This window comes from Amblyomma mixtum, chromosome 10 (genome assembly GCF_055824585.1).
Source record: "Amblyomma mixtum isolate Tamu chromosome 10, ASM5582458v1, whole genome shotgun sequence".
NCBI lineage: Eukaryota > Metazoa > Arthropoda > Arachnida > Ixodida > Ixodidae > Amblyomma > Amblyomma mixtum.
The window spans coordinates 149,864,627-149,995,176 of NC_143021.1; the positions used below are offsets into that span (position 1 = coordinate 149,864,627).

At 48.0% G+C, this 130,550-nt stretch overlaps 2 protein-coding genes and 1 non-coding gene across 3 annotated transcripts; 1 reads left to right on the forward strand and 2 right to left on the reverse strand.

Annotated features, from left to right (window-relative positions):
- Window positions 1-991: 991 nt before the first annotated feature.
- LOC149327341 (solute carrier family 13 member 2-like) lies at window positions 992-57,907 on the reverse strand. Its single transcript, XM_089564849.1, has 14 exons — window positions 57,800-57,907; window positions 56,841-56,990; window positions 55,151-55,266; window positions 53,419-53,558; window positions 44,887-45,008; window positions 43,873-44,072; window positions 22,887-23,006; window positions 18,060-18,179; window positions 17,390-17,467; window positions 15,712-15,804; window positions 8,810-8,987; window positions 4,831-4,992; window positions 2,881-3,018; window positions 992-1,154 (listed from the first exon to the last, which is right to left on the reverse strand). Exons 1-14 carry the CDS (start codon window positions 57,905-57,907, stop codon window positions 1,011-1,013), a joined length of 1,869 nt encoding a protein of 622 aa, XP_089420975.1. The 3' UTR covers window positions 992-1,010.
- Window positions 20,702-20,773, reverse strand: TRNAT-CGU (transfer RNA threonine (anticodon CGU)). The gene has a single exon. It is a non-coding gene; the product is annotated as a tRNA-Thr (tRNA).
- Window positions 57,908-77,021: 19,114 nt separating the features above from the next.
- Window positions 77,022-86,271, forward strand: LOC149327343 (kappaPI-actitoxin-Avd3d-like). The gene is made up of 3 exons (XM_089563935.1): window positions 77,022-77,109; window positions 83,667-83,885; window positions 86,149-86,271. Exons 1-3 carry the CDS (start codon window positions 77,064-77,066, stop codon window positions 86,160-86,162), a joined length of 279 nt encoding a protein of 92 aa, XP_089420061.1. The 5' UTR covers window positions 77,022-77,063; the 3' UTR covers window positions 86,163-86,271.
- The last annotated feature ends 44,279 nt before the right edge of the window (window positions 86,272-130,550 follow it).

Below are 130,550 nucleotides of genomic sequence, written 5' to 3' on the forward strand. Positions count from 1 at the left end.
ACAATGTCAGTCAATTCGTCACCCTCTTATGGGCCTCAAATACACAGCAGCTCGCTAACACCGCTGTAGATGGCCTGTTCAATAAAGACCGCTTGAATATGTGAAGAGGGGCAAGTTCTTCTGCAAAACTTGGTGAACACCGCTTGCTCTTGTTCAGCATCCTTTGCGAAGGTCAAGTACAGCGCGCGGGCGGTGAACCGCACCTCCTCCGTTGCGGCAAAGTAAGGTCCGCATAGAGCACAAGTTGTATTAGTATGCGAGATTACAAATGAGCTGTCAGGGACGCCTTAGTGCAGTAATCCGGTACTATTTAGACCCTCTAGGACTTTTTCACGTGCGCTGGTATTTCCCGGCACACGGCCGTTTTTCCACCCCTACTGAAATGCAGCCGCTGCAGCAGATATTTGGACCCCGTAACCTTGGGAACAGCAGCTGAATGCCAAATGCACTCAGTGGGTGCATATGGCGTAATTAGACAGCCGGAGGGCCTTTAAACACCCGCACGGATTTCGACGCTACAAGGCTCGGGTTCAGCCCGTATATGCAGTTACCTTTTGAGCGAAACCCTTGGACGCCATTTTCGACACAAATTTATATGCTTTTTATGCCCCTGTGTGTAACTAGCTATGCCGTTTGTCTATGAAGTATACTAAAGTTAGTATCGTCCCGCAGGTGTTTGCAATGATATTGTTACTGAAAAGACTACAGAACACATGTCATGAACTAAACGCTCGAAGTGGCTGCCATGTTGGGTGGAAGGATGGCGCTTCCAAGGAAGAATCAAAACTCCTCACATTTGTGGATACTTCAGACGTCTGTAAGTCACCAGCAGGTCCCAAAGTTATATATCATTTTACATATGGCCGCTGCGAGCAGTTTTTGATGATGTGAATCATAGTTCCGTTCCTTTTAAACATTTTGGTCCAAAACACCAAAATCTTCTTGCCACACGATGAGGATAACATTTCAAGAAAATCACACATTTCGACAACATAAACGGTTGCGGCCGATCATATTCGCCCAGTTGTTCTCGTGGCGTTAGGCAGCGCCCAATACGGGAAGGAGTCCAAATCGAACATGGCGTAGCCGACGGTTGAGAGGCTGATGAGCTCCAGCACTGCGAAAACGATGTGCAGCTGCCCGCCGATGATCATCTGAAAAAGTAATACGCATTTCATGTGGGGCTCTTAGTATATTTCACAACAATACTTCTACATTAACCGCTAATGTGTCCTTGTGCATGTGAAAGAAATAATAAAAATAGGGCCGAACGGCGAAGCACTCAACTGGAAAGTTGTTGATAAAATTCTCCGCTTTCATCGGTTTGCTTCTGCTATTCTTGGCATTTTTAGTCGACTGAATTCTATGGCGAGAATGCAGAACTGAGATGTGTGCCAAACTGTTCATCTGAATGTTCCTTTTCAGCTCTGGTACACTTTAAACTAAAGGAAAATTACGCGGGTTCATCCTCTGTGAAGCCAAAGGCCGAAGCTTTTTCCGCCCTTGTTCTAGCGCTTTAAGGGTCTTTGTACACATTTGTGTGTCTTGCAAACTCGTGTCTTTTACTCTTTGTCCTTTGTCTTGTACTGGTATCTTGTTTCCGGTATATTTAGCGTCCTTCATCTTGCACTAGCAGGCTTCTTTATGCGATCTGGCGAGAACGGCAAATAATGTCAATCAAAACAGTGAGGTGGACCGCACATCCTGAATTTTCCTGCAGCAGACAGATCTCGCTACTAGCACTAACTGGTATGCTTCTCTGAATTTATCGCATTGTTTCCACCTTCAGAGCAAACATATTCCTAGGTCCTAAGGCCTTTTAGCTTTATTATTACTGGCGTTTGAAACGGAGTTATCCAAATGTTTTTAAATTTCGGAAGAAATTTGTGCGAGTGTGAAAACAATTAGGCTTTAATTTTTGCACTGGAAAAGTAAAGAATTGGCTTTACTGGAGGAAATACACAATTGAGGGGAAAGCTTAATTTCAATGAAAATTAGGAACGGTGCCTGAAACGGTGCCTGAACGAGTTTTACAATATTGAGGGACATTTTAAAGGGAAAGCTTCTTTTCTCTGTGAATGGTATAGCCAAGGTAAGCGGCGGAAATGACATGACGCCAATTCTCTTGTCGTGTGCAGTGTTTGACAAACTGAGCTGCGACAGTGACCATTCAACCGCTTCCGCCTATTGCGTTTTTACGCAGATGCGATTTGGTACCAAGTATAGTTATAGGTACCATGCATAGGTACCCGTGTAGTTAACCCCTACAACATTAGTCCACACCAGTGCAATCTGCAGTCTTCATTGAAAATAGTTTTCTTATGAAAAACCTTATCCGACGTGACATCAAGAGGGCCATTATCAAGTGAGGGCCACAGCAAATATGGCACTCAGTGACGATATCGAGCATTTTAAGAAAAAGTTGAGTGCCTCTTTTTTCTTGCTCATGACATGTAAGCCCTCCGGTTAGTAGTGCCACATGGACTCTGCGTTGCTGAATTGTAGTTTGTCTTGTTGTTTTGTTTTTGTTCTCTTTTCTCATTTTTTTTCTCTCCTCCTAGCTTTCCATGGAGCTGCACATTTGCTGAAATCTGCAATACTTAGAGTAGTGAGTGATATGTAGAGCTGTAATGTATTCCCACTTCTTGTCATCTGTGTTATTGTACGTCTTGTTTTCCTCCCCTCAGTAATGCCCGCAGGGCCAAGACGGTGTTTGAAATAAATAAATAAATAAATCGCACTGCTTTTATTCTTGCATTAAGACAGTTATAAATGCCGGTGATAAGTCAAATGTCACGCGCTATCACAGAGCTGCGAAAGGCTACTAGGAAAGAGCAGATGTCAAAGTATTAGAGGACAAAACTTGTGCCTCGAACCGACCATGTCGAGAGCCGAGATGCCCCCGTAGTCCCTCAGCAGAGCGTTGTTCTGTGAGGACGTGGAGATGGAGAAGGTGGCCGAGGCAAGGCGGGACACGGGCAGCATCAGCTTCAGGGGATTCACCTTGTGGACGCGGACCTGCGAAGAAGAGAGCCCAATTCTGTTTCTCAACACGTTCGGCAGGTTGGCCTGACCAGTCGGCTGAAGAAAGGGACCCTTTTTGGTGAAATAAAGAAAGATATTGCGAAGCTAAACGACACTCAGTGCTAGGGTAGACCTGGGTTATAAGTCACGGAAGATGCGTTTGTTCTCAGCCTGCGTGTTACGCCAATGATTGCGCTGGTGTTATGCTGTGTTGCTACAGGTAACCGCGCTGCGTTCCTTTGAGCACCGTTTTTTCACTGAAGTGAAGAGTTCCTCACTAGGTAGAGCGCATTAGATATTCCTAGCCCTGTAAAGTTTTTTCATATATTGGGGGTTGATTTCAATAGAGTTTGTTGAAGGGTGAGTCGACTCATAATTTGAGATGCACTACTGCATAGCACAACATAAAGTACACGGGACATGCGATAACTAACAACTGTTTATCAGAAGTGAACACGTGTACATAAATAATCTCTTCTAATCATATACCCTGTCCAAAAAAAGCATTATCAAACATGTGCTGGCAGGAAAAGTTGCTGCTTTTGCTTCAAGTGCACATGCGGGTCACTGAGAGATTTTTTATGCCATTTTCAGATCAAAAATCCTTTTAAGGAGGTCGCGAGTCATAGCGTCGTGTCTTGCACCTCACACCTTTATATCGCTAAACCTTGGTTACCTTTGCAAATATCAAACATCTGGGCATAGACAAGCTTGCAAAGGCCATCGGAGATTGCGGTAAAACCATTCTGAAGTTGGTTTTTGGAACCAAGATTCATGAGACCGATTCCCTCTCTGGTGCTTCGTGAGCGGCTAAGAGACATGGCAGCATCAGGTCAGCTGCTGTCTGCTCAAGCAGCTTAACACCTTCGTCGTCTGTGATCCGTTCGCAATAGGAATTCTATGAATGTTATTACCTACTCGCAACGAGGCGAGGGGACTGCTTACGCGTTTTCAGTGGTCGGCGATAATCTGTGTTGTGTGCAAGCGGCGTTGTGAACGAATTGCCCCTTTCATGTGACAAAGTATACAGTTGACAAACTGGTTGCGTGTGAACTATAGGGCGCGTGAACATGAGTAGTCACTACAAAATGGTGCAAACTTACATCTGACGAACAGCTGCAAAAATTGGAAAAAAAATGTGAGCCAAAGTGAATCATTACAAAGATCTTAGGCAGTAGCCACATCTCTGTCGCACGTGAACTCCATGAAGCTTTTTTGTATTTGAAAAAAGGATCGACATTGCATAAGCGGCACGCCAATGTGCTTGAAACAAAATAGCAACTTTTCCCGTCCACACATGTGCGATGTTTTGATTGTTTGACATGGCGTATGATTACAAGAGCGTATTTAAGTACGCGAGCTTTTTCTCAACTGTTGTTTGTTAGCGCTTTTCTCCTCTCTCCTCATGTGATGTGTGCTCTGCGTTGCGGTATAGAATAGTCCGTATTAAATATTGGTATTCAGTTGGTGTGTGTGGCTTGCTTCTGAGTAATCTAATTTACATGTGATGACGATGATAATTAGGGTATAAAGGCTATGCTTACGGGTTGAGTTGGTGGCCATTGACACTTAATGACTATCTCTTGAGCTGGACACAGGATAGATTGGGCAAAACTTCAGTGCATATATTCTACAGAGAGGACGATTACTCCTTTGAGCTGCGCATGCCATATTCCGCACATGTCGACAAGATCGGTTGATAAACGTTCGTGCATTTATTCAGCTCGCGTGTGCTGCATGTTGCGAACGTGTGCCTTTGCCATACGAGCTCGAAACCCATGTTCCGTTAGGCTGCCAGATACTCACGATGGCGTCTAGCGTGGGCAGGAGGAATGCGATGCTCTTGTCCTGGTTGGTCAGCTCTGCCGTCAGCGTCGCCACCAAGCCCAGCATGGAGAGGAACCCGAGGGAAGGCTGTGTGCCGGCGCTCTTCACCCACGATGTCAGGACATCGTGCATTCCCGAACGCTGGTGTGGTGGTTGCGGGCACAGTGGAGCAGAGTGCGAAATGTCACTTTAGCCGGCCGCTCGATTCATGCCGTAGGGACAACGTTATGATCGCCGACAGAGCAACCTGCCTCAAGCCTTTCAGTTACAAAACTAACTTGTTGTTCGAGGAGATGAGAACTTGAATAATTTACAGTGTATAAATAAGCAAATACACTGTGAGGAAAAATTAGCCTTGTAACAGCACAGTGAAGAGTTCGTGGTGAGGAGTGTATCTTAAAATACGCTTAAAAATACGCATAATACACTTAAATGTGCGCAAGAAAAAATGCAATTTAGTTCCGCACATAACTATCAGTCGGAGCCGTTTTGGTGCCCATGGGGCGCCGGCCGGCTCTCTCGCGACGAAGGAATGCGTTCTTCTGTTGGTAGCATAGTTTGTATTCACATGTGAGGAAGTTATACGAAGAAATAAAAGCGCCGTCATGATATTTTACCTATACTTGGGCTATTGTTAATATGATCTACATAACTGCTTCGTACGTGTCACTCTTGCATTCGTCGTTGGTATGATTACAGTAGCGTACTTTAACGTGCACGAAGAGCCACGCAAGCGCGTTTAGCTTGACACGTGCCACTTGACACATTCGAACAACGTATCTCATCATGCAGTCAAAAACTCTATGACGTTTTATGAAAAGGTGCGTGATCGCAAAGCTTGTTCGAAAGGATACTGCCGCGGGTGGACATTGCCCGAATTGCAGCGCGGTTTTGCTCTTCCATCCCATGACAGCGACGGACAAAGGATACCTAAAGCACGCGGAAACAAGTGCCAACGAGCCTAGCTATGGCACGTAGTGTAAAGACGGGTGGTATACTTTTAGCCCTAAGCTGCTGCGCCTTTCTAACACCTGCGTTCTTAGGCAACCGATTAGCTAAAGGGGTAAACTAACGGAAACTTTCGGGTGAGACCCTGTAGCGAGATACTGGTGATTAAGCTCAATAAGTGCAGCGTTATAGCTGGCAACGCTCTGTGCGGAGGAGTGTGAACAGACCACGAACGCACGCTTGTTCGTCCGAGCCGATAACAGGGTACCTCCTCACTACTGTCCCGAAATAAGATAATGCCAGCTAGTACAGAGTACCACAGAGAGGCGATTTTATTCTCTGGCTACCATAGAATGAACGGCAGCAACGCTGTTCGTTTACCGCCAACCACTTATACAATACACTCCCGAAGTATTTTCCGGTGTATGCCGCACGTGGCCAACGCGAGCCCGTGGACACTGAGCGAAATTGCTAAGCTCAATACATCAACCACTGTTTTGATTCTAAGCAATTCAAAACGCAAACAAGCTTTGAAAACCCGCGCTCATGAATTCCCCGCATCGCCGCTCCCTGGCCTCTTGACTAGCTTGTGCCTGCTGACCACTGCAGCGCCACCTCGTTTGTTGGCAAGCATATAGGAGGTCTTGCGACCAGCGAAAGCTGGGCACCAAACGACCAGCCCCTTGTCAATCGGTGGCTGGATTCTGTCTGAGCTTGCCACGCTGAGTAGAGGGTGTCTCCTCCGAGACCGCTATCCGCACGCGCTCTAAGGGTGTCTAAGTGGTGCGGTAAGGTGACACCAATGCAGCCCTGTGAATACCTCGTGTAAATAGGCGGCTAATAGCAACGACGATATCGCATCTCCCTGCCTCATACCCTTCGATATTTAATTTTATTCTTGACTTTATGGACCATTATGGTAACTGCCGCCGTTATAAATATCTTCTAGTATTTTCAGGTAATCCTCTTCTAAATGCTGGTTCCTCATCCAATATATTTCTTCCAATTTTTTCCGTAGCAATGCTCACGAGGTGAGATGAGAGGTGACGTTGAAGGCTGGTCGCGCCCTTTTTCTGGATAAAGGATCCTCACATTCGCTCCAAACACTTTCGACAGTAAGCAGTCACAGCTGAGAACCCGTTGATCAAAATTTGTATCAATGCACGTGCAGAAATGAGTACACGGCATGCAATCATTTAGTTGTGAATTCGCGACGCAAAGTCTTAAAGGCACCCTTATCACCAATATCCATCAAGGGAAAAGTATACAACAGCTATATCTTACTAGTACTCACCTATGGGCAGAAAAGTGGAGGCTAACGGAAAGGGTTCAGCTTAAGCACAACACAGCTAGCTTTGGAAAGAAAAATGATAGTGGTAACGATAAGAGACACCAAGAGTGCAGAGTGGGTGAGAGGGTTAATGATATCATAGTCGAAATCAAAAGGAAGAAATGAGCTTGGGCAGAGAATGTCATGCAAAGGCAAGATAACCATTGGTCCTTAAGGGTAGCGGAGTGGATTCGAAGAGAAGGCAAGCGTAGCAGGGGGCAGCAGCAGTTAGGTGGGTGGATGAGATTAAGAAATCTGCGAGCACACGGTGGCCGCAGCTGGCAAAGGACAGGTCTAATTGGAGAGACATGGGAGAGGCCGTAGTCAGGCTGATGATGATCTAACATGGTCACCTAAGCGCAGTTTTTCACAGTGACGTATTTCGGGGAGTTAGTCTTTTTCCGGCGTCTTCTTACAAAATTGTATAATACTAACTTGTGGTCTGATATCCGATCGTATCTCTGAGTGCTATAGTTCTGTAAGCTACTGGAAGAAAAACCTAAATCCTGAATAGACTGCCCCTGCCGGACTTCTGCGTGTAGGTGAGATAATTGTCTCGGTAAGGCCGAACACGAAAAGCATGTGCGACACGCCCTCTGAACTTTTAACGTCCCATGTTCCAGTAGCCATTCTATCTAAATTACAGAAATGTTATAGCACTTCGTAATCCTAGAAAATTTGTAAAAGTAACACAGAATACACACATTACTGAGAATAATTACAACAAAAATGCTATGATCAATTGTACGTAACAGTGTAGAAAGCATACACCATCGGAAACAAAGGAATTTCATAAGGTTGAGAAGAAACAATGTTATCTCTTATTATAATAAAAATATATTAATCATTAAGGCCAGCACAGTTTTTTCAGTGAAGACTGCAGTCTAGGCATGTTCGTTTTAAAATTCTGAGTATTGGAAAGTTTTCTTTCCAGTCAATAATAAGACTGGGATGAAGGGGTTAAAAAACGAAAAAAAAAAACATGTTTCAGAGTGGAAAACCAACACGTGCAGTTCCCTTACAAGACAAACAACGCTGCAGCGTGCAAAAGCCCAATGGCGCTACACGATCACTAACCAAGCGCGCAGCAGCTCGCTGACATACATACCCAACAATTCTAGAGAAAGAAATTTTGAACAGAAAATAGTTTATGAAAGCAATTTGTCGTATATCGTAAGCTTTCATATAAGAACAATCAATATATCCGCTGATCTCCTGGTCGGCAGGGATGCATTGTTTTTTCGTTTTAGCTGTAGACGGTCTTGCTGTCGTCGAAAGCGTTCCCCATTGGTAGCTGCTCGATGCGAGCAGCTAACCGTATGCTCCCGCGTTCACTAACTGCTAAGAGAATATGCTACAGAGAGGGTGCTTTTGAAAATTTGCCCTAAATATTAAATTCCTCGGCCACGTGAAGTTTGCATATACGGGCCTTACATGTTCTCAGAGATAAGGCATAGTATGACATAGGGGTTTAGCATTCCAAAGCTATCTGTTAGCTGTGATAGCCACTGTAGCCGAGGGGTCTGGATTAATCTCACCACCCTATATTGACGGACGGGGATGCGGAATGACAGTCATTGCCACCTCTTTGCCCAGTAAAAGAACAATATCACCGGGGGTTCCTTTCTTTCTTTTGAGGCAGCAGGAGACCACAGCTGCCATGTAGGCAAGCAATCGCACCACAAAGAAGGCGGCGTGCACTTGTCCGCAGGCGGTGAGGGCGAGGCAGCTCCAGGGGAAGCGTGCTCTGGCGGCCGCCCATGGAAGCACTGGTGGGGACGACGGAGTGCCCGGCTGCGCGGGGAGCGAGAACAGCGCCATCGACAGCAGCAGCACCAGCATCTCGGGCGTCACCTGGCTGCGGGAAACGGAAAAAAAAATGGCTGTGGTTTAGCTCTGGTTAAACCAGAAGTATTGTTAAAGCAACATCTGCGCGCAGCCGCAAATTAAGGCGAAAGCGTTTAATTCCTCTTACAGCAGCCGTGTCGGCAAATTTGTCCTCGTTTCTGCCTAACTACCAAAAAAAACTGTGTCGAGGCAGGGAATCGAATAAGGGCCTCAGGCATTTGAAGTGGAGACGCTACCACTCCGCAACGAAAGCTCAAGGTTTGAGCATGAATAAAGGCGCATCTATTGAATGCATGGGTTTCATAAAATAAAAGAAATAAAAAAAATAAAAATAAGAAAGGAAACAAATCTACCCCATCACCCCACTTACCTGTAAGCACGATTTAGGCGTCCACTGACCCAGGGAGCCATTATGCGCACTTCCTTTCCTTAAAATGATCGGAGTGTAAAACGTTGTCAACGCCATGAACACAATGAACGCCGACGGCCCATTGCTTCAGTGCCGCGCTTCTGGCACAAGGTTGTCAATGCCAAGGCATGCAGCGCATATCTGTCACTACCGCCACTTAGCTTAAAGCATGGTAGAGGTGTACACTATTTCAAGAGGGCAGTTAGGCGCCTTCCCTCTGGTTATTGTGTCCACCGAGATGTGGACAACTCGCCCTCACCTCACGCAACGTATATCCTGGCATGGCTGAGCTAAGCCACTGCGAATTTATATACACCGCAAACCACGCAGATGGCGATGCGCAATCGTATGCGCATCAGAGAGAGAGAGAGGGAGACTGTCGGCGAGGCGATAGAGAGGGCGCGGCCCCGGGGCGCCAGCTGTGCGCCGTGTGACGTCACCAGCTCCTCGCGCATGCGCAACTTGGCCTTTCCAGAGCTCCGCGAAATGGCTCGGCGACTAGCATGGTGTAGCTTTCGCAACAAAAGAAGAATAGCGAAGAAAGCGTGACTAATTGGGATTACATTGCGAGCAAAATGGAGTAAAATTTCTACACAGCTTAGTCGTTCCAGAACTAACAGCGCTGCCGCCATCATCATCATCATAGAAACTTTATTTTATGCAGAGGAGTTTGGGGCTCACGGACCCCTGGGTCCCGCACGGCCTCACTGCACTCAAACGTTCATGTTCCTGCGGACCATGACGCCGGCAGCCCGGCTGGTTGCGATGGCCTGTTTGGCCGGGTCCGCGGAGCGCAGCAGGGTCTCCCATGCCTCCCAAGTGGTGAGGTGATCCAGGCCCCGCGGGGGAGAGTCCGCCGGGCAGAGGAAGAGGATGTGGGAACGGGTAGCAGAGGGATCCTGACAGAGGGTACAGGAAGGGCTAGTGGAGTGATATCTGGATTTTCAGATAAGGGGACGGGACGGTGCGCGTCTGGAGGCGTCGCCAGAGCGTCTGGTGGTAGTTGTCTAGGGCGGGGTGGGGTTGAGGGTAGAGCAGGCGCGCGGCCCGAAAGGCCTGTGTCAGATCGCTGAAGGAGTAGATGCGATACCGCGTAAATCCCAGATCGGAGGCCGACAGCGCCCGGTTTAAAGAACCTCGGGCTAACGCATAGGCGGCCTCATTACTGGGGTTCCCGGAGTGCGCAGGCACCCATATCAGCTCCAAATGGCGGGGCTGGTGGGTGGCAGGCGAGCTCAGTATGCTAAACGCAGGGACGTGAACTCGCCCGCGCGCGAAATTTAGTATCGAGGTTTTGGAGTCCGATATTATGTTGCGTGCTTCCGTGTGTGCAAGCGCGTAGGCGATGGCTGCGTCCTCGGCTGCCTCCGAGGAGGTGACCGAGGGGAGGGGGACAGTAGCAAGAGGCTGTAGGGAGGAGTTGGCGACGACCACCGCCGCCTCCTCACCCGTGCATGCGGCGTCCACCCATACGGCATTCGATTCGGAGCCGTAGTATTTGTGGAGCACCTTTGCTCTGGCTCGGCGGCGTGACTCATGATGCGGGGGGTGCATGCTTCGAGGGAGAGGTTTCATGAGAAGTTCTCGGTGGAGGGGCCGAGGGATGGGGAGGTGGGTAGGGTCCTTCCCTGTGATGCGAATGTTTAGAGACTCCAGGATATGGAGACAAGTGCATGTTTGGGTGATTCGCAAGTATTGCGCTTGGCGATGGGCTTCCACAAGCTCCCCAACTGTGTTGTGGAGGCCGCTAACTGGCAGTGCTAACTGGCAGGTCTAGGGCCGTCTTGAAAGCAGAAGGGTTGAAAATTGGGCGAGTTGGTACGAATTCATACTGGTGTGGCACCACAGGGACAGGGACAGAGACAGAGTGACAACAACACAAGTGCTCACTAACAACTGACAAAGTTTATTAAAAGCACAAAAAATATATAGACGAAACCTATGGTTACATGCACAATCATAACATGGTTACAAAGGTTACAGGCAAGAACACACGTTAAATCACAACGAATCTACCTGTTATCATGGTTTAGTGTTCTTTGAAGATAATAAACCTCGGCGTCAAGCAGTAGCAAGGATGGCAAACTCACGCATACATCTGCCGACTTCTTTATGCGGAAGGCCTCCATAATCTCCCGGGAAGTCTTATCTTTATGCTTCCAGAGAACGCGCGTTTCCTTGAACAATGGGGCACACTTGTGGCTTTTTACATGCTTAGCCAGGTGCGTCCCCGAACTCCCGTCAAGGGACCTGGCGTGCTCCTGGAGGCGTACATTCAGACAGCGTCCAGTCTGCCCCGTGTAGTGTCGACCGCATGTTAGGGGAATGGAATAGACCACACCGCAAGCACAGTCCACAAACGGGTTGGAGTGCTTCACCCCACAAGCGTTCCTTCTCTCCCGCGGTGCGTCACACCTCTCAATGGCGGCACATATGCGCCCTACCTTATTCTTGGCTGAAAACACCAAGTCCACCTCATAACGGCGAGCCACCTTTTTAAGGCTATGAGACACACCATGTATGTAAGGGATGCAGGCGAGCTTTTTCCTTCCCTCTGTGCTCTCTTTACGCGACCTAGTTCCCTTTGCAGTCTGTTTCTGTACCGTAAGGATCCGGTGCGACACCGAAGCCAGCACAGAGGCCGGGAACCCCGCGTTTTTTAGTCTGGCCACCTGATCAGCGAACGCTTTGTCCATCCGATGGAAACAGGACTTTGTGAAAGCCGAATTTAATGCATTCAACGCAATGCCATTCTTAATCAACTTCGAATGGCCGGAAGGAAAATTCAACAAGGGTTTCTTTGACCTTGGTGAAAACGACCAGCACACATGGTTGCCCTCGAAAAACAAGGAAAGGTCCAAAAACTGGATGCGTCCATTTTCGGGAGCTTCACACGCAAAATTCAGGCCACGTCCTCTTTCTTTGAACACCTTCAAAACATCGACCATTGGCCGGGTGGTGTCACGACAGTCCACAAAAACTATAAAATCGTCAACATAACGGCAAACTTTTGTCACCATTCCTTCCAAATCACGCTCCAGGCACCTATCAACCGCGCACAGAAAAATATCGCTCAGAACCGGAGCAACTCTTGACCCGATACAGATACCAGATTTTTGAATGTACACGTCATTGTTCCAGCCAATAGAAGTAGAGTCCAAATAAACAGCCAGAAGCTCAAGGAAACTATCGACCGAAATCCCGCACCTGGAAATAAAGGCAACTTCATCGTTCTGTTGCGTTATACAATCCTCGACACATTTTAAAAGTTGCACATGCGGAAGCGAGTAAAATAAGTCTTCAACATCAATACTGAACGCTGAACCACCACGCGGATTATTATGCTTCAAAAACTCAACTACCGTTCCAGAACTGGAGATCAGGAAAGGATCCGCAATGTCCAACGACTTCAGGTGCCTCTGCAGAAAGCCTGACACTTCATGCTGCCAAGTATCGCGTTCTGACACGATAACCCGGAAGGGGTCTTCCGGCTTATGCGTTTTTGCAGTAAAGAAAACACTGAGCTTACTCTCTGGCGCCCCATTAACGGCCGAGGCTAAACGCCCAAGGTTGCGATGACCAAGCAATTTCAGCGCCCTCTTCTTCACAGCAGAGGGTTTTACAGAGAGTCGAGTGAAACATTTTTCCACCGCCTTGCCGGACTTCTCAAAAAACAGCCCTTTGGGGATAACCACAAAAAAACCTTCTTTGTCCGAGGTCATGGCTCCTAAATTGTTCGTCGAGAAATAAGTCACCAACGAACGTAACCTATCAGGAGTTCTTGGCCTACCTTGTGGCTTGGATACAAGCAGTGCGTAACATGACATCCAAGGCGGCCGTGTCCTCTCTGGTGAGTCGAAGATAGGGAACTGTATATAAGAAACGGCTGATGACGAAGGCATGAATGAGACGATATAGGTCGTGCTCCTTCATGCCTCTGTGGTGGCACGGAACTCTGCGGATGAGGTGCGATATCGCGGCAGTCACCTGCTTGAGCCTCTAATTCCTTCTTGACCATTTCTTCTTGATTTAGACTAGGATTTCATGAACCTGCGATTGCTCTCAACCCACTCTGCCCTCTTCCTTTTAACATGACACATTGCCTCGAATCTGTAATGTTTGTTTGTTCTCGCTCAAAGCTGCCGGCACGCCGCTTTATCGCTTTGTTGTGATGTAAGAGTCGAGCAGAGCAATCTCAATTGATAGCAACCAGACGGACCTGACTCTGTTCTTTCAAAAATGCTGTGGTTACTTTGCATGCCGTATCTCCAGTGCTCTTTATCAGCTTTAAGCTTAGCCCGGCAAAGAGCTGCGGCATTCTGCTCGACGAACGCCGAACATTCTTACGTTTAAAGTTATTCAGTTCTTTTTGGGTGCGGGTCAGCCCAATAAAGAGTTCGTTTGGAAGCCTTTTCGCTGACTTCCTGCTCACCGGACTGCTGTCAGCACTACGTAAAAATATACTTACTTTCTTCACGAATTAACAGCTCGTCAGAAGTAGCTACTCAGTTCTTTAGTCCCATTTCACCATTTTTGGTGCCAGGTGGACGATATATTCCGTAGCATACGTTAACAGACAGCACAGTTTGAAAGAGCTCCCTTCGAGGACTGTCCTTTGATGTTTTAGTTGCGCGAAAACAGAGGAGATCGTAAGCCAACAAGAACTATTCTTACGCCCTAATCATTCACTGGACAGGAGGCGCAATCCCCTGACATGTGGTTGTAAAACCTCGGATCTTAAACAATTTCCTCCCCGAACACAATAACGGCCACGAACTACAAGGGCGAGCTGGGCTAGTTCGAAAGCGTTTGTAGGAGGCATTGAAGGATACAAAGACAAAATCCAAGAAACAATTGCTGAGGCTCAGCTTGGCTAAGCCTGGGGAATGCGAAGCATATTAGTGGCTAGGCTTGGTAATACATGGCTTTCCTTGGTTGAATACTTGGCCATTTTAATACAACAACTAGAAGCCTTCGTCGTGAGGGAAGACAACGGCATGGCTACAGCGGAACGCCGACTAACCCCGAGACGCGCGTTGGGTGAGCGCCTGGATTGCCACGGAAGCCGCGTCTGCCTGCCCGGTGGAGCGAGCGTTTCACCTACACCGAGTGTGAATGCGCGTTCGAAATGCGCGGGAATGCGCGGGTGTGACGGCTAGGGGTCCCACGGCGACGGCGCGAGGTGGAGGCCGGCTCTCTCATCCGATGTCACGTGGTGTGACGTCACGGTGTCACTGGCGTGACGGCTAGGGGTCCCACGGCGACGGCGCGAGGTGGAGGCCGGCTCTCTCATCCGATGTCACGTGGTGTGACGTCACAGTGTCACGTGGTGTGACGTCACGGTGTCACGTGGGGGTCCCACGGCGACGGCGTGAGTGGTAGCTCTAGCAATATGCTTCGCATAAAAGAAATGCATGCCTTGTATGAGACCTCCGTGGCTTGTGTTGTGGAGAGTTAAACGTTCATTTGCCTTCGTGGTGAATAAATCAGTTGGAATTTGCGCCTGTCCCGTCTAGCTTTCTGTGTGTTGTCTGTTTCGGTGCTGTACCCTTTTCTGGAAACATAGCCTTAACCCCTTCATGCACTACCTCCCTCTCCCCCCCGCCTTTCGCATCACCGCTTTCCTTCTTTCAACCTCCTGCTCCCCTCCCTGCATACTTAAAGACGCTAACTACTGCCCCCTAGTCAGCCCTGAAAAAAAAGAAAGCCGAGCCGGAACGAAACGTTGGGTTTTAAATTAAATTTGAAATTTTTGTTAGGAGATGTGTCAGTGCTAATATTAAACTTTTACTACACTGCAGAGCACCAGATGGTTGGCGACGTTGTTGTCCTTGCCAGTGTTCCCAAAGATTCCAGTATTATTATTATCCCGGCATTCAGTTCCACACACCCACAAAGAGGGATCGGACAAGATTTGGGAGGCTTAGGAAGCTTAACTGGCAGTACACTGTTTTGTACAGAACAGTAAAAGGTATACGCTAAGCCAGTGGATTCGACGAAGGGTGTATAGTTAGTTTAATATATTTTTCTTTTAAACTTCTTCCAAATGTTCTAGGATATTGTGTTCTACTTCGTTCCACGTCCAACTAAGCATAATTTGCTCTAAATAATACGGTCGGGACGGACGCCGAGTCCTCGAATGTAGACGTTCACAGCATTACTCAGGCCGCATTAGTTGACGTTTCGTTTCCCCCACCTTTAGCCCTCTCTTATATGCTGGGCACACCAACGGTAGAGGACCAATGAAATAAACACGTCTCATACTACAGCCTTTGTATTGAACAGGTATTAACTACGTGATTAACTTTCCACAACTGTGGCTAACCTCTTGGTGAAGAGAAAACTCCAGGTACTCTTGGGGATCGCCGCGATGACCAGCGCCATGACGGCCACCGCCAATGCAGACAGTTCCCGGAAGCTGCGTAAAGAAAGCAGGGATGTGAACTTCTATGGTCACTTCCTTCTGTAGTGATTCTTATTTTGCTCGCATCAAAAGACTAAATGGAGTGCTCTTCGTGCCTGTCAAGTGCAGGGCTACCACTTCGTCCGAGTAAAGTCGCCGTGTGATTCAGTGCTCATGGCGCTTGGATGGTACCTCGGAAGACACGGGTTCGATCCCGTGAAAATCATCTGGCCCGTCTTGCACGTAACGTCCGTAAACGCATGGCCCGGCTGGCCCGTAAAACGTCTGGTTCGATCCCGTGCAAAATGTGTAAGACGTCTGGCTACCAATACATACAGCATTAGTACAAAACCGTAGCACTATTAGATGGAGTTATACAAGTATTTACACTACAGTCTTATAAAGCAGTACAAGGACACTGAAACAAATTCGAACCTTAAGGAACAAGAAAAAACAGATATCGCCAATCATACTAAAAGAAATGGACAGAAAGACACGAGGGCAAATACGCAAAGGTAAAAAAAAATTAACTAGAAACCAAATGCAAGAAGTAACGAATGCACAGTGAAGTAATTCACAGTACTGAAAGCTTGCCACTTGATTAGTTCACAGCCAAAGAGAAGCCGCCGAGAGAAAATGTGATTCGGACCACGCTAAACATGAATCAATGTTAACGAGGCACCACAAGAGTGAGGACGGAGAGGTAGAAAGGCAGAACAGGTGCTCATAGGGAGGTTATAGGATCCAAATTCCTAGAAATAATCTTAAAGTATTCAAAAAAGCCCGTTGTACAAGAAGTAAATTGTAAAAGGATGGTAAACTGCGTTTTGGTGCCGATCCATGTTTAACGAGGATCCATAAGGACGAGGATGGAGACGTACAAAGACGGAGACGTAGAATGGCGTAGAAAGCACCTGTTTTGTCTTTCTACGTCTCCGTCGTCGTCGTTGTGTTTCCTCATTAACATGGATCCTTAACAACCCGCGAAGTTTTCCACACTTGTGCAAAACGTGAATCGTCACATGCTTATTCGACATTCGCGCTGTTCAGATTTGATCCCAGGGCAAAAACGCAAAAAAAAACTGGCTGTTGCTTAGCTTGGTTAAGCCTGGTAATTGCGAAGCAATACGATAGGTTCCGCTGCATATTGAGCACGCCGCTTGGAAAGTCGTTCTTCCCGTTCTTCTGCCGTCTCCGTAGCTCTTTGATGCTTCCTCTTTGCATTCTGCCGAAGTGTCTTGCTTGCTTGAGGCGGCATCTGACAGGCTTGACGAGAGGAGCGAACCGGCGTTGGTGCCTACCAGCCTCGCGCTGCGACGGCGCGAGATGGGGCCCCGTTTTTTTTATTTTTACACAGATAGTATGACGTCACTCCGCACGCGGCGCCCCTGGTGAGAGGAGCGGGAGTTAGGCCGCCGTTGGTGCCTACCAGCCTCGCGCTGCGACGGCACGAGATGGGGCCCCGTTTTTACACAGATGGTGTGACGTCATGACAAAGGTCATGCCAAAGGTCAAGTGGTGCCTACCACCGCCTCACGTTGGAAGGGGCTGAGGTGGTAGCTAAAGTAGTATTGCTTCGCAATAAAAAGATTCTACTCACGTCCAGCCTCCGTGCAGAGAGAGCCTGTTCTCAAAGACAGCGGCAGGCAGTCGCCGTTCCTCTTGGCGCACTTTGGCCCTGGATAAAAGAGAGCCAACTTGGAGTCGGAAGATGGAGGCAAAGGTGCGCTGTGTAGGCGCAGCAAGACATTTTGTAACGAAACATCTAATCATTGCGACATTACACTTTAATCATCTCTCTAGGGAAGGATTTCATTTAGACAGCTCTGGTTTAGAGCAACAGCATAACAATCAAGTGAGTCCAGGCTGCAAATTGAGCACGCAAAGCTCTGCGAAGTGTATGTGGAAACAAAAAAAGTACAAACAAAAGATTACACAGTGTAATAAGCCCCGTTTGCGTTATCGAATATGAGTTGCGTTCGCCATCGTTAGTCAGTATGCGTTAGCGAGCGGATGCCATGGGACCTTGAGAGACGGCTTCCTAGCAAATTGTTCCTAGCACGGCGATTGAACGCATGATACTGCCGGCCTAAAACAATCTTGCAATCAAAGCGTGCCGACCTAAAACGTTCTTGCAATCAAAAGGAATCAAGAAATACAGACTCAAGTTCTTGATTTCACTTTGTGTATTGAATTAGTGGCACTGTTTTATTTATTTCGAGAAATCTATTTGCACGCACCCTCATAAATTTAAGTTTGAAGTTGCCTACCGTATGGTGCCGATTTTGCTGAGGAGGTAGCAGCCCAGATAAAAGGAACAGAGGATCAGGGTCGGCATGGAGTAGAACATGAACGTGAAGCTTCCAAGGACGTGGTACTCTGGATACTCCCTGCGTGCCATATTAGGGCTTAAAGACTAAACAAGACAGAAATAAAAGATAATCGAAGAAAAAACAACTATGCTTGTTCGCCGTGTACAATTTTTGTACGGCCAACATCCAGATGCTTCTTTTCACGCAGTACTGTCGCGCACAGTCCTCCATGGAGTAGTTGGGCTGGAAAGTTTTCCTTCCGACAGGCTGCTTCGTTAATTTAGCAAGGGGTGCTTTGACCTCTCTCTTAGGGTGGGAAAAAAATTAGGTGATCGGTGGGCCGATCCGATGGAAATGTGGAGCAATAGACTTATTCCCTTCGCATCTTGACACGATACAGCACACAATTTCTTCACATCCACTTTTATTAGACCCATGCACTTTTTTGTACCTCTTTACACTTGACTTCCTTGCTCACTCGACACTCTCATGTCCATCAATCATGGACAAAATAATTTTTGAACGGCGAAGAGCTTATGAACGCAATTGTTTCATATATTGTAAGAATTCACTATAGGAATCATTATATCTGGAGATCTCCCATCCACAGGCTTGCAATTTTTTGCTAATAATCTTTTTTCTATTGTCAAAAACGTTCTGCATTGTTTTTCTATGGCAGTCTTAACCGCTTCATGTGAGCGATGGAAAAAGTTCAAAGGAAATATCGTACAGACTTACGGGAATATGTAGTCCATAAGACAAGGAGAATTATATAGAAATCCATATCTTGTCTCTGCGGTGTCCATAAGCATTCCACATAATGTCTATATGATTTTTATATGGTATACGTGACGTCCAATAGAGACCATGAGATTCCATACGTGCTTCCATATATTATACCTACTCCATATGCTCCATACCAAATCCATAAAGTTTCTTATCGAGTCATATGAAATTATGGAACTCGTCACAAAAAAAACTTTCAGTAGCGTGCGCATTCGTCCACCCGCGTCAACATCTCTGACGTCCGCGGCAGCCACCGTTCGGTTTTTTTCCTGTAGTAGCCAGCTTCCAGTTTTTGCCACCTCTCCTCTGAAAATGAAGAAAGAGGTTTTTCTCTCTCCACTTTGACACTTTTAGCTCATGACAGGTGTCAGGTGTTTCACGCAGGCTTCAGAATACGCCTGAGGACGGACAGTTTTTTTCCGATATTGGGGTCCTATGCTATCGTATAGACCGGGCTACCATTAAGGACGCTTCGAATCCCACCGCTTGTTAGTAGCTGAACTATGCCTTGCTTTAATGTTGCTCATCAATAAGGCGCTTAAGCGGCAGCAATGGCGCATCTTTGTCGCGCGGAACGGTGCTGTTGTAGAGGGCGCTGTCATGAAGCTTGATCACCCGATCGCGTGACCTTTGTTGGAGAGTTCACAAGCAGACAGTTTGTCGACTGTATACTTTATGAGAGAAGCCAACAGCCAGAGAAACCAAGGGGCACGCGGCATTTTTTTTATTTATTTATTTATTTTGTGGTGTTGATCAATTTAGAATATTACAGACTATGTCATCGCTTAAAGCTAATTGATTAGGAAAGCAGAAGAAAAAACAACCACATGCCACCGGTGGGATCCGAACCCACGACCTCCGAATTACGCGTCCGGTGCTCTACCTCTGAGCTACGGCGACGGCTGTCAAATCTTCTACTTTCGGGGGTATTTATGTTTACAAATAACCTAACCTTGAGAGTGTTCATCAGCGCCACCCACGTTCATAAGCGGCGGACGTAGAACGTCCTGAGTTACCGCTGGTGTGACGTAGAACGCCATCGAACGGCGAGGGTGGAAGCTGTGTGAGAACCCTCTTATGCTTCCTATGGCGTCAAGGCTGCCAGAACCGAGGCCCTCGCTAAGCAATTAAGAAAAACAAGGGAAGGGGAATGAGGGGCTCGTTATAAATATGAGAGAAGCCAACAGCCAGAGAAACCAAGGGGCACGGGGCATTTTTTTTAAATTTATTTATTTATTTAGTGGTGTTGATCAATTTAGAATATTACAGACTATGTCATCGCTTAAAGGTAATTGATTAGGAAAGCAGAAGAAAAAACAACCACATGCCGCCGGTGGGATCCGAACCCACGACCTCCGAATTACGCGTCCGGTGCTCTACCTCTGAGCTACGGCGACGGCTGTCAAATCTACTTTCGGGGGTATTTATGTTTACAAATAACCTAACCTTGAGAGTGTTCATCAGCGCCACCCACGTTCATAGGCGGCGGACGTAGAACGTCCTGAGATACCGCTGGTGTGACGTAGAACGCCATCGAACGGCGAGGGTGGAAGCTGTGTGAGAACCATCTTATGCTTCCTATGGCGTCAAGGCTGCCAGAATTGAGGCCCTCGCTAAGCAATTAAGCAAACAAGGGAAGGGGTATGAGGGGCTCGTTGTAAATATGAGAGGAGCCAACAGCCAGAGAAACCAAATGGCACGGGGCATTTTTTTTAATTTATTTATTTATTGGTGTTGATCAATTTAGAATATTACAGACTATGTCATCGCTTAAAGCTAATTGATTAGGAAAGCAGAAGAAAAAAACAACCACATGCCGCCGGTGGGATTTGAACCCACGACCTCCGAATTACGCGTCCGGTGCTCTACCGCTGAGCTACGGCGACGGCTGTGAAACCTTCTGCTTTCGGGGGTATTTATGTTTGCAAATAACCTAACCTTGAGCGTGTTCACCAGCGCCACCCACGTTCTTAAGCGGCGGACGTAGCACGTCCTTAGTTACCGCTGATGTGACGTATAACGTCATCGAATGGCGAGGGCGGAAGCTGTGTGAGAACCCTCTTATGCTTCCTAAGGCATCAAGGCTGCCGGAACCGAGGCCCTCGTTAAGCAATTAAGCAGACAAGGAAACGGGAATCAGGGGCTCGTCACAAATATGAGAGAAGCCAACAGCCACACAAACCAAGGGGCACAGGGGATTTTTAATTAGTTTATTTTATTTTGCGGTGTTGATGAATTTATAATATTATTAAATATGTTATCGCTTAAAGGTAATTGTTTAGAAAAGCAGAAGAAAAAACAACCACATGCCGCCGGTGGGATCCGAACCCACGACCTCCGAATTACGCGTCCGGTGCTCTGCCGCTGAGCTACTGCGACGGCTGTCAAACCTTCTGCTTTCGGGGGTATTTATGTTTACAAATAACCTAGCCTTGAGAGTGTTCACGAGCGCCACCCACGTTCTTAAGCGGCGGAGGTCGTGGGTTCGGATAGGAGGTCGTGGGTTCGGATTCGGTTCGGTTCGTGGGTTCGTGGTTCGTGGGTTCGGTTCGGACTCGTGGGTTCGGATCCCACCGCCGGCATGTGGTTGTTTTTTCTTCTGCTTTTCTAATCAATTACCTTTAAGCGATAACATACTTAATAATATTATAAATTCATCAACACCACAAAATAAAATTAATCAATTAAAAATCCCCTGTGCCCCTTGGTTTTTGTGGCTGTTGGCTTCTCTCATATTTATAACGAGCCCCTCATTCCCCTTTCCTTGTCTGCTTAATTGCTTAACGAGGGCCTCGGTTCTGGCAGCGTTGATGCCTTAGGAAGCATAAGGGGGTTCTCACACAGCTTCCGCCCTCGCCATTCGATGACATTCTACGTCACATCAGCGGTAACTCAGGACGTGCTACTCCGCCGCTTAAGGACGTGGGTGGCGCTGGTGAACACTCTCAAGGTTAGGTTATTTGTAAACATAAATACCCCCGAAAGCAGAAGGTTTGACAGCCGTCGCCGGAGCTCAGCGGTAGAGCACCGGACGCGTAATTCGGAGGTCGTGGGTTCGGATCCCACCGGCGGCATGTGCTTGTTTTTTCTTCTGCTTTTCTAATCGATTACCTTTAAGCGATAACATATTTAATAATATTATAAATTCATCAACACCACAAAATAAAATAAACTAATTAAAAATCCCCTGTGCCCCTTGGTTTGTGTGGCTGTTGGCTTCTCTCATATTTGTGACGAGCCCCTCATTCCCGTTTCCTTGTCTGCTTATATATCAGACCGACAATCAGACCGACAAAGAAATAAAGATACAAACAGACAGACACTACAGGACAAAATGCCTGCGGTTATACGTGATAGTGCACTGAAAACGCTGGCACTCACTTGATTCCCCACTAACGCAGTTTATGGCCACTGAAAAACACGGTAGCCGTGCCTAGCTTCAGAGAAAAAGCTTGGTGCCACCGTAATTAAATACAAAGTAATTCTAAGAGCAAGCTACCTGAATTCGAACCTTACCTCCGAAATGTCTCTGACACCACCTTCAAGATTTGTCATCCATGCAAAAGTAATCTCAGCATTTTTCACTCGCACTCCTATACCTGCAAGATGAACATGATGTGTTTTCAAGCGGTCGGTATGTTTGCTACCTGCATAGAGGCATCTGTCACCTTCGCTGCGCTCAGTGGTTCACTCGGCAGCGCGGCTTCACTCATGTGCGCACTGGTTATTATAAACGAAGCTCACATGAACTAGACTGCGCCTTATATATATTATAGTAAATCGCAGGTTTCCGCAGTTCCACACTATTTCATATGCATATTTGTACACGAAATACTCAGACATCTAGGCCTTCTGAATTCCACTTTTTTCGTAGATCTCACACACATGCAGCTAGAGGGCGTGTCTACCAGTATGGCAACTTTTCGCCCATTTAATAAGCTTCACTGTAATGTTATACAGCTTGTATTTCACAGCTCTCCATCGAGGGCGCCCCCTCACCTTCCCAGGAAGGCCAGCAGGTCGCTGTACGCCGGCGAGTGGAGCTGCGCCGTCGAAGCCAGAGTGGAGCCGTAGATGACCGCCATCAGGAGGCAGCGACGCAGCTTCTGGCGGTACTTGCTGCAGCGCCCCCAATGCATAGAAACACAGAAAACGGAAAAATGAAGGGCGACAATGGTTAGACGGTGAGAGATTGCCGTATTTAATCGCATAATGAATGCACTGTTCTCCAAAAAACAAAAATCTGTGAAAATTTGAACGGTGCATTCACTTCTTGGACTAAAAGGTTCAGAAAAGAAAAGATTTCAAGCGGTAAAAACGACCACACAAGTAGGGTGCTGAAACGAACACTTCATTTGATACGACTCTGTTCTCTCCTCGCCATCACCAGTGCCTCAAACAGGCTGGCCCTCCAGGGTCTGGCACACCATTTGTAAGAGAGGAACCCACTGTGTGGGCCACTCCCGCAGGCCATAAGGGGGGCTCTGCCTCCCACCTGTAATTTGTCATGGCCAATAAAGTTTACACCACCACCACCCCTCCTAAATAGAACAAGAAACACTATCCAGAATGTTTCCGCGTTCGGGAAAATTCAGGGGCACTTTGACTGTCTAATGTGCGTAGAGGCGAAAGCGTTTCCCGCACCACTTTGACTGCTTCAGTGGCACTGGTGGCGTCACCTATAATTGAATACTAATTACTAAGTGATGAGAAATCACTAATTCACGGTTGATTACTGATTAATGCCTGAATACTAATTAACTGCTAATTAATGACGCTTAACCTTCGCCTTTAGGAGTGGAACGCGACAGGGTGTTGTAGCGCTGCCATGGAGTCCACGAAACGCCACCACCTGTTCGGCGCGATGCCTTGCCCTTTGAACGCAACGCTTTTTGAGGAAAGGAAATGGCGCAGTAATTGTGTGTCATCTCGGTGGACACCTTAACCGCACCGTAGAGGAAGGGAGGAAGTGGGAGTGAAAGAAGACAAAGAGGGCCCGTAATGAAGAAAATGAAAATTGTGTTTGAGGAAAGGAAATTACGCAGTAACTATCTCACATATCTCGGTGGACACCCGTCAAAATTCAGGGGACACTTTTTTGACCTAAAGTGTGGTCACTGATGTGTGGTTAAGATGTTAAGCTTCGCCTCTAAGAGTGAAACGCGACAGCGTCTTGCAATGCTGCCAGAGAGTCCATAGAACGCCATCGCCCATTCGGTTCTACGCCTCGCTCGTCGGTAAATTGGTTTTTGAGAAAAGGAAATGTATATGTCTCTCATATCATGGTGGACACCTAAACCTCGCCGGAAGGGAAGGCAGGAGGATGAGAGTGAGCGAAGACATCATATTCACTAGAGAGAGAGAAACAACTTTATTGCCATAGATTGCCGGGATTTAGGGCAGGTGGGCTTGGTGTGGCCCCCAGGTGGGGGCGACTTCCTGGGCCCACGAAATGAGTGCCAGATGGATGCTCTTGTCTGGCCTTCTGAGGAGTTGGTTCCATCCGTCTTCGGAGGGAGCTGGCAGTAAGGTTCGAGGGGGCGGATTTCCCGCGCAACCCCAGAGGATGTGAGCCTGGGTGGCGATTTCTCCCTGGTAACAATTTTGGCAGACGGGGTCGTATTCCCCGTCTGTGATGAGTGAAAGTCTAGAATGGCTAAGGATGGAGTGTGTCTGCAACCTGCGGAGCAAGGTGGCTTGCGCTCGATTCAAGTCGGGGTGTGGAGGCGGGAACTGGCGTCTCATCTCTCTGTAGAGGTTGGTAATTTCGGCAAAGGTCTGGGGAGCCTCGGCAAGAGCGTCTGGGTCCGTGGGGCCGGCCGCCCGGTTGGTTAGTCCTCGGGCTAGTCGGTCGACCCCTTCGTTTCCAGAGTTTCCCGCGTGGGCGGGTACCCAGACCAGATTGATCTTATGGTCGGGAGTGCAGCCGCGAAGGATGCGTGCAGCGGGGTGGCAGATAAAACCTGCCGAGTAATTTTGTATCGCTCTTTTGGAGTCGCTGAGGACTGTGCGCGTACGTGGGTCAGCGATGGCCAGCGCGATGGCGGTTTCTTCTGCCGCTGTCGGAGAGTGAGCTACTACTGTGGCGGCGGTGACGATAGTAGATTGTGGCGTGGTTGCACAAGCCACGTATGTGTTTGCACTTTGCCGTGCAGCATCTACGTATATTGCGTGTTCGTCGGCAAGGTATGTGGCGTCTAGTGCTTGGGCTTTCAGCTGACGGCGCGTATCATGGCGGCCAGGTAGCATGTTTTTGGGGATTGGTTTTATAACTAGGCGGCTATAGACCCCTACCGGAATGGGCGTCGTGGGTTGGACGTCGCCTATGGGGTTGATGTTGAGACGGTCAAGTATGAGCCGCCCGTGTTTAGTGCGTGAGAGGCGGTGGATTTGGGCGGTCTTGTGTTCCTCTATGAGTTCTGTGAGCGTGTTGTAGATGCCGAGTTGGAGGAGGTGCTGTGTGCTGGCGTACTGAGGTAGCCCCAGTGCCGCTTTGTACGCTGAACGTATAATGCTGTTCACAGCTTCCTCGTCCTTCCGGCGGAGGTGATAGTAGGGGTAGGAGTAGACTATCCTGCTAATGAGGAAAGCTTGCGTGAGCCGACAGATGTCATCCTCCTTCATACCTCTCCGGCGGGTGCTGATGCGGCGGATAAGGCCGTTGATCGGATTGGCTGTGGTGCGGAGGCGCTGAATGGCCTCCGAGTTTTGCGTGTTGTTCTGTATTAACATACCCAGAACGCGGATGGTGCGGACCGGAGGTATGGGATGGGTGTCGACTTGAAGCACAATAGGTTCTTGCGGGTCGGGTACGGGCAGGCGAGCTCGTCTGTCCCTGATGACTAGTAATTCGGACTTCGTGGAGGAGCATGTGAGCCCGTTCCCCTGTACAAAGGAGTGCACTTTATTGATTGCTGTTTGGAGGGAGTTTTGGATTTCCCCGTCAGAGCCAGAGTTGGTCCACAGGGTAATGTCATCGGCATATATTGAGTGTTTAATGTGAGGTATCTCTTCCAGGAGCGGAGGGAGGCCTCTCATTGTAGTGTTGAAAAGGAACGGAGATAGGAATGCTCCTTGTGGTGTTCCTCGGGTGCCTAGTGTGATCTTCTCGCTGTGGAGGTCTGCAATGTGAAGTTCTGCTGTGCGGTTATGAAGAAAGTCGGCGATGTAGTTGTAAGTGCGAGTGCCTACATTCATTTGTGAGAGGTTTGCCAGGATGGAAGCATGTGACACGTTGTCGAAAGCCTTGCTGACATCTAGGCTTAGGATGGTTCGTGTAGCTCGGATGGGTCTGGGATCGAGGATGTCGTGTTGGATTTGCCACATAATGTCTTGAGTGGAGAGGCCGGTCCTGAAACCGATCATAGTGGGGGGAAAAAGGTCCTTTTGGTCTACGTGAGTGTGGAGTCTATTGAGTATGACGTGTTCCATGACCTTTCCCAGGCAGGACGTGAGCGAGATGGGCCGAAGGTTGCCCAGCTCGAGTCGTTTGCCTGGCTTAGCTATGAAAATCACTTTGGCATGCTTCCAAGTGTCTGGAAGGCGACCCTCATGCCAGTGTTGGTTGAAGAGGTCCGTGAGTGCCTCGACGGACTGATCTTCGAGGTTACGAAGCATCTTGTTTGTGATGTGGTCGTCGCCAGCGGCCGCGGTGGTTTTAATCTGGCTGAGGGCGGCGCGTACTTCTCCTGCCGTGATGTCGGCGTCCATGTTGGTGTTCTGAGCATCCGTGTATCCTGAAGGAATGGGAATTTCAGTGGAAGTATTGATGTATTTGTCTTTCAGGGTAGCGAGGAGTTCCTCATTTGTTCCCTGAAAAGCGTGTATGACACGGGTGAGGTTCTTGTGAGATGTGGATTTGGTGTGAGTTGGGTCCAGTAGATGTCTGAGCAAGAACCACGAATTTTTGCATCCTAACTGGCCGTTAAGACGGTCGCAGGTTTGATGCCATTGCTCCTGACTCAGTTTGATGGAGTAAGCTTCGATCTCTCGCTCGAGGCGAACGAGACGGAGCTTGAGGGGTCGATTGTGTTTTTGGCGGAGCCAGCGAGCGCTAAGACTGCGCTGGGCCTCCCACATGTGTATGAGTTTGGCGTCGGGAGAGGGGCCATCCTCGTCCTGGGTAGTCGTGGAGGTGGCATTGGCGGTGTCTTCGAGCAGCGAGTTTGTCCATGTGTCCAGGTCGTCTATGGGGGCCGAAGTGCGTTTGGCGCGCACGTATCGGAAGGCGTCCCAGTTAGTGTGCCTGATTGTTCGGTTGGGGCCTTTGCTGTGTGTAGCCGTGAAGGTTGTGCTGAGAACATAGTGGTCGCTACCTATGTTCACGCCGAGGTTTTCCCAGCGTGCGTCTGGGATGTTGCGGGCGAAAGTGAGATCGGGGCAGCTGTCCTGTGAGACACTGTTTCCAATCCGAGTAGGCCTGTCGGGGTCTAGGAGTAGTGTCAGGCCCAGTGTTTGGGCTGTCTCCCACAATTTGGCTCCCTTACGACCGCATGCTTTGCGGGGGTAGCCCCACTCGGTATGCGGCGCGTTGAAGTCACCTAAGATGAGTAGCATCCCTGTTTGTGCAGTCGCGCAGGCCTTACGAACGAGGGTTGCCACTCGTGTGCTTTTGTCGCTAGGGGGGCTGTAGACGTTGAGGATGTGGAGCGGGGCTTGTGAGCGGCTGTTCGGTAGGACCTGTACGAAAGTATGCGGAACCTCGGGGTAACTGAGGTCTATATGATTAGCTGCTAAATTTCGCTGGACCAGGATGGCGGTGTTGGGCCAGTGGTCTGTTGTCGTTTGTTGGTTATATGCGGCGTAGCTGGTAAGTTTCGTGTCCGTGTAGGTTTCCTGAAGTGCGATGATGTGGGGGGTGTGCGGCTGGGCCTGCAGGGTGTGCTCCAAGGCTCGCCGCTTCGCCTTGAAGCCCCTGCAGTTCCATTGCGAAACTGTGAAGGGGGAGCTAGCCATCGCGTTTCCCATAGGGTTCGGGGCGCTGTGATAGCACGACGGGTGATTTAAGAATGCCGCCTGCACGTGAGCGCGCGGTTGCACTCTCCGACGTAGCGACCATAATGGGTGCTGGGTAGTTAGGAGGGGTTGTCGACTTTAAGGGGGTTGCTGATGTCGGGGGATTCGTGAGGGTATCGAGCCTGGCATGAAGGGTTTGGATGTTGGCTGCCATTGTGGCGCAGCTTTCTACTAGACGGTCAGTGGTGGGGGCACCCTCGAATTGGGCCATTCGCATATCAGCTGCCTCGAATTTGGCATCTATGTCTGCTTGTGAGGAGGGGGGAGGTGCTTTACGCTTCGTGCGCTTGGACTGCTCAGAGTCCATGCGTGGATCACCTACGGGGTCGGATGTGGGAGCGTGAGCCACCTGCTGCGGTTGCAATTTGGGGTTTGCCTGTGCTAATTCTAGGCTATGAATTTTAGCGTTTGCTTTGGCCAATTGTAGCTGTAGTTCCTTGACCATGTCTGCCAGCTCCCTTACCTGTGAATCTGGTGGAGAAGCGGTGACTTGTGCAGGAGTCTTCCATCCAACTTGTTTGGCTGCTTTGATCTCAGGCCGGCCTTGAGAGCTGGCCCGAGAGCTGCGTGAGGCGGATGTGGAACGGCTGCGACTGCTGCTGGAAGGGATGTCGCTGCCAAGCGGGGGGAAGGAGTCGTCCCGCAGTAGGTTGTGGTCGCCGCGTTTGCGGTCTCGGGACCGGGACTGGCGTCCGGGGTTTGCCGAGTTGGAGCCGGTATCGGTGTCAGTGACCGATGGGGAAGACTTGGGCCGAGTGGAGGACGTGAACCGGTATTTGCAGCTTCTGCTGCCTGTAGGGTGGGCACCTTTGCAGACGATGCATGAGGCTTGGCACGTGGGCGGTTGGCCAGCTGGAGGAGGGTCATGGGCTGCGCCACAGCGTCGGCTGGTTGGTTGTCGCGGGTGGGGGCACACATCCGCCGTGTGGCCTAGCTTCCGGCAGTTGAAGCATGCCTCCGGACGGCTTTTGTAGGGGAACACCTCAAAAGTGAAGCCGAGGTACCTCACGTAGCGGGGTAGCTTGGCATTAGCGATAGTCACCACGAAATGTCGTGTGCGGCCCATGCGGCGTGCGGCGACTACGGGGAGATCGGGGTTTCGAGCTTGGAGCTCAGCGAGAATCTCAGCGTCGGTCTCGTGATTGTAGGCTCTATATATGATTCCTCGCACGGAGTCATCGGGGGCTGGGGCGTACGTGGCTACCAGGATGGCGTTGGAGTCAATGGTTAAAGTTCGTATTTTAGCATACAGGAACGCCAGTTCTTTCTCCGGTGTGCTGATGGTGACAGTGTTGTTTGTGGGGTGGACGCGGACTTGGTCGGCGGTGATTGCAAGGCGGCCGTCGATCTTGGCGGCGTTGTAGATGGCCATGGCCAATTTGGCCGGGCCGACTGCGTTGAGGTCGACGGTGCCTTGCGGTCGGAAGACGATTTTGTAGTCCTCTGTAGGCAGGCGAGGAAGTGGTCGTCTCTTAGTTGGCGGTGGTGGACGGCCGCGGGGTCGTTGGTCTGACAGGCCAGTGGTGGCTGCGGGCGTTTGGGTGGTGGCCGGCGGCGTTGCCGGTGGTGGCGGGCGTCTGTAGCGGCGTTGCATTTCGAGTGCCGTCCAAATGCCATCGGCCAGCTCCGCGGCGGTAACATCCGTGCCGGTGACTGTGTACTGCATCTTTAAATGCAGGGAAGCGCCGTCGAGGCGAAGCGGACGTCGCCGCCGCAGGTGGGAGCAGAGCACGCACTAGGCGTGCTGAGCCGTTAGGCCTAGCTCCCGCGGTCGGGCGTGGCCGCAAATCGGCCGTAAAATTGAAGGCACTCGCCTGAAAGTGGTTAAAAGTCCCACAGGTGACGCCGGATCGGTGGCGGGCCGTCCTGTGAAAAATTGATGGCTGTAAATAGCCGGAAACTGGTGAAATCGCCGGAAAATCGCAGACCGCATATAAGATGCGTCCGCTCGCTCCGAGCGCAGTCGGCGTTCCTCATATTCACTAGACGCACCTTTGTTCATTCCAAACCATCGAGCTGGCATGGCGGCAATAAAGAAAAAAAAAGAGCTGGCATGGCGGAGTGGATAGCATGCTCGTCTTGCACGCCGAAGACCCGGGGTTCGATTCCCGAGCTCGACCAATTTCCCACTCGGTTTTATTTATTTATATGGCCTGACTAGAAAAGTTAATTAGGCTAATTTGGTAATTAAGCAAGTAAATTTCAGGTTCTTCTTCTTTCCTTGCACCAGAGGTGCCCCGCCAGAAACGGTTTATCTAACTTGAAGACTGAAGCGTTCCTTCGCACCAGGGGTGCCCCGTCAGAGACGCTCTCGCGATGAGTTGAGACGCAGGGGTTAGGCGAATACTTGAAGTTTGTGTACAGCTATTTACATTGCATATACAAGTTTAGGCACTCGAGACGGCAAAGAGATACAAAACAGCATAAAGGCGGAACTGGCTAACACTAGGGGAGGCCCCTACTTGGCGTAGACGAAGATGAATAGCATCTCACCTTAGCTCAGAACCCCGCTTCCGGCTCCGGGGCCCGGTTTTAAAGCCCTAAAGGCCCGGCCCACATTTGGTAGCACCCAATTATGTTACCCTGCTCACATGATTGGTTTACGGAGAGCATGGCCAGCCCTCTAGCTTCCGTAGGGCAAAACGCCCTTTCCATTGCAAAATAAAAGTAAAAACAAACACAAACACACATCGGTGCCAGCACGTGCGCGAATCGGTACCGCAGGGCGGGGGACACCCGTACTTCCCGGTGCGTTCGCGAGCGGCCGCGTTCCAAGAAAGGAGACGCTTCGCTTTAAGCGCCCCCAGCCGAGTTCCGATGCCCCCGCGTACACTACCGATCCCTTACAAAGCAATTAACTAAGCTCCGTCTCACATACTCGGAGCATTACTATACGATCCCTTCAATTGGTTGCATGGTCACTAGCCAAAGTACAATTGGCCCCGTTTGAAATTCGCGCGCTATGACGTCACGACTGTTTCGACCAATTGAAAAGCTTGACATTTCTGTCGACAACTGCCATTAAAGACATTAAAGGCTTCCGCCTTAATATAGTCAACCTCTTTTATCTTAAACCCATGCACATAACATGTCCAGCTGTCTTGGAAAGCACCAACTACTGGAGTCATCTGTCGGCTGCCAGTAGCGAACAGTGCGTAACTCAACACTAATTTTTAATCGGCGATTGAGGGAAAACCAGAGAGAGCGGAGAGATGGTGCCCGAAGATGTTCATACTAATGATATACTCTTCTATCACGGCACAGAACCTGACATAAATGCTTGCTGGTCTCGAAAAGGCTACTTCAGCAGTCCATAGAAAATGAATGGGTGAACCCAAGATTAAAAATCCATGCCATAATTTTTGATGCTCAGCGTCATGCAGCACGCTCTGGCAGACGCATGAACTACAAGCGTTTGTCCAGATTTTCTGGTTTGATTCACGAGTGGCCCACCGTCGTGTTTGAAACCAGACAAGTGAGGGAGCATAGCTCAGACAAGACGGCTTTATTCTGTGATAACGGAAACGAAGAAAGTGCGCCACGATGGCTGGCAGCGCACTGTAATAAGCCACCTTTTCACAGCGGACAAGGGAGAACGAAGAGAGCGTGACCGAGGCGACGTGGTCACGCGGCTTTGATAGCACACCCATAATGCTACATTTACACTAGCGTAACCAACAGCAATCAAAGCGAAACCAAGTCGCTGCAAGTTGCTATTATGCTTAACAATGCACATAGAACCCTTCGTCACCAGGCCTAGTTCCCACTGGTTCTTGGGATTCTGCGCGAGCAGTCTTATGGGCTCTTGGTTCCGTAGGATATAAGTACACCAGGATCGACATTCGATTGGTAACGCTTTACAGTAATGCGCAGTTTTTTCTGCGATGACAAAAGTACGTTTGCAGAAATTCAGAATGACAAATGTTTGGTTATTAACAGCTTAATTTAGTGAGAAGGACCGAGGACACCAAAAAAAAACACAACACTGATCGCCCGCTCTTTATGTGTTTCCTTTCGTGTCTTCGTTTGTATGTGCAAGGTTAATCTGTTGATGTTAATTAGCCAACTGGCCCAAGCCAAAACCATAGTCGCATTGTTATTCCACGGTTTAAAAAAGCAAACTTTGTAAAAGAAGCGCTATAGAATTTCACTCGAGTTGTGTGAGGGGCCCTTAAATTGAATAAAGTACATCACAGGTGGTCCTCAAAAATATAAATCAGTAGAAGAACTAAGACCATTAAGAAGAAAATGCGTACAATTCAGTATAATGTTAATACCTCCCTTATAGTTCAATTGTTGTGATTAACTGTCTGTATGAAGGAAACAACATATCTCAAGTAACAATTCGTAGTAGCTTATTCCCCATGTTTGAAGCAAAAACCAAAATGAGAATGATTCGTAATTTGTTCGAATGGGTGGTGCGGATAACATGGTGGGTGAAAATTATGTGTTTTGTGCGATTTGTGGGCGTTACCGAAGGAGAGCTTACTATGGTACGAAGTAGTTTCTAAGTTGAGACGAGCACATGGTAATTACTTCATGGCGTTAAAGGCTGCATAATTAGCTTTGTGTATAAAAACGAGCAAATTGTGTGTTTTGATAAAAAACAAACAATTGCGCTTAGTGCTATGTCTTGAGCCACTCGAACTGGATGAAGCTTAGTGGAAAGAGTCGGACAACGTGTTGCGACTGTCTATGCGATGTGCGAGGTCATGCAGGTCTGGTATAACATTATTAGTGAGCTAAACTGCACTAAGTGCAGCAGCTTGCAAAGAAAGGAAATTTTATGATATATCTTAAGGGTGATGTCGAGTCATAAATCTGCGCTGCCTTTACAGCAGCGCTTCAAGGTAAGTGCCAAAAGTTTGTTTTTTGCAGTATGCAACAATTAGTTATGAAACTAAACATTCGATTTCTGTTTTAATCATGCGAACTTTGAAGCAAGGACTGTACAGCTTTTTTAGTAATATGCGCTGAGAGTTCACTCTACATTCACCCTTCTGATAGATTTTTTAAGCTCTTTTTGATTTACATTGCCACTCCCTTTCGTTTTCTGCCGATACAAATATGTTCCGAACGTCCACATAAAGAACATAGTCATGAGATATGTAGGATTGATAATGATCGTCTATGTTATCAATAGAGCGGATAAAGAAGAGAGCCACGCGAAACTGCACCGTTTGTTGTTAATCGCGAAGACGCTGTTTCATTAGCAATAACGTACTGTTCACGATTCTACATGTAAGTTTTAGTTAGTTCTATAGGAGCTCCTCGGATTTCATAGTTTTCAGGATTTCATAAAAAAACGTTGATTGAATACATTGAATCATTTTGTTAAAATAATAAATATGGCACCTGTTAGTTCTTTTGGCTATATTTTTAGTTTAACGGGGTTTAACGTCCCAAAGCAACTCAGGCTATGAGGGACGCCGTAGTGAAGGGCTCCGGAAGTTTCGACCACCTGGGGTTCTTTAACGTGCACTGACATCGCACAGTACACGGGCCTCTGGAATTTCGTCTCCATCGAAATGCGACCGACGCGGCCGGATAAAACCCGCGTCTTTCGGGTCAGCAGCCGAGCACCATAACTACTAAGCCATAGCGGCGGCTACATTTATATTTTAAATATTGTTCAGCAAAGCCAATTTACTTGATTTTCCTTCTATGTATCCGTAGTGTTCTTTCATGTATAAATTAGAGGAAAAGTTTTGCAATCATTAACACAATGACACTATCACTATCAGGAGAACCCGTACCAAAATAAAAGGGTTCCTTCATTACGTGAGGGAAGCAGAATTTTACGATATGGCAGCGAAAGCTTGAGAATGCTTCTCTAACCAAGCGCGTTCATTGAGCGAGTAAGTACAGTACTTCGTTGAAAACGTTTTGAAGGACTAGGTGGAATTAAGTTCGTAATTTCTTGGAAACCACTGAACTTGAAGGATTGTCCGCCGCAGTATGGAAGGCGCACCAGAAAGAAGCTATGAAATTTTCTATCTACTGGCATCACTGCCATGTACACATAATAAGTGCTCTTATTCGCCTATATCTACCCTTCTGATGAAAGCATCCACATCATCAATAAGGTTCAATAAAAGAAAAGAATCGTCGAAAATATTTTCGAAGAGTACAGAACGTTTAGTTTTCTAAAAGCTGCTGTCCTGTATCTAGAGCAAATTTAGTTCAAGCATAGCAAGGCTTTGTGAAAAAGAAATTAAAAGAGCGTCCGAGCCCGCTCTAGTTCTGTACAACGGATCACGTTGGCATCCGGGGAGCGAACGTATCTATAGAGCGCGGAAATCGAAACATTGTGACTAATTTTCCAGAAACTCCTCCATTTGTTCTCCATGAAAGAGTTAGGTAAATTTGTTTTCCATGTCACAGGTACTACTTTATTTATCAGTGTATACTTGGGGCCGTATCGATAAGCATTGATTTTTCGGACTGTTGTTTTTTGGCGTCCGCAATTCTCATACCCCCCCCCCCCCCCCCTTAAATTCCACAGCCCTTGAGCAATAGTGTTCGCCAGCTATCATATCTGACGCTGGAGTAGCTGCCAGTAATTTATTGATTTATTTATTTATTTACAATACTGCCAGTCCCATCAGTGACCATAGCAGGTGGGCGAACAAAAATGACAAACATGATAAAAATTTGAGCAGTGCACTCTGGAATTAAAAAAAAGTGAATACAAATCAAACACAGGTGAACAGAAAGGAAAGCAAAATAAAAGAAAAGGTAAACATTAGTAAGGAAAAAGAAAAATACATGTCTAGGAGTCGGATGGAGCATTGTCATAAGAAATTCAATTAGAGCACATGGGAACACAGCAGCGGAAAAAATAAGATAGACTTTCTTCACGATTAATTCTAATGAAGTGGTGAGAGGCGATTGAGTATGTCAGTGGAACTGGTTTATTCGTTAATTGATAAGGATTCTATCCGTGACGTGAACTGAGATAATGTGGTTGCAGTTATGATTGAGGGATCAAGGTGATTCCATTCTCTGATCACGAGGGGAAAGTACGAATACATGAACGTGATGTTATAGCATGAGTATTCTGTTATCGCGCGCGCGTGTTTATGCCTCGACGGGCGTGATTGCGAGAAAGATATGTATTTTGATACGTCTATCTTGTAGTAGTTGTGCATCAGGTGAAATAAAAAATTTAGCCGTGCTTGTTGCGCTCTTGATGATAGCGTCGCTAAACCCGAAATAGCCGCGAGGTTATTTGGTGAATCTGTGCGCTTATATTTGTTGTGTATAAACCGCAATGCTTTACGCTGTACTTTTTCTAGTTTTGTTACATTAGTCACTGAATTGGGGAACCAAACTGTGTTAGCGTATTCTAAAACTGGTCGAACGAAAGTAGTACATGCGAGAAGCTTTGTCGATGTGGGTGCAAGGCGCAGACATCTTCGAAGAAAAAATAGTTTGCGTAATGGTTAAGGCCCTAATCACGAAACGAAGTTTCTTAATAAGGCACATGAAATAAATAAAAGATTATTCATGAGCCTTAAGAAAATGAAGTATTTCATGAACAAAAAAGAAATACAAGAACCTTGCCTCCCAATATCCTTGAGTCTAGAGGAAATAAATCGTTCCCTGCACTCAACAAACTTAATTTATGAAGCCTGGCCAAGTAATTCCCGCAATATTACGAGATTTTGAGAAAATCGTTCCCGTGATCTAAACAAAAAAATACCATTAGGCATGGCTGTGGATTTCTTTCAATATTTTTGAGCCTTGAGGAAATGAATGGTTCCTCTGAACTGAAAGAAAATCCAAAAAGCATCACTACCAATTTCTCCCATGATTCTTGTGCCTTGAGGAAAGGGATTGGTCCCCTGAAGTGAACTAAAAATGTCGAAGAAGATGTCATTGAATGTGTCTATTTTACAGACGCCGAAATTGATAGTTTTAGATAAGGGCCCCAGAACAAAGCAAAAAAAAAAACAAGAGACATCGCTGCGCATTTCTGCGGATTTCACAAAATGAATTCCTGAGCCTTAATACCTTCCAATGGCTGTGTGCTTTTTGCGGTAACCCACTATATAAATTTTTCTTCTTTCCTCTTAACTGCACTGACATCAGCTTGATGGGCGTTGTGCCACTAATATTAACGGCATTGAAAGTAAACCTCTCTATTCTCAAATAGATCACTTCGATCTCTCTTCAACGGCTGATATTCCATCTGACAGCGTGTGCCTGTTAAAGCATAATACTTGCATTTCCGAAAGCATGGCTTGCAAGTGCTGAACCTTTTTATGAACCGAAGGTATAGCTCATAAACAAAGCAGGTGTCTCGGCGGGCTGGATAAATATTGGCTTAGCTGGTATTCTTTTCAGACCTAGAACTGCAGCATAGAACTGAGAGCAATCTCTCAGATCCCCACAAATTTGGCGTCCACTACGACAGGACGAGGTCGGTTATTATTTCTTTGCCTGTTGTGTTAATTTAGGAACAGTATGAGCGCGTCAGATTTGGTTGCTTTAGGCGAGCGCATGGGCTTGTGCGGCGCGGAGTTACGAGCGTGGGTGGAGGACGAGCTTCGTAAGGCACGGGAAGAGAGAGCCGCCGAGCGTGAAGCTGCGAAGCAGAAATTGGAGTTAGAGCGAGAAGCTACGAAGCAGAAATTAGAGTTAGAGCGTGAGGCTACGAAGCAGAAATTGGATTTAGAGGCACGGAATTTAGAGACGGAGAAACAGAAATTGGAGTTAGAGGCGCAGAACTTGCAGCTACAAATAAGGCTCAAGGAGGGTGGCGCAAATCCTCCGAGTGACCGTGGAGAGCGTAGCGTCTCATCGACCAGCTCCATTAACCCGCACAGCCTCATACCACAGTTCAATGAGGCGCGGGATGACCTCGATGCCTACTTAAAGAGGTTTGAGCATGTGGCCACGGGGCAGGGTTGGCCAAAAGAAAAGTGGGCAACGGCGTTGAGCTTGTGCCTTGGCGGCGAAGCACTTAGGGTCTTCGGTCGGCTCTCGCCTGAGGATTCCGTGGATTATGACAAAGCGAAGCTTGCCTTGCTTCAGAGGTTTAGGTTCACCGCGGAAGGGTACCGAGAGAAGTTTCGCCAGAGCAAGCCCCAGGATGGAGAAACGGCCTCGCAATATGGTGCCAGGTTGTTTACCTTCTTTGACCGTTGGGTCGAGATGCGGGGAGAAGGCCGCACTTTTGAGGTGGTTCGCGAGATGGTCGTGAGCGAGCAATTTCTGAACAACTGTCATTCTCGTTTAGCCCTTTTCTTACGTGAGCGGGAGGGCAAGACAGTTTCCAAGCTGGCGGAGGCTGCCGATCATTTTCTCGAAGCACAGCGGCAAAATAACTTGTTGTTCTTCAAAGAACAGGGGGAGCATACGATGAATAAAGCCAAGGACGAGGTTTCAGGTTCACAATCTTGCCTGCGGTGTTTTCTTTGCGAGAAGACTGGGCACAAGGCGGCGGATTGTCGGAGGAAGCCGAAGCAATCGTATTGCACCTGGTGCCGCGAGGTAGGACATGATGCCCAGTCGTGCAAAGCTAAGAGGCCAGGAGACCGTGAGGAGTCCTCCTGTTGCATGACACCTCGATATTCACATCCCGATAACCCTGCAGAGGTAACGCGCGTAGAGGGCCAGTTGGGGGAGATGGTCTGTCCTTCCAACCCGGTGGAAACTGCTATGCCCGTGGCGCACGGTGAGGTGTTCGGCCAGCCTGGTTCGGTATTACGGGATACGGGCAGCACCGGCATTGTTGTGCGTGAGTCCCTTGTACCGGCAGCGGCGCTTACAGGGAAACAGGCTACATTATTCTTGGCCAATGGGACCCGTGTAGAAGTTCCGGAAGCGGAGGTGGTGATTTCCTCACCATACTTTTCGGGTAAGGCCATCGCGCGGTGCTTGTCTACACCCCTGTACGACATCATAATAGGCAATGTCCCTGGCGCTAAACCTCCATTCTCGGTCGACCCGCCAGTTCTAACTGATCAGGCAGTTTCTCTTGCCATGACGGGTGCGGTCGATGTTCCTTCCCTTACGGTGACAGCAAAGGTTTCAGAGAGTAGTAAAAGCCCCACTCTGAACACACTCCACTTGTCACGGCCGGAGTTTCGCCTCAAACAGGAAGAAGACCCGACCTTAGAGGTGTGTCGCAGGAAGTTGGGGCAAATATTTCGTGGCAAGGGACAGACCGCCCACTCCTTTGATACTGATGACGGTGTTCTCTTCCGGTCGTACCAAGTGTGTCCCGGCCAAGTCGTTGAGCAAGCGGTGGTACCGAAGGGCTTACGCAAGTTCTTAAGTTGGCACATAAGAGTGCATTATCCGGCCATCATGGAATACGGCAAACAATAGCTAGGGTACTCAGTGAGTTTTACTGGCCCGGTGTACAGGCTGACATTAAGAGTTATGTCAGATCGTGTGATATGTGTCAGCAGACTGTGTCGAAGGCAAGGGAGAACAGAGTGAATAACATCATAGGACGGGAACACGTAAAATCATGGTGGAAACCGAGGTCGGTTTGGAGAAAACGGTTTCACAAAGGAAAACGGAAGTACTAGCCGGAAAAGTTCTCGCGACGGTGAAGTGGTTTGATGTGAACAATGGAATACGGAAGAATGTAGCCCACACCTGTTCTTGTCGGAATTGTTTTTGTTTGTTCATGTTTGTTTTTGAGTGTCGGCTATCTACTTTTTATGCTTTCCGTGTTTCTTCGCCCTCTATGGACGCTTTACGTTGACTTTCCATGTGCTCTCTGTGCTGTGTGTGCGAAGGTCTGTGAACGCTTCGAACATTGACGACCGTCGTAGTGTGTGTGGTGTGTAGTGTGCGCGCTGTGGTGCGGTGTTCTGTGTTGCGATCGTCGAAAGCGTCTGGTGTCGCTCTCCTGAAGTTGAGTTCTTTCCCTTGGAAAAAACTTCCGAAGAGGGAGCCTTCTGTAAGGAGATAGCGCCACCCAGCGGCGTTCGTGAGGAGAAGAAGACAAAGCACGAGGAGCGCGTGCGGAGGGGAACGCGGGGCAGGTCGAAGAGGATTACGCGGGAGAGAAGAGAAGAGCGCGGTGGGCGACGGACGTGGACGAGTTCTGTTGGCTCCCCGAGTTCCGGGCTTGGGCCTTAGCCGCAGACGTCCGGGCCACCAGACCTGGACATCCATCGTCGAGAGCCTCAACCACCAGGCCCAGGCGCCACTCTTCTCCGTCCATCCGTCAGCTGCTCTACACAGGCCACTTCTGGCGCCTACGTGACTTTTCCGGGATACCAGTCCTGGAAACCGTGCCGGGAGCCCACGAACGCTGACGCTCCGGTAGCGTTGCATCGACGTTGGAACGCCAAGAGACTCCTTGACTGCCCGACACCCAGCCAGTCCTCTCCGCTCGTTGCTCGAATAAGACAAGTAGTGTGACTTTCCTCTTTGACTTTCTTTTTTCTGCATTTGTCGTAAGCACTTTGTTCTGTTCCCCCGTGTGTTTTTCCCGTGCGTTCCTGCCTTGCTCTCTTGTTCCTTTCCTTTTTTCACTCTCATATTGAAATTGGTTTCCTTTCCGATAAATGCCGCCTCGTTTATTGTTTGTACTTTTGTGTTTGTTGAAAATAAGACCTGCAATCTTCACACAGATCCCCACATATGCTTTATGCTTCTTTGCAGGAATGCACATGTAGGTGGGGCACCATTTCCAAAGCGAAGGCGTCGTGCGAGACATCGAGGCATTGATGGTGCAACCGCGACGTTGCCTGAAAGCGTTAGTGCAAAAGGCGGCAGCAGCTCCTCGCTGCATATTGTATAGCCTCTACCGCAGATTTCGCACGGATATCTTTCGGTGACTGTTTCGTTATCAGTAAATGCTTGGAATGCAATACCACGAACTACTTGGGAACTTCAAGCATTTCAAAAGAGCTAGAATATCTTCTGTGTTGGTTACGGCTGTTCTAGAGTGTTCTGCAGCCTGGTCGCTCTAACCCTGTTTCAGCTTCTGCCATTTGCTTGCGATCGTGCGTCATTTAAATTCTTCTGTATCTGAATAAACTTTGCGGCATATCTCCGCGTTGCTTTCTGCCCAGTAATTATTTCATATATGTTACTGCCTCAATTTCAAATTACTGTCATCCCTCTTGATGTTGTAATAGTTATATATTTGTTATTTGTTTCTCCACGCTGTTGAGCTTTTTCTTTTGTTTTTTTTGCCAAGTTCTTTGCAACATCTCTTTTCCTTTTTTTGCCAATGTGCGCTGTCTGCCAGGCGCTGCCACTCAAGCTCTTTGAGGCTTTGGTAGACCTGATTTATGTTGTAGGGTAATTGACATGAATAAAAGTACTAAAAAAGCCAGTGTGACTCGCCACTTGCTTTTACGTTCTTACAAGGTTAATCATACGCAAGAATATTTTAGACTATATCTTCCTTAAACATCGCTTCGAGGATCGTGTGAAGCATGCATTTTAGCAGCTAAGTATGTTGAATAAGTTGAGTTTAAGGGGATGCTACATTACTACCAGTTGGTTGCATCTAGACGTACAGAGAAAGTTGGTAGAAGACAACATTCACACTGAACTGGTGTTCAGCTTGATGGTTGGTGGGATAACACCATTTCAGCAAGGTTGTCACCACGTTCTTCAAGAGCTTGTACTAGAGGCAGCATTTTTACATGCCCTTGTGCGCGGTATGCATTTCTAAGCACTTAGCATCAGGAACTTTCTAGTAAGCAGTTCACTGTCAAACAAAATTTTCGCTCTGCATTTAATGCTTACAGCAAAAATGCCTCTGAAAGTCGATTAAGACAAAGCAGCGTTTACTTATGAATTTCATTTATCCACAATTGAAACTGTGCTGCGGTACGGCGGAATGGCTGCGTATATACGGGCTGTTTCACGTAACTTGAACCGAGGATTTCAAAAAAGCTGTGAACCGCAGCCTGCTGAAACCAATGATACATTGTTCGCCATCATGTGACGCTCCTCAGAATATTTTTGTTTGTTTGCTTGTTTATGGGGTTTAACGTCCCAAAGGAACTTAGGCAGTGAGGGACGCCGTAGTGAAGGGCTCCGAAAATTTCGACCACCTGGGCTTCTTTAACGTGCACCGACATCGCACAGTACACGGGCCTCTAGAATTTCGTCTCCATCGAAATTCAGTCGCCGCGCAGAATATTTTTTATTACACTTAATTAGTTAATTAACTAAGATGAATTAGGCAAATTTTCAAATATTCATTTTTGTGTCAAGACTCACGTTAGACCGTTACGGCCGCCGCTCGTTGCAGCGGCTTGAGAGTCCGTCAGCACTTTCCGCAGCGGTGCGGCGGCCGTTGACTTCGCCACGGTCAGCGGGCACGCTCCGTTTGCTCGAAGCGGCGTTGAGAGCGCTGCAATTTGGTAGCGCACGAGCGTAGTCACGTGGTATTTTTTTATGTTTTGTGGGCTTTCTTTAGATGCCGGGAAAAAGGACCCCGTAGGAGATACGATGCTACAATAAACTGGATCGGTTGTTTATAAACCTGCTCTATAACCTAACGTAACGGTCTTGGCAGTAAAATGAATATTTGAAAATTTGCATAATTCAGCTTAGTTCATTAACTAATTAAGCGCAATAAAAGATACTGTGGAGCGCCACATGATGGCGAACAATGTATCGTTGGTTTCAGTAGGCTGCGGTTTAGCTCTTTTTTTAAATCCTTGGTTCAAGTTACGTGAAACACCCCGTATATTAGGAACAGTGATGCCTTCCGCAGAGGAGATGCCGTAGTATCAGAGCAAGTTCTGCTTGCCTTTAGCATCAAGTTTTTCATTAGCAAAAGCAGCTGCCCACCCCTATGACTTTTCACGGGCTTCTAAACGGACGGCGGTTAAACTGAGGCCACTGTATAATTCACTGCTGTGTTTTTGATGCACTGCAAGCCTGTGAGGTCACTCAAAACGCTAGCATTGTGCCGAGCTTTAATGCCGAAATGTAGTATGCTTTTCACGTGTATTTATAACATGAATCAGCTCTCACGTTCATGTTGACAAGTACGCGCATATATTCACATGGGGTTGAGGTAGTCGCATAGAAATTATCAGTGCAATAACTCCGGTATTAAACAGCGCGCTTGTCAAAAGCATGCTTCGCAGACTCGAGAGCCTCGAAACCTTGTGAGACTAGCCAAAGACAACGTTAAGATTGCAGTTCTATAAAGTTTGCATTACCGAACAGCAACAAACAACGAATGGGAACCACATACTCACCCGCCGTATTGTCTCAGTGGTTACAGCGCTCGTCTACCGAACCGGAGCACCCAGATTCGAACCCGACCGCGGCGGCCGCGTTTCGATGGAGGCGGAACGCTAAAGGCGCCCGTCTGCTGTGCGATGTCAGTGCACGTTAAGGATCCCCAGGTGGTGGAATTTATTCCGGAGACCCCAACTAAAGCCCCTCTCCTCTCCTTCTTCTTTCACTCCCGCCTTCCTCCCTTCCCTTACGGCGCTGTTCAGGGGTCCATCGATATATGTTAACATATACTGCGCCATTTCCTCTCCTCAAAAACCAACTAACCACGGTAGCTGCAAACAGGAAGCCAGTTTGTAACTGACGGTAATGAAGAGATTAGAATTAAGATGACTTTCCTCGAACCTGGTTTTACCAGAGGTTGAAATAACCTGCACCATTGGAAAGCGAGAACGTTCACGAAGCTCCCGGGAGGAAGAGAGAATCCTCGAAAATCTTGGTGGCGTAAAGTGTACATATTTGTACAGTGTTTCTCGAGATAAGTTAGCTTCTTTGCAAAATCATTCATTGGCTCTGTTGTCCTTTCCCGGTTGTTGATTGGTTATGTTTTCCTTTCCCCAATGAATTATTGGGTGGATGTTTGACGACTTACCTGATTGGTTACTGTTCACACTTGAAAACCAATTATTATTATTATTAACCACATACTGCTTAGCATGCATTTGATATCACTTGTCTGGTAAACTAATGTGTCTCGGACACACACTGTGAACGCATTTTGCTGCCATGCTCACAGGTTGAGCTTGGCGGCTTTGTTACCCGCCACTCCTATGACGAGTTTCTTCCCTGGGACTGCCGATCTCGTAATCTCGTGGCAGGCATCATCAGCTCCTGCCACCGAATGAAACTCGCCTTGCGTGTTTCGCTTTCAGTCCATACAACCCTTACCACTAGTTACTGAGAGATCGTAATCCAGCGAGCCAAAACTCTGCGCAGGAATCTCTGAGTACCCACGATTAGAAACGCATTGCAAGTACTCTCTTCTGCCTACTAGGTATTTCTTCGTTTCGCCCTAGCTTCTGCTCGGGCTTTTGCTTCTATCACTTTTTTTTTAGTCATCGCTGACCGATCTCGCCTTGCCGAGTCGTTTGTGGGTGTGAAGAATTGGAGCGCAGTGGTATTACCTGTTGTGCTGTATATCGTACAAGGGAGAGAAAAGGGATCAACTGCCGAGTAATCTTTACATGGCCTAGTATGACAAATTCCGACCACAAATGACAGTTTCGATGTCGTTTTTTGTACTCTTTGTTACAGAGAAAATGGTTTTGAATTTTCATGAGACTGGCGCTCTTAAGCGTCTACATCGCCCCCAGTCCACAAAATAGACATCGTCGTCCGAACGAAGCTTACCTGAAGACCTCGCCTAAATGTGCAATGGTCTTGCTTCCCTGTGCTTCTCGTATATAGGCTACATGTTACATTCATTGCGAACTGTGCGCTGTGCTGACAAATAAACGTTCCATTCATTTCAGAAATTGATTCAAACTGATGACAAATGCGTCATCATTAATGCCATGGACAATTGTGTCAATCACGCTCCCGTAAATATCGAGTCCTCTCCTCCATCCTTTCCCCACCACTTTCTTCAATCTTGCTTTGGATGTCATGCAAGGTTTTTTTTTCATGCTACGTCTTTTTATTTTAAGCTCCCCATGTGATTTGCCCACCATCGATGTCCACATGTTCATTTCGAAGCTTACAGTATGCGCGCCTCCATTTCCGCACTCACAGGATGTGCAGGTTACCCTCGGGCACCAGGGAGCAGTCGCGCATGCGCTGTCGGAAGGCACTGCGCTGGCCCTCTCCCAGCGTGGTGTCCTCGGCCGTCACGTAGAGCGAGCTTGCCGGCTCGTCAGCGCCACGGCGATGCACGGGCGACGGTGCGGGTGACGGGGCGGCGCCAGCAACCGAAATGGTGGCGCCGGATGCCTGCGATGCGGTCATTTATGAGGGCGAGTCCGCCCAGGCATAGCGGTTTGCCCGGTTAAGAATTTATTCCAGGGAAACTGATGCGAAATTCTGGAAGCGTATTTAATGTTGCAGGATAGTCGCTGCAGGACACTCCTAGACAAGTCAGCTATCCGTCGATTTCTACTCTTTTTTCAGCGCAGAAAGCAGGGCTAAACATAGTTGGAACGCAACGAACATGGTGAACCTAAGTTCCGCAGTGATGAAGTAAGTGAGCGACGTATTAAACCACTTCTGTTACAGCTGTTTCGCGAGCACTGGCGGTCCCTACAGTGCAAACCGTCCATGCAGAACTGAGAGACCAGACGGCAATCTTCAGATGACACTGTTCAGACAGCGCTACAGCCCAGTATCAGGTCCACAGCAGCTTTAAGCACTGTGGAATTCTTTAAGAAGTAGCGTGAAGCAAGTAAGAATTCTCGCGTAGTGTGATTTTAGCAAAAAATTCAAGGTCAATAATTTCGCTTACCGCTGCCCCAAGCACCTTAGAACGTGTTTACGTGGCCTTGTAAAACCATGCTGAATCTACCTACAACACACAAGCGGCAACACCACAGACGCTTCTGCTTTGCAGAGAGCGAATGCGTCGAGGAGCACGGCTTCTACCGCGCTGCGTACAACAGGTAACTCTACTCTTTACGCTTGCGGAAAATCCACTTTGTTCAGCAGGACTCGCCGTGTCCGTTGGGGTGGACTCTGACTGCGTCCTATTTTTGTGTTGCAGTTTAAACTGACCGGAACTGTATATGCCCAAAGTAAGGGCTGCGCGGCGTACCTGTGTGACGACGGAGGCGTCCCGCGGCACAATTCCGTCGGGGCCGGACTTGCCTGTGTTGCTCTCGGTGCGCGTGGTGCGCGCCATGTCGGGCGTGGTCTCGCTGCGCCCGTCCGGCAGCCCTGCACCCAGAGTGGAGAGAAGAGGGCGCTGAGTACGCATGAGGCTTTTGTTTCTGTCACTTTTTCCTCTTCTGCACCCAGTTCGCTGGTAACGATAGGGTGCCGTTCCGTTCCAAATCAATTCTGAACCCCGTTGCATCTCAAGCATCAACGAAGCGCATATCCAAGGTCAAATCTATGCTTGGGCGGCAACTAAAATGAAAGGGCACATTCATTGAAAAGACAACAGCCCACTGAAAGCGATATAAATTGGTATTTTTACCGGTAATACCTTCAAACGGTATGGTCCTAGGATAACGGCGCTATCTCTGGCCTCTGTATGTGTCAAGGCCGAAGTGAGTGACTGCGAATGGGCCCAGTCATGAATCAAGGCGATGCTTTAGGTAAACACCATTTCGGCTAAGCTTAACGCACACTGCGGGTGGGGATAAAAAGTAATAGGATAATGAGACAAGACCAATTAAAAGTTTTTACATTTTTACACAAGAGGAAGCAAAAAGGTCCAGAAAGGCACAAAGTACTGATAAATAGGTTTACCTTATGCAAAATAACACCGGCATTGCGGGTGTGTGCCTTACGATAGAAGTATGACGCAGCCTCCGTGCACCAGACGTCGCTGCCGCGAGACACTGTGGCGAAAACGGATTCGAAACTTTGCAAATGAAAAGAACAAATACTGCTGCTTTAACCATGCCTTTCTGAAGAAAAACAAATCAGTCGATTTGGGCAATTAGGCCAGATGCGGATATGTGAGCTAGCGTGGCATCAGTTGTCGGTTGGAGCTGCGACCTACTAGGTGGTACCAGGCTACCACCTATTACCACCCCAACTTTCGTTTAGTGACTGTGCAAGCATCATTCGAATCACGTTCTCCTCCTAACCGCTGTTGCTCATTCCGCTTAGCTCAGTGCGCTTAGGGCAGTTCCGCCTAATTAGCACTCAAGGCTCTCCTTCGCCTGGTTACCAACCGCTAAACCTTGGGAAGCATCGTGGGCAGGTGAGCAAAATGTAGGTGCAAAATGCAAAATGCAGCGGAGTGGCAAAATGCAGGTGCTGTAGCAGGTCTTGCCATCGGTGGAACATAGGTTGCTTGGATTGGTGGCGACCCAGGTTGCTCTTCCCCAGCCAATCACGATGGGCAGGTTGCCTACCACCCGGTGGGCAGGTGAGCAGCTGCCACAAAACCGGCTTCAGACAAACATACAATCATACACACGTACAAATAGAGAAATCCACAACGCCCAAATACGGGGAACGACTACTATAAGTGCTAGCAGGAAAAAAACTACACCGATGAGACGTGGCGAATGAGCTGTAGTATTTGAAATAGACAAACAAGTTTTCAGTTCTTTTTCTAGAAACGCTCTCACTAGTCTACTACGAAGATCCTGCATTCATCTACATTCTGGCAGGTTTCAAACGCTGATGGGCTTACCCGCTTACAGAGCTTCTGGCCCAGGCCTCGATGTTAATTTCAAGCTCATGCCGAAACAGTACGGCCGCCTTTAGTACGTTTCTTGCACTACCTTTATTGGCACCCTCAAACACGATGCAAGGTGCAGATGTGTGAGACGTGTTCGCTGCCGTGACTGTTTCAGTTTTCCTTTCATACAGAACTGCGTTGGAGCCTTCTTCAGGACTACGGGTGCAGGCCTATCAGTGCACGAAATTCGTCCCTCTAAACAAATTGAACGGGTTGTTGCGGGTCGAGCAAAGCTGAAAGGAAAGTTTCCAGTTTACGCATTGCCCTCACGGAGTGACAGTAACACTTTGAAAGCCTAAGATGGTGGATTCCATTGATCATCACCGGAATAGCAGATCATAGATGTTTAGGCAAGCACTATTTATGACTCAAGACATGCGCGACTGCAGGTGAGTGGTCGTAATGCGGTGAACCGTGTGTTCCTAGCTTATGTTTTTCAAAAGACGCTAAAGGGGAGCATTCAAACGGAGCTTTTAGATCAACGTGCCGAGACACCAAATAAACCATTTTTACAGAAAGCAGAATTTTGATACGCGATAAAATTGAATAAAACAGAACTCCTTGCGTTCAGTCCACACGCCAGTTGTGGTAACTCCGCATTTTCGTGCCATGCTATTACAGCGTTAAAGGGGAAACCTCGTCGAAATAACAGGGCAGCAGCGCAACTGGCGTTGCCGCAAATGCGGTGCCTTTTGCTTCGCATTTTGAGTGCTCAGAGCGAAGCCGTTCTTCTTGACTCATAGCGGTTGTAGTCCTTGTACTGAGAAGCAGTGGCTTTGAGTGCCTGCATCGCGTTCGGAAAGTGCCGGGTTCGATCCCAACTGCCGTCGGGTACCTCCCGGCTTTCCAAAAGCTACAAGCTTTTGCCAGCCAGGCCCTTGACTTTTCTATGTTAAAATTCTAATGAAAACTCTCAAGGACTAAACTGCCACTTTGACGGGTTTGTAACTGGTTCCGCTGTCAAACAACTTACATCCCCTTAATGCCGTGAAGACGTACTATCGCGCTCAGTATGACTACACCACGCGAGTGCGTGGCCATGCGCGCTGCAAAGTTGCACAGTGGCGCCGATCATGAGGTGCTTCCGAGTTATCGAGAGAGAGAGTTTGGCTGTTCCAGCAACAGCACTGGAACCCCTCGGCCCCGTTTATCTGAAAGACATTGCTGGCATTTTTTTCTTGTTCATTTTGTTTTCGCCGAAGAAGAAACTGCAAGATGATACAGCAGCAAGAAGGGCTGTGTTACTGCTTTAGACATGACTTCAGCACGGACGGAGCACTTTAGCCTCCGACGTCGCCATGCGGTGTTTTCAACAAAGTGTTAGCACAGCGGTACTCCTACTGTGCGACACGTTTTAACTTCGACCGCTGCCGTGCTCGGTAGGAGCATTTCGCATATGGCTGTAGCAGCCTACTTTGCTCATTTACCGCAACTCCTCCGACAGTGCATGTCGTCCTCCTCATAAATTTCACCAGTGAGCAATTGCTTCAGAGCACCGCTACCAAAATGCCCTCTTAAGATCCGTTAAGTGGTTCCAGAATTTCATAGTGCACTACCACCGAGGTGCCCAAAGCCGGATGTCACCGATCTCTGTCTCCATTACCAGAATACACTGGTCCCCAGTCAGATCATGCACCGCAGTACCAGGAAATAATTTTCTTCGATACGTCAAGCAAGCGCATGTGCACGTATCCTCAACTATGGTACTTCACAGGGTGTCCTAAAAGTCGTGTGATCTCTGAGGGACGAATTAAGCTCGAATGAAGAAAGTTATGGATGACATTAATACAGATTCGTGCTGTGAATGCGAAAGCCTGAGATGAAATAAGAAGTGGATATTTGGGGAATGAGGGGTCGATTAAGGTGGACAGGTAGTAGTCACATGTATATACTGCAGTGACAATCTACAGGACCACAGCGACCACGTGACTCTCGATGAGATCATGCCAATTTATCGGGACCACTGTCCTTGGCCGACGGCTGGCGTTGCTAAAGGAGCGCATAAGGTTTTCACCTTAAAACATATTTTCGACATTTGAGTGAAAACAAAAGCTGAGTCACTTTTTTGTTATGTTTGATGTTTTGCGACAGAAGTTTTGAAGTACAGTCTGAGATGGCGACAAGCAGCCTCTCTTTCGCAGTGAAACAAATTATAGATAGAACAACGACGACTGTAATATTTCTTCATGGAAATACAAAGCAAACTAACACTCAATTCAAGCTCTCGCCAAAGTAAATGTAGATATATAACTTAGTAGAGCAGAACGCTCGGCCTGTTGGTGTAACGACATATTCAGGAAAACTTTACTCTGATTAACATAAGACGGGAGGGAGAAAACACACAAACTCCCCAACCAATTCAGGGTCATTATCACGGAGAGACTTCTGGCAGGAACTGGCCAGCAAATTCTTTCAGGGTCACCTGAGCACGCTTTTGCTTGTTGTTCCTTTCAAAGCTAGACATTTCCGATACTCTGGTAAGAGCACTTCAAGAGGACACTGGAAGATTTAACTGTGGGTCTTCGGTGGACATTGAGGAATTGTGTTATTCGGTGCCGCACGGGGAACTTTTCTTGGCCGTCCGTAATTCCGTAGAAGTAGCTGGCGCAGTGGCTTTTCAAAACTCATGTGGAGTTTCTGTGGCTGGCTTTTTAGAGTTATTGAGCCTACTTGAATTCGATGGTAGTCAGTTTTGAGAATGGGGGCTATGTTCTGAAACGCGGGTTATGTATGCGTTCTTGTGCCGCGCATATTTTGTGCGAGATATTTTTGGCTAAATTTGACCGAGACTTGAAGGCTGATCTTGACAACGAAAGCATTGTTGATATTTTTAGATTCGTTGACGATTTCTAGTCCTTCTACACCAAGATATGAACAGTGATATTCCTTCGGTTGCTGACTGAGTCTTGGTGAAGTTTTTTGCTTGCTCCAAGAATTTGAATTTTAACCTTGAACTATCACAGGCCAACTGCCGACTATGTTTTGATCTAAAACTGTTTTTTAGTAATGACACACACCTTTGTTGGGCTTATGTGCCGCGTTCGAGGAAAGCTTTGTTGCCATTTGACTCATCTCATTCTAAGATAGTAAAACTTGGCATTGGGTCTCCTTATCTAAGATCAACCCTTTCGAAGTCGTGGACGCACAGAGTACAATCGAGTTTTGACGACCAGGTTGAAAGTTTGGAGCGAGCCAGATTTCCTACTACGGTAATAGGTGCTGTGGCGGAGTCATTGCTTAAACAATTTCGAAGGTTTGAGAGGGCCGTCGATGTTCCTCACCCCGCGCTGGCGAGAGAAAAATAAATTTTCAAGTCCTACCAAATGTGCACAAGCTATCGCACAATGTCAAAAGGGTGGCTAATAAGTTCGGGGTTGATGATGTTTCTACAGCGCCCTTGAAACTGTCCCGCCTGTGCGACATGACCAGCAGCAGCCAAGGTAAAAGAGCAAAGTAGCAAAAATATGTCATCAAACTACAAACTCAGTTTGTGCCCTGCACTGTTGGTGTGGTGTATAAGGTTGCATTCAGCTGTGAGTCTGTGTACATAGGCCAAACAGGGCGCTGTCTAAACGACAGGCTCAGAGAGCATGTCAATTCCCTGGGCTAAAATGGCCGCTCGAACATGTCATTGCATTGCCTGAAATGCAAACACTCCATTGACAGGAATAAGAAGAAACAGCAGTGCGCTTCCCTCTTCCATTCTACGGTTGTTATCGGGAGAGCTTCCGATAGGCTGGCACCCTCCACATATCTATTACGGAAGGCTACGTGAGTGAGGCATCGGTAGCCCTTTTCAAAAAAGAACTTCATTTTCTTCGCGATAGATAAACCGCTTTTGTTGTACCTGGTTTCTGGGAATTTCCGCTGAGTTCTGGTATGACTGCTCGTGCCTATCACTGATGCAATATTTGCTGTACCCATGAGCTCGCTGTTTTTTCCCACACGTGTTGCACTGGATTTTGTACGCTTGCGCCCCTCTTGCTTCTTAAGGCGGTGTATTGTTTCTGAGAATGCAGTGGCAAGTTTGTGCTCGTGTATGTGTGCGCGTCTCTTTCTCCCGTCTCGTGCCAATTTGTGCAAAGTTTAATTGAAAATACAGAATGCAATGGGAAGAATGCATACCAGCTGCATTAAAGCAACATGAAAGGCATCAGGGAGAGCATGAATTGTGTGTAAAAAAAAGGTTACGAATTGAAGATAAATACACAAGATTAAAAGAAATTATTGCAACGACAGCGCATATATAAAGTAAGAAAGCAAATATAATGCAACAAAATATGGACTTTGACAGTTGCATTTCCAAAATGAAAGGAAATCAAAAAGTACGAAAATATAAGCGCCAAGAAAGGAAAACGAAAAAAGCGGTCGTCACTCATTACGAGCGGGTCATGGTCCCTTGGACGGCGATGACTTTCTGCATCCTCGACGGAAGCGACGCGAACAAATGCTCGTTGAAATTCCTTTATTTTTGAGGCGCATCCATTGTTCTTCTACCGCGCTCCATATCTCATAAGCGGATGAACGTTCGAATCCTCTTTTGCAGAGCCTGACTTTCATTCTTCCGCATATATCCTCAACAATGTTGAGGTCTGCTCCTTTGGACTCCTCTTTTGCAGAGCCGGACTTTCATTCTTCCGCATATATTCTCAATAATGTCGTGGTCTGCTCCTTTGGGCTCCTGTTTTGCAGAGCCGGACTTTCATTCTTCCACATATATTCTCAATAATCTTGGTCTGCTCCTTTGGGCTCCTATTTTGCAGAGCCTAACTTTCATTCCTCCGCATATATTCCCAATAATGTCGAGGTCTGCTCCTTTGGGCTCCTCTTTTGCAGAGCCGGACTTTCATTCTTCCGCATATATCCTCAACAATGTTGAGGTCTGCTCCTTTGGGCTCCTGTTTTGCAGAGCCTGACTTTCATTCTTCCGCATATATCCTCAACAATGTTGAGGTCTGCTCCTTTGGGCTCCTCTTTTGTAGAGCCGGACTTTCATTCTTCCGCAGATATTCCCAATAATGTCGAGGTCTGCTCCTTTGGGCTCCTCTTTTGCAGAGCCGGACTTTCATTCTTCCGCATATATTCTCAATAATGTCGTGGTCTGCTCCTTTGGGCTCCTGTTTTGAAGAGCCGGACTTTCATTCTTCCACATATACTCTCAATAATCTTGGTCTGCTCCTTTGGGCTCCTATTTTGCAGAGCCTGACTTTCATTCTTCCGCATATATTCTCAATAATTTTGAGGTGTGCTCCTTGGGGCACCCAGTGGTGGCACCGCACTCTTCGCTCGTTTAGGAGCTCCTCAACAACCTTTGCTTTGTGGACAGGTGGCAGATCGTATTGGAAAACTACATCTCCATCAGGAAAAGGGCCGTTCAAAGCGTAAGTAACCGTGACATAATGCAGAATGTCACAATACCTTACCGATGTCAGGCGTGCTTCAGTACTGTGCAAGACACCAACTGCATTTTGGGAAAGAGCTCCGCACACACTGACAGCAGTGTGGTCACTCGACTCCACTTGCAGCACGTAAAGGGTGTCTTGCCAGCATTGAGAGGCCGCCACACTCGTTGGTTTTGACCCAGCGGGTTGTGAAGGTGGGTTCGTCGGAAAGTATTATACTTTTCCAGTCGTCGGTGGTCCAAGTAGCGGGCTAAATGGCGCATTTAAGTCAGGCTGCCATGATTGCGTCAGACAGAAGCGGCTTCGGCGCCACCACATGCCTCTTCACGTTTCTTTCTGCCAGCATTAGCTTTAGTGTTGACAGACTCGCAGACACGCCAGCGGCCGCACCTGGCGATCCGCCAGGGGATCGTACGCGCGGTGTCAATAATATTCCTGTCATGAGCTGCTGTCGTTGCTCGAGGGTGACGTTTATGAGGAGCGTCGCTGATACGGCCTTCATTCCTCTAAGCTTGGACAATGCGGCTGACAACCTTACTTGACCTCCTAGTCACTTCAACTGTTTGGCGTTGGGTATATTGCATTAACGACAGTTTAACTATCCGCGTTCGCTCAATACTGGTCACCCGGGACATGCTGCAAGATGACGACCGTACTTCTATTTAATCTGGGCACTACACGAAGCCGCTTTCAAGCATATTAGTCTGTGGCGCTTCAGTCCAGCCTCCCCCGTTCAGTCCATGATGAACCGCAAATTGGCATACTAAATATTATCGATTGTGTGAATCGAGACTGGCCCGAGCATGCACGAAGTTTGGATGCCAATCGGCGGTTACCGTTATCATTTTCGAAACTGATGTCACAACGAGACTGAGCGAGGGTGAAGGGGAAAGCAAGCAAGTGGAGGTGATGCGTGCTTGCAAGAACAGCTACACTCTTCCTCTTGATAACTCGGAAACACGGAACGATCGGTGCCACTGTACAGCTTTGCAGAGCGCTTGCTCACACGCTCGCGTGGTGTAGCTCATACTTAGCATTATAGTACATGAACAAAACTTATCCTTCAGTCAGACGTCTTCGTTGTTTACTTCAGCGTGCTTCAGGGCGGCTCGGGATCGGAGCCATGCTCTCGGTGACATCATCAGAAGGTGAACGCCAAAGAACACTTCACAAAATTGAGAAAACAGGGTGAACGTACGCCATAACACCGGAAAATTTGTAAATCAGGGACTTCATTTACGGTTTTGTCAGCACCACAGCAACCTTTTTAAGCACTAAAAGAACGTTCGTAGCATTCTCAAAGTGAAATAATTATGTTAAGCCTGACCGGCCATCCCTCTTTAGCAATGAACAGTAGAGTGATAAGCTGCTCGTTATAGCTCTTCAGACGGCTAAGAGCGCGATGAATGCACACCGAAGACTCAATGATGTAGACGCACCAACATCTAACCCTGAACGGCCTACTCTATCTCAACTGCTAATTCCACAGCCTCGAAGATTGGACGGGCAATGTGGAGGAGCTCACCTTTGATGATGGGGTCTAGTAGCACAAGGCACAGCTCGTCGCAGATACTATCCACCAGTGCCACAAGCAGCAGCGCGGTCACGAGAGAGTTGAAGACGAAGCACAGTAGCACGCTGCCCAGAACAGTGCCGCACACCAGCCTAGAGGTGACCGGGGAAGGCCAATTCGGAAGGTCCAATCGTCGTCGTGCAGGCATTACGTACTTGTTCATTTTCTCCCTCACTTGATGGCATTGCCCTCAACACCACAGGCAACAAGAATATCGCGCGAGAGTTTCAGCAGGAACGACCTAACACTGCTCACAGAATCGAGCTGTACACCGCGATTACGCTGCTGCTTATCAGAATAATCGGTAGCATTAAATCAAATAGCTACCAAATTTCCCGGGCTCCTGGCTGAGAAGGATACCTGGAATGTCAGCCCGGCTGCGCCTACAGCGGTAACTCGTCATGGCAGTGTACCGCTGTGCAACAAAATCATTTAAAGTGCACCTAGATCATCAGCAAACTAACCCAGCAAAAGGCGACATTTTGTTATTTTGTCACCATCATCATCTCCATAACTGCGTTCAATGGAGGACAAAGCCCCCTCTCGTGTCCATCCAGCTAACCCTGTACTTCGCCAGCTGCGGCCATATTATCCTCGCAAACTACGTCATCTCATCCGCCCTCCTTACCTTGGTCGGCCCCTGCTACGCTCGCCTTCTCTTGGAATCTAGCCCGTTGCACTTAACGACCACCGCATACCCAGGCTTCGCATTACATGCCCTGCCCATGAACATTCCTTCTTTTTCATTTCGATATAGGATGCCATTAACCAAGATGTCGCTTAGCACCGGTAAGCTTTTAAATGCAGAATCATGTTAAATGATTATGTAGCTTGCCTACCACGTCAACTCCAACTCAGCATACATAATGCCGACAAAACTGGTCTCTCCTAAGCAGAGAACAAATATGCGAAACGCGCCTTGATGACTAAAGAACCGGGCAAACAAGCACAAGTTCACGCTATGTTAGATGACATTAGCAGTGGAAGGGAAAAATACCACCAAAAATACTGCGCAACAAAGAAAATTACCCTCAGCACGTAAAATTTAAACTTAAAGCCACCAATTGAAGCGACTCTAATTTTACAAACGAGCTGCCTTTGAAATGGCAGGGCATGAATGAATAACAGTAGCTTGGTTTGGGCTAGTTGGTAACAGTTCTTAGAAAACATAGCGCAAAAAAGGACACGGACGACACAGAAGTGGACAGGGCAGGCGCTAACTTGCAACTTTATTTTTCGAAAAGCCACCACGTCTAATATATAGGAGCCGATCACCACCATCAAGCGATGAGCATGCGCAAAGAAGAGCACAATCAGGATTACAGCGTGTGAAAGATAAGCAAAAAATTACGATAAAATAACAAAATGAAGGAATAGATCGGAATCTCGCAAGCTAAATACTGCATGTCCACGTATGTTATTGGCAATCTGGAGTAATGAGGCTAGTTCTCATAGCGGTAAGTTCTCTTCTGCTACTCGGTTGAGTGATGCTTCATGAAAACTCCTTTTTGTGCTAGCTGGTGGATTCTGAATCCAAGCATGCAACCGCAGAAGAAAGAATAGGACAAAGGTGGGTAAATATTAACCACAGTTAATGTTTTTCATGTTCACTGTGCTGGTAGATATTTGTGCATTATCGTCGGTTACCGTGGTAGACGCATATGTTAAGAAACAGAGTACAAACCTTCCGGTGCCGGGGCCCAGACGGGCCAGCACGTGTAGGGCGAGCCGTCGGGACAGCGTCGACTCAGCTGCGGCCACGGCGATCACAGTGGCTGAGATGAAGTACAGCTGCGAGGGCTGCCACAAGAAGGCAACAAGGAAGGAGCCGGTATTAATTCTTCGAGGGACCAGCAAGCATATGCGCCGCCTTTGCAAAACACTGATCGCTGTCAAGTAGAATCAATGCAGTGAAAAATGGCGCGGTTGCAATGACGTGAATTTTTTTATCTTTCCTTCTCATCTTGTTCCTTCAATTTCTTTCTATGTGCACGGGACAGTAGTAGGGGCCCAGAAGGAGCCACTCGTCATGCCACTGCGACTTTAGCGCGATAGTGTTGGGGGCCTCCTATAGCGTTTGCGGACCACGAAAGCGTCGGCGTGCCGAGAAAATCGGCATCGGTCGAGAGGGACGTGACCCCACAACCACATCCCCTCAGGCGGGTGATTTAAGCCCCCAACAACGATCGCACTGTGCCACAGGAATGACTTTACTACACAATTCACCTAAGTGGTGTGCAGGGTCGCGAAATCATTTCACCTTCATTAGGTAGTTCCTATGGCGAAAAAAAAGGCTGTTGCGTTGAAAAGAAAAATGGCTGAGCACGGACTCGAAGAGCTTAAGCCGTGGGCAGGACGTGCTACCTCTTGACCAGTGAAGAACGTTCTTTAAACGCGGAGGTGTCGTGTGCCTTGTGGTAAATTAAAAACAAACATATACAGACAACTAATATAAAATAAAGAACGGTCTCCGTTCCTTCAAAGTGATAAGCAAAGTGTGCCTAGGTCCGCTGAGAACGCTATTGCGCCACACCTTTAGGACGGGGCTGAAGTCTCCCGTGAAATTTTTATTTTCCCATTTGGTGGCAGCAGCAGCAGTAGCACCAGAGGTGTTTCCATAGAGCGCAATGCGAAACAGGCGATGCCAGTAAATGTTGAAGAATTCAGAATTATCGGATATACTCAGGCGCTCTCCACTACGACACCTCTTTCTTTTTTGCATAGCCTCCATCATCTTTTAGGTAAGGTTGAGGTAATTACTTGGAGTGTGACTTTTACTGCGCCTTTGTTTCCCCCTAATTATAGTTACCGCATGCGTGTACCGTTACGAGCACGGTGCCCCGCCTCGGCTGAATTTATGGCCTCTCCGAAATACGACTGATGTGCTGAGTAACAGGTCGCGGTTTTATCACTGCGACTGTCGCTATTGCTTACGAGGGCGCAACTTCACGCCTTCCTCTCTTTAGAATCTTTTCCTGGGAGGCGTTTCTTGGAATCGGACGGAGTCTTCTTCTGACCGCGTGCCCCCCTGCTAGGCTGGCGCGAGGCACGGGCCGCGTTCCAACGCTCAAGCGCGCTCCATCCGACGGCGACTAGTTGAAACCATGGAACGAAGCCAAGACAACAAGCGCTGCAATAACTGAAAACCAGAAATCAATTTTTTTACTTCTTATGCATTCAAACTATCGCACTTCAGGAAATCTCTCGTATTGCGTAAGAAAACAACCCGTTGGTTGCGCACCATCACAAAATGCAAGAGCTTCCTCTCCCTCACGCTTAGATATGTTTCCGCGCACGAGATAGTCTGGGACTTTGAGAAACCGATCAGTCAGGTAACACTACGGAACGAAGACTAGTGCCTGAGGGCCGCTCACCCCGAAGTAGATGGCGCAGACCTCCTCCGTCGACATTGGTCCCAGCAGGGGCGCCAGGCAGACCGGCAGAAGCGCGCTGATGGCTGTCGGTATCTCGTTCAGCAGCAGGTAGCAGTTGAGCAGGCACATCTCGAACGCACACCGCAGCTCCTGCGCACATTGACAAGGGGCAGGTGTCCACGTGCAAGCTAGGTTAGGTAAAAGGAATAAAGTATAATACCCAGTGAATGCTGGAAAATTACGACAAAGAAGAAGAAGCGAATAACAAGAGGGGAAGGGATGAGGGAAATTCCATATCTGAACCTTCTAGCTGAAATACGTTTCTCAGGACACCGGATGAGCAGTACACAGAACTTTCACACGAGTTTCGCGCCGCTAACTTTGTGTAAAATATAGCTTCATATCGTGTAATCAGCCACGGCAGTAATGCTCACAATGTCACCTTTTGACCACTTAGAACCTTGTTCAGGTGAAACTATAGTAGTGGATGCTACAAATAAGTTTTGAGCTATAACAAAGAATAACATCATCTTCAGGACACCTCACCTGAAACGCTGGAGTTTAAAGGCCTACAGCACGCACCAGAAGCAAACACTTGCGCTTTTACACGTGTCAAAAAAGCTGTACCCGCGTGATATGCTCTCTATAGCCTCTGGTGACACTTTTCTAGGGAACGGCTGCAACGGCACCGGAATGCCAATTCGTCGAGGTATCAGATCTTAGCTTTCCTTTACCAAAATGAGCGCTTGTATCAGCAATTGCTCGTAACGCCGTTCGCTGCAATACACGACGAATAATTCTCGCCATGTTTCCAGGTCCATATCGTTATGGGCTGCCAAGTATAAGAAATACGCCGTGGCGTAAATGTGAACTCCATCTGTAGACCCACGCAAGAATCACATAAACTAACAGGCGTTTTACTAGCGAGCTGCTAAGTAAGGAAAACTGCGCGTACGAACCGGAGACAGGTACATGAAAATGGGCGTCAGCAGCGCTGGCACGACGACGAGCACGACACGTCGCCATTGGTCACGCAACTGCCGGGAACAGCGGTGGTCGGCCGTCATCGTGTTGGCCTCTGGTCAAAATCTGGGGAGTGGTTTGGTCCTCCTTCATAAAAAAACGACACCACCGCCACCGTGAGTTGTTGTTGTTGACCTAGTAACATGGAACATACCCACGACAGGGAATTGGCCAGGTTTCAGTGAGGGGGCTAAAAGAAGAGGGTAAGTTGGTGCCAAGCTAACAGCTGTGGTGTGGGTGATTAGTCAGAGGTTAACTAAAGAGGAAACAAACAAACAAGAAAAACGGGAGACAAGGTCAGATAATTGAATACATGAATATTACTGAGTGATCTTTTAAATGGGGCCATTTTGAATACATTTACAAATGGAATCTGCCGTTAGCTGTTTTGTAATTGCGGAGGTATTCGCAAACTTGATGCAATGCAACATCTCTGGCACTTGCACCGAAGGAGAGAAGCGGGACCGACAAAGCGAGTCCTTACATTGTAATGGGAATATCTAGATGCGCAAATCCCCGTCAAGAAAGTAGGATTAGTAGTAAATGCTCCAATGTCTCTGCTGTCTCCACAAGCCGCGCAAAAGGTTTGCGGGACTGAACCCGCATCTGAATAAGTAAAGATTTAAGCGGGGGAGCCTGCACCGCGTGAGAGTCATGGCTACCTCACACTGCCGGGATTTACACGCACGAGCCTCCCATGAGTACACGAGATGTTGGTAATCAACGGTAGAGGGCAAGTAATCGCTGCACGTGGCGGTTATATACTGAGAAGGCTTAAAACTCGACATTCTGAAAACGATGATATTAGGGACGCTACAGGCGACTGGTGCATTGAGAGCTGATTTTGCCGAGAAGTCTGCTGCGTCATTTTGAAAAATGCCTCAGCGACCTGGAATATAAACAAAGCACACGTCTTTCACTCATCCCGGAATAAGACTTTAGTGAGCGGCACAAAAGAGCGTCCCCTGTGGACTCCAGCGCGAAGAATACAGAGAGACAATCTGAGAGGAATATCACCTGGGAAACATTGTTGGGAATTTTCAAAGCAGCCAGGCCAAAAGCCATAAACTCCGCTAGAAATATGGGTGTGTAATCCGGGACTTGAACCCAAAAACACCTGTGACAGACGTTAAAAATAGCAACCGCTACCTTATGGCCGGCTCCAGACGCATCTGTAGCAGAAACAGTGCGATGCGGGATATTGTCTAGGTGATCATAGAGTAGACCCGTTAGTGTCCTGGCAGGCACATGCTTTGCATTAAGTGGGAAAATCTTCAAAGCGGACGTTGCGTAACCAACTGTACGTACAAAATTTGGATCCACAACAATGTTCGATATAAAACTATGAGTAAAAACAACTCAAGGCAGTCGGAACCTTGGCCAACGATGAGTGAGAAAGAGGGACGGGTGGGAGAAAAAAAAATTAATGTAGCCACAGTGGGATCAGACTCAAATGCCCGCAAGAATGTCCTGACGGTTAAAAGGCGGAAACGGGAGTTAAGGTCGCGAGCACGAGCCTCCAGGTAAAGAACTGCGGTGGAGATTGATTGATGGAGACCTAGGCAGAGGCGTAAGGCATGCCTTTCTAGCAGCAGCAACGGATGAGGCTTGTATTTACGGGAGCTAGAAAAAGAGTATGCAGCAGAATTGTAAAATTAGTATGACATAGGCTTTGTCAAGGAGCAGAAGCGGGTCCCGGTGCATGCAAAATTTCCTATTACTTATTTGTAGTAGCCTACTGAGTGCATGCTCATCGTTCTCCAGAAATAATGTCTGGATTTCTTGGGATGGCGTTGCCCACACGAACAAACATACACAGGAAGAGGCAGAAGACAGAAAGAGCGCTCTTTCTGTCTTCTGCCTCTTCCTTTGTTTGTTTGTTCGTGTGCGCAACGCCATCCCAAGAAAGCTATGCATCAACTCGCCCAGCAAGAAGTTCTTCTAATGTCTGGATGTCCCAAGGATTGCCCTTGTGGTACGTTGTCGGAGCAATAGTGTTTATGGTCTATGGGGGTGTAAAGTAACAAAGCGACCCAGGCTATTAGGGACGTCTTAGTGAAGTACTTTTGAAATTTCTACCACCTGTGGTTCTCAGTGTAACGATACATAAAGAGGCATGGATTGAATAACTAGCATACTACGTTTGTCCACGCTTAATACCAAATTTTTGTTATCCATTCGAACCTGGAGTGCACTGAGATAAGCCTGGAGAGAAAGATATAGGGCACGAATGGCTGTTGTAGAGGCAAAGGAGGCTATGTCGTATGCGTAAACAAAAATCGTAACGTCAGGGAGTGCGGGTATGTCGCGCATAAGCATGTTGCAAAGAAGTGGTGAAAGCACAGACCCCTGCGGCTCACCTCTGGCCTGGCCAGAGGCGTCTGAGAACTGTCGTCCTTTTAAAAACCAACAGATCCACACATAGCTGTAGAGCGGCGGATGTGGGGATGACATTTTGGTGAGAAGGACCGAATTTTGCAACACTGTCGTTTGCTTTAGCAATGTGAAGCGTCACTAACGCTGATGCTACATTTTGGCGCATAACAAGGCGGATTCTTCTCTCTAAATCGACATGCGCCTCAATGCGTTTGATTTCTGATACATTCTTTGGTAGGCGGCTATGTGAAACTCTTTCTATGAGCTTTACCACATTGGATATTAGAGGTATCGGCCCAAGATTATCAACATCAAAACCTTAATTTGAATGTTTTAGGAGTAATATTATTTTCGCCAACTTACTGGAGTGGGGCAGCCATGTAGTTTCCAATGATTCATTAACCAGATCGAGGAGGTCTTGAGTGATCTTTTGAGCTAAGATTTTCACTACACCGACCGTGACACCGTCCCAACCCGGAGCTGAGGACTGCATCGAAGAAGCTATAGTTAGCAGCTCTGACTTGCCAACCGCAACAATCGTCTGAGCAGGAGTGCAAGGCGAAAAGTGAGACTCTACGCTGCTCCTGGAAACGTGTCATTCGCTCTAACTCATCCTTCGCCTCATGAGGATACAGCACAACCAAGCTTGTTAACTGCATGGCTGAGGAGTTTTGTCCTGTTCCATAAAACGATACAAAGCTTTCCTATTGTCTGGCTGTGACAATTATGTATTCAAATTTTTATTTCAGTCATCCTTTGCTTTTGCTATGGTTCTTTTAAAGGAGGGCGACAAAATTTTGTAGTTGATCCAATTTACCGGACTCTGGTTATGCGAAAGGCTCCTCCATGGTGCTTTAGCGCGGCCAAAGGCTGTCTCACATGTATCGTTCCACCATGGAGATAGCGTTTTATTACGAACAGCAGACCGCACAGTGAACTGGGAATGCTCCGGCCTTGTAAACTGAAGAGGACACTCGCTGAGCCGTGTCGCTCTTATATAAACTAGAATCAGATGTTAGGGAAGCGCGCATCGAAGGTTTGTAGGCTCCAGATTAACTAGTTTTAGAGCAGAACAATGATCTCAGAGTAGGCTCACCAAGATGCTGAAGTTAATTGGAAAGCGGTCACTAGATGTACCACAGTGAACTGTTGATCATGACCCTATACCTACCCCTACTGCTGCCAAGGACATATCGAGAACTGAACGCGAATTTCTATGGATGCAGGTCATGGCCCGAGAACTGAAGCAGCGCACTTCATTTGCCGACATCTATGCCCATAACATCTGTCCATTGGAGTCACAGTATAGTAAACCCAGAGAACGTAATGTGAGCTGAAGACCCCTGCAGTGATGACCCTATTAGAGCTGGCAGGCTAGCTATCTAGGTAGTGTCTTCTGGCTAATCCTGCTGGAAAATAGACATTAGCGACTGACAGTGGCACACTGCGGTAAAGTAATATCTACAGCAAAGAGCTCGCGCTCAGGAAGCATTACTTTTTTAGTCATTAATGCCCACTGACACAGTTTTAAAGAAATCAGGGTCAGTAACCCGCCGCCGCTACCATTTATGTCGTCCGCTCGAAAAACACGAAACCTTTTGAATTAAAAAAACTTTACAGGGGAGAACCAAATTCTTGTAAGGTTATGGGAAGATAACAGAAGTTTTAATCTGGAAGAGAAGATGGAGAGGCAATTACATTGGAGAACCTTTACACCTGTCATGATTAGTATTCGAGAATAGAGGCTGTAACAGCCTCCTTGTAGGATACCAGACTTGCAAGTGACTTTAGATCTTAGGTCCTTTTTTAGTTTTGACCTAAGGAACGGAGGACTTGGAGGGAGAGATGGGAGCACGACGCTTATGCGCAGGGAAAGTCATTTCGACATCATTACTGCAAACACTGTTGCGAGAAAGACTGACAGGGGCGCTATCGAGAAGTGGCACGTGTCAAGGGCCTTTGGGTGATGACGTGCCAATGAAACTTTCAGCACAGGCTTGAACTGAAGCTGATGCTGCTGACACTACAAACTGCCTGACTCACAACAGTATCAGACATTGCCTCCGTAAAGCTCTGCGCATACGCTGGATCTCAACTGAAATAGCTTTTTCGACTGTTGACACAATTGAGGTAGACACTGCGGCGTCGAGGTCAGGAACAGAGGAACACACAAGGCAGCCGTGAGTATGTTTCTTGTGTTCAAGGAGTGCATGAGGGTCTGCTTGGCAGCAGCTATTTTGTTCAATTAATTTCAATAAACTGCGTTCCTGTGACCGTTTTTCACAAGTGGCCTCATCGGCGCCGTGAACGTTGTTGCATAAGCAACAAGTTTGGTGTCCAGCGGTGCAGCTGTAGGAAGAGTGCCCGTCACCACACACCCGGCATCTAGCCGCCGACTTACAGGCTCTACCACTGTGTACGAAACGCCAGCGGTTGGTTCACTGCAGGGGACGTGAATGCAGTGGGTCCACGCGATACTCAATTCGCCAAACTTTCAACTCCGAAGGGCATGCGCGACCAGCAAAAGATGTTATAACTGACTCCGTAACAACACGCACTCGAACCCCCTCGCAAGAGCAGCGGTACACTGAACTAACCCCCGCTCCTGCATCCTAGAAATCCTCAATAATTTCTTGAGTGGTAGATGACGAGTCCAGTCCACTTACAGTGCCTCTAGTGCACGCGAGCTGTTCAGGAATAGAAGCTTCAACCGGAATAGAAGTGAATGCATACAATAGAGCACCTCCGACAGGCACTCAGTGTTTCCTGATATGCAAACAATACCATGCCCCCCGAAAGGTCGCATTTCAAGCCGTCTAGATAGCGATCCCTTAGACTCTTGAGTTTCTGCTGGATCGTCTAAGGGATCTTTATTTTCAGCATTCCATCACCTATTGATACAAGCGCCTCTAGAAATGCGTCGCCACGATTTTTCTCCGAATGAAATCGGAGGCAAGCTTTCAATGAATAGGCTGGCGAAACAAGCTGCCGAACCCACTCCCGGGAACCTGGCCAAAAACCCCCGAACGTGGAATGGCCTCACCAAAAAGAAACGTCCAGCACTGCCAGGGACCGACGCAGGCGGGCAGAAACGAAGCACGATCCGTGGAACGTCCGCAAGCTGATGTCTGGAACACGAAAGGCGCCTTCTTCTTCTTCTTCTTCTTCTTCTTCTTCTCCCTCACTAAAAATGGCACGTACGCAAGCGGGGCGATTGCCCAAGGTACGTTGGTGAATGCGAAGGAAGTATTTTGTGGGGAAAAAAAGGTGTGAGACGGTCAAGTACATTGGTGCAATTACTCAAACTAGAAAAAAATGTATAAATAATAATAAAAATGTATTATAAAAATATTTCTTGAAAAATGTTATTAAAGGGATGCTGAAAGGTTTCACCAAAAAATTGAGTGAACAGATACACTTTACAGTTTTCCACCCACGGAATTCGAATTTCTCATCGAAATTAGGCAAAAGAAAGCGCAAACCTATTTTATTTTGGCGAAAAGTGCCGCAGCAGCCTCGAGCCAGCTCGCGCGCCTCGTTGCCGCCTGTGATTGGCTGGGCGCCTCGTGACGTAAACACTGGCGTTGGCGCGGTGAGCCCGGCTCGGTCGCCGCCGATGTAGTACATGGAGCGCGGCGCGCGGTGTTCCGGTTGTTGGTTTGATGCTTATATCACGATGGAACACATCGAAGAATACCAGGAGGATCTTGGCGTCATCCCCTACATGTACGAACCCATCGCAAAGAGCAAACCGCTCCAAGGAAGCAACGATGCTGGCGCAAGCGGTGCTTTTGGCTTGAACGAAAGCGAAGCGTCAGCATCTCCACGTGTTGGAAATGTCCATTGGTAAGCATACTTTTCTAGCCAAAGTTCATTCAGAGATGCAATAAATTAATTTTGAAGCGAGCAAATGTATAGTATAGCACTGCTCCACGAAATTTTCCTAATGCAATGTAAGCGGGATGCGATCGTCGGCATTGTTGTCTTGCCGCTTGTCGGTGCTGCCGCAAATCTGCTTGTAATCCACACAGACCATTAACAAGCGCAAGAAGTTATCAGGCTCTTTTTGCACGCAAATTTTATGCTGGCATCGCTTCATGGTCGCTGCGTGCCGGCTCGGTTCATAACACACGCGAAAGACAGAAGTTCGCGGCGCTTTGCGGCAGAACTCGTCGAGGTGACAAACGTGCGCCTTCCGTTCTGCGTGCCAAGATGGGATCTGGCAGTAAATTGAAATCCTTGTTTAGGCGAGTTGCTTCATACTGCAAGCCCTTGTAGGAATATCTCCATCCGTTTGCGGCCGCCTTGATCGCGCTGTTCTCGATGGCCTCGTGCTGCAACCAAGCAGGCCGAATCGCAAGGCTGGCTGTAGCACACGTGGCGCACAATTATATAATATTATTATTAATGTATGAAGCCATGCTGCACTCGGCAATTTTTTACGACTACATGTGTTATTATAAACGTATTCCTGGCAGAACACTTTACTGTTATTGGCTGCATTAGAACTTGAACAGACTTGTCAGCCTTGTCATCACTTTTAGAAAAGTTCGATGGCAGGGTCCTTAGCAGCATCTGCCAGTGGCATTCGACTTGTTGCACAGTCCTGATTTGTATTGCCGTTTGGTGTGGATTCTTGACTGCCTGGTGGTGTGCAGCCTCCAGGTGTGATGTCATTTTCCATGCACTCTTCATTTGCACTCTCGTCTGGGGCGCAGTCTTGATCTTGCAGCAGTTCAGCAAGAAACTGAAAGGCATAAGCAACATGATGTTATTGTTCCAAACAGAACAAAAGTGTGCTTCAGTATGAGTAAAATCTGCTGGTTTATTTCATAAACCATTTTGTTGATTGGCGAGCTCCGTGCGAAGTGAGATCATTTATTATATACCAGGTGTTCCTTTAGGAGGTCCAAAATTTATTTTAAAAAATGGGTAACTAACCTTGTATTAATTTTATACCTGGGGCTATATTGGGGGATACGGCAGACACTAGTAATAGGCAGAAGGCTTCCATTAGCTCACTAAAATGCATATCTTAATTAAATTTTTATTTTCATATTATGTTGTATTTCATATTATGTTGTATTTGCAGATTTGGAGCACCTCCTGCAAATACTATAGCCAAGCAAAAAGATCACTTTAAAAACCCTGACAGGCAACTTCAAGCGCTAACACAGAATCAGCGGCCGCGTCCGACGTAGATCGCTCAAAAAAAGTGTGCGCTTTGGGGCCGGACTGCAAGAGCCATGACTGCGCACATTGGGCGCTGACGAGGCTGCTATCAGCCAGGCCCCAGGCGAAACCAAATTCAAAACGAAACGCAGCGCGCCCGTATACCAGAAACATGTGCAAACAGTTTTCTCGGCGCTCCGACCACGAAGAAAAATGTGCCGCGTACTACTCCCTTTGTTCTCGCCACTCAGGGCTACGCATGAATCCTAGAATATCTCAGCTCCAACATAATTGAGTAAAGAGTCTGCATATAACGTCTTTTCACGTGCTCGGTTACCGAACGAAGTTCTCTGCTCACGCGCGGCGCGCAGTCTCTGGTTGTGAGGCGCACTTCGCGTCGCTCCACCTCTTGCAGTATTAATAGCAGTTTAACGATTTTTACTCAGCCAAAAAATTTAGGGCCGAGTTCTGATATGAGTAATGCTGTACGAGATGCATGATGCATGCCTGCAAGCATAACAGCTAAGCACTTATTTTGTAAGCTGCAGTTTGCTGCCGTCCTGACATTCTCATTCCAGCGCCGTTCATCTCACTGCTAGCGGAAGTCTTGCATCCACGAAATTACGCGCCATACACTACAGAGAACACCGGTTCGCGCAGTCAAATTCTCATAGAGTTAATACACAAATTCTTACCTCGAGCTTCCTACTTTTCGCGAAAGCTGGCCTCGATGGCGGTGACGAGCTCCTGTGCGCGAAGACAGACGGTATTGCGCCGGGTTTCAGTCCAGCTGACTTTGTTGACAGGCCCAATGAACGCATTATCGACAGGCTATGGTTATAATCTTCATCCCGAAAGTGGTCAGAGCATAGCACTGTAGTCTTTGAGGGTTTGAAATCCCTTCGCTTCACAGCAGCGACCCACCTCGCGGAAAGCTTCTTATTTTGCGGGAAATTATGAAAGACCACATCGTCGCGGCCGCCGGTGTTAGTGCAGCCGAAGGCTGCGCAGAACGCAGGCATGATGGTCCACCGCTTCACTCGATGCTGCCCACGTTTCTGTACGTCACCACAAACATAAAAAAGCACAAATACAGGAACACACGGCAGATCGAAGCAGCTTACGATGGCACGCACGCAGAAACAAGCACGGTCGCGGAGGCTGCGTGGCGACGGAACACCAATGTTTACGTCACCACCCCACGGTTTCCGGTTTCGGCTCGCATCGTCAGGGTCATCAGCAGCGCTCGGCGGACAGCGGGGGGCGGAGCTACCGCGCAATTTTAAACGGCGATTACGTCGCTCCTAAGTTATTAATCTGCAAAAAATTTCACCCGCATGATTTTTAAGGTTCCCACATCCATACGTGAGCATCTTAATGAATTCGAAAATCTCTTCAGCTTCCCTTTAAGGTACACAAATTTCAACTGCTAAGAATAGAATAAAACACACTTTTCGGACATTGGGCAGAATTTTATGCTTAGATAACAAGGTAACCGACCATTTGCTGTAATGTAGTTATGACTGTAGCCCCAAACGTTACTTAAATACCCCTCCTTTCAAATGCGCACTGCGCACGGCTGCGGCGAAAGGTCAGACGGTGGCGCCGAGGAGAAGCGGCGGTGCACATGCGCAGCAACGCACGGCTGCGGCGAAAGGTCAAGTGACAAAGTCACCGACGGCACCGACGACGGCGGCCACCTGCGCCGTGCGTGATGTCGCTCGGTTTCGGGCATGCGCAAAAGGGGTAAATCTGGCCACCGGCTCATGCTAAGCGCGGCTCACGCAGCGAGCGCACCGCGGCGTCAGACAGGCGGCGCCGATGTGGCCGTCCTGCTCGCAGCGGGAACACACCTTTCGGACGCCTCGGTAGTCAAACATGACGCGGCGGCCCTGGACGGTCAGGAAGTTCGGCACCGACTGCTTCATTTCCATCCTGACCACGCGTGTCCCGTTGCGGACGACGACCCTTGAGGACGGGATGGGTGATGTCCAGCACTTTGGCGTACGAGCTCAGTGCCGCCGCCAGCGCCGCGCCTCCCAAAAACAGCGGCACACGAAAAGCCTGCACGTGGACCACGGCGGGACCCACGCACGCTACTGGGATGGAAGTGCCGTTCAGGTTGAAGGCGCCTTCCACGAGCATCTTCTCCTCCGCCGCAGCCGAGGCCATGGCGGTGTAGAACTTCATGCCTCCGTGGTGCTGGAGGCTCTCTAGCCCTTTCGGGCCGACAACCGACTCGATGCCGTCGACGATGTCGTCAGCCGTCGCGTCGGAAGTAACTGAACACGAAGCAGTGCGCTTTTGGGGTCGGCGCACGGAACACCGGATCAGCAGCAGGTCCCGGGCTGCTGATCCCCCCCTCCCCTGATGTCACGGGCGGCCGACTAGGCTGCTACTTGCACGAAGGGCATGAAGTTTGCCGGAGCACCGGCAAAGGCACGGCGCCTGGGCTGGGAAGCTGGTTGCGGAACCTCCGGGTCGCAGTGGATCCGGGCTCCGCCTGCATTTGTTGTCGAAACTTCTCAGAAAGCCAGCGCCAAAAAAAAAAAAAAACATCGCTGGATCTGGACAAGCTCGGGCGTAGCAAAAAGCGTGCTCGGCGGTGGTCGAACTACGAATTCCCGCCGCTCGCAGCATCGCTCAACATAAAGCCGGCAAGAAAACTTCTAGACAACAGGTCAAGATCATCTACAGTAATCTGGAAAAACGTAGATGCAGCTCTTCATGAGTGCGATCAATCGAGATAAGTCCGGTTGCTTCTCGCGTCACGAACATAAATGATGACACCCCTTTCATGCGGCCTTGAGCGCGTACGAACGGACACTACAATGACACGTGGCATTCCCGCCTCCCGAAGCAGCGTCGCCTCGGTGCTTCAAAAATGAAAATAAACACGGAGAATGCAAACTTCGAGTCCTTTAGCGTTCATAATATGGTTTAAAGCGCGCGACTGTACAACTTCCGGGCGTGTGCGTCGTCGCTGAGATGCTGTCGTGCCGTCGGGGATGACTTCATAGTCGAGGTCACCGACGCGACGGAGAAGTCTGTACTGGTCGAAGTGTCGTCGCAGCAACTTTTCACTCAATCCATGGCAGCGAATTCGCATTCATATCAAAACACCATCACCTGGCTTGTAATGCGTCTCTCGTCGGCGCAGATTGTAGCGTCTGACGTCGGTGTGCTACTGGTCTTTAATGCGACGCCGCGCAAGTCTTCGGGTTTCTTCGGCGCGATGAAGGCAGGCGGCGACATCGAGGTTGTCTTCGTCTGAAACGTGCGGGAGCATTGCGTGGAATGTTGTCGTGGGCCTCCTGCCGTAGACAAGCTGGAATGGAGCAAACCTGGTTGTCTCCTGGACGGCAGTGTTATAGGCGAAGATCACGTATGGCAGAATGGTGTCCCACGACTTGTGTTCGGCGTCCATATACATGGAGAGCATGACTGCGATGGTTTTGTTCAGACGCTCTGTGAGTCCGTTGGTTTGCGGATGATACGCAGTTCTCCTCCGATGGCTTGTCTGACTGTAATTTAAGATGGCTTGCGTCAGGCCCGCTGTAAACGCGGTTCCTCTGTCTATGATGAGCACTTCGGGGGCGCCGTGTCGCAGGAGAATTTGTTCGACGAAAAAATTTGCAACTTCTGTTGCGGTAACATTAGGCAGCGCTTTTGCGCCGGTGTAGCGGGTCATGTAGTCGGTGGCTACGATGATCAACTTGTTACCTGATGATGAAGTCGGAAAGGGGCCGAGGAGGTCCATCCCTACTTGCTGAAACGGCTTCGTTGGAGGTGGTATGGGGTTCAGGAGTCCGGCTGGTCGAATCGGAGGCGTTTTGCGTCGCTGACACTCACGGCACGTTTTCACTTAATTCGAAACGGCGGCAGCTAGCCGCGGCCGATAGATTGTTTCCAGGATGCGGTGCAACTTGGGAGCAATCCCCAGATGCCCCGCAGTCGGGCCATCATTACATGCCTGCATAATTTCTTGCCTGAGATTTTTGGGCACGACAAGAAGATGCACTGTCCTGTTGGGCGCGAAGTTTTTCTCCACGAGGACATTATTGTGAAAAACGAAGGACGACTGGTGGCGCTTGAGCCCCCGGGGAAGAGATGCGGTCTTGCCTTTCAGATAATCAACTAGGCTTTGCAACTCAGGATCGGAGCGCTGCTGCTGCGCGAATCTGCTGGCGCTTACCGGTCCCAAGAAAGCGTCGCAATGTTCCACTTGCGGTGTTGCGTCGACGGGGGCTCGCGACAAGCAGTCTGCTTTGGAATGCTTGCGGCCAGATTTCTAGGCTGCAGTTATGTCGAATTCTTGAAGGCGCAGACTCCAACGAGCAAGGCGGCCGGAGAGATCTTTCAAATTGGATAGCCAGCACAGAGCATCATGATCGCTCACAACGTTGAATGGTCGTCCGTAGAGGTAGCGGCGAAATTTTGACGTGGCCCAATTAATGGCGAAACATTCTTTCTTGGTGGTCGAATAGTTGGCCTCGGCTTTCGACAGTGAACGGCTAGGGTACGCGATAACTTTCTCCAGTCTGCCATTTTTCTGAACGAGAACCGCTCCTAAGCCCACATTGTTTGCATTGGTATGAATTTCGGTTTCGGCGTTTTCATCAAAGTGCCCGAGCACAGGAGGGGACTGTAAGCGGCGCGTCATCTCTTTGAAAACTTCCACTTCCGGCGTTTCCAATTGAAAAGGCACGTCAGCATTGGTAAGTTGGGTCAAAGGTTCAGCGATGCGCGAAAATTTCTTGACAATTCGCCGGTGATAAGCGCACAATCCAAGGAATCTGCGTATAGCTTTCTTGTCATTAGGCTGTGGAAACTCTGCGATCGCAGCCGTCTTCTGAGGGTCTGGACGAACTCTGTTCTTGCTTACGACGTGATGAGAAGCATTCGCTGTACCTTTGAAGAAGACTGCGTATTTGGTCTTGTCTCCTCCGTGGTAATGTCTTTATGTCCCAAGTGAACTATGCGCACTTAGTTTGGGGAACAACTACAGGTACCAATAAAATTAAGATTTATGTTTTACAGAAGAAGGCTCTGCGTGCAGTACTTAGTGTCGGTTCTCATATTGTCATGTGTGTTATTTTCCACTTAACGTCATGTTCAACCAGCGGGGAGCCGATCGCCGGCAAAGAGGAAGAGGCTCGGTGGGAAATCGCTCGTGAGCCCGGCCGCGACCGCTTGGACTGTCCTTCGCGCCTGCTCTCCTGTGGTCTCTAGCGTCCCCACGACCCGCGTCGTTTGAACGACCCGTGACAATATAAACACATGCCATTTATTCGACCAGTTCAATGCCATAAAAGTATATGAAATGTATAATGTTAGGCTAGTTGAAAGATACAAGAAGGACATAAAACAAAATATGAATTACTTGCGTGACAAGGCACACCTTTCACTAAATGTACAAGTTTATCCTAGCAGACACACCGAACTGTGGCATATTCCAACCTACCGCACAATATATCGTACACATAGTCTAGCAAACACGTTGCCCCGTCTTTTAAATAAGTTTCAAACTGCACAAGTTGATCTTTCACGTGCATGCCGCCAAGTTATACACGATGTATGTGCTACTTTATAAATTCATTGCTTCTTTATCCCTTCACTACTTCTTTGTCTCATTCGTTTCCGTATAGTATTGACCTGATTTGAGTAACCGAATTCCGGTTGTTTGATGACGTGTATTTTTCTGTTTCCTTTTTTTTGTTACCATTTTTTGTTGTACACTTCATTCCTTGTCATTTTTCTAATAATACGCAAAACCATTTTTGATAACTATTGTTTGCGATGATTGTGTTGTTTACAGAGTAGTAAATTCCAATTCTGATTCGCAAATCCTGCAAACTGATTTAGATACTGTAGCAGACTGGTGTGTACGTTGGGACATGTCCTTAAATATAAACAAAACTGTTCACGTCACCTTCACAAGAAAACGTGCGAATCATCCGTATAGATATAGAATTAATGATTTTACTCTAAACATAAGCAAGTCATTTAAATATCTAGGCGTCTTTTTTACATCGGACTTACGATGGAATAAGCACATTAATTATATTGCTAATAAGGCAGCATCACGTTTGGGTTTTCTACGGCGGAATTTTAGCCATTTAGCAAGTAACTTAAAAACACAGCTGTATTTCAGTCATGTACGCTCCATACTTGAATATGGATGTGTTTGCTTGGACCCACACACATCTGAGTGTGTAGGAAAATTAGAGAAAATTCAAAATAGGGCAGTTAGATTTGTTCTTGGTAATTATAATCGGCAAGTTCGTATGACGGAAAGCAAACGAAAACTTAACTGGCAAGAGTTGAAGGACCGTAGAAGGTACATCAGATTGAAATTTTTCCATGAGCTTTATTATTCAAAAACTGGCATAAACTGCGAACAATATATCCAGGCACCTCATTATATATCAATGCGACTGCACCACTGCTTGAAGGTTAGGGAATTTTCTTGCAAGGGTGACGTCTTGCGTTATTCTTTTTTTGTTAGAACTGTTCGGGACAAGAACAGTTTGCCATCGAGTATTGTATGTATTACCTCTAACGAAGCATTTTTCCATGCACTGCAATAATTCTTTTATACCTATAATGAAGTCTGTACACCCCTGCTGTAATGCCCTGCGGGGCGATGCAGGTAGCAAATAAATAAATAAAAATAAATAAATTTTGAGATGCTATTTGTGTAAAACATTTGTACGTTACCTGCTGCCCTGCAATGTAGGGGCCGAGGGGCACGTCAAGCCACAATTTCTTGCTTTTTTCCCTCGGCCCTCACCATGTGTACATGGGAAATAAATTGAAATTGAAATGCTGGGTTGATATCAAGCATGCGTTGTTGGCCTCGGTCAGATGGTTCTACGGGTTGGTCGAGGAGGGCAAATATGTCTCTGATGCCTGCAAGCTCGTCCAGAAAAGCAATCGTCGTACCTTTCTTTAAATTCCGGTATTTTCGGTGAAGTTGGTTTGCAGGAACTGGGCTTGGCCATTTCGGATTTGGGCGACTTTCCTTGCGACGCCTAGTCCTCGATCCAGGAGTAACTGGGTGTTCCCCTCGACGACGCCTTCGGCAGTTTCGATGTCTCTAGTACCTATGCAGGCGACGACACTCGATAGGGGCGGCACGCTCAATGCTTCGCAGAGGAGTTTAAGGCAACGTGATGAGTCGCGCTCGTCGCAGCAGGTATGGCTTTGTCCGTGTTAAACTTGGTCGACTTAGATGGAAGGTCGATGATCGCCCGATGTTCGTTCAGGAAATCCATTCCAAAAACCACGTCTCGCGAGCATTGCTGTAGGACCGGGAAGGTTTTAACATATGTTCGCCCGTTTACTGTAACTCACGCTGTGCAGCGTCCTGACCGCGCAATAAGGTTGCCATCTGCGGTGCGGATCAGTGGGCCATCCCGAGTTGTTACTTTCCATGGTCGGACAGCGAGTGGACCGCTCATGACGGAGTAGACAGGTCCCGTGTCGACCAAGGCAGTAACCGTGTGACCGTAGACCGTAACTCCAAGGTCAATTATTCGCGTTCTCCTATTGCACGTTGTCTCCGGTGTCCGATCTCGGCTTCGTCGAGTATTGAGGCTGCGGTGGGCGTACTCCGACGTTACTTCTCTGGGCAGCGGTAAAAGCTTCAAGTCTGGCCGCGTCGCCGTCGTGATCGGTGTTGTCGTCGTAGTTGAGGCATGGTCTCGCGTTTCCGTCGATGGAGGATCTTTGTTCTTACGCCTAGAAGCAACCTCACCTCCTGAGGCTGCTTTATTAACTTCAACCTTCGGGGGCTGAGGAGGGTCCACGCACGGCGTAACCTCGGCTAGGATATACAAAGCGCGGTGACGATGGCGACGGGAAACGTGATAGCGGGCTCGGCGATGAGCATTCTTCCCGACGCAAAACCTCCTCGATTTCGGCCGGTCGCTGGCCAGGTCAGGGTTGCGAGGCGTCGTAAGAGAACCCTCAGATGCCCAGTCTTCAGTATGGGCAGTGCCGGAGGATGTGACCGGCTTCGTCACAGTGGAAGCATAGTGGGCGGCGCTGGTCGGGAGTTCTCCACTCGTCGCATTTCCTCGGCCCTGTGCGACGCTCGTAGGACGGGCTGGTTGGGGTGAGAGGGCGGCGGCTGAGGGCGATAGGGATTTGGGTCCCGTCGTCGAGGTGCAGGATGGCGCAGTGCTGCGGCGTAAGTCATGGCTGGGAGCTGCAGGGTCTGCGTGGTTGTCGGCGTCACACCCCAGGCGTGTTGAACGTCGTCCGGGATTGCAGTCAGTGAGCGATGTAAGCTGTGGCTGCGTTCCCGTTGGCAGCAATCGTCGGAGCTCTTCTCGCACAACTTGACGTATAACCTCCCGCAGGTTATTGTTGTTAGCGGTGTCCAGGGAGCTTGCTGAGAAAACGCGCTGATAGTGGTCATACAGCGGGCTCTGGCATCGAGTTTTTCGATGGTGGATGCCTCTTCTACGAATTCCGCGAAGGTTTTCGGTGGGATGAGGGCGAGGTCGGCGAAGAGTTGCTCTTTAACGCCTCGCATAAGCACCTTTACCTTTCCTTCTCCCTTCATATTTGCGTCGGCACGCCGTAAGAGACGCTTCATCTCCTCAGTGTACACTGTAACGGTCTCGTGTGGTTGTTGTATGCGAGACCGCAGCAGCTGCTGGGCTCCCTCCTTTCGCACGACGTTTGCGAAAGTCTTCAAAAGCTGCTCGTTGGCGGTTTCCCAGTTCGTAAGCCTAGGTTCCTCATTCTCAAACCAGATTCTTTCTGGTCCCTCCAAGGCGAGGAAGTCGTACCTTAATTTCGTGGCATCGTCATAGGGGTTAAACATAGTCACACGGTCGAACTGTTGCAGCAATTCTTCGGGGACGGCCCCAGCCGAAACGTGGAAGGTTGGTGGCACCCGGGGCTGCAGCAGAATGACTCGAGTCGACGTCTGGGGCAAGATAATTGGTGGACGTTGCCGTTTTCTTTAGCTTTCGCGTTGGGTTCCGCAGAGTCCCGAACTCGGGTGCGTCACCTTGCAGACGTCGGCTTGCGTGGCGGACTGGACTCAGGTCCTGCGGTAGATGACTCAGAGGGCTGGCGTCACGACTTGCTGGGGGTGTCCGGTACATGGAAGGCCACCCGGCACCTCCACCAGATGTCACATTGTAGTGACGGCAGTCCAGCGGTCACGAAGACACCAACAAGACTTGGAAACGAAGCTCTTTATTTAGGCTGACTTCGCCCGCAAAGGAATAAACAGCGCGGCAGCGGCGTAAACAACAAATGTACTCGTAAGTCGTTGAACTACGAAAGCCCGCCGCTCGCGGCATCGCTCAATTTAAAGGCTGCAAAGAAACTTCGAGATAACAGGTCAAGATCATCTACAGTAGTCTGGAAAAACGTAGATGCAGCTCTTCATGGCTGTGCTCAATCGAGATTAGTCCGGTCGCTACTCGCGTCAGGAAATAAAATGATAACACCCCTTTCCTGCGGCCTTGAGCGCGAACGAACGGACACTACAATGATATGTGACAGTATTTTATAATGCTCACTATTTTGTCTTAAACTTGTCAAGCATAACAGCGAAATTGAACTGCAGGTTGCTAAAGTAGCACACGCATTTTCAGAACTGGTGTGCGCTCTCCACTATTGGCTTTGAAATTTTGCGCAGTATATGTGTTGGTGTGAAAGCTAAAATAACGGTCAGTGAGATAGGTGGTGTCATCCAGCAAAGATGTCTCCAAAGATTTAGGCCAGAGGGCCGGTTTTTAGATTTGGCGAGACTGCGAGGGCCGAAACACATATTTATTTTATTTACTTATTTACCCTAGAGGCTAGAGGCCTTACCTAGGGGAGCGGTTTATATAGAATAATGACCAAGAAAGGCAGTTAATCGTTTTAAAAAAAGGTTCTCCTAATCTAACAATGTTAGCTTAGTAATATATAATCACACATTGCGGCGATAATTCGTAAAAAGAAGGTTCTACTAGTTTTGCAATGTTAGCTAAACAGTTTCGAAAGATGGTTTGGCTTGATTTATGGTAGTTTGACGTCCCAAAGCGACTCAGCCTTTGAGAGACGCCGTTTGAAGGGCTCTAGAAATTTCGACCACCTCGGTTTCTTTAACCGCAGCTGGTCGAAATTTCCGGAGCCCTTCACTACGTCTTCTCTCTTAGCTAGTTTTGAAAGAGTTCTTTATTATTGACAGGCACAATTTCAGCAGGAAGGTGATTCCATTCGCAAGATATAATCAGAGTATGTGGCTGAAAAAAGTTTTAGTGTTACGACCCAGACCAACTTTGTGAGCGTGATTAATGCGATCAGTTCAGTATGCAGTGTGGTATGGTGGAAAAGTGTTTGAAATAATGCTAAGCGTGCAATTTTACGGTGAGACGCTAAAAAAGATAGCTCAACGCTACTTTTCATGGTTGATTTGCTGGCTGTTCAGTTGAAATTATAAAGAATCAAGCGAGTGGAATTATTTTGAACAAATTGAAAAAATGGATTAGAGTGTCATGAACAGGATCCAATACTGATGACGTATGTTGAAGTTTCGGGCGTAAAACAGTCATAAAAAGCGGCAAATTAAGGGAAGGTGGGGGAAGGGAAGGCGTAATACTCAATGTATTATGCCATCGTCAATTCACATTCGCAATTTCCCTTTTCTTCCCTGCCCTTTCGCACGTGTATAATAGCAGGGCAGGTCCATGTTACCACCGGACGACTTCTCCTCCTTTTTCTTCATTGTATTTATTGTCTCTCTTTTTCTTCCACTGCCCTATAGCGGAGAACGCATTCTTTCTCGAGTTACGATTGCAGGTGCGATCCACGCTAATTATGTAAATAAAAGAGACACAAATCGCCTTAAATGGTCGCATACAAATTGGAACGGCCCAAAAGAGCCCCACGCAATGTTTGCGCGAGACCTGGCCTCGCGGTCGCGGCGTCCATGGGGCCGTACGTCGTTGTGGGGACTGTGTCCCGATGCGGGACTGTCGGAACGACCCCGCGGGCCGGCTAGTTATAGCGGGCCGTATTTTGGAAACCTTTTGTCTGGTCCGCCGGCAGTATTGCTGTACATTATATACATTGTTGTATTTTCAATAAACAGCGCTAATTTTGATAAAACTTTTGAAAGGAAGTTCACACCGGTTTTGGAACCATTCTTTATCTATTTACAAAACAAAAAAAAGCGTCGAGACCACCATGGCTCAAATTTGCTTGAATTCGTGCCGTTTTTTTGCGCGCTTTTGCGCATCAATCTTGGATTCGAATTTTAAGGAGCTTCAAATAATGAATATAAATAAATTATCACAATATCCCTGAGCAGCTGCATAGAGTAAAGTGTAATTGTGTGCACACCTGTCCTCTCTCTGTTTTCTCTGTCCCCTTCGTGTTTGCCTCTGTCTATCTCATTCTCACCGGTGTGTGCGTTGTGTGTATCTTGTAGCGGTTGTCGGGACCATTGATCTCCCCGTGGTCTTATCTGCAGGCATTGCACCCTTCGAATCCCAGTCACCGCTCGCTACACCTGCGTCAGCTCTCACAACTTCCCAAGTGTAGCGCAGTGTATATAAAGCACGCCGAACAACCAAGCTCAAAACTGCCAAGGCGTTTTCACACATTCGCTGGTACTCTGTCAGCTGGAGTTGTACTACGATGAAACAGGCTGCGCTTCTTTGCTTCCTGGCCGGCGTTGTTTTCGGTAAGCTACCCTGTTTGTTTGTAGTTTTGCCTGCCATAATGTCGTTTTTTACTTGAATGTTTTAGCTAGCACTTTGCAGAAGACATTTAACTTGAACAGTTCCAGAAAACCAAAGGGTTTACGAAGTTCCTTAGAAGCTAGTTCCGTCACCTTGGACCTCTTTTTGTTTACTTCTCCCAATCGTGAATAATGCGATTCGAATACTAAGTTATCTATTACATTAGCCTATGCCATTTGCGCCTTGTAGGCCTCAGAGCATCTTCACATTGTACCCCATAAGTCAGTTTCCGTTAAGTGATTCACCAATGCTTGATCGTACCTAGTAAACCACACTGAATGCGCCATTTTCTGGGTTAAAGAATATTAGATGCTTTTATTTATAAACTGCAATCGCATGTGCTCAGTGGAACCCTGTAGAAAGGAAATGAAGAAAATTACATTGAGCAAATAAATAAACGCGAAGGAGAGAGAGAATTCTTTATTGAAAAATAGAGATTTTGAAAGAAGGGCGAAGAAAAACTCGTTGTAAAAAAAATTACTTAGTCAACAACGCTGGCGATATTGGCTGCAGTGTTTTCCCGCTTGTGTCCACTAGTTTTTACTGCTTTTTTATTTTTGGCTGGATTGCGTTGAGAGGCAGTGATGGCCGGTTCTAAAAGACATGAACGTCACGCCCATCATCGTTATAAATGTGCTTAAACAGGCCCGCCTTTATGAGCAACGGGGCAGAGGTTGACTTCTCAGAATCATGTGTATGGGTCGGAAAAATACAAAAAGGAAGGAATTTTATTTATTTTAAAAATAATGCACTCTAGTCCTTCTGCTCAATAAATAAAACTTTCAAACGAATAGAAAAAATTAATGTGAAACTAATAAAAAAAAACGCACGGAAAGACGCTGGGATTTTACAAGCTGCTGCAGGGATAAAGTGGCGAAAACCAGAATATCTGTGTTTAAGTAAGCGAATGCTCACTTACCGCATGGACCATTACTGTCTTTAGCTCTTTATTAGATGAAAAACGGCAAAGAAAACTTTGCGGTTTGCGGTTAGTTGCACGTGCCCAAGTTAAGGGTTCGTATAAGGTCACGCTCGAAATTACGTTCGGTTCGAAGGAATTCGCCTTTGCTAATGTGAAAAGGAACATGCGCTGCACAACACGTTTATATTCGAGCCCTGCAACGTGCAAATGTTAAAAAAGTTCTTGACAACACCTTTGAAGACAGTTTCTAGTAAGTTCGGGGGGGGGCTTGGTGAATCATTTTAGCGCACTATGAGCGATAAGAGTTCATCAGGCCCCGGAATTCACTTTCGGTGTCGTCCCCATGCTCAAGGCGTTGCACATGCTTCGAACGGTTCGTGGTTTGGTTACCGCTCGTTTCTGAAGCAAATGTGAACGGCTACGTCCTTCAGAAAGAACTGAAGGATGTTTCTCCCGATAAGCGGATGGCTTGTTCGCGCTCAAATTTACACGAAGGTTACCCCTTTTTTAAAAATAAGTTGACAGCACCGCCTCGTTGATAGCAAGTCGATAAGTAAGAATAAGTTGAAGGCAAGAGAAAAGTCTACAACTGCTGTATTTTACCGGTACTCACCTATGGGTCAGGAACGTGGAGGCTAACGAAGAGGGTTCAGCTTAAGTTAAGGACAACGCAGCGAGCCATAAAAAATGATAGATGTAACGTTAAGAGATAGGAAGCGGGCGGTGTGAGTACGGGAACAAACGCGAGTTAGTGACATCCTAGTCGAAAGCAAGAGGCTGAAATGGGCTTGGGCAAGGCATGTATTGCGAAGGCAAGATAACCAGTGGTCCTTAATGGTAACGGAGTGGATTCTAAGAGAAGGCAAATGTAGCAGGGGGTGGCAGAAAGTTAGGTGGGAGGATGAGATTAAGAAGTTAGCGTGGATACGGTGGCCGCAACTGGCAAAGGACAGAGTTAATTAGAGAGACATGGGAGAGGACTGGAGTACTAGGCTGATGATGATGATGACAACCTTGTTACATTCCATCTCGCATAGACCATTGTCACATGGTTAGTATTCCTGCGTTCCAAACCAGCCATTTTTTTCAATTCATTCACCCCGAGCACGCCAGCATGTTGAATCACCTTCCGTGATCTATCATTGACACAAACGTAAAAAATTGCAGCATTGACATTTTTTTTATTTTTTTTACGTCTCTTTAAATTTATCTCCTGATGAACACATCTTTTTAAAATGGTTGATTATGTTCTGTAGGCGCATGGTAATGCTTTTTGTGCGTCCATTCCCTGATCGTTTTTTTTTCATGTTTTCAGAAGTTTTCGTTATGCCTTGTGTGCTTCTCCGGGTTTTTCTTTTTGTCCTCTGTGCTATTTGATGTTAATTTGTTTTAAATGTATCGGTTTAATCTTTTTCCTGTGAACCTCATCTATATTTACTTTTATATATATTTACTGCTCTTTTTTTTCAGTCCACTTTCGGTACTGTAGCCCACTTCTATCTGAAATGCCCTCGGCCCTGAGGGTATTAAAATCAGCATAATGGTAGAGCCCCTAGCTAGCGCTGCTGGACCTTGCGGCCTATTCTGAACTGAATTAGGAAAATGGCATTTTTTGTATATAACTGATTGAACCAATAACGGACTGGCTTTCCCAGAGTATTGATGTTCTAGGCATAGCGGAAGGCGGCAGAAAGTTAGGTGGGCGGATGAGATCAGCAAGGTTGCGGGGTTACGGTGGCCGCAGCTGCCTAAGGGCATGGTTAAATGGAAAGACATGGGAAAGACATTTACCCTGCAGTGGGCGTAGTCTGGATGATTATAACAAAACCCCACACACAACAAAGACAGAGGCTATACGAAACAAACGGCTATACGAGGCAAAAGACAAAAATTTAGACTTCTTTTAGATGACAAAAACAGAATTATTTTTGGAATGTGCACCTAAAATCACTTCATTTCAGCACCTTCAAATAGAAGATAGGCTGAGGTTTTTGAGTTGTTACCGACGGGCTTGTTGTAACCAGCTGGAAAGTTGTTCAAAATTAGCATCTTCGGAGCAGGGCGACCCCATCTCAAGATGCAGGGCTAGAAACCAGTACGTCCGCATGCGAGCATGCGTCGCGCTGTAGCCGAGTGGTTTAGCGCTACACTGCGCAGATAAAGATGTGGTAATATTGCACCTTTGCTGCAGCCGGGTATTTTTTAAAGAAAACAACTGACCGTTAGTTTCTTGTCCTGCGTCATGTGGTTTGAAAAAACTTTAACTAGACCGCTGTTCCGGATTCCTGCCAACGACTGGTGTTTGAAGGTCGGCACAGTTTTATACTGTGTTCGGAAGTAGGCGTCATTCAGGTGGAGAGATCAGATTAGGAAGTCAGCCGGGATAAGGTGGGCGTTGCTAGCACAGGACAGGGTTCATTGCAAGGATGCGGTAGGAGCCGCATTCCTGCCGGGGACGTAGTGAGGCTGCTGCTGCTGCTGACGATTATAATTATGATAACTTTTTCTTTTTTCTTTTCTCTTATTCGTTCTTCACAACATGACATACAGATTGTGAAAGGGGCCAAGAAGAACAGCCGCTTCGTTACTGCTTGACAAAAATCTTGGTCCCCTTTGGCATCGATGGCGACGAAGCAACAAATTTATGGAAGCAAAATTATGGCAATCTCCAAATGTTACCATGGGAAAAAATTCAAAATGCAATGCAACAAGAAGTTCCTCACAAATGCACTAATAATGCAGGGAAGCGAAGCGTGGTGACAAAGTTCTGGTTATGAAGATCGAGCGTGCTTGCTAATTGGAGAAATACGAGTAAATTTAAAAAAAAAAAACAACTCCTCGAGGTCCCGGAACTTTAGCTCTCAAATGTCTATTTCTGTTTTCGTGTATTCATTTAGTAGCTGAGGCAGGTTATTCTTGAGCTTTTGAAAGCCGTAACTGATACGGCAATTCGGCACTTTCCAATGTTCAGTACATCTGGTATTATAGGCCACGTCGCCTAGTGATTCTAAGCGGGAAATTTCAAGTAATAGCACGTTGTCTTTCTTAATGCTGAGCAAGATATCGCGCAGGAGTTTCTATTTGCGCATGTTGGTTACAAGAATGATCTTGAGGTTTGTGAAGATTTCTGAAGTGGAATGAAAAGTTGGCGCATCACTAACGTAAAATTTTGTAAAATTTTCCTTTGCATTCCTAACAGGCTAGTAATGATTTTTTTCTCTCTTTGTGATCAAAACTAAATGCGAATAACTTATGTAGGATGAAAATAAGGCGTAGCAAATAGCTGGCTTTGTGGGCTTTAGGAAGAACTAACGATTTTGTTTAAGAATACAGGCTATGGAACGTAATTTTTTCAAAATATGATTTGCGTGGTCGTCCCACTGCGTTATCTAAATGCACACCTAGTACTTCGATGCTCTCAACCGCCTCAATCTTTGTGGATCTGAAAAAAAAAACGGTAGTTAGCTGTGTACTATTGGGGCGAAAAATAACCGCTTTTGTTTTTTTTATTATTAATATTAAGATGGTTATTGTTAGTCCAAGCTTCTAAGTTTCTTAAGATTCTATTTGTTTCTTTAGATTTCTTAAGGTTAAGGTTTTTAAGGTTCAATGCTTCAGCCTAGGAGGAATGGGACACAAATAAGCTTGCGTCGTCTGCATATGTAATAAACTTTAAGTGGGATGAACTAGAAACTATGCCATTCATGTATAAATTAAACAGGAGGGCGCCAAGAATGCTTCTTTTTTCGGTAAGAATTGCTCAGAAATGCGTATCCTCAGTGGCAACGTTAAACAAAAATTGCGCTTTCAAAAGCTTTATCTACCAGATGTGCATTCTCTTGTCGCCACCAGAACGACGGAAGCAGTCGGTGTGAGACACAAAAAGAAAAGGCACAGCTGTTTGCGAAAGTGTCTTTCCAGAACCGGAATTTTCACATCCGACGAGTACTTTAATATGATCAAAACACGCAAGTATTCCTGCAGGCCAATGTACAACACAAAACGGACCTCCAAATGCCACCTGAAAGCGCAAACAAGGCATTGGTCCAGCCTAGACAAGCATTCTTCAGATTTCTCTGAACCCGGCGCGGAGGCTCTGCGGCGATAGAGTTTGCCCGCTGAGCCTGAGGACGCGAGGTGAAATCGCGGCCGCGGAGGCCGCTTGTATTAGATCAAGGCGAGACAGAAAAAGACGTTCATATGCTTCATATGCTACACGGTGCAAATATGTGCTTATTGCAACCAGGTGGTCTGAATTAATCCAGAGAGCTTTGTAATTGAACCCGCTTCTCTCTTCCTTCTCTTCCCCTCCCCAAGTGTAGGGTAGCCAACTGGGCATCGCCTGGTTAACCTCCCTGCTTTTCCGTCCTTTTCTCTCTCTCTTCCTTCTCTCCCCCGGTCCTTGATTCTTTCCGTCACGATGGAGTGGAGGCGCCTACTGTGAGTTACGGAGTCCTTGCTTGCTCACAAACACTTCATTTGTTATTATTTTTTTCTGAACCAGACAAAGCTTGCATGTAAAGGCTTTGTCAAAAGCATGCACCCAAGGGGTCAGTTTCTGAGCCCCGCAGCGCGGCTCCATCTGAATACTCTGGGATCCTAATCCCAGGAAAGGGGGTGGAACTTAGATCCTCAACCGTCCCAAGCTCAGGTGTGTGAAATGTGCTTAAGAGCTCCGCTACACGACTTGGAAGCAAGCCCTTTGGGCCGTACTTTTCTCACAGACTGTACGCTTCTAGAGGTTCTAAAGGAGCCCTGAGCTCTCGGAGCTGGACCATCGCAGTAGGGAGTGTTTTCATGGCAAGTGCGAAATCTTGCTGTCAGGATTCATGCGGTTCAGGGTTCGCGTGCGATTAGTGATCTTTATACCCTCTGGCGCGCGCTCGACGGATTGCTGCAGCATCTTCTCCTTCTATATCAAAGAGCAGAGAGACGAAAGATTTCGTCGTCTGCTCTGCACATATAGCCAACAACCACGCGGTTCATTGACATGAGCACACGTAAATAAATATTCACACAAACGTCCGCACATTCATTTCTTCCCTTATATCGTGAGACTAGCAACATTGTGGTAGCACTCACGGGAAGTTGATCGCCGTGATGTCAAAGGTAGGTCGGGCATGTTGCGCGCCTCTCTTATGATGCAGAAGGACTTGAGGCTGGGCTAGTTGGTGTAAGATACTGGAAAACAGCCAACAAATGGACGCCACGTAGAAAGGAACGCACACACAAGGCTGACTAACAACTGAGATTTAATGCGTTTATGCTTTTTATGGTTTTATCCCACTTACGTCACAACTTCTGTTCACCTGCCGCTGCGCAACATACCTTCCCCTCTGTTACCCCCTCCCCCTCAATTCAATATGTATGTGCTCGTTCGCTTGAATAAAAGCTCAGTTATTAGTCAGTCTTGAGTGTGTGCTCCTTTTTACGTGGCGTCCATTTGTTAGCTGTTTTCCAGTATGCCAATTGTGATGGCGTCCTCATTTGTGACGCCTTACCAGGGCCAGGTTTTAAGAGTAGGAGCAATATCTATAGCTGTAGAATCAAACTAACAGTCGCCATCACATCCCACAGCTACAGCAGCGGCAGAGTTCCGAGTCCGAAGTGCGCATCGTAGCGTGAAGTTCGAAGAGGGCTGCAGGCCTCCCCCTATGAGCGGAATGTGCAGGGCGGACTTTGAGCGCTGGTATTTCGACGTGGCCGACGGCCTCTGCAAGCGCTTCGTCTACGGAGGATGCGGTGGAAACGCCAACCGGTACGACACCGAGTGGGAGTGCCGGAAGGCCTGCATGCGTGAGTGTTGCTACACGCGGTTACTTGCACGACGCACTCCAGCGAATGCGCACTCGTGAGAAATATGAAAGGGGCAAAGCTAGAGGACTGGTTTGCTGACTCGATTACTCGGTAGTTATGTGGGACAAGCAGTTTGTTTTTGTAAAGAGTTTTCCTCTTGGCCTAATACATCCAGAAGTAAGCCTTATATTTAGTAAAATGATAACCAAAAGATTCGCAGTTTTCTACAAAAAGTTTGTTCCCTGCCAATTTACTCACGACTCTACAGAGTGCTCAAAGTGGCGCCACACAAAGAGCAACTGGCGAGGAGGCACACCAGTCACGATAGAAGGTGAAAGATTGCCATGTTTATTTCCGGCATGGTTGCTGTCCGAATGACTAAATAACAGCAAGCTAAATGAAGTCCAGTTTGGTTGGTACAATATAACGATTACTTCTCGAATCGGTTCCATGTTTTAAATTTCCTCCCGTCACGGCTGGTTAGACAGACGCCACGCGTAAGGCTTCAGCCACTAACCAAGAGTGAACACGGTGCGCGTCGTCACCTCAGCCAATGAGCAAGGACGGGGAATTAAAAAGAAAAGGCATCGAATCGGTTTGACGATCGCGATATATACGACCCTAGGGCTTCTTCCCGCATATTTGCCTATATTGTTTATATTTATTTTGATTTCATGTACTGATCGAGGACTCTGTTGTGCACCTGCCTGCCAAACTGTTATGTTTTCATGCTAGTTAGTCATGTAACTTGGGGCTGCAGCTTCGTCACACGACACTGAGCCTTCAGCCTCAGCCTCCTCTTAGGCAAGTGTCTAAGCAACAAATAAATAAAGAAAAGAAATACACAGCTGGTCTGACCAGCCCCTGCGTCACCCGCGCAAGAGCAGTTCATGTTCAACCATATATGTGCCTCAGCCGATGTTGAGTGGAAGCCACGAGTGCTACACAGGCTGAGGCGTTAGGAGAAACGCAGGAGGCCTGTATTCATTTCCCGGTAAACGAGGGCAACCACTTCGTACATATCGCTGGAAATGATCTGCGAGCATGTGTAAAGGCACCGACCTTGTGGCATGACCAGAAATCCATGCATCCATGAACCAATCTATAGGGCACGGTGCTCGATGTGACCCGACTCACTTCTTTATTTCAAGGGCAAAACCGCAAAGAACTTTTATGAAAGCAGAGGAGACGCAGGACGATTGCTCGTCCTGTATTTTCTGTCTGCGTCGTTCGCACTGCTACTCTTAAAATGCATCGCTAACTCGCCTGTTTAGCCGCAGTCTACACGTACTAGGAAAATAAAAAATATACCCTTCTTACTGCCGCTCGGCTACAAGCCTCTTGACGCCGTTGGGATTTCTTGCACCCTATGTTGCCCATCCCATACGCCAGTCTGGACCAATGTCTCTTACATTGACCGGTGGCAGTGTTGTTCACACTCATTTCTAATCGCCTCAAACCTCCCAGGAGCACCTGCATAGCTTCGACTAAACAAGAAAATCACCTTGCATTCATAATCCATGATAGGAGCATTTTGAACGGTTAAACTCAGTTCTTTAATGAAAGGAATTCTTCATCTCACAAAACAATCCTTGGCATTCCGCGTATAAGAGCAGAAAGAGACAATTTCAAACAGGGCTGAATAGAAGCCTTACCCTAATACCATGCAGTAACATACTTCTGAGCGATAAATAGTTTATGCTTTAAATCGTCTGGCCGCTGGCCAAGAGAAAATTTTATCCTACAGCTAACAGAACCATCGATGAATGATCCCGCGCCACGTTTCAAGAGCTCAGGAGTCTGCACGTTCGCCTATTTGAACTACAACCGTCAAAACAATATTCACGCGTTACCAGGGAGAGTCATGCTGGAAGCTAAGAATACCTGCGACACATAGAATTCAAGCGAACATTAGAGCTCGTTCGCGTTTTCTTGAAGCTTTCCTTCAAAACCTTAGAGTGCCTTGAAGAATGATCCTTCGTTAAATATGTTTTGCCGCCTCGAGCCGCAGGCTGTCCTGGCCACCTTTCCGGCACCCAAAACATGGACAGGAATTTACATTATAATAATACAGCCAGACTTATTGGCTGTGCTTCAGGCGAACGAGCGACTACCTTGAGCGCTGCTCTTTCCATGCGCATCGTCCGCATGACTTTATGCGACGCGCACCGGCCGCTGCATAGCTTTAAAGCGCTCGAGAACACGTTTTAGTATGTCAGCGCCGCTTGTGTTTTGCTCTGATCAAGGATTGCTCTGTATGCAGGCGGATCTGGCTGATATACTTCGCGATCAACCTGGAACCTGCAGAAGAAACCAAGGCAAGATTTTCAACAAAAATCACAGCCGCATCCACAAACGATTAAAATAAACTTGTTGCACGCATGCATTGCTGTTTATCTGTGTACGTGAAGTGACTAACTCCTGCACGAACCTAAAGAAGGCTTTCAGTATTAATAATGATTAAATAAACATTCCGCCTCCCTATCGACATTTCCTGTGTCCTGCATGATGTCCCCATTGAATAAAACAGTTAAGAAATTAGGCTACACGTGCCTGTTATAGCTTATCTGATACGTACATGCCGACATTTCAAGTGCACAAAAAGCAAAAGCATCCAGTATACCGAATTGATCATAACAAAAAAATATAAAGGAAGGTAGTCGTACGTAGGATATCGAAAGAGGGCCGAACCACGAACAAGAAGCATTAAATGGACTGCAATCCGATAGAAGCGAATGAACTGTAAAGCGCATTTTGTTGGCGCCAATCTTCCGTACCTTATGGACTATTATTGTCAGGAAAATGTAAGGAAGTACACAGGCCACTTGTGAAAGGCCCAACGTGAGCTTTGCTTTTCTGAGTGACGCATGCTGAAGTCGACAGTTGAAAGAAAACTTGTCTGGTCGGGAAATATAATATTAAAACTTCATAATGCAGTCGCTCACAATGAAAGTGAACAAAAATAAGACCATATTGGACAAACAACAGCGCAAAAAGACGACACCAAAAACGAGCAGGCACATAAGAGCGCTGCTCCTTCTCCGTGTCGTCTCTTTGAGCTGTTCTTTGTTAATATGTTAATATGCCTGTCACCGACTCGCCCAGCAATACACTTTGCTGCAAATTTAAGCCGTTCGTAACGAAATGATACAGCAGTGCTGGGCCTTTAAATAGGTTTAAAAAGAGGGCGCAGGAAGCATGCGCGTACGCGGGTGAGATTTACACTAATGCGATGGAGGGTGTGTGACTGGTGACTTCAATGGTTAATGATTCCAGGGGAACGCCATGAAATACAGCAGAACAGAAAACTGGGGAGGTGGTGAACGTTTAGCATATTTCAACAGCGCGAAGAACAGCGAGTTATTGCAAGCGTTTCCTTTGACTTGTTCTTTGACAAGGTAAGTTGCTGGGCGAGTTGGTTCCGATATTCCATGAACACAGCGCAACAAACAGGACGTGAAGAAGGACACAGGCAGGGACACAGCACAGCGCTATGTTGTGTCTCTGCCTGTGTCCTCCTTCTTTTCCCGTTCGTTGCGCTGTAGGCATGGAATAATGGACTTGTTCTTGCTTTTTGTGTGTGTTTTTTTATTCCCTGTGCGCCCGCGCCACTGAGTTTGCCGTCTTATAACCATGAGTAGTTCCAAATAAAAATTCTGTTGATTGTCAGTGCTTCGTTCGCGTACGTGTCTCTTGCGTAACCCTCGCTTCTCCGCGCTGTTCAATTAAGCTAAGCCGGGAAATAACGTGTTTTTTTGTCGCTAGCACGTGTGCCTGGCCCTAGTCGATGTCCTAGTCGTCTGATACGGAATGTTCCCTGATAACATTAGAGTCCACGTCTTTATTTACACGTGCTCGTTACCATGCTCTTTCATGCCCCTCTCAAAGTTACCAGTTGCTTCAGTGCAGACAATGTGACAGCCGCAACAACGCAAGGGCATTTTTTCTTAACTTCGAGTATGTCCATGCCTTGTGGCAAAAAGCGAAAAAAATGTCGTAATCGCTACTATGTGCTCCACAGACATCCAAACTATAAGCTTGCAAATAGCTAACAGCAGCGAAAACAAAATTTAGAATCAAGAATGAGCATATATAGCTAGGCTAACAAGGTACCTGTCCAAACTCAGCCGAGATTCTATCTCTGAAACATTTGCGTTAGAGTGGAGGTCAGCTTTAGGTGTTTTTAGAGAAGATAACGCCTCAAGGTACAGAAGTTTTTATTGTTGACTAGAATTACAGGGAAATGTCAATTTTAAATTTTCCATGCCATTCTTAACTCTCCCTTCTACATTGCAACTGTTTACTGAGATAGGGATTAAATTCACCTGTATTGCTGCTCTGGCCCCGACAGCAAAAAGTGCCATTTCCGAATGGTGCAAAACACCATTTCTGATCAGCGCGAAGAAAGCGCGGATTTTTCGTGTTGGGAAAATAACAAGAACAGGTACAAAAAAGGATGCACTTGGTGCTCCCCGACAGGAAGAAGAAATCAACGCAGTCATTGGTGCAGTGGGGTTTACACTTCTCTTCCTACCTGTCAAGCCGCGTACGTAGACATTGCCAAAAACTTCGCCCCGTTAAACTCGGCTGAAAACAAAACGTTGGTCCTGCTCGAAGTGCACACTGTCCCACTTCTCCGACAGCTTATCGCCTGGAACCAACAGCCCAAGCTGGATGCTTCACGCATCGTGTCTCTCAATACTACCAGGAGAGAAAAGTGGCACTACGGCAGTTCACCCATCATGGAGAGGCAAAAAAACACTGAAAAGATGAGGTTTCGTACTTGGCTTGGCTATAGGTGTGCATAAAACATGGATACCAATATAACAATATTAATTTCTTAGTGACAAACTCAGGAACAAAGCTCTGAGAAACTCCATAGCAGCCTACGATCCAAGTTTCCTTTGCGTTGAATTTATTGAAGAAGTGAAACACTCAGTGTAATAATTATTTATTCTGCCCATGTAGGACAGCATACCGGCGCAGCAACACATTGTGAGGTAGAACCCCCGTTTTCATCCCAACACTAGCCAAGCCAAGTGCAAAGCCTCACATTCCCAGCATTCCGGTGGTTGGTGAAGTGTTCTTTAAGAAACTCCCATAGACACTGGTGGTACTTTTTCGTCTAGGTGATACTGAGAAACTGTGGCTTCGCCTACTTAAGTGGAGGATAAATGCGCCCTCTTGGGCCCCGTAGCAGCGCAGTATACTGATCGGCATTGCGACACAAGTAACGCAACCACCAGTCGTGTCCGAAATCGACCCCACAAGATATTAGCAGGCAGTTCCTGGAAGCCTTGCTTGCGACCGTTCGCCTTCAGAGGACGAATCCCTACAAGATCTTCAAGGGTCAACGATCCGGGCCAGTTTTTACTTGCGGTTACTTACTGCGGTGGCTACGTGGTTACGACGCTCGACTACTGAGCCAGAGATCACTGGTCCGATCCTGGCCGCGCTTCGATGGAAGGGAAACGCAAAGGCGCCCGTGTGGTGTGCGATGTCAGTGCACGTGAAAGATCCCTAGGTGGTCGAAATGTTTCCGGAGCCCTTCACTACGGCACCTCTTTCTCTCCTTGTTTTGTCGCTCCCACATTCCTCCCTAATCCTTACGGCGCAGTTCGCGTATCCATCGATATATGTGAGGCAGTTGCTGCGCCATTTCCTTTCTCAAAAAGAAACTTTTTCTGAGGGACGCCGTAGTGGAGCGCTCCGGATAGTTGTACTAAAGCATCCTTGAACAAAATTCAGCACACGCTAAAGCACATTCCAGTCATGCTGAAGTGCACACTATAACCGCAGTACCTTTGCACACGTGCACAGAAGTCATGGAGCGAACTGTGCTCACTAAGACGCATCGCTCCTGTATCGGCACCGAAGTAGCGGCCCCCGTAAGTGGGAAAATACCGTGAAATGACCGAATAATGCGCAGAACTGGCGCCTTTTGATTAGCATGGGCGGGTATCTATGATTCTAAAAAAGTTGTCCTTTAACGATAATTCAGGTTGTTCGTGTGGCACAAGAAGTGTGAACCGCTTCGGCAGTGTGGGGCGCTGGCAGCCCTGCTCTGCTTCGCGCTAGGCGTGAATGAGAACCAACAACTTAAAGAAAATGGTATTCTGGCTAACTGGTGGCTGTGTGGCACAAGTTCAGCTCTTTTTTTCTGTGCACAGGAACGCTGTCACCAGGAAAAACGTGTGATTTAGAACTCACGCAGGCATGCTACCTTGCACTCCTTCTGCGTGTTTTAGCGGTTAGCGTTGCCGCCACACCCTCCGTAGATGAGCAGCCTGAAGACGCTGCCGGCCATATTGAAATAACCACAGTCCAAAGCGGGCCTTACGGAACCCATTCACTGCAGCAGGTCTGCAGCCCACGGCGAATTCCATGCCCATGCACGAGTCCTACACTGCCCCCATTGCTGCGGAAAGTGAAGCGAAAGGACAACGAAATTAAAAAAAAAATAGTTTTTGTTTTGCATATGAAAGTGCAGTAAAATCCACGTACTGTCTTCCACGTCCAAGTCATTTCTTCCACGCACTATATTCGATTGGAATAACCTGCTATCTGCCACTCACAATCAGAATCAGTCTGTTCGAATTGCGATGAAATGTGACAGAGTTCAACAAATCTATATTTCAAGAACTCATCATATCAGTTACTGGTTTTTAGTGGCTCCCATTTTTTTGCTATTTTTGTTTGTGTTATATCTTTTTGTATTGATGAATATATTTTATCTTGATACATGTGTTGTTTGTTGTATGCAACAGAATTATTCGTAGTATGCGCATCCTGCGTTACTTCATCCCTGCTATCAGCGCCACTGAGTAATCGCAAAAATTCACCGCCGATTTTTATGCCCTTGCTCGCTGTAATGCCTACGGGCCTGAGGGTACTGAATATAAAATAAAATAGAATAAAAATGTAGTTCGGTACACTTTTTGTTTTTACTTAAGCAGGGATCAGCTATTCGTGCACGGCAGCTGAAAGTACGCAACTAATATAACTTCTTCTCATGACAGGCACTCTTTGCGTTCCGTTCCAGCCTGTCTGTATTTCTGACATTGTTACAGCAGGCCATGGGTAGGCGCTGAAGCACATTTAGCACCTTTTTCTTGGATTACTTGAAAATTGAAGGCAGAATAAACTGCGCCAACTGAAGAAATATGTGTTCAACTTTATCACATATGCGCTACTTTCCTCGGGCGTTATTTTAGCAAGACTTAGGCACTGCTTAGGGCCTTTTAGGGATTTTTAAACGCCGGCTAAATTCTCTGCATTTCATTAAAGAGTCTCTCTCTCTCTCTCTCTCTCTCTCTCTCTCTCAGTGCGCGCCATGGGCCTGAACATGCGCCGATGAGAAAGAAGAAGATAGCTGTTTCCTCTACAAGCCATGGAAAACAAGGTCCAGTCGAACGAGCTTTCTCAAGCATCGCCACCAGCGCCTGATGCGCAGAAACAACTTCCTTCAGCAGCCGGGCTGACAGGCGGCCACACGAGCAACGATCAAGTGTTTTCGCCGCCAGCGCCGTCCGACCACCTCGCAATCGAGCCCCGCACAAGCACGGCTAAGGTTCTGCTAGCATTCCTGGGAGCCGCATTGGCGGCCTCACTCATTGCCGTGGTGATCGTGGTCGTACTCGGTAAGCACAAGGCCCATCTCTCTCGCAACGGCTCCTTCTGCTGCCCGGACGAGTTCCGCATGGTGCAGAGCGTCCTCAACCTGAGCGTCGATCCTTGCGAAGACTTTTACGCGCACGTGTGCTCCAGGGTGGACGCGGGCAGTCCCGATCACCTGTCGCTAATGTTCAGGGTCGCCTTGGAACGGAGTGTCGCGGAATCGGCTGCTCTGGGAAGAGGCACAAGCGCTATCGCTCAGATGATGGCCGGACTCAAGAAGCGCTTTTACGAAGAGAAACCACCGGCAGAAGACATCGCTGACTTGGTGAACGCCATCGTAAAATTCGCCGCGACAAATCAGCCAATGAATGCATTTCATACGATTCGCCTCTTCGCTGACCTGAGCCTCAGGTACCGCCTACCATCAGTGGTTACGTTCTCAGTCTCCGAAGCGGAGAATGTCCTGAGAGTCGAGAGAAACGACGGCTGGGCCTCGGATCCAAGGTACGCGAATTTTTCTTCAATCGCACTTGACTCTGCCAACAAAGCCCTGAATACTGCGGTCACTGTCCAGCAGCTGCAGCGGCTTGAAGAAGCCTTGCGCGGAGTCAGAGGCAATGAGAATTCACAGACAGCATCTCGAGGCATTGTCAGCTCTCCCTTTTCCGCTGTGGAGGAAGGCGACTGGAAATCGATATTGGACGACCTTCTCTTACCGGCACATCCGAACATTACGACAGTTGAAACGCGACAAGATGACAACCTAGACGAGTTTTTAAGTATCTTGACCAACGCGGATAGTCAACCTTCCGCGATTGCTTACGCGATAGCTTTCCCGGCCCTGAAGGTTCACTTCGCCATAGAAGACGTCTCAACCAGCCCGATTGCGCCACCAGTGGATATTTCATGCCAGGTTCTGGAGGTCTGTGAACTTGAGGAGAGATTCTACGCGGAGGCTGTCAGCACTGTGCACATGAACAATTACATCCGGACCTTATTTTCTCAACTCCGCCTGTCGGTGACTGACCAAGCTTCAAGACTACTTAGCGTGATATCTAAAGAGGAACTGTCCCAGAAACTGAACAAGATACAGCTAATGCTCCCTGACGAATTGGCCCTGTCAGACCTTCCCGTCCCAGCGGTTTCTACAAGTTTTGCCAGCAACCTGCTAGCCGCGCGTTCGCACATCTTCGACTTTAGAAAGGCGAAGGTCGCACGGAAGATACCCCGAACAGAGAGCCTCTTGCTGTTCGCTGTCGAGAGGCTTGGTGACGCCATCTACCTGCCTACTAACGTGTATGTTCTCCTTGTTCGGAATGCGAACAGATCTGTACTGGACATTCCCATCGCTGGAGTAGACTTGACAGCTCAGATGTGGTCTTACCTCTTGGATTCATCGTGGCCGGCTGAGACCCGCAAATACATTGATACTCACCTCCAGTGCTTTAAGGAGCAGCACTCCAGTAACCCTGAGAGCGGCACATTTCTGAGAACGGCCACTACTGCGCTGGGCCTGATGACGGCTGTTGACACCATTGCAGATGCTCAGTGGAACACCATGGTTAACGTCGACGACACAAATATATCCGTCGGACGGCTCGCGTACCTCATGTGGGCGTACGACCGCTGCGCAACGCTTCCAGAAATGACTTTACCTGTGGACATCAACTTAGCACTACGAAATGCACCAGATTTTGGAGAGACATTCGGTTGCAGGAAGGGCTCGGCGATGTCTGGCCAGAATTGTTGCATTGAACATTGTTAGTTCCCCTTTGACACCAGGGTAACTACTCAGTGTGGCAATAAGCCTCGCATCAAATCTCTTTCTGTGTTTGCCTAATGTTTTTATGCCTCAACGTCAGGAGCCCCCCCACACTACACACCCGTGTCCATTTACCATTCACACATTATTCTCCGACAGTGCGGGTTGTCTTTACTACCGATCGCCTGTACATATTACAAGTTCTTCACTTAAAAACAACCGCGAGACAAAAACATATTAATCCCAACCTTTTCTCTTGAGTGTCTCGTGAAATATTTTGAATTATACGGCCTTAGCGGCTGTTCGCATCACTGTCTTCAGGGACGTAACTTTTTATTTAAGCGTGAGCATTACTTGGCTCATGCGAGGTGTTCACAGAAAGTTTTTGATGTATTTATTTATTTAGTTATTTATTTATTTATGCAAGGGATACTGCAGGCATATCCTGCCCAAGCAGGAGAGGTTACTACAGTCAATGTACAGCAAAAGGAAAAAGAATATATATTCCGGTAGCACGCTGATAATTACAATGAAAAGGCAAATCACCGTTCCACATACCACTCGTCAGTAGCTCGGCGATAAAAATGGCGAGTTGGTCGCTAGCGCGACCTGGACTGATATCGTGCGTGAGAAAAACGGGAATTTGTACCTGTTTGTTCGTGCAAATACAGGATATATGACAAGATAGTTTTTGTGGTGGAACGGTCTTGATTTCTGCATTATTACCAAGTTTTCAAAAATATAAGGATTGAAGGCAGGGTAGTCGGGCTTACTTACCATTCCTGTAGTGAATACAAGGCAGCTAGACGCGGCATGAATGAGTTCGAGTCGCGGCGCATGCATCTGTCATAAATGAAACTAACTGCTAGCGTTCAATTTTCTCGAGTTTCTGAATGTCACTTGAAGTATGCAGGTACAATGCACACACGGATATTCAGGTGTGGGCCTCACATATGCCTACTTTGCTTTAAGCTCTAATGAGCTGTGGCAGATGCCCATACGATGATTCAGAAAGCCCAGCTCTTTACACACTGCGGAGCATATATTCTCCGTGTGCGTCGTATTCTTTTAATCTGGATGTTATTGTGACGCATAAGTATTTATATTCATTCACCTGTCTAACTAGACTCCTGTTAATGTGATATTGTAATTGATATTTATTCTTTTCATTCTTGACGCTAAGCACAACAGTTTTCTCAAAATTTATGGCCACCGCCCATCTGTCGCATCATCATGCCAGCAATTGCAAGTTTGCGTTGAAAGTTTTTCTTAGCGCTCTATTTTGTAGTTGGATTTTGGGTTCAAGATATGTGGGGTATGTGTTGCCACAAGATTCTATGCAGTAGATTTACTCACTGTGTATAAAAGCAAAGTATAGTATGCGTAGAAGAGAATAATCAAAACGTGCGTGATATGTGTTCGTGGTATGTCCGTGATATGCGAAGACCATGCTAGGGTATGAGTTAAAGTTATGCCCAAACATTTACAGGTAAGAGCGGAAGACAATTCCGAATAAAAAACAAAACATTTAGATGTGCAGTGGGATTGCCTGCGATGAAAAGATATGATATATTTTTTAGCAATATTAAGCGACATTAACCAATTTTTGCACCAAGTTTGGATTCGGGTTAGATCCTGTTGAAGGGTGATGGCGTCACTGCTCGTAGAAATCGGGCACTAAATAATGCAATTTTCGTCGAATAGTCGGATGCAAGTGGTAACGAAAGGAAGATAGTTATTGTTAATGAGAAAAAGCAAGCGTCCGAGCGCTGTGCCTTGAGGACCACCTGAAGTAACCGGTGAACGAGGGGAGGACGATGTGTTAGCGTAGAATAATTGTTCTGTTTATCAAAAAAATTTCAAGCCAATTCATTACCAAATGATTACCAAGTTTAGACGCGAGAGTATTAGTGGCAATCTTTTGCATGGTACCATAGTCCTTCAATGTTTTTTCTGGTCACGAAACTCCGGCCAAAGTTTCATATAGGGACAGCGCGCGCCGCTGGAGGCGCGGCTGTCGGCGAGGGGGCACGAGTCGCTGCGCGAGCTCTGCTCGCAGCGGCTGTTTTCCGGCCAACCGGCTCATATTCGCTTGGTAGTTATGCTTTCTGGGGATCGCTATTTGGGCTTACGATGGCCACTACTTTACCGGTTATCACCTGATAGCTTGGCTGCAACGTCGAAACACTAAAAACCCTCTACGATCGACGACGGCCACTAGTAAACCTTGTTAGCGGCTGTTTACTGGCAAACAATTAACGCACTTACTTTCGTTGATTTTCACAAAAAAAACGCGATTTTCGTACAATGTTCCAGCCTTGGCATTCATTTTTACCGCAACTTGCCCACAACGTTATTCTGGAGATCTAGCGCAGCGATCAGTAACATGTCTGTATGTGTCTGGGTTGCGCCTGTCTCGGCCGAGTCCTCACTTTCATTTAAGTGCACAAGAATGCTTAAGGCTGGCGTTTACCTTGTGATAAATACTGCAATCTCAATAATGCTGAAAACATGACGTTATGGCGGTATTTTAAGAACTGGAGTGCGCGCTAGAAGAGCGATCACATGACGAATGCACCGCGGTAGTTTGATAGTGCTCTTTTTTTTTTTTTGCTGACACTTTCGGAGGTGGCAAAGCCAGCTGCTGAATACTGTTGCTTCATAAGCCATTTATTTACACTTTTTCACGCTGCGACTACGGAGGCGCTGACGAGTGCAAGGAAATATTGCTCATGTGCTCGCTTCGCGCTACCAAGATAAGAGACAAGCTGTGAGCGGCGACGCAATAAGCCAGAAATGCGCAATGATAGAAATCACGGAGAAACATGTACAAAAAAATAAAAAGCGTTAGGTGTTCAACGTGGTTAAACCCAGCAGACGTGCGAACGCATGTGTTTAGGCTGTTTGGCTCATGGTTTTGCTTTGCTGGGTCGTTGCACGTCTGGCGACGATATTAGACTGAAGTTAAGCTAGTCTGATGTGTTCGTTCCGAATGTGGACGTTGATGAAGACGACGGTGTACAATGCGCGCAGCGCGAGAGTGTGTTACAGTTTAGTTTTTCCCTGTTTGGATCTGCACGAAACCCTGGCCAATCTCCCACCGTGGGTATGTGCCATCGTTTTTGAGGCAACAACAACAACAACACGAGGCGTGATCGGCTGCTGCGATAGCACAGTGCTCTCGTGCAGCGGCCAGCGAAGCTGATCCGTTCGCGCCGCCGGGGGTACGAAATTTCTAGTCGCAGCAATATTTATTTTATTTCTGCACCCTTAAATTCAGGGACGCCACAAGATTCTTGGTGGGTTTCATCCCATGAAGTAGTGCTTTCGCACCAAAAGCCATCAGCACATTGAAGAGCACAGTTGTCTAAAATGCAACATCGTCACAGATTCGTGCCCAAGTACGCTGGTAGGAATATCCGTGGGAAGACGCCGGGCCTGAGTTTCGGTTTCTCGCGCATTGCAGCGACACTGCTTCTTTGTTGATCATAAACTCGTGATACCGAATCAGTGGGGCAAAATTCCTCTCGCAGACACGTACATGCTTGGAGTCGAAGCTAAATCCACCGCTTTCCTGTCGGGGTATCGCCCGCTTCCATATTTCATGCTGCTCGGCGTCGCTCGGCAGACAGAACAGCGAAGCCTTTTCGTGCGTACCTCCGAAGCCGGAGCGGCAACCCGTCACGCAGCAAGTATTCGGCATCACAGGCTTGCACGTCACGTGTACTGTACTTATTTTGTAAACGAAGGCAGAGTGAAAAGAGAAAATAGTTGCTGCCGCATTGCCGGAGTCCCATTCCACCCGTAGACTCGCGGCCGTAGAGGCGCTCGCTCCCTCGCGTCGTTGCCCCCACAGCACTCGTAGCGCCGCCTCGTGGATGGCGCGGTCAACATATGAAGCTCTCCCATAGCGTTACGGAGAAGTTTCATGACCATAAAAGCATTGAAGGACTATGATGGTACTTTATCGAAGGCTATATCAAAGTCAATGACGAGCGTGCCAAAAAGAATGCTTAAGTCAAGATGATAACTAAGGTGTTTGATAAGAATGGCTTGATGAGAATCGCTAAAAAAAGTACCGGGACTCCAAATTTTATTTTTTGAGAATATAATATGTTGCATTAGTTTTGAACAGGTGCTTGAGAAGGAAATAGGACTGTAGCTTTTACACGGAAAAGATCAACCTTTTGAGGCGAAAGCCTTTCATGGCTCATACTCGCATCCAAGGTCGCGTCCGGTGCAACGCTGTCTTCCACGAATAACGCGGCAACTAATCAGGATAGGAGAGAACGACTGGTAGCAACAGAAAGAGGGAACAAAACGTAACCGCCGAGCCAAGTTTGATGACTGCAGAAAATCAATTAACTGCGCAGAAACGCAATTAAGGGCTCGACTGACATCATGTTCCGGAATGGGAATGCTGTCATTTTTATGTACTGTTAGAGGCTTGTGGCATGCAGGTTTAGTAGTTTTTCCAAAACTTGTTATGGTTGCTGTGCAGCATATGGGTGGTAATACTGATGAAAAAACGAAACGTTTGGTTTGGGTTGCTAAATATTGGAATGTTTTTTCAGCAGACTGATACCTTTACCACGCGCAAGAAGGTATCTTATTTTTGTTGAACAGGCGCTTCAGTTCTTTGTTAAACCACGGTGGCGACGATTTTTCGGTGATGGTGATAGTAGGAAAGTGCTTACCTATCAGTTGATTCATTTTGTGCTTGAGGAGAGACCACTTAGTTTCTGTTGCCCTGTCTGAGAAGTCAATAACCAGCCATCCCAAAAATCGTGTAGTTGTGTTTTGGTGCCTGTGTAGTTAAGTCTTTCATATAAGGTGAGTTTTTTCGCTTTTTCAGGCTTGCCGTTTGGTAAAGAATATGCTTAGTATGGCGGTGTGGTCACTAAGCCCAGGCGAATGTAGTGGCGGTGAAACGTTATCACGGTGGCAAGTAAAGACGAGATCGAGTTTACTGGAAGAATGATCAGTTTGCCTGGTAGGGCTAGATATGAGCCGAGACAAGCAGAAGGTGAGGCACGAGTCAACAAGGTCACTTTCGATGTTATCTTTGGATGTAATGGCAGGGAGAACGGACCAGGTATTATCCGGAAAATTAAAGTGACCATAAAGAAGAATGGGAATGTGCTGTTGTGACGTGGTTGCGATGCGGACTGCTTCGTGGAAGTGAGCAGCATAGCAATCTGATAGATCATGAGGCGATAGCAAACGCCGATGATAACTGAAGGAAACGAAGTATGGCACTGAATGAAAATCGGCCAGCTTCGACAAAATGTTCCCTATTTCCCCTGAATTCTACTCCTAAAGTTCCTGAACATCGTTGATGTTGTCTTTTGTTGCGCTAAATGATCCTCAGTGTACTTCAAATTTTGCTAGTCTGCTTATTTCCCGTTGCACTTTGTCAGTTTGGGTTAACGTAATACGAATTGTTTTCATTGCTTCCAGCAAAGATGTTTCCCCAGAACGAAGTTCATTCAAAGCATTCATTACGTCGGAACCATCTTGCGGAGCAGTACTCGTAAGGCTGGTTTTGAGTCCGGGATTTACTTCACCGTCACCGGCGAAGATCAGTAGTTTACAGATGACACCGAGGCATTCGAAGACAATCGCGACACAACACTGAGGGCTCGGCCGCACTAGCAAGGCCGAATAACGGGTGCACCGCTAGAATAGTGAGTATTCGTAATTTACCTGCGCAGAAAAGAGGCGACGCTGGTGAGCGTACAGCCGGCCAGATGTTTAGCTGGCTTGCGCGACGGCCGCTTTTTTACGCTCCTGCATTTTGCAACGAAGCAAACTTGCTGAAACCTCAATATTAATCGCGGGCTTGGCGAGCATACGCTTAGATTCGACATTTCCGCAAGTTTCCTTCATCCCAAAGCGCAGGAGCGCAGAAAAAGCGGCCGTCACGCACGCCAGCTAAAGATTTGGCCGGCTGTACGTGGACATCGTTGCAGTGCTGCGGAGGCCATTATTAAGGTTTTGAACAATGCGGGTTTGATGAGCTTACAAACAGCAGATGTTATCGAGATCGGACGGGAATTAGCGACCTGCTCTCTCCGGCCCTTCTTAAGAACCAGAACGACTTCTGAACCGCTCAAACATTATTACTAAAAAAGGTGATACACCTTCAGTGTAGGTTTTGAGAAATAAAGTTTAACCCACGTGTGGACCAGGCGTTTAGGGGGATCAAGTTGTAAAAATATTTAGATTAGTTTATTGAGGTTTAACGTCCCAAGGCGACTCTCGCTATGAGGGACGCCGTAGTGAAGGGCTCCGGAAATTTCGACCACCTGTGGTTCTTTAACGGGCACTAACATGGCGCAGTACACGCGCCTATAGAATTTCCCCTCAATCGAAATTCAACCGCTGCGGCTGGGATCGAATCCTCGTCTTTCGGGTCAGCAGCCGAGTGCCGTAACCACTGAACCACCGCGGCGGCCATAAAAACACTTAGAATATCCTCTCTAGCTGTCTGGAAATTCACTTGACCGCTAAAAATTCGAGCGGTGTCACTAATTTGCCCTATTTTACAAAATACGCTTCGAAAGTAGTTATTCAAGGCATTTGCTGTTTCCTGTTTATCGGTGATAGTGTGGACGCCTGAAAACTAATTTGTAGAGCTTGTGATGTTATTTGCGGGAAAGGAATTGCCAGAATTTGCGGAAATTTTTTGCGACAAAACGACAAAGAGTCTCGGTTAAGTATTCTTCTCTGCTCTCATGCACTCGGTCTTCGGAATTTCTGTCTACAGCAACGCTTAATGTTACGCTTGAACGGGATTAACTCTCTGCTAATCCAAGGGCTCGTTCTGTTGACCTTCATTCGTTTTTCAGAGATGAAGATATACGGAAATGGCGCATAGAGGAGAAATTTCTCCTAAGTCTATTGACATTATCTGAATGGAATATGGAGAATGAATCTTCTAAATAGTGAGCTATTCCCGAAGAATAAATAATGATTAATTCTAAGCCGTAGAGGTAGAGCAGTCACCTCGCGTGCAAGAGGACCGGGTTACGAATCCCGGTGCCGCGCAATTTACAACAGGCTTGAAAAAAAAAGCAAATAAAAAACTACGCGTGTGGATGGAATTGCATAACAAGGCCTGGGGTACGGCCTGATCTCGGTGATCAGAACCGACAACGCACTCCCTCACCAGAACAAGATTTGTCCACCCTGGTGTAGTACTTGGCCACAAGATTCTACGATAAAACCAATTAACCAACGGTACTCAGTCTCCAGCAGTTGTTGAGCAACTTACCAAGGCGGCTGAAAGACCTGTGACGCAGCGGAGGGTGCTAACAGTCTCTGGCTCCGGACAGGCTGCCACTGGCCTCTGAACGTGGCAACGCTTAACGCAAGAACCTCATCTAGTGATTCTAGCCTAGCAGTGCAGTTCGAGGAACAAACGGGTATTGAATGAGATGTCATACGGCTTAGTGAGATTAGGAAGATCAATACTAGGAGCGGACACATAGAGCGCTATTGTAGATTAGCGCACAGACGAGAAGTAGGTGTGGGATTACTCATCAATCTTGATATATCTGGCAACTTTGAGCACTTCTTTTGTGTTAACGAGAGGGTGGCCGCTATCGCAATTAGGCTCAATAGAAGATACAAGCCGAAGGTGGTGCAGGCCTATGCGCCTGCATCCAGACATGAAAGCTCCTATGAAGACGTGGAATTGGCAATGAATAAAGTAAAATTACTGTATACTGTACTGATGGGCGACTGCAATGTGAAGGTAGGCAAGAACCAGGCGGTCGGCGACTAGGGGATAGGTAGTAGAAAGTGCAGGGGAGAGTTATTCGTAGAGTTCGCGGATGGAAGTAATTTACGGATCATGAATACCTTTTTCCGCAAACGAGAGAACAGGAAGTGGACATGGAAGAGCCGCAATGGTGAGTCTAAAAATGAAATTTTTCTGCAGTGAGCTCACCCTGGTATCGTCCAGGATGCGGAGGTCCACCAAAAAGTGTGCTGTAGCTTTCACTATAAATAAATAAATAAATAAATAAATAAATAAATAAATAAATAAATAAATAAATAAATAAATAAATAAATAAATAAATAAATAAATAAATCAGTTTCTCATAGCCTTAGTCGCTTTGGGACGTTAAACCCCATAAACCAACCAACCAACCAGTTTATTCTGCACTGCAAAGGGACTTTACAGATTCAGGCCTGCCGAAACCGCATTGGGCTTGTGTGGTAGCGCCTGGCAGGTAGCGGTAAGTCGCGTGCGGCGCTTTATAAACTAAGAATAACAGTAAGCAACAGAAAAGTAGGAGAGCACTAAACAGTTGAACACATCACATATCGCACTTCACAGTTAACTAGAAAAAAACGCTGAATCCACTAAACTACGTCAACAACAAATGTATATCAAGCAATGTAGGCGATGAAAATCCAGTACTATATGACCATGAAAAGGAACGATGAGACAAAACAGGCGATGAGTTATACCAAAAATTGCAACACAGAGTTAAACAGATGAACGCAACAGTTTTTTTAGTTTATAATTTGTACTCACAGAAAATGCACTCGACAGCAACACATTTAGTAACGAGGGAACATAGAATGCACGAGTTCTTTTAGCATAGCGTGTGGAACAGCGGGGAATGCTATATCTCTCCCTTGGTACGAGAGATCTACTCGGAACATAGTCAACTTTATACGCACTTTCTCAAAAATGTTTGAGTACAACCGTTTCAAATAAGACAGCATTAAAGTCTGGGAGCCTTAGAAAACTAAAAACATCACATTCCTTTGGAAGTTGTAAATTGTAAGCACTGTTTTTAAGATTTCGCGCATCATTGATAGCAGCAGAAAAGTGCTTTGCACAGGAAATGATAACCGTATCATCAGCATATTGCAACGAACGACCGGGAACCGTGTGTCTCAGATCATGAATGGCAGTTTACCAATATCCCTCAAGAGAAAAGTATACAACAGCTGTGTCTTACCGGTACTCACCTATGGGGCAGAAACGTGGAGGCTAACGAAGAGGGTTCAGCTTATGTTAAGGACAACGCAGCGAGCTACAGAAAGAAAAATGATAGGTGTAACATTAAGAGATCGGAAGCGGGCGGAGTGAGTGAGAGAACAAACGCACGTTAATGATATCCTAGTTGAAATCAAGAGGAAGAAGTGGGCTTGGGCAGGGCATGTTGTGCGAAGGCAGGATAACCGCTGGTCCTTAAGGGTAACGGAGAGAGAGAGAGAGAGTAAAATTTATTATGGCAAGTGTGTTGACCCCCCTTGGGTCCCTGGACCACTGCACGGTCCCACGCTACGTCGGAAAGTTCATGTGGTGTTTGTTCATGCACCTGTTTCTTTATGTTTGCACCCCGAAGCACCGCAGGAAGCTGCTATCGCGGGTCCAGAGACGAGAGCACGACCTCCCAGTCCTCCCAACTTGATAACGCGGGCTGTCCCTGCGGGGGAGGATCAGCAGGGCAGCCGAAAAGGATGTGGGAGAGTGTGTGGCGTGAGGATCGCCGCAAAGGGCGCATTCAGAGGAGGTGCCACAGTAGTGAGATAGCAGCTGAGGGGATGAGAGAGAGCGGGTCTGGAGGCGTCTCCGGAGGATCTGTTGGGAGTGGGTAAGGGAGGGGTGTGGGGGAGGGTAAGTCCGACGGTCCAAGCGGGGCATTTGCGTGAGCTCTGCAAAGGTTCGGGCCTTTTCTCTCGAGAAGCGTGGACCGAGGCCGTCCTGAGCCCATCAAATCAAACCTTGGGCCAATTTATTGGTAGCCTCGTTTTCTGGACTCCCAGAGTGAGCCGGCACCCACTGGAGCTCTACCCTGCGTGGTAAGTTTTTGGTGGGGGTGTTCAACAACTCCCAAGAAGGGGCGTGAATCCTGCCTCTCGCGATGTCAGTGCACGTTAAAGAACTCCAGGTGGTCGAAATTTACGGAGCCCTTCACTACGGCGTCCCTCATAGCCTGACTCGCTTTGGGACGTTAAACTCCAATAAACCAAACCAAAAGATGTAGTTTGCATTGGAATGTACAAGGGCTAGGGCGATGGCTCTTTCCTCTGCCTCCTCAGACGTAGAGCCCGAGGGAAGGCGGTATGTGAGGGGCTGTTTTAGGGCTCGATGGTAACCAACTGCTAGAGCTTCACGCGTTGTGCATGCGGCGTCTACCCAAATGGCGTCCTGGGCTTGTCCGTAGTACTTGTGAAGGGCCTTAGCGCGAGCAGTGCGGCGTGGGATGTGGTACTGGGGATGAACATTCCGAGGAAGGGGTTCAACAACGAGGGGGGTATGAGTGTGTCGAGGAATGGCTATAAGGGATGATTGATTAGCGGGAATGTTTATGCGAAAGGAAGCGAGGATATGCCTGCCAGTTGTGCTCGCGGCAAGCCTTAGATACTGTGAACAGAGCCGTTTTGGAGTCGCTAAAGACGTAGTTCGCATTGGAATGTACAAGGGCTAGGGCGATGGCGGTTTCCTCTGCCTCCTCAGGCGTAGAGCCCGACGGAAGGCGGTGTGTGAGGGGCTGTGCTAGGGCTGGATGGTAACCAACTGCTACATCTTCATGCATTGTGCACGCAGCGTCAACCCAAAGGGTAACGGAGTGGATTCCGAGAGAAGGCAAGCGTAGCAGGGGGCGGCAGAAAATTAGGTGGGCGGATGAGATTAAGAAATTTGCGGGAAATGGTGGCCGCGGCTGGCGAAACACAAAGTTAATTGGAGAGACTTGGGAGAGGCCTTTGTTCTACAGTGGGCGTAGTCAGGCTGGTGATGATGATGATGATGCAAGATGGAGTTAAGCCTGTTTTATAAATGAAGCGCACGATGCCCATAAACTGTTACGCCATACCTTAAAACACTGTAACCCAAGGCATGAATTATTGCTTTTATAATGGAAAAAGGCATGTAGTATCTAATATTGAACAGCAAGCAAGAAAGAGCACCTAATTTCTGACAGACGTGGTGAAGGTAAGAATTCCAAGATAAATCACTATCAAACAGCAAACCAAGATATTTTACACGGGGAGCATAAACCAGTGGTGTACAGGAGCATGGGGCACAATCAGATGTGTGTAATAGTAAAGACCGGTCAAGCGTCAACTTCTTTGAAGGGTTACAGAAGCATATCAGATTGTTTTGAATACGTTAACGTTAATACGATTTTCAGCGAACCAGTTCATAAATTTAGTTGAAGTACTTTGAAGATCATTGATAGCATCAGAAAAGTGCTTTGCACAGGAAATCATAACCATATCACCAGCATATTGAAACAAACGACCGGGAACTGTGTCAACTAGATCGCTAACAAAGATATTAAACAGCAAGGGGCTCAGAATGGATACTTGGGGGACACCCGTGTTGATATCAGTACAGCTACTGCGAAAATTGGCGACCGAGTCTAGCTGCTGTCTGTTCTGTAAGAAATTGGTAATCAAGAACAAAAACGAACCTCTAAATCCTAACATTTGAAGTTTAGTTAAGAGCAGGCTATGAAAAACACTGTCAAATGCTTTACTCACGTCTAGAAGCAATGAACATGCAACCTGGTTAGACTCGAAAGCAAAACTGAAATTGTCAGCGAAATCGTCAAGAAGAACCTGGGTGCCTCTGCCCTGCACAAATCCGTACTGGGCAGCTGAAATGACACGATGTTTATCCAAGAAACCCAGCATACTCTGAAGCTAGTGTTTTTTGAGTATTTTGGATATCGCTGGCAAAACTGAAACAGAATGCTGACGTTTCGAATTGGCCTAGATTTGAAGAAGGAACGGAAGAAACTATAGGAGCGGAAGCGCGTTACCGAATTAGCGGTAAGAGGGAAAGCAGAGGAATTCACGATGCCACGACAGAATAGATATTCGGCTTCAACTGAGGAAGACGATCTTCAGATTCAAACAATGAAAGATAATCTCACGACTATCGTTACGCAGTGCGCCGCAGAAGTAGGCGGTACGATGGTTCGACACGATACCGGCAAGTTATCTCTCCAGACGAACGATCTGATTAAGAAACGCCACAGAATGAGAGCGTCTAACCCTACATACAGAATAACACAAGCAGAGCTATCGACGTTGATAATTAAGCGCAAAGTAGTCGTCACAAATATGTTTATAATGGAGAGAATCAAACATGCTATTAAGAAAGGCGATAGCCTAAAAGTGGTGAAGCGGCAACTGGGCGTTGGTAAAAACCATACGTATGCGTTAAGAGAGAAGGAGGGCACTATCATTGGCACTATGGATAAGAGAGTTAAAGCAGCCGAATACTTCTGCACAAATGTATACAGCAGAAATGTAATCAGCACGCTAATGAGAGAGACAGTAGCGCACAGCAATCCGTCATCCCATCGGTAACGAAAGAAGAAATTCAAAGGGGAGAAGCAGCTGGTGATGATCAGGCAACAGCAGATCTGTTGAAGGACGCGCCAGAGATATTGCCAGAAAAACCAGCCACCCTGCATACACAATGCCTTATGACCTCGAGCGTACCAGAAGCTTGGAAGAACACTAGCAGTATTTTAATTTATAGGAAAGGGGACGCCGAGGACTTGAAAAATTACAGACCGACCAGCTTACTGTGCGTGTCTACAAGGTATTAACTAAGGTAATCGCTAATAGGGTTAGGACAACCTTAGACTTCAATCACCCAAATGATCAGGCAGGCTTTCGTAAAATATACTCGACAATAGACCATATTCACGCTATCAAGGAGGTGATAGAGAAATCCGCATATTGTAACCAATCCAAATACAAAGCCCTCATTGATTACGAGAAAGCATTCGAGAAAGTGGAAACCTGAGTAGTCATGCAGGCATTACGGAATCAGGGTGTAGAAGAGCCATATGTGAAAATGCTAGAAGATACGTATAGCAACTGGACATCTACCATAGTCCTGCACGAAGTTATCAATTAAATTCCAATAAGCACGGGCGTCTGGCAGGGAGACACGATCTCGCCAAGGCTATCATAGGCGGTATTCCGGGACTTGAATTGGGAAGTGTTCGGGATAAGAGTTAATGGAGAATTTCTAAATAATCTGCGTTTTCTGATTATGTTCTCTTGATATGTCACTCAGTAGACTAACTGCAAGGGTGATAACAGTCTAGCAAAGGAACAGCAGCTCACAATTGGTAGCTAGGTGCTGGAAGTGGTAAGAAAATATGTCTACTTAGGGCAGGTAGGAACGGTAGGTCCGGATCGTGAGAGTGAAATAACTAGAAGAACAAGAATGGGATGGTGCGCACACGACAGGATCTCTAAGATCATTTTAGAAAAACTTGGTGCTGGGCTAGTTATTTACACACTCTTTGAGGTAGGTAAGCGCCAGAAAAAGACGAACACAAGGCGAGAGGACGACGACATACGACGACGACAATTTACCGGTAACCCACAAGAGAAAAGTACGCAACTCTTGTACCTTAGCGGTACTCCCCTATGGGCCGGAGACGTGGAGGCTAACAAAAAGTGTGCAGCTTAAGTCAAGGGCAGCGCAGTGAGCTATGGAAAAAGAAAATTACCGACGATTACTTTACTTCCTTATGCGAAATTTGAGCGCAGCTAATCAGCTCTTTGATATTGATATTGATATTGACATTTATTTATTTACCACCACAATATACATGGTGACAGGGTGCCCATAGTAAAAGCGGCCTCTTGGACCGCTTGACTTGGCCATGGACACCCAGCTGCGAACTTTGGCAACAAAACCGTGGCACACTTTCAAACTAAATACAATATTGAAAAAAATCGCGACAGGTACTTCCCACAAGAAAAACAAAATGACAAACAAAGCAATGAAGAGTGCAATACAGTAAATTCGGTTCACAGATTCAATGCAGTATCTGTAAATAAATAGATTGAGGCAAATAATTCGAGCAAGATATGTATGTACAATTACATACGACTTGTGATTTTTCACACATATTCCTTCTTAAAGGAAGGAAGCTTTGTGGGCGGAGAAATAGATTGATATATGCTCAACGTGCTGCAACAATGCCTCGTTCTCAAAGACGAGGTCTGCCCAAGTATTTCGTAAGGTTGACACAGCTCTGGGAGCCGTTACGAGCGAGATGAACGGAATGTTCTCCCGCATAAGTGGTGAGAAATTCCCGCTTGTATTTATATCTACATTAAAGTCGCCACCCATCCTACCACTCTGGCAGGTGGCAGCGTTTCTGGCACAGCGTTGTTAATGCGAAAGTTAGCAGCGCACATCTGTTACTACCGCCATGTAGTTTAAAGCACGATTGAGGTGTCCACTGTTCCAAGAGAGCAGTTATGAGCCTTCCCTCTGGTTCAGGTGTCCACCCAGTTGTGTGAGAGATACTGCGCATTTCTTTTCCTCAAACAGCAATTTACAAATTTTACCCTCTGCTTTCCAAGCACCGCTCTATTGGTTTCGCAGCTGTCGGAGATAGGTAGTGCGAGCCTGGCCGGCGGCCGATGCCACTGGGGTCCCGAACTAGGGGCCTCCACCTTGTATTTGTAAGGGATGGCCCCCTCTGGGTCAGCTCATGCATAACCTCCTGTATCATACATGTACATAAATGTTTTCCACCACCACCATCCCCGAACCGCTTCGAGCGGAATCACTGGACCCCTTCGGAGCCATGCGTCTCACTCATTCGACTGCAACGAGACATCTGGCGAAGGAGCGGCGGTGTAGCTGCCACCGCCGACGCACGCGAGCTCGTTCTACTCTGCTGAGCGGCGGTGTAGCTGCCACCGCCGACGCGCGCGAGCTCGTTCTACTCTGTTGAGCGGCGGTGTAGCTGCCACCGCCGACGCACGCGAGCTCGTTTTACTCTGCTGAGCGGCGGTGTAGCTGCCACCGCCGACGCACGCGAGCTCGTTCTACTCTGCTGAGCGGCGGTGTAGCTGCCACCGCCGACGCACGCGAGCTCGTTCTACTCTGCTGAGCGGCGGTGTAGCTGCCACCGCCGACGCGCGCGAGCTCGTTCTACTCTGGTGAGCGGCGGTGTAGCTGCCACCGCCGACGCGCGCGAGCTCGTTCTACTCTGCTGAGCGGCGGTGTAGCTGCCAACGCCGACGCACGCGAGCTCGTTCTACTCTGCTGAGCGGCGGTGTAGCTGCCACCGCCGACGCACGCGAGCTCGTTCTACTCTGCTAAGCGGCGGTGTAGCTGCCACCGCCGACGCGCGCGAGCTCGTTCTACTCTGCTGAGCGGCGGTGTAGCTGCCACCGCCGACGCGCGCGAGCTCGTTCTACTCAGCTGAGCGGCGGTGTAGCTGCCACCGCCGACGCGCGCGAGCTCGTTCTACTCTGCTGAGCGGCGGTGTAGCTGCCACCGCCGACGCACGCGAGCTCGTTCTACTCTGCTGAGCGGCGGTGTAGCTGCCACCGCCGACGCACGCGAGCTCGTTCTACTCTGCTGAGTGGCGGTGTAGCTGCCACCGCCGACGCACGCGAGCTCGTTCTACTCTGCTGAGTGACGGTGTAGCTGCCACCGCCGACGCGCGCGAGCTCGTTCTACCTCTGCTGTGTCACGTCACGGTTGCTATGCACAGCTGCGCCCCCACTTGCGCACCGTTTGCTAAGGAAGGAAGGAGGGCGCGCTTTTACTGACTCCTTTCCAAGCTTCCACTCTATTGCTTTCGCAGCTTAAAGGGTGTCCACTGCTGGTTACAACGGACAACGGCGACGGCAACGGCGACGCCGCGACCTCATTGATAGCCTAGAGAATCTCGATTAAAGTGGAAAACTGGTCGTGCTTGGACACGATTGAGAAAGGGCAGAGTAGGAAACATACGGAAACACAGTTTGTATATATTCGTTGATTTTCCCCACAATAGAGCTGGAAGTTCAGTGCCGTTCATGTTATGTCATAGAACGGAACGCGGGGAAAGTACGAAAGCACAAGTACTGTGTTTGAAACGCTCGACCTAACTGCGGGTCCATCGCAATACGTTTAGCTGTCAGTGACCGTGTTATGGGAACATGCTGGAATGCTTGGAGCATTAGAGACGGGATGAATAAACGTCTCCTGGGTGGAGTTGGAAGCACGTTTTCTTGATGCGAGTCGCTCTGTCACTCTCCTCCCTGTGGAGATTTCGTGCCCCGAAGCGGTGCCCGTGCAGCCCGACGCTTCAGCGTTGATTTCCTGCGTTTACACGTTAGCAGCATCGATTTATGCGCTCGCGCTGAAATAGTGCAGTGGCTTGCAGTACGACCGATAGAATCCTATCAATTTGGTCGAGTGGGGTGATCCTCCATGAGACCATTTGGGTCGTTTGAATCGGCTCGCATTAGTAGCTCGAGAGTTCATGTGCGGTATGGGAAACGCTTCGTCAGGATTTTTCGAGTTACCTTACACACCGTACTTTGTAATATAGCTTCTAAGCACGTTCTTAACTTGTAGTTCGCAACAAAAGCAAACCTGGAAGACCTAGGGGCTAGGGTTTGAGATAGTGGATTGACGAAATACATTTGTGTTGCCACATTATTCCGCACAGGCCAGGCATGCAGGTGAACAGTCCGTAACATTCCTCGCTGCGTGACTGATCCCTGCCTCATCGTTTGGTTTGGTTTTATAGGGTTTGGTGTCCCAAAACGGCTCAGGCTATGAGGGACGCCTCATCGTCTAGCTTGAATCACACCGGCAGCCAAGAAGCGCGCACACACACAGAAGGAACACGCAAAACACGGAGGAACTCTGCACTAACAACTGGTTTACTGGGAGAGATTTACCGAACTTTCCAAATGTTACCAACTTGCCCAAAAACATGTTTTACTGAAATATATCATCGTCTAGCGTAATTCCAACACATGGTTTGAGAAAATTGCATGCGAAGTTCTTGCACTTGCTGAAGGCATTTGCCCCGGTGGTGGACAAGGGGCCTACAAAACTCATCGCCAATGGACAGACACTATTTGCACGTTGAAAGCCACAGGATAATAAGCTCAATCACTGCAAATTATATCTTAAATTAAGGCGCCGTTCAGCGTTTACAGAGTGTCATTTAGCCGCTGCCCCAGTGCGCGCCCTGTGTCTTCTCACCTCGCACGGCACCCCGAAAATCCGCTTTCAAAAGATGGCGCCACAGCGCTTTCAAAATGGCGGCGCTCAAATTGATTTCGTGCCCTAGTCTGTGTATACTGCGCCGACGCACCCGTGACGGCTTCTTGAGGCGAGCGGCGGAGCTAAGTGGCGGCAGCGGCGGCCGGCGCAGCTGTGGCGAGTCACGTGGAATGATGTCAGGCCACTCCTTCGGTTTAGAGGTTAAACGGCGACTTTCATGACTTTCAACGTTGTGGCTCTCTAAACTTTGAGGTGCTCGTCCTGAAAGCGTGTAGATATGTGGACGACTACCTCGTGTTTTCTTTGGTTTTAAACTTAGCATGTGTGTAGTTGATGTCCTGAATGTCTTAAGGAGAAGTAGTTCTGGTCTGAATTTCCCTATAGAAGTCCCCAAAAGCAGTTCACCTCAGTTTCGTGACCTACTCTAAACTATTTACCCCGGTCAAGTCGGTTGGTATTACCATCCCGGGTTTTAAAAAGTACAAAAAAAGTAAAAAAAGAGTAGTCTTCCGGCCACTTCAAGGTGGGTAGAAATGGATTTACAACTTCATGCCAAAAACCTTCCATCACTAAACCATGTCATCATTCTTAACAAAGGACGGTCAATTCGCAGTCAGACAGACTTAGAGGCAGCGGATACCCGAAGCACGTAACCGTTCAGGCTTGTGGAAAGCTGACAGATGGGTTACAATTTTGCATAAATAAAAAAAAAGCCTGTAGGAAAACGGCACACATTCGCAACTGTTCCTTATGTGCTGTTGGGACTGGGTGTCCGAGCCAAGGAACGGTCGAGGCGACGGTGAGTCAATTGAACTTTATGTACAGTATGTACAAGGGCTTTTACATGATACAAGGGCCAAGAGCACCACGGGCAGCACAAAGACGAAGGGCGGCCCCGGCGGCGAGCGTAGCTCCGGCGTGATGGCTCTTCTGCTGCCCGTCTGCTGCTCGGGTTCAGCGCGGCTCCGCTTTTAAAGCCGCTGGAAACGGTTACGGCAGCCAGCCGTTCAAATCCTCCAATCACTGGCCACCATTCAAATTAGACCAATGGTTGAGAGCCGGCGAGCGCCGGAGGAGTTCGCACCGACGGAGAGGTGGAAAGGAGGAAGGGTCCGTGTCGGCGCCGCGCCGGCGGGATGAGTCACGCTGCATGCCGCGACTTGTCCGAGAAAGTCTGGGCCTGCTTTGAGCGTCGGCGAGCGCGCAGCGCTTGTTTCCAGGGAGGCCAGCCAGCGAAATGGGAGCTCCGGCACTACAGCACCACCGCCGCCAGACAATGCGCCACGAAGACGAGCTACTTCGGCGTGGCTCGGTTGCGGGGCGCGCTCGCACGCCAGGCTCCTGCAAGTTCTCGTCCGGTGTTCAGCCGCAGGTAGCTCCAGGCTCCTTTCCGAGAACGGGTCCCGCTCGCAGGACAGGATCACTGCTCCGCAGCCTTGTCGCCCAGGTGACTGGATCAGCTTCGCTCGGTCCTTCGGAAGAGCTTGCTTCTCTGCATTGGTCGTTGATCGTTCTGCATGTTGCGAAGAACCGACCGACAACAGGCAACACCCAACACGAGCAAGTGCCCTCCGTCACCCGTCAAAACACCAGACTTCAAGTAAAAAAACTCTGCTGGCTATATTTCTGTCCCCTTTTTGTTCCCTCTTCTACAAGAGACACATGTGGGATACAAGAACTCCAAAGTAATTAACTCAGACAAAGTGTCAAACACACGAAACTCTCGGAATGAAATGAATGCAAAATAAATTCGCTCTCTTGAGATCACTCGGCCTGAAGAGCACTCAGCTGAGGCCACAAATGAGGACATAAATTTTTCCCCGATCTACGAGCGAACTTAACAGCTGTTCGCGAAGAGACAAAATGTAGGTCACGAGGAGGCGAAGCCAGCCTTGCTTAGAACACACGGCTTAGTGCGTCTACGTTCGCGTTTTCCTCGCTTCTAACGGACGGTAAACGACACCCGCTACAGCGGAAACTAGTGACTCTGCCTCTTTCGCTGTGCTGCGCTTTTCTCTCTCTCTCTCTACTACCGTGGTAGCTAACGTCTCTGGCTCTTTCGCGGTAGACGCGCTTTTCTTTCTCTCTCTACTACCGCGGTAGCTAATGTCTCTGCCTCTTTCGCGGTATACGCGCTTTTCTTTCTCTCTGTACTTCTCTTTCCAGTTTCTACGGGAGCTGCAGTACGAAAGCGATTCGCTTTCATAGACTGGCAACTTGTCCCTTTCTTTGCGCTTCGCGCTCCAGTCGCGACGTCGCATAGCGAGTGCGGAACGCCTCCGATGGGACCGTTCTTTCTTTCTCTCCGTTCGTGGGGGCAAGTCGGACCTTGCACGAGTCTTGACTTTCTCGCGCACCCGTTTGCCTTTCCGCTCGATGTGTGGTTCGCCTCTACACGGCCTTTTGATTTTGCACCTACTAAGTGGCGTCATTTCCACTCGCGGCTTTCCATCGCGATACCTAAGCTTTGTCGAGCGCTTAGGCAGTTTCTTCTTGCCAGTTTTCCTGCCCCTGTCACTGCGGCCTCGTACAATCTTTCGCTTTTTGAGCCGTCCTCGCGTTTTCCCTGTGCGCGCGTGCCGCTCTCTGTGGGAGCGCGGTTTCTCCCGTGAATGCAGCGGAAAGCGAGAGCCCGCATGAGAGCACCTGCCTTTGCGCGTCTCGCTCTCTCTGTGCTGGCGGCAAGATTCACACTTGTCCCGCTCCTTAATTTTTCGCCTCCCGGGCAGCGCTCTCTTGAATCTCGGTTTTGTGCCTTGGTGCACTTTTCTGCGCGAATGTTTGCACGATTTCTTTTTGCAGTTTATTCTACTGCCCAGACGTGTGCCCCGACACACTTATGCGCTTCGCTTTGCGCGATAGTAATGCCTCGCACATTTCTTTAGCTCTGGTTCTGACGCTAGTTTCAGGGCTGACAACGTGACTGACTTTACTGAAGTCATTTTGCCGGCGACGCTGGCGCTTCCGATGGTGGAAACCCGTTTTCGCGCGTTTGCCCTTTCTCTCTTTTCGGCGGCGCCTGTCTTTCTTATGCCTGCCTTTCATCTTTCGGCGGCACCACTCTTTCTTTTGCCTGCCTTCCATCGTCTTTCGGTGACAGCTCTCTCTCTTGAGCTTGCCTTTCCTCTCCTTTCGACGGCAGCACTGTTTCTCTTGTTTCGCTATCACCTCGTGGCGACAGCTCACATTCCTGAACTGGCGGTGCCTTTCCTTCCGGTTGCAGCTTTTTATCGTGAGCTTTCCTTTCACTTTCGCCTGTGAAAGCACATTCTGCTTCCGTCGCCTAAGTTTCTGCTCTCTGACAACGTCGCTTTGATTGTCAGCTGATTCATATGTGCTACCTAGATCAGGCCTGTCTTTGGCGCCTTTACTAGCCTCCTCCAAACTGCGTTCTTCCTTGTCAGCGTCACTGAGTGCGCATTCGTCCTCATCTTTCTCGGACGGGCTGACGTCTACCGCCCCTATGTCGTCTGGAACGTTCTGTTCTCCACTGTCGTCCAGCACCTTAGTTTCTTCAGGCGCAGACGAACCAGTGTTTTCTGTCGACATTACTGCTGACACGCAGCTCTCGTCATGCTCCTGACGCATTTCAGCCAATTTCGGTTGAGGGTCGGCTGTGCACTCAGTCGCGGTGTTCCCGCTACTGCAGCTGCTTTATGGAATGTCGCAAAGCTCAGAGCAGTGCGAAAGTACGGGACTCGTTTTGCATTCCTCGCCAGAGACACTAACGCACAACTCAGCGTCCGCAAACTCTGCATGCGCCTGCTTCCGTTGATCGTAAGTTTCGGGTTTCTGCATCTCTGCCGAACGCGCTGAACAACACGGTGTGCCGTCCTCATCTACTTCGCTTGCGTCGGCGCAAGTGTTTTCACTAATGTCCAGACGGACGTCCTCTCTGCCCGGTTCGGCAACTTCTCCTGCTTTCGACACGCTAGGAGATTCGCTTTCCGGTAACTCCGCCACAATCTCAATGGGCGAGACCTCTGTTAGTGCATCGTCAGATGCTGTGACTACCTTATCCGATGGTGTAGAGGTTTTCTCAGTTGGCGAATGCGGGGCAATTCCCAATGTTACAGCAGCAGTTACATCTGCCACGTACGGACTACCTTCCTCTGTGCCGCACTGGCAGCTCTGCTCTACAGCTACGCACTCTACCTCTGCGTCACGATCTTCCGACCCTTCAGCATTTTCGAGCCACTCTAAAATGTCGGCTTTAAACTGGTACGGGAAATCGTTAAAGGATGGGGTGCTATTCTCTCGCAGGTACCTTTGGCGAAGGTCCAGCGGTGACACGTTACATCTCGCCAGTAAGAAGCTTTTCAGCTCATCGTAGTCCGCCAAGCCGTCGTCCAACAGGCGCTTGACAACGTCATACGCTTCGCTGGAAAGCAGGGCTACCAACTTCGGTGCCCAACCATTCCGCTCAACGCGCTTTCTCTCGCAGACGCGCTCGAACTCCGCAAGGTATTTCGCCATATCTTCGGCGATCACGAAGGGCTGCGGCCTGTCTCTCAGCTGATGACCGTTGGTCTTACGCAGAGCGAACAATGTTCTATCTCTCTCATAAAAGATCTCGTGTGCTTCAAACTCCAGGTCCATCAGTTTCTTAGCGCGAGCATACCGTTTATTCTGAAGCTGCCTCTGTTTTTCTGCCTCTTCGCGCTGCTTCTGTTTTTCTGGCTCCTCGCGCTCACGGCGTTTTTCGGCCTCCTCGCGCTCACGTCGTCTTTCGGCCTCCTCGCGCTCACGGCGTTTTTCGGCCTCCTCGCGCTCACGGCGTTCTGTGATCTCTTCCCAGGCCTCATTGGCTTCCTCAGCCGTTACATTCTCCTTTCGCATGATCTCAAGAATCGCATGCTTTCGCTTTGCGGGGCCCAAATCAATGCCCAACTCTTCACAAATTTCGATGAGTTCCTTCACTTTGAAGTTCTCCATCGCTCACAATAGCCTCTTGTAGTTTGCCCTTTTCTTAGAATTCCCTTGCCGTTCACTACTATAGCGCTACTAGTATGACACGCGCAAGTAATTCTTTCCAAAACGCCTCGTTTACTCCCTCTGCACCAGCTTTCGTTTCAAAGCGCTCCGACTTGGCTCGAAACAGCAAAGCTCACTACAGTGCTACACACACAGTCCTACTCTAAACTACAAAAACGTGTGCTAGAGCAGTCTGGCGAATTGAGGGGAAAACATCAGGCACTCACCGCGCCGAGGTAGCTGACGCCGGTCGATCCCGCAGCTGCCATCCACTGTTGGGTTTTGGCATCCCACCGCTGCCACCACTGTTGGGACTGGGTGTCCGAGCCAAGGAACGGTCGAGGCGACGGTGAGTCAAATGAACTTTATGTACAGTATGTACAAGGGCTTTTACATGATACAAGGGCCAAGAGCACCACGGGCAGCACAAAGACGAAGGGCGGCCCCGGCGGTGAGCATAGCTCCGGCGTGATGGCTCTTCTGCTGCCCGTCTGCTGCTCGGGTTCAGCGCGGCTCCGCTTTTAAAGCCGCTGGAAACGGTTACGGCAGCCAGCCGTTCAAATCCTCCAATCACTGGCCACCATTCAAATTAGACCAATGGTTGAGAGCCGGCGAGCGCCGGAGGAGTTCGCACCGACGGAGAGGAGGAAAGGAGGAAGGGTCCGTGTCGGCGCCGCGCCGGCGGGATGAGTCACGCTGCATGCCGCGACTTGTCCGAGAAAGTCTGGGCCTGCTTTGAGCGTCGGCGAGCGCGCAGCGCTTGTTTCCAGGGAGGCCAGCCAGCGAAATGGGAGCTCCGGCACTACAGTGCATAGAATGTTACATGGGTTAAAAAATGTCGCAGGTCGGTATAACGTGCCTATTATCCTTTCCGCCAGTGAAAAATTTTCTAGGATTTTATCGCAAATGGGCAGCCAGCAGGGCGAATGCAGAGCAACAAAAAGAACAAAAGGGTGCAGTGTCAACCGTAGCACCTCGGTCGTCACGTGCGGCGTCGGAGTCGACTATAAGTGGTCCCTGTCATGGGGTGCCTCGTGCATTGGCCGATGTATAAAGGAGAGATCGGGGGAGCGTTGAAGATTGTTCGAGGGGGACTCAATAATTTCCCGAGACATTGCCACGTATGTAGCACAAATGAGAAAAATAAGAAAAAATGCACACTTTTGTTTTCTAAGCAGCCTTTTTTCCTACACCGGGTTCAATGGGTTCAGGAATTAAGGGAGGCCATCCACGTACGCAAGTGCAAGAGATCTTGCATCAGTCAACCGTCGTTGAGTTTGACTGATGGGGAGTTTGATTTCCTAACCACTTGACCAGGGTATCAATGATAGAATCGGCCCCGTCGCACCTTCGGCGATTGGAGCTGTGTGCCGGTTTTGCATTTTTTTGTTCTATTTTTTGGGCACTTTCTTTTTAATCCTTTCGCGTTCAACAGTAAACGTTCTATTGTGAGTTAGCGCTCGACTTTGTTGTGCATTGACTTTCTTCTTTTGCTGCTCTATTGCCTACCATGCATTTTAAATTATATCTTCAGCGCCGGCAAAATGCCGCATACATTTCCGCATGCAATTTCACATGCATGCTAATGTAATAAGCACCATACCAAAGAATAAAACGCAAGCAAAACTATAGTGCCCATAGTCCTTTAGGCCGCGACTGTCTCTACCTTTTGACTTTTGAAGGTTACGAAAGGAGTTTCTCCTGTGTCCGCGAAAGAATCTTGGTCTGTGCTAAACAGCAAACCTTAATTAAGACAGAATCCTGTGACGTTATTAGGGATAATAACCACAGCGACACAGGACAAGAGGAAGAGGAGGCAACTACCGCATTTAGTACTGTTTTGTCGTCTAGTGTTGATTATAACGTAATACAAAGTGGTCTAGAGCTGTAGCCTCACATGCTCTCTGGACTTCATCTCATGTAATAAGTAACCTATATAACCTTTAGGATAACAGAGTTCAAAGATATGCAGATTATGACACCAACAAATTAGATACTGAAAAGTATAGTTTCAGCTCAAAAGAAATAAGAATGTCAGGTATGGAATGACGGTTGAGACTCGCCCAGGGTGCTTATGAATCGTGAACGATGAATTTTAAACCGAATCTTTTAGACAAAATGTGTCTTTCGCAGCCGGAAAAGCATTAACGTACCCAGAAGTTGCCTTTGAATCCATATCTACTTACAACAAACATGAGCTGTAGTAGTTCTCCTTTGAGATTTGTGGCAATTTGATTCATCATCATCATCACCCTCAGTCCGACTAAGAATTTGGTCCTTTGGTACGTGATTTCACTAACAAAGAATAGGCAAATGGTCGCCTATCTGTAATGCGATTTCTGAGATTATGCTTGCGGTCTTTGAACAGTAGTAGCCCGGACGCGGAACGCGCGCGGCGATCCGGTGTCGCTGAGCCTCGCCTCGGGTGAACAGACGGCGGAGCGCACTTATTTATTAAGGCGAAAACCTTTTATGGCTCGTGAGTGGCATGGATAGGATGGGACAGTTTTCACGGATCCATAGCCAATCGACAATCCAATCTATAGCCATCCAAGAAACCAATCCATAATCCAACAATTCGAATCACAAACCACAATCATATCCGTAATGCAGTCCAGAATCTAACAATGGACGAACTGGCAATGAAGAAAGACAGGAAAATTGCAAACTCGGCGGGAATCGAAACTGGGCCTGAGGGCGTGCGAGAAGGGGCGTAGGAGGGTGACGAAAAACTGCATTAAAGAGAAAGGGAGTTGTGCGAGCTTATGGGTGGGGTCCTCATTCCAGGGCTCCGCTGGGAGCAGATAACCAGACCGGGGAGCAGATAACTAGACGGCAGTGCCCGTGGCAATCCTCAGAAATCATTTCAGCAAATTTTTGAGGGTTTCTGAAGAGTTGCGCAAAATGGAATTACGTAAAAACGAAAATAGATATGGTAAAATAGAAATTATGTTAAATGGAAGCAGTCTCAAGTCAACACAGTATCATAAGTCGGGTAGCAGCATTCCATCGCTGCCACCGGTTGTTGCGTCACCCTGGGGGCTCGTCCGGGATGAGGGAAGTCTGAAGCTTCGGAGTTTGGGAAACAAAAAACAGTGGGTTTAATGGAACTTTTAAGAAACTTAATTACATATTTTACAAAACAGCAAACGGTAAAGAATTAAGAGTTCATTGCGTCGACCGACTGGATGAGCCTTGTCGCCAAGGCCCAGAGCGTTCGTTCTCACTTAGGGCGCTGGTTCAATACCCTAAGGCTCCGCCCCTTCATCAGGCGGTGGCCAATTAAACACGACGCACAGATCGGCAAAGCACAGCACAGCACCGCAAAGGGAGGCACCTGTTGCGGAGTCCACGCGTGGGAACTGTCGAGGAGGAAACGCAAGTCCGCAGCGTTTTCGCACTGTGGTGCAACGTTACTGCAAGCGCGCACGCGTATATCGAACACAGGTGAGGCGTGCTGGAGCTGCGGGCCGCCCCTGCAGCTGGCTCTCTCCGAGTTGAACGGGCTCCTCTCAGACGCGGTGGGAACCGGAGTAGCAACACCAACATGTTCTACATTCCACCTGTCTGCACTTCGCAGGCGTTCCTGACGTCTTTTCTGCTTTGGTCAGCGCTTGCTACCGTTCCCTCAGCAAGCCATTCAGATTGTGTGGCATCACCCAACCACCACGCCGGTCCCGATATCTACGTCCCGCTGCAGCCACCCGGACAGATGCGCCCATCATACGGCGCATATACGTCACCCACGATGACGTCAATTCCCAGCGCCTATTTAAACTCCTGGCCGTGCGGCACCGTCTTCAGTGGGCACCGGAGTAGCAACACCAACATGTTCTACATTCCACCTTTCTGCACTTCGCAGGTGTGTAAGCCTTTTTCCTTGTACGCTAAGAGAAGCGATGATATCTGCTTATTGATGCTCCCGTGCCCACAAGTGCTTTCTGAAATTGTTTGCGAGTGATTTCATATGTCTGTGCTCTTACTTTGCTGCGGCGACATCGAATCCAATCCTGTCCCTAACACGCGCTCTGAATCCAGTCTAGAAACACTGACTTTGCCTGACGAACCCTCGGAACAGATGGCCGCTATCTTCAAACTGCTCAAGGATATTCAGCTGCGATCTGTCCAGTCCTCTAAGTGCCAGACAGAATTCGTGGCCGATGTTAAATCAATCAAAGCTAGCCAAAAAAATATTGAATCTAAGATTGGCTGCATCCAAGAAAGACTTGATGCCCTTGAAGAAAAAACAAAGTGCTTTGATGACTTTGAAGAGCAGGTTACGGATTTCCAAACATCTTTGGAAGCCCGCAACGGTGAGCTTGATTCTATGAAATCTCGCTTTGCCGACCTAGAGGACAGATCACGAAGAAATAACGTTATTTTTCACGGTTTCCCTGATTATCGGGAATCATGGGAGGAATCTGAAGCCCTTGTCGTCAACATGTTAACAAGCCTTCACGTCAGTTTACCCGACATGGCAATTGAACGCGCTCATCGTCTCGGTTCATACTCGCCTAACAAATGCCGTCCCATCGTTGCAAAATTCAGCCACTACAAAATAAAAGAAAAAGTGTTTTCCGTACGCAGTGAACTAAAAGAAAAAGACATAGCAATATCTGATGACTACTCATCCGCCACCCGTCATGCACGAAGTAAACTGATAGCCTTTGGTAAAAGTTTGCCAGGAACACCCCGCTTTCATCCGCGCTACAACAAATTATCAGTAAACAAGAAACTCTACATGTACGACCATGCAAGTGACAGCGTGACAGAATGCGCCTCACAAACACTACATGTTGATACGCAACAGGGCCTTTCATCCCCTGGCAGTGCGTAGCAAGGCGTGAGGGGCAGTGGTAGTCGTTTATCCCCCGTATCAGTCCTGTTCACTAACATTCGAAGCATTAAAAACAAACACGACTCGTTCACTTCTGCAGTAGACACCTGTAACCCAGATATCATTGTACTTACTGAAACTTGGCTGCATGCGCATGTTCGTGACCACGAAATTTTTTTAACCGTTCACAACTTCTCTGTTTATCGCTGCGACCGCACGATAAAAGGAGGGGGCGGTGTTCTTCTGGCTATTAACAAAAACTTACCCTCTAAGCATATTAGTATTACTACGAACTTGGAGATAGTATGGGCAATTATTGAAATAAACTTCCAAAAAATTATAATTGGCGCATGCTATCCTTCTCCTACTCACTCTGCCTCCTTTGTTGACGAATTACAAGATGCCATCAACATCGTCATAACACGCCATCCTTTCTTGCCCCTGTTTTTGCTTGGCGATTTCCATATTCCAAACATTGCATGGAATAACGAACCCATTATCATACGCCCTTTCTCCGCGATAGCAAAAGATTTTCTTGACTTGTGTGCATTATTCACTTTCAGTAAACTAATAACACAGCCTACCAGAACCTCACCACACGTTGCTAGTACTCTTGACCTACTGCTAACTACTCGGCCCGAATTTATTTCGAACATTTGTTATTTACCTCCCCTGAGCGACCATTCACTGATTAATTTCAACATCAACATTTCACGGCCAAAAATCAGAAAGAAAACAAAGATCATTCGCGACTACAAGAAAGCAAATTTTTGATTCCATTAACAAAGAGCTCTGCACATTTCTTGATACCTTCCTCACAGATTTCGACGACCGCAGTCTGCAAGCAAACTGGGACATGTTTATGGATAAAACCACTGAATTAACAGAAAAGTTTATCCCTACGTACACTGTCTCCTCCGACGGTCACGCTCCCTGGTACAACACTCACATAAAGCGCTTATCTAACAAATAGAAACGCTTATATAGATCAGCTAAAACGTCTGCTAACACTGCAAAATGGGCAGCTTACAAACGTGCATCTAACGACTACGTCACAGCCCTTAGGGCTGCAAGAGATAACTTTTTAAAAATCACATTGTCATCTATGCTATCTACTGACACGAAAAAGTTTTGGCGCACCATTAACCCAAAGAATGACGACATAATAACCCTTGTTGATGACGCTGAAAACGCCATCTCAGCTACCGATTCTGCATCCATCTTTAATGAGGTTTTTACAAGCAACTTTTCGAAACCCACCCGTGCCACTCATCCAACTACACACTCTTACGACTTTGCTGTAATGTACCCTTTAACCAATTAACCAGTCGGCGTAGAAAAATTCATCACATCACTGAAACTTTCATCTGCTCCTGGCTGTGACCTCATTAATTCAAAGTTTCTGAAAAACACTAACTCATATTGTTCTGTTATACTTTCAAAGATTTTTCAGCAATCACTTGACAAAGGTTCACTGCCTGCTGAATGGAAAGTTGGGAAGGTGATTCCACTCCACAAATCAGGTACGAAACATTGCCCACTTAACTATCGGCCCATTTCCTTAACCAGTATACCATGAAAAATTTTTGAACATATCCTCTTTTCTCAGATTGACAACTTTTTAGAAGCGAACTCATTTTTTTCACAATTTCCGCACGGCTTTCGCAAAACATTCTCATGTGAAACCCAACTAGTCTCGTTCACGCATAAACTGCACCTAATACTTGGTCACTCTTCAGCAGCTGACTTAATATTTTTAGATTTTTCCAAAGCATTTGATGAGGTGCGTCATAGCTTATTAATCTATAAATTGCATCTACTAAACCTTGATACCAAAATTTTGTACTGGCTTGAGGTTTTCCTGACTAACTGCTCACAGTTTGTCTCAGTTAATGACGTAACCTCGGATCACTGTCCAGTTCACTCGGGTGTACCTCAAGGCTCTGTGCTTGGGCCCCTTTTATTTCTCATTTATATTAACGACTTACCTTCCTTCGCTCCTCCCACATTCACTTTTTTGCTGATGACTGTGTAATTTTCACCGAAATAAGTTGTGATGACGATGTAACCAGACTACAATCGGACCTTAACGCTGTTTCTGCATGGTGTAAGTTATGGTTAATGGAATTAAATGTTAACAAGTGTAAATTTATGCGTGTGTCAAGAAATGCTTATGAACTTCCTGTGCATTCTCTTAATAACGCACCTTTAGATCCGGTAACTACTTACAAGTATCTTGGCCTTCACATCACCTCTGATCTAACGTGGGCCGTTCACATCGCGCATATAATATCCAATGCTAATCGAATGCTTGGCTACTTACGGCGCAATTTTTCTAAAGCACCATCCTCTTTAATTAAAAATTACTGCTTTACAAAACTCTAATACGGCCCAAACTCGAATACGCCGCGTCAATTTGGGATCCCGGCCAAACAAACCTAACACAAGCTTTGGAAATGGTTCAGAATAACTCTACTCGCTTCATTCTTTCTAACTATACCAGAACAGCAAGCATCAGTGCCATGAAATCTAGCCTTAACTTACCATCTGTGAGGATCTGTGAGATTGTAGGTCTTATTTTACACAAACACAAAAGTACAAACAATAAACGAGGCGGCTTTTATAGGAAAGAAAACCAATTTCAGTATGAGAGTGAAAAAAGGAAAGGAACAAGAGAGCAACGCAACAACACCCGGGAAAAACACACGGGGGAACAGAACAAAGTGCTTGCAAAAAATACAGGAAAAAGAAAGTCAAAAAGGGAAAGTCACACTACTTGTCTCTCATTCGAGCAACGAGCGGGGAGTACTGGCTGGGTGTCGGGCAGTCAGGGAGTCTCTGGGCGTTCCAGTGACGATGCAACGCTACCGCAGCGTCGGCGTCTGTGGCTTCCAGCACGGTTCCCAGGTCTGGTATCCCGGAAAGGCCACGTAGGCACCAGAGGCGGCCTGTGTGGAGCAGCTGACGGATGGACGGAGAAGAGTGGCGGCTGGGCCTGGTGGTTGAGGCTCTCGACAATGGATGTCCAGGTCTGGTGGCCCGGACGTCTGCGGCTGAGGCCCAAGCCCGGAACTCGGGGAGCCAGCAGAACTCGTCCACGTCCGTCGCCCACCGCGCTCTTCTCTTCTCTGCCACGTAATCCTCTTCTACCTGTCCCGGCGTTCCCCTCCGCACGTGCTCCTCGTGCTTTTTCTTCTTCTCCTCACAAACGACGCTGGGTGGCGCTATCTCCTTACACCATCCTTATCATCACGTCGCCAAATTTTTCGCCTTTCCCTTTTTCACAACTTATTCTATCACCCGCAGTTTCATACCGAACTTATCTCACCCCCTCAGTACTTATCATCAAGACTAGATCACATTCATAAGGTTGGCATCCCTTTCTGCAGAACAAAAACTTTTTTTCAGTCATTCGTACCACGCACATCGAATGAGTGGAATCACCTTCCTTCTTCGACGGCCACCATCACCGATCATCATTTATTCAAGAATGTCATAGCTAACATTGTTTAACTAGGATGTATTTTATACTGTGTTATTGTTTTTTTTTCTTTCCCTGAACGCCTTAGCTAACAATGTATGTGTAGTAGTCATGTTTGTACTTTGCCTGTTTAATTAACTCCTGTTTGTTAAATTTCATTTTTTGTAACCACTCCCCTCTGTAATGCCGTAATGGCCCTGAGGGTATAATAAGTAAATAAAAATAAATAAATAAATAAATAAATTCGTTCTTCCCCTGTCGTCTGTCCATCGTCGGTCGCCTCTCGTGGGGAACCAAAGGGAAGGTTGTTCGCATTGAGCCGAGCGTGGGAAGAATTACACCGGCTACTTCCCTGCCAGTCATCCTTTTTGGTGGGGTCATCGTGGGATCAACGAGTAGTCGAAATTTTCGCTGCTGTTGCCGCCATCGTGGTCAAACGCGAGCCGCAAGCTGAGTCATGACAGCTTCCTCTCCCGCCAGACGAGTCTCGGCGGGTAGGAGTCACCGCTGCTGCACGAACAGACGACTTGGGCTAATTGCTCGCAGAAGTATGCCAGAAGCCCTCTACCGCTCGCAACATTGTCTTCTTTTACGCTGACCAAATTCGTTGAGGGGTCTCTGAAACTTAAACCAGACATCCGAGCAAGCACTCAACTCCCCTCGGAGTAAACCAGTCTAAAAGAGGGTTTGCTACAATCTCTTTACTATAGGCGTTTGAGAAAAGCTCACACTGAAAACTTCTCCAGACCCACGCTTGCTGAGAAAACCGAACCTGCTACGATGCACATTCACACCCAAAAACTCACGAAAGAAACTTTATTAGCAATTTTGGTTCATGAAGAGCATCCCGGACCGCTTAGAAAGAACGGCTAAGAGCGTCCGCGTTTTCATGCAATGTTCACCGTCGGTGAAGCCAGCGCCCGGGAAGAAGACGGCGCCTCCACCGCCCAGCGGCAGAGACACTGGCCACTTCCCGGCCCTCAAGACAATTGGCGCTGCCGACGCCCGGGCATCAGCGCCTCAACACGACAAACAGGTGAGCAGCTGGGCTGAGATCGCCTCCTCTTCCTCCCATCCCTCACCCTCCCCCGTAACCGTCTCCGCACTCGACGCGGAGTACAAAAAACAGATAGACGTGCTCCGGGCACAGAATGAGCTTTTGCTCAACAAAATTCAAAATTTAGAGTCAAAATTGGCGTCCGCCGCACCGAGCCCGCAGAACTCGGACGCAATGGAGAGCGACGCGGAGATCTCGCCTGCCCTCGTGACAGCCATCTCTGCGATGGAGGAGCGCTTAACCTCTAAATTGCGATATATGATCGAGACCGCCATGGACCAGATCTTGACAAAGGTCAAATCTGCCGTCCCCGCGGTGGTCTCAAAACACATCTCGGACAACCCCCGCCTCCTCCGTCGGACGGGACCCATTAGGGACGTATCCCGCCCTTCAAAATTCAACCGTCTGATTATTGATTCGGACAATGAGGACAGCTGCCCCGCTCCTTCCGTCGTCACCCCCTTGATGGCGCAAGTAGCTGGCTCTGAGGCAGCCAATCCCTCCTCCTCCCCCCCCCCCCCCCCCCAAGAATTTTAAATCATGGCGAGACACCTTAATCAAAGGAGTTTCGCCATATCCAATTCGGCCATGTCAACTTCAATACCACAGTGGAACTGTAAAGGCTTTAAGGACCGCACTAAGCGGGCCAATTTCCGCCTCTACCTTGAAACTTTCGAGTCCTTACCAGCCGTGGTTGCCCTCCAAGAGCCAGGCCTGGGCGCCACAATTTCAAATTACACGACGTTCCAACAGGATCCCGCGTCTTGTCTTCTCGTTCACAAAGACTACACAGCCAACCTAGTGGATCTCGACCTAAAACTAGAGTACTCTTATGTAATGGTGACCCTCCTACCAGTCCGCCGCAGAGACCCACCGTTGCATATACTCAACGTGTACTGCTCTCCCAAACTAAAGCGAGTGACTTTTGCGGACCTCTTTAGCCGCGCGCTAAGAGTAGCGGGCCGCGATCCCCTGCTGATTGTGGGTGACTTTAACGCTCCCAGTCAGCAGTGGGGGTATCGCAAGGAGGAGTCGCGCGGGCGTATGCTGGCGGAGCTTGCGTCCACGTTGGGCCTCACCCTCCACACGGACCCTGTCCACGCAACCCGGCTAGGAAATTCCGTGACACGGGATACGTGTCCGGACTTAACCTTCACTCGCAACATACGACACGCAGACTGGCTCAACACCGAGGAGACCCTCGGTAGCGACCACTGCATCATTAACACTACACTACGCACACGCCCCCTCAAGCGTCCCAGAACACAAGCCCATATCCCAGATTGGACGAAATTCAGGCAAAATTTTAACTCACTTGATAATAAACCCATTTCCGCGCAAGGCTACACAGCATGGTCCCAACAGCTGCTGGCATACCTTTCCTCGCATGAAACACACATCCAGCTCTCAGAGGCGGTCACGGACGTGGATAACCACCTTCTACACCTCTGGGAAGCCCGTCGCAGCCTCGTCCGCCGTTGGCGACGCCAGAAACACAATAGAAAGCTTAAAGCTCGAATTGCCGAGCTTACCTAGAAAGCGGCAGAGTACGCGGCCCAACTCGCCGATTCCAACTGGGTAGATAGATGCAACACGGCCGCGCGACAAATGTCCAGCCGAAACACGTGGCGTCTCTTTCGAGCCCTAATCGACCCAACACAAACACGAACCGAAACACAAATACATTTGCACCGAGCCCTGCACGCTTTTTCTGGCAACACGACTCATCTGGCACAGAAACTTCGGGACCAGTATCTGTGTACAGCCCAAGACCCCCGTGGATCTGCGTACTCTTATGCAGGTAGAGAGAACACGGAGCTGGATCAACCTTTCCAGCTCCATGATCTGCGGGCGGCTCTCGCCAAAATGAAACGGGGCACTGCGCCAGGACGGGATAAGGTCACCGTCAAGCTTTTGACGAACCTGCCCGACTTGGCATACCAGTCCCTCCTGGAATACATCAATGCGATTTGGCGCGGGGACACCCCCCTGCCAATCGAATGGAAAACGGCTTTGGTCACTTTTATTCCTAAAGCTGGCAAACCAATTGACACAGATAACCTCCGCCCCATCTCTCTCACCTCATGTGTGGGCAAACTAATGGAGACGATGGTGCGGGATCGGTTATCTACATATCTTGAAAACAAACAAGTCTTTGCGAGCACCATGTTCGGATTCCGCCGACACAGATCCGCACAGGATGTCCTCCTGCAACTCAATCGGGAAGTCCTTGACCCCGTCGAATGCCCCCATAATGACCGGGTAGTACTCGCCTTGGATCTTAAAGGGGCATTTGACAATGTAACACATGAGATCATACTCACTAACCTAAGTCACACCGACTGTGGCCTCAATACATTCCAATACATAAGCCAATTTTTAATAGATCGTCAATCCTACATTCGAATTCAAGATAGAGACCATGGTCCTTAGCTACTCGGCACGCAGGGAACCCCTCAAGGCGCGGTACTTTCCCCGCTGCTCTTCAATCTGGCCATGATGCACCTGCCGGCCCAGCTGAGTGGTGTCGCCGGCGTGCAGCACGCCCTGTACGCCGATGACATCACTCTGTGGGCCACGCAGGGCAGCACAGGAGACATTGAAACCAGCCTGCAAACAGCGGTGACGATAGTAGACCGCTACGCCCGCCGCTGCGGTCTTCAATGTTCCCCTCAAAAATCGGAATTTGTGCACCTCCGCCCCTCACAGATGTGCACAACTAAAATATCTCTCTCTCTTGAGAGTGGTCCCATACGCGAAAGTGATGAGATACGGGTACTCGGACTCTACATCCACAAACACAGGCGGCCAGACACTACATTGGCCAAACTCCGTAAGGTGGGGGACCAGGTGGGCCGCATGGTCCGCCGGGTTTCCAACAAACGCGGAGGGTTACGAAGTAAGGATGCCTTGCGGCTGGCAAACGCCTTCGTAACTAGTCGAATTCTCTATTCGACTCCTTATCTCCACCTACGGAAACAAGAGGAGGACGCCCTTGAGGTCATCCTTCGCAAAATTGTTAAACGTGCCCTTGACCTCCCCATCACTACTTCAAACAGCCGGCATATGGCTCTTGGGGTGGTGAATACTTTCCTTGAACTCCGGGAGGCGCACCTTACAAACCAGTACACGCGCTTGTCGCTAACGGAGTCGGGTCGCCGCCTTCTTGCTCGACTCCATATCCAACACACCCCTCCAATGGAAGACAGGTTTCGCATCCCGGAACTGTGGAGACGTGCCCTCCACGTGCGGCCTCTTCCAGCAAACATGTCACATGAAGACCATAATGGTCGGCGCCTGGCACGAGCGGAAGCGCTAGCCCGATATTATGGCAACAAAACAGGTGTATACTACGTGGACGCCTCCGGCGCTCACCACGGGGGATGGTACACGGCCGCGGTAGTTCACAACAGCAACACAGTTAACGGCCTAACTTTCAGAGCCCGCAGTGCAACACAAGCAGAAGAGGTCGCGATTGCTCTCGCGGCCTCACATTCCAATTCAAAATACATAATCACCGACTCGCGAGGGGCCTGTCGGAACGTCGAACAAGGCTGCACTCCCTTCCTAGCCTATCGAATATACCAAAATTGCATACGGGATACGGACCCCGCACACCGTTACCTCATATGGGCCCCTGCTCATCAGGGGTTGGCAGGAAACGAGGCAGCAGACGCAGCCGCCCGCGCGCTCTCTCACCGGGCTGTTTTCTCCTCCCCGTCCGATCAGGAACCCGATTTTAATCCGGTCTATACATTCAAAGATATAACAACATATTATCAAAATTGTCATCGCCTTTACCCTAGCCCATCGCCTTTACCCTAGCCCTTACCCTGGCCTGAAGAAGGCGAATGAGCGGCTCCTTCTCCGCCTTCTCACCAATACATTGCTGTGCCTGGCAGCGCTAAAACATTTTGACCCCTCCTTTAGCGGCAGCTGCCCACACTGTAGTGCAGTGTCTTCTGACACTTATCACATGGTGTGGGCCTGCCCCTCCAACCCCGCTATTGCCCCCATCCCCAACCCAACCCGGGAGGACTGGGAGGCGACCCTGCTCGGCTGCCACGACTTACAGGCCCAACAAGCCTTAGTCGGGCGCGCCCGGGCGGCGGCAACCGCCACTGGGGTCCCATACTAGGGACCTCCACCTAGTGTTTGTAAGGATCGGTCCCTTACGGGCTGATCTAAACATACCTCCTGCTCATTCGTAATAAATGTTTTCACCACCTGCCCGTCTTGCACGTACTTTATAAAAGGCAAACAACTTCGAAAGCTGCAAAACTGACCGAAAATCACGAAGTGTACAAAACAGCAAAGCACTTCCACTAAAAGCTTGAAACTTCTTGATGAACTTAGAAAAGCGCAATAAAAAGACAGGGAGAAGAAGAAGAAGAAGCACACAGGACACATATTTTCTTCTTCTTGTCCCTGTCTTTTTATTGCGCTTTTCTAAGTTCAACATGTATTACCAACTCGCCCAACTTTCTGCATTGCTTGAAACTTCGTTTGCCTTCACCCTTTTCACCTTTGTTTACAGTTGAGTCAACGCAACAAAAAAAGGCAAACACTTATTCTCCGAACTTGTCATTCTTCAGCCGCGCACTGCGCGGTCGTGGTCGGACGGCCAGTCTACAAGCCGATGCTCAAAAAAACTGAGGGGTTGATTAGTTCCGCCTCCGCGCGACCTACTGTGAAAGGGGCGCCTCCTCCACGTTTGGTTGCCTGCATGTATTGTACCCCTCTGACTCACGCGGTCCATGGGGCGCCCTTTAGTGTCGCGGCCGCGCGCTTTTCTCCCTAGCATGTCGATGCGTCACGTGTCCAAGGACAACGCCGCCTGTGTCTCCTCAATGGAGAAAGGTGCTTTCGGCCCGCAATGGCAGTCATCTTGGCTTTCATCGGGCCCCTCCGCCTTCGGGAAAATTTAACTGTTGATTTTCCTTTTCCGTCAACAGCTCTCGCGGTGCCGTCCCGAGTTAATCTGTCGGCCCTCGCATCCGCATCAACACCTGGGCCGGCTTGCACGAAACAATTAAGACCGGCTTATTTCCAGTCTAATCTTATTCGCAGTCTAAAAGCTCTCTCGATTTTGAGAAAAGAAAATGCGCATTGATGGTTCACTTTGTCGGTGAGTGCCTCAAGTGCGCACGACGCCGACTAAAACATTGAGTTACCGAACTTTCAGTCGGAGTTCGTGGTGCATTTGAGGTGTCCACTGACAAAATGAACCAGCTATGCGCCTTTCCTTTCTTCAAAACCGAGAGAGCTTTTAGACCGCGAATAAGATTAGACTGGAAATAAGCCAGTCTTATTTGTTTCGTGCAAGCCGGCCCTGACCTAGCATTTCTCAAACGCTTGTCGCGTTCACAGTTTTTCATGCGTAGTGACGCTACTTGCGCTTTGCTCTCTCTCCTAGGCGACGGCTCACCTGATGAACTGTTCGCTTCTATTTTCTCCGAGCATGACAGCTCATTTTGCTGCGGTCCGTCACCAGCCGCTGTGATTTGGTTTCCGCTTTGCTGCTCTTTGTTTCGATGCAGCGCTGAGCCGCATTCTGCGCTTGCTATCGAACTGTGATGGGGTGGTATACGTCGGCCACTGCCCGTCGGGAACTCAAAATAATCTGTCTGCATTCCACTTTTTGCAGAGCTTAATACTTCGCTGTCCTGAAGTCGACAATTTGGACCAACGTTATTAATGTTCTCGGTTACCGCAACAATCCGAGTAGCATCGCTCCTTTCAGCTAGCTCTGCGCTCTGACTTGACGCTTCAGCGTTGCTATCAGGTGATTCTCCGTGACGCTCTATCACGCAAATCTGTCTTTCGGTGCGGTGGCATTCCAACGCACTGAACTCTTTCTGGCGCGGAACCTCTGCCTCAATTGGCATGGCGGCATATCTCCAAG

Coding starts and splice junctions, on each gene's coding strand:
- LOC149327341 (XM_089564849.1), bottom strand. CDS start 57,907: ATGACGGCCGACCACCGCTGTTCCCGGCAGTTGCGTGACCAATGGCGA. Junction 45,009..53,418: donor ACTAGACCCCATCATCAAAG/GTGAGCTCCTCC, acceptor CTCTGGGTGCAG/GGCTGCCGGACGGGCGCAGC. Junction 17,468..18,059: donor AGCAAAATCGGCACCATACG/GTAGGCAACTTC, acceptor TCTTTTATCCAG/GGCCAAAGTGCGCCAAGAGG.
- LOC149327343 (XM_089563935.1), top strand. CDS start 77,064: ATGAAACAGGCTGCGCTTCTTTGCTTCCTGGCCGGCGTTGTTTTCG. Junction 77,110..83,666: donor CCTGGCCGGCGTTGTTTTCG/GTAAGCTACCCT, acceptor CACATCCCACAG/CTACAGCAGCGGCAGAGTTC.